General features: G+C 42.2%; 3 protein-coding genes across 11 annotated transcripts in view; all 3 read right to left on the bottom strand.

Annotated features, from left to right (window-relative positions):
* The window catches only part of PHACTR4 (phosphatase and actin regulator 4), an 81,446-nt gene extending 20,074 nt beyond the window's left edge, over positions 1-61,372 (bottom strand). The window contains exons 1-6 of one of the 6 annotated variants that reach the window (XM_026676101.2): positions 61,199-61,372; positions 37,392-37,449; positions 12,052-12,228; positions 11,208-11,288; positions 4,622-4,786; positions 2,611-2,970 (exon numbers count right to left, since the gene is read on the bottom strand). In XM_026676101.2, the coding sequence (XP_026531886.2) occupies positions 2,611-2,970; positions 4,622-4,786; positions 11,208-11,288; positions 12,052-12,228; positions 37,392-37,419 (811 nt within the window). In that variant the 5' untranslated portion in view covers positions 37,420-37,449; positions 61,199-61,372. Of the gene's footprint in view, positions 1-2,610; positions 2,971-4,621; positions 4,787-11,207; positions 11,289-12,051; positions 12,229-21,595; positions 22,607-37,391; positions 37,450-61,198 lie in introns of those variants that run through there. The other 5 variants (XM_026676102.2, XM_087970704.1, XM_087970703.1 and 2 more) reach the window with 5 other exon arrangements.
* Positions 61,373-78,228: 16,856 nt separating this feature from the next.
* Positions 78,229-87,503, bottom strand: MED18 (mediator complex subunit 18). Of its 2 annotated transcripts, none has more exons than XM_026676104.2 (3): positions 84,161-84,407; positions 82,773-82,858; positions 78,229-81,463 (listed from the first exon to the last, which is right to left on the bottom strand). In XM_026676104.2, exons 2-3 carry the CDS (start codon positions 82,843-82,845, stop codon positions 80,910-80,912), a joined length of 627 nt encoding a protein of 208 aa, XP_026531889.1. In that variant the 5' UTR covers positions 82,846-82,858; positions 84,161-84,407; the 3' UTR covers positions 78,229-80,909. The 2 variants fall into 2 exon arrangements, with proteins under 2 accessions (XP_026531889.1, XP_087826835.1); XM_087970709.1 differs by lacking the exon at positions 84,161-84,407 and adding an exon at positions 87,413-87,503 and having other exon boundaries at positions 80,166-81,463.
* An 8,932-nt stretch (positions 87,504-96,435) lies between these two features.
* On the bottom strand, positions 96,436-143,976 carry SESN2 (sestrin 2). 3 transcript variants are annotated; one of them, XM_087970699.1, is made up of 10 exons: positions 143,561-143,976; positions 122,103-122,168; positions 116,112-116,309; positions 115,179-115,361; positions 114,163-114,375; positions 112,717-112,867; positions 111,576-111,694; positions 110,881-111,071; positions 106,554-106,698; positions 96,436-101,940 (listed from the first exon to the last, which is right to left on the bottom strand). In XM_087970699.1, exons 1-10 carry the CDS (start codon positions 143,648-143,650, stop codon positions 101,854-101,856), a joined length of 1,443 nt encoding a protein of 480 aa, XP_087826825.1. In that variant the 5' UTR covers positions 143,651-143,976; the 3' UTR covers positions 96,436-101,853. The 3 variants fall into 3 exon arrangements, with proteins under 3 accessions (XP_087826825.1, XP_087826827.1, XP_087826826.1); XM_087970700.1 differs by having other exon boundaries at positions 101,674-101,940; positions 111,576-111,691; XM_087970701.1 differs by lacking the exon at positions 122,103-122,168 and having other exon boundaries at positions 99,878-101,940; positions 143,561-143,806.
* Between the last annotated feature and the right edge of the window lie 203 nt (positions 143,977-144,179).

Here is a 144,179-nt window from a genome sequence, read left to right as displayed (position 1 = left end):
TGCCCAACTCACACAGTGACTCTGATTTGTTAAATAATCCACAGTGTGTCGGACAATAAGTCTGGTTTACAACCCACAATGACTTGGTTTGCAACATGTGCTAAAGCAAAGACAAGCAAGCTGTTTTATGGTTTAAAGATTGTAATCTTAAGACTTCCCTACATAATCTCAGCTGCTTTCTTTTCAATGAGCTTTTTCTTGTTCGTATTTGTGTTGCTCCATCCCATAAGAGATCCAAGGTAGTAAAACTCGGCAAGTTACACAAGCAGGCAAGTTTTTGCTGTCCTTGCCTTATGTGTCAGAAACGAAAGCCCCGTGTGCATCCGGAGCTGAATTGCAACATCGCTCTCCACCCCCAACTTCCAGAATGAATTCTTAGCAGGTGAGCAGGAACAGGTGTAGATTTGCAAGATCGTCTTACATGTCACTCTTCTTTCTCTCCACACCCTCAAACCACAGGTATTGCAAGGCCCTTCCCTAAACTACCTTAGCTACCTGCTGGTTTCACTCTCATCCCCTCCCCAGGGGTCCTGTTTCCAACCAGCCCAGGTGAACAGCGAGCCTACCAAAGACACTCTCCTTGGTGGCTCTAACAATGCTTTTTACACAGCAAGCAACGGAACGAAAGAGAGACTGTCTGCGTAACCAATACTTCCTTGAAATGAACTGCCAGTTCTCCAGGCCTGTTCTTCTGGGCAAGACGTCAACGCAATGAAATTTACCAGCAACCTGATGGTCTGGCTTTATATATATTGAAAATTAACAGAAGAAAATAAACAGACTAGAACTGAACAAATCTGTACTCAGAAACGAGATATATTTTTGCTTGGGTCCCATTTTGACCAAGCTCTTGAAGATGTAGCCTAGAGTTCAACTTCTCTTCCATTCAGATAGGCCAGGCTTGTCTTTAGATGTTTATCTAATTGCCAACTACTGTATTTTTACCATGTTGACTGTTAATACATTTCTCCATCTTACATCTTCATTTCTGGGCCCAGTTTCAAGAAACAACCATCAACGCATTTTACTTCAGAAAAACAGTCATCAACTAAAGGTGAAAATAGGTGGATATCCTGGGAATGGACCTCTGGACAAGCTGGCCTGAGCACTACAAATATATCTTACGCACTCTACCCAAAAGTTAGAGCTTCAGTTGAAAAGCTGCATCGTTGCTTATCTTATTACCTTACTCATTTCTCTCCACAGAACAGACCATATTTTTAATTTTAACTTTTGAAGAGAAGGTTGACATTAGTGGGGGGAAATGTGTGATTTGCACCCTTCATGTCATAGTGACTTTCTTGAGGTGATTTGGCTTTCTCTATTTTTAAACTTGGGAGCAATTTTTAATCTTCTTTTTAAAAAATGATATGATGAATATTTGGGATTTTGGTTTCTTGCTGTAACTCAAGGGTTGTAAAAGAATGAACAGAAATACTGCCACACTTAAAGGACCAAATGGAGAGATGAAGGCAGTCTTTTACAATCTCAGCAACTTTAAGATGTGAGACCTTAATTCCTGAATTCTCCAACCAGCTGACTGAGAATTTCTAGGAGTTGAAGTCCACACATCTTAAAGTTAGACATTGGATTAGACATCATGGACTTAAGGACAAAGAAATATCAAAGCATTTCAACCTTCCAGAACAATCCACAGGAGGCCTCTGAGTGACTGCTTTGGAAAAATGAGGCTTTAATAGCACCATCAAGTGAGAAATAGTTGGCCTCATCAACCTCAAATGGTTACTTCAGAAAGTCTCAACAAACACAGCGGGGATTTAATGCATTACAATTGTTAATTAATAAGGTATGTTAATTTGTTTCAAATGTATAAGCATAATTGGTCAAAGCATAAGCATAAGTGGTCAAAGATCGAAATAAAGTTTTGGTCTGTTTGTCCAAATAATCAACCTATATTCCCCTTCCTTCCCCCTCCACCCACCCACTTCTTTCCCATTTAAATTCTACATCAGTCTAGCCAACTCTCTGCATCTGATAAAAGCCTATACCTCTTATTAAAATTTGTTAAATCAAAAAATCCCTGAGAAGACGCATCTAAGAAAATAGTTGCAATCTATACCTTGGAAGAGACACCTCTACCTGGGCACCAATCAGAGCAAAATACCCCGGGAAATGCTGGCACATTTCTACAAGGAACTTTAAGGATACCTTTCCATTTCTCTAGGTCCATCTGGAATACAATCTATTGTACGATACTAAGATTTTAAACTGATATAAACATCGCAAATGGAAAGTGGATTGGTATTTGTATTCAAACACGGGGTAGCTTTTTCACTGAGCTGGAAGAGAAGGGACAACCTTATGGGCCAACAGCCAAGTTCAAAACAGCATCACTGAAAAAAAAAGGGAACAGCAAAATCAAATGTCAGCAAATCAAGATCTTACTTAGAGCCAGTTTGGTGCGGCAGTTAAGACACCAGGTTAGAAACCAGGCCAGTCCCTTTCTTTCAGCCCCAGGAAGGACACAATGGCAAACCGCTTTGGAAAAACCTTGCCAAGAAAACTGCCAGGGCTTGCTCAACAGAATCGGACACAACTGAACAGAAGGAGGGAGAAAAGGTTACGGAGGGAAAAAAAATAGCCACTTACCTATTAAGGGGTTGCTATTCCTATTAATAGGCTTGGGTGGTGGCACAGGGGGCTGCTTGGTCGGGGTGGCATTGCTAGTACTGGTGGCCGAAGTGTGGCCACTTGTGGGAGCAGGGAGCAGAGTCCGGGGTGCAGGGGTAGGAGCAGTACTCCCTTTTGTTGTGCTGGTGGCGGCTGCAGCTGTGGAATAAGACACAGTCCTTGCACTGCTGTTGCCAAAGCCAAATTCCCTTGTTTGCAGATCACCCGTCTCCTGCGAAGAGGATGACAACGGTCGTTTTGGAGGAAGCAGCGGCTGCTTGGGAGCAAGGCTCACCGGATGGGGCTCTGTTTCTGAATTGGGGTGATTGCTGTAAGGTCCTGTGAAGAAACATTCAAAAAAAGATTAAACCACCCCCCGAGCTGGAAAGAATCGTCCCTTAGTTCACTGAAATATTGTCTGCAAGTAAACTTTTTCTGTTGCATCCATACTCTCTTGATATGATGGCTGTATTAAATATACAAGATGCCAATAAGGAACCACATTCTCTAATTCAGCTCAAAATCTGGTTCTATGTGAGCCATTCCAAATATTCCAGATATGAATCAAGCCAACATTCTTTTCCACGTTACAGCATGGCCTTGGGCCATCCCAAATCAACATACATCCACTGTTTAGATGTAATAGTATTATTTGAGATGATCAGGCTAAACCAGAGGGCTGGATCAAATGGGTCATAACTTTGGAGTCACCACACTCCCACAAGGAACCTAAATACAGTTCCCCATGAAGTTGTTGACTCTTATCTAGGGCCAATTTGCTTTGGCCGTTAGTAGATCACATTCTTGTGTATAGGTAGCATGAAATCACTTGTAGTACTTTTAGCCTCTATCCTGGTTTCTTGCGACTGACAAGTATGTGGAAATAAGCTTAACAGACAGAAGGAAGAGCCACAACCAAGATACAGGGGTATAGGAAGAACAGAGCAGCTGTGGCACAGGGGTTAGAGTGCAGTATTGCAGGCTAATTCTGCCGACTGCCAGCAGTTCGATCCTGATCAGTTCAAGGTTGACTCAGCCTTCCATCCTTCCGAAGTCGGCAAAATAAGGACCCAGACTGTTGGGGGAAATATGCAAGTGCTGTAAACCGCTTAGAGAGGGATGTAAAACACTGTGAAGCGGTATTTAAGTCTACGTGCTGTTGCTATCTCAGAAAAGACCCATCTTAGAACATAAAAGTAAAGGAAGGGAGCTGTGATTTCAGACTTGCAAAATTCTGTTACAGGAACCTTACAATGCAAACCAGGTTTGTACTTAGCTAGACTTCTTCCAAAGACTGACAGTATGCTTGCTGGGAATTGCCATCTTCTACTAGTGCACTAGAAAAGAGAATGGCTGCGTTAAACCATGTCCCTGCCACTGAGAGAGAGAGAGAGAGAGAGAGGAGAGAGGGAAGGGGAACGTGTCTGGAGAGCCTCGGGAATTAAATTTATTTCTACCGTCTAAAAGAAAGTATGAAGGCTTGGGCCATTTCCCAAATACCAAGGCTGGCATTCCCTTACAAAGCGTGGGTGGCAAGAGACATCAAGGTTGGTGAGTGGAGAGATGGAAAGAGATAAAGCGGGTAGGGCCAGGCCTTGCTACGATAAAAAATAGCCACCTACCTATTAAGGGGTTGCTATTCCTATTAATAGGCTTGGGTGGTGGCACAGGGGCCTGCTTGGTCGGGGTGGCATTGCTAGTATTGGTGGCCGAAGCGTGGCCACTTGTGGGAGCAGGGAGCAGAGTCTGGGGGTAGGGGCAGTACCCCCTTTTGTTGTGCTGGTGGCGGCTGCAGCTGTGGAATAAGAGACAGTCCTTGCACTGCTGTTGCCAAAGCGTGTGGGTGGGAATGCCTCAGAGACAAGACCCAAAACTGGTTATATTTACAATTAAGAAGTGATAGATAACAACATTTATATCTGAGACAACTTCCTCTACTCACACTCACTCCCACACACACACACACACAGACGACTTCTTAATTCCTCACCCTGCAGTTTCTTTGGCTCTTCAGGGGGACTGGATTTCTTAAGGCTCAACCTCTTTCCAGTTTCTTCCTCCAAGTGTGTAAGATTGACGATTCCAGAATAGTCAATGGGAATGGTGTGTCCATTTTTCAAAGTAGCATGAATTAGCTTCTCTGGCTCTTCTCCATCTGGAAGGATGGGGGGGGGAGGGGAGAATTAAGCAATCATTTGTCACGGAAAGCATGGGATCTCCCCAATGTGCTCAGGGCATGTAATTTATGAGACAAATCCAGAGGAAGATTAACAGTGAGGAACATTCACTATCAAACTCAACATGATACAGCGTGCCCTGCATATGGGACGGGCAGTCCAGTCCTTCTCGTTTTTCAAGAAATGGTGGGAGACCCTAGTTATTAAGAAGTAGTAGTGAGGTTACACCAAGATCTGTGTGATCACTCAAGTGTGAAATTTCAATGTTATTAAAAGAAAGATGAGTACAGTTTGGGACACCTGCCAAAAAAAACCAAAACCCCACCTGAAGAGAAAATAAGATACTTCTGGTTGACAAAAGGGAGGAAAAGCAAGGGGTCTCTTCTTCCTCATTAAACCCAGGGGCCAAAGATGAAGTCATCCCTCCACTTTTCATGCCTCAGATGATGTGTGTCTGTGTACGTGTGTGTTTGGGAGCATGCTGTTAAATGTGAATGTTTCTATACATCCCTTACAAGCTGCTGAGAAAGAAAAAGAAAGAAAGGAGGGGATACATTCTATTTAGAGGGTGATTCTGGATTTCATAGAAAAACAAAAAGGAAGGAAGGAAGGAAGGAAGGAAGGAAGGAAGGAAGGAAGGAAGGAAGGAAGGAAGGAAGGAAGGGGAAGAAAGGGAGGAAGGACAGAGAAGGAAGGAAGGAAGGAAGGAAGGAAGGAAGGAAGGAAGGAAGGAAGGAAGGAAGGAAGGAAGGAAGGAAGGAAGGAAGGAAGGAAGGAAGGAAGGAAGGAAGGAAGGAAGGAAGGAAGGGAGGAGGGAGGAAGGAAGGAAGAAAGAAAGAAAAGAAAGAAAGAAAGAAAGAAAGAAAGAAAGGAAGGAAGGAAGGGAAGGAAGGAAGGAAGGAAGGAAGGAAGGAAGAAGGAAAGGAAAAGAAAGAAAGAAAGAAAGAAAGAAAGAAAGAAAGAAAGAAAGAAAGAAAGAAAGAAAGAAAGAAAGAAAGAAAGAAAGAAAGAAAGATCATATAGCAGGGATTAAAAATTTTAAAATACTTGCTTTGTTTAGCTAAGCAAGTTCACATACTTGGATGACATGCATAACTTGTGAAGGTCTTATCATTGTTAATACATTATTTTATACTGAAGTGTTTAATGTTTGAAGTAGCCTTTTGCCCTCTGTTTAACTTCTGCTCGTTGTTAAAAGTCAGGAATATAGTAGACAGAGGTGGGGGGGACGGGGGACCCATGCAGCATAAGCTTCAGTTAAAAATAGCAAGAATAGCTCAAAATTGAGAAATATGGGATACGGAGAGCTATGGAGCTTGATTAATCTTATATTGTGTTTGGCCCAGAGCAAAGCCTCCTAACAGTGAAATTTAATGGAATTATGCCCTTATTGTGAAATACTGGTTATCATTCAAATTCAGAGGGTGGGAGGGTTGGAACAAAGGAGATTTTGCTGTGTAATATTGCTGATTACTCCCAATTTAAGAAATATCTATTTCTATAATCTTATTACTGTTTTATGCCTAAACGGAAATTTAGCATGAAATATTCTGCAGGAGTCAGGGGATTCATAAAGCCAGAAAGAGAAATATCCATATTTTGGTGAAATATATGGCTTGTGCCTTCTTAATATCCCATGGGGGATTTGTGATAAAAGGGGCATCTTGCTTTCAGTACATGGAGGGGGAGAGGATTATGAGTTTTTATAAAAAAGGATTACTGCAGAAAGTCAAGTTTCCCCGTGGGTTCTTTGATCCATAAAACACCCAGTGTCAAACAGTTCAGTGAACACAGAACTAGCCTTTCAGATTCTTTCTTTAATGACATTTAATTTGTCATGTGTGGCTTCAATAAATCAACAACATCCTAATGTGATCTTTCGCAGCTAGTGAATTATTAGGCAGTGTTATTAGGCAGTGTTGAGGTTTAGTGACTGTGGTCCACAGGCTACCTTGCATCTGAAGATGCCAACCATAGTTACTGGTGGAAGGCCAGGAAATCGACTGTTTAACAGCTCTGGCCCAGGGGAACAACCTCCGACTTCCTGCTGGCATCCCCATTGACTTTTATTGGGGAAGTTGACAGGGAAATGAAGATCACAAGACCACAGCTGACCACAGCAGGGCAGTGGTGTGGCAGCGCAGCAATGCTGAAACAGCCACAATTTTGCCAAATTTCAAGCCCATAAAAGCAATGGGACTCAGATTAGGATGCATTGTCCAAATTAGTCCACTTCAGATGTGTTGATTCAAAAATTGTTGCCCTATGATATTCCCATTTCTGCAACTGAAGTTTACAGAGCTTTAGTAGTATATAGATGTACTGTTACTTATGCGCACATATTTTTAAATTCTGTAACTTTGTCTCAGGCTGTAATTAAATAGGCTGTCTTTTAGGTTCATGTTATTAATAAGAAACTCCTATCATAATAACATTCAACTTCATGCTGTAACTTGTACCTACAAGTTTATGCTTTCATGTTTTTAATATTTACACATTTATTCATTTGTTTGTTCCTTCCTTTTTTCCAAATGTTACTCTATGCAGTACTCTATTTATACTTGTTCATTTTTTTCTAACAGTGTAACTCTAGTGTGACGTTACACACTGTTTATTCTCCAATGCTGTATATATCATATGTCTGTATCATTTTCACCAGCCCCAACAAAATACAGACATTGTTCTGTTTCTGAATTTCCAGCTTCTGTTTAAGGAGGAAATGAAAGTAGAGGCCGAGTAAATTATCTTGGCACGTATACAGGCAACCACTTCTCATGTGGTCTATATCAGGGGTCTCCAACCTTGGCAACTTTAAGCTGGGAGGACTTCAACTCCCAGAATTCCCCAGCCAAGCAAAGCTCCGGCTTAAAGTTGCCAAGGTTGGAGACCCCCTGGTCTATATGATTCAAGAGCAAAAACTCTCTGATCTGTGTGAACTTCTAAAACTGATGAGAGAGATGAATTGTTTGTGTGTTTTTGTGTTCTTTGCACACCAAAGGGAAGAAAACAGAGAGAGATGGTGGCGGCCAGGAAGGCAGTTTAGAAAAGAAGCTCAAAACAGTCCAAACTGCTTACTCATGTCCAATTGGGAGCTACCCTGCACTCTCCCAAAAAGAGAGAGATGAAATTAAAGAGAGAAGAACAAATGCTTTCGCTCCACTCAGCACAAGGTGCACACCCTTTTCCCGGGATGGTGACTGATACACCACCTCACATGCAGGTTGTGTAGAATTTGCATGAGCTTATAAATGCTGATTCATAGGTGTAGGTTTAGAAATTACTCCAATGTAATTATAAATATAATGCACCTCATTCTCTGAGTGGGGAAAAGTCGACAAATAGCCACCAAATCTGCTCCGCCTGATGTAAAAAGTGTGGCATGGCGTTTGAGGGCTGCTGTTCTTCTTTCTTAGGCTGTGCAGTGGTGCAACTTGAAAAATCCAGGGCTAGCTAAAGGCTATGTGCCGTCCCACAGATGCATGCTGTATCCCAGATGTATAGACAATGCTGGGAGCAAGCCAACAGAAACAGAATGAGTCTTCTTTTCCGATGTATCACACTGAAGGAAGGAAGAAACTTGGGGAGTAAGCCTCTATCGCTACCTCTCCAGATCTCTTGTATCCCGAGTTCATTTACAGCAGGGGTGTCAAACTCAATTTCATTGAAGGCCACATCAGGGTTGTGTTTGATCTCTTGGGGAGGGGAGCAGGGTGTGTGTGGCCAGCTTGATGTCACTTGTGTCGGAGGGGGGCGCCTGTGGGGGCCGAGCACTCTGTCAGCGAAAACAGGCTCCCAAGCTCTGTTTTCAGCTGCGATGGCCTCCTGCAACCCTCTGCCAGAGAAAATGGAGCTCGAGAGGCCGCAGGTCGGTCCTTCACTGTTTCCAGGGTCAGATCTAAGCACCCCACAGGCCAGTCCCAGTCCCAGTCCCCGGGCCTTGAGTTTGACCCCCCCTGATTTACAGTGAGCCTCCGAGTCCTGCTGTCAAGTGGAACACAAATATTTTTAACTTGCAGTAAGTAAGGAATAGGAAGGGAGAGGCATGGATTTCTTGTCCTACTGAGAAAGGAAGGGTATTTCCTCCTCTGCCTTTTCCTGTAGGCAGAGCTGGGTCAGCAATTTCACGGAACATTCTGCAAAACAGTCCCCGCCGCCACCAGATCTATGGTTTAGTATCTATTTAGCGTCTGACTGAATGGGGAAGGGAGAACGACCAACTTGCTCTTTGCAACATTCCTAAGTTTTGAAAAAGGACACCTTTAGCTCAGGAATTCAGTTCATCATCCAGTTGGGGAACAGTCAAGTCTTTTCTGCTGGAGATTCTGTAGGTCAAATCTATCTAATCTCTATGCCTTTAGAACAGTGATCCCCAACCTTTTTTACACCACGGCCCGGTACCGGCATCAGCTGGACACCGCGGCCCGGTGCCGGCATCAGCTGGGTGCCGCCATCTTTTTGATGAAAAGTGCTTCCGGTGACCTCACCGGAAGCACTTTTCATCAAAAGATGGCGTGCTCGCGCTTCGGTGAGCTTTTCCGGGTAGAAATGGCTTTCTACCGGAAAAGCTCACGAGCTGGCGCCGCCATCTTTTGATGAAAAGTGCTTCCGGTGAGCTTTCTACCCGGAAAAGCTCACCGAAGCACTTTTTCATCAAAAAGATGGCGCGCTAACAAGCCAGCGGCCCGGTAGTTGTTCCGCGGACCGGGACCGGTCCGCGGACCGGTGGTTGGGGACCCCTGCTTTAGAACATTCCACCTCAGGTAAAGATACCTTGGGGTAGCAAAGTAGCCCTAGGGAAGTAGAGCTAGAAACTAGAAGCAATTGTCTTGTAATGAGCCAGATTTGCAGTCAACTATGGAGATTCTCAGTCATCCAGGTCATGGTTGTCCCAAACGTGTTTTTTCAAAAGGCAACTTAGACTTGGTTTTTCCTTCTTGGATGAGAAGCCTTCAAGGAAAAAATAAAGTCCAATTGCCTTTTGGAAAACCTGACAGATTTGCAGTCCGTTTTACTCACAATTTTCCATGCCTGTATCCCCCCCAATGTGTTCCCTGTGAAAAACCAACAGACCCACTGACAGGTTCCTTGAATTCCACCAAGCCCACTGCAACCCCTGACTTTGAAAACTTCTTTCACGCTCTTTACGTTTTAAAGAAGTAGTTAATTGCTGAAAAGGAGACCATATTTAATATTTTCTTTATCAATAGAAATGGTTCTTGTATTAAGGGCATTCTTTAAAGAAAGTGTGCCCACCGGGGAGGGGGGAAGAGGAACACCATGGGAATCTAAAGTGTTTGCGGTGATGATCCTCATTTGTTACTTTCCAGAAAATGAGGGGTTTGTGACTGGCGATGCCACAGCAGCTTATGCTTCAAAAGTCTACATTTATGGTCCCCCAAATCTAAATTAGGGTCCCAAATCACTGAGTTTTCCAGTCTTGAAATTATCCAGATATGAGCTCACATCTGCTAAGAATTTTGCTAGTTGGCTGTCAATCATCCAGTCACCCACAATTTTGGATGCAGTCTTGTCCAATCCCATTATCAATTATCAAGAATTGAACCAAAGTCCTTCAGATATAAAAGGTTGTGCTTTTACCCTTGCACTATTTAACGAGCTGTGATGGTGCAGTAGTTAGAATGCAGCACTGCAGATTAACTCTGCCCACAGCCTGGAGTTCGATCCGGGCTGGCTCGAGGTTGGCTCAGCCTTCCATCCTTCCAAGGTCAGTAAAGGGGACCCAGATTGTTGGGGGGGCAATATGCGGACATTTGTAAACCGCTCAGAGAATTCTGTAAAGCAGGGGTCCCCAACCACCGGTCCGTGGACCGGTACCGGTCCGTGGAACAAGTCCTACCGGGCAGCTGGTTTGCTGGCGCCGCCATCTTTTTGATGAAAAAGTGCTTCCGGTGAGGTCACCGGAAGCACTTTTCATCAAAAAATGGCAGCGCCAGCTAATGCCGTACCGGCGCGCCATAAAAAAGGTTGGGGATACCGGGTCGCAGCATAAGAAAGGTTGGGGATCACTGCTGTAAAGCACTATCATGCGGTATATAAGTGCTATTGCTATTCCTTTTCATTGCTACCTTGGAATCCAAATCAGCTTTTCAGTTACTCACTAGTTGACCTTCAGAAACTCATAATCTGACAACCTAAAATGTCTCCTTGGAGAAAAGGAAGGAAATAAATGAAACCGTTCTTTAGCCTGCTCTCCCCGGAACATATAATATCAAAAATATTCAAAGGGCAGACAAGGACAGAGAGTCACATTTAGCAGAAGTGGGGAAGGGATGGGAGGAAACGAGGGGATACCCAGGCATGAAATGCCAAAGATGAGGCTTATTCAGAGCCGGGACTGCAAATGTACAATACACAGAGGAAGACAATGGGTAAGCTCACCCTGTTCAACATCTTCCAACAGAACTCCTCTTTTAATGAGCTCCTCTCTTGGCTTTCGCATTGAAATCTTTCGTTCTAAAACTGACATTAAATTGGAAAGAAAAGAACAGCACTCAGAATAGAGGGCAAAGATGAGGGAGGTGAAAAAAAATCACTTTTAAGATATGATTAAGTGGCTCACTGTGATAGCTTTAAGGACGAGTGTTACGTATACTTTCTTTTTGTAAATATTTCATTTCCCTCCATTCCCTGTTGCAAGAGGAGGATAGCACCTCATAGCTAAATGCATACAATATTTTACCATTGGAAAACAGTCAATGGAACTTTAACTATGCCCTCCTTGTCTGAAATTCTATTTGGCATTTTTCCACGGGCCACTCCAACAAAGCTTAGTTATAGCCACAGTTGGATATCATTATTATTAGGCAATCAAACATTTGAAAACATTTCTGTGGAGGCAGATCTGGAATCTGCTATTTTCAGGTAAAGAATGCAAAGTGCTCTGCCCGATAATTTCTGAACTGGAAGGCCTGAGGAGTCAGGGAACTGTGGCCAAAACAGTCAGGGAGGTAAAATGGCATCAGAACAAACACCCTTTCCAAAACAAGCACTAGGGTCTCCGGAAGTCACGGGAGGTTGTCAATTAAACCTTCCTTTGAATTAAGCCACAAAACATGATTTACAAAATACAGTGGCTAGAGTCTCTCATTACCACTCAAAGCCAAAAAAAAAAAAAAAAACCCCAACCCCAACAAGCCACTTTACCACTTAATAATGCAGTGAGCAAAACCAAATGCACAGGGGCTTAAAGGGAGAAGAGCAGAACTGGAGCCTGGCCGGTCACCTTCTGAGGTCTCCTTGAACTTTCCACTGGTTTTCTTTTTCCGCCACTTCCAAGGCTTAAAGATCTTGCCAAACCCAGCAAACTTGCTCTTTCTCTTGGAAGGAGGGGTGGTGTCGCCAGATTCGAGAACTTCAGCCACCGTCCCGGCATCCTGTGTCGGCTGCTCCCTCTCCTCAGCTGCACACGGAAGAGAAAAGAGGAACGTTCATTATAAGAGGACACTGGCACGATGAGTTCCAGATGAAGGTATCTACAGTGGACCTTGACTTACAACGGTTCATTTAGTGACCATTTGAAGTGACAAAAAGGCGACCATTTTTCATGCTTACAACCCTTGCAGTATCCCCATGGTCACGTGATCAAAATTCAGACACTGTTCCGACCCACGCCCTTTTCCAACAAATCAAGCACAATCCAAAAGGAACAGAAACCTTGTAATGCTTTTACAAAATAATTCGCTGTGAAAAGCACAAGCCTTGCCAAACTGTGCAAGATTTGTCAAAAGATAACAGACAAGAAACAATTTGCAATACAAGAATCTTCAAATACAAACTCAGGATACTGGAATGTCCACGAGGCTGGAGTTTCAAAATGTCTTTGCCTTCTGCAAAGTACGTTCCTTTCACAGCTGGCTTTTATCTTCTTGAAGGAGGGGCCATTACCTTGCAGCCTTACTCCCGAGTTGCCTGTGCTGTTGTAGCTGCTCTTTCCTACACGCACACTTGGCACAGGCTCCTCGGGAACCTCCTCATTGCTGCTGCCAGCCCCCACAATCTCTGAAGAGAGCAGTCCACTCCCTTATGGTCCTGGCCCCTCACCTGAGTCCTGGCTCCCCTCAGCCGTCTGCACCTGGTACCAGCTAACCACAACAGACACTTAGCAACTGACTCATATTTATGACGGTTGCAGCATCCTGAAGTTGTGTGATCCCCTTTTGTGACCTTCTGGCAAGCAAAGTCCATGGGCAAGCCAGATTTATTTAACAACTGTGTGGCTCACTTAACAACTTAACAACAGCACTGAAGCTCCAAGATGGCTTCGGCCAGGCCAGCTTCAGGGTGAGTCACTTAACAACTGTGGCAAGAAAAGTCATAAAATGGGGCAAAACTCACTTAACAACTGTCTTGCTTAGCAACTTTTGGACTCAACTGGGGTCATACATAGTGGACAACCTGTAGCTGGAATATACTGTAACTTTTTAAGGTTTGTTTTTTTAAGCCTTACACAACAGGAAAATACACAGGAAAAAACCTTGGGAAAATAGTTTCTGCACACAACGTTTGGTAGGGTTCAGCAATCCTTTACCGGTACCACCGTAACACAAATACTGTTCATCACACACTGTTATATAGGTTTGCTATAAAATGGGTAGACAGAAAACAAGCTAGAATTATGAGGGGCTGGGTGGCTTTGATTTACTTCCTGTTCTAAACGAGTGGGGAGTGGGAGAAAAAGCATCCCACGCCAAAAGTAACAATCTCAGGAAATCAACACAATAACAGGCTCCCACTCCACCTACTGTTCTGGCATTCCCCAAACATTTTTAAAAACAAAAGACTGCGCAGAAGGAAGAGAAAGGATCTGTGGGAAAATATGCCTGCAGCTTAAGTACGATGCTGTTCTATAAAGCAAAGCGATGTCAGATATGGAAAATCCATTTTGGTTTTACCCTTTTGAGACATTTTATGCACTTGGAGTTTTCCCTGTAAAATATTAGTCAACCAACATGATTTAAAAGAAGCTCCATTAGCCAAAAGAAAGCCTTTTCATAGTCGTTGATAAATATTCTGCCTCTGAGTTACTTTTAATTCATACTTCTTTTTTTTGTTTGTCATTTCCATAAACTTACATTTTATTTGGTGGGGGGGAACGGGACATCAGCAGGAATATTTTATTTTAAAAATCATCAAAATGCCCTATGCCTCAGCTTCCCACTTAGGTTATTGCCTGTCCAATCTTCCAAAAAAGTTTGCTAAAGTTTGACTGTTGCAACTTTCCAACTTTTTAGCCACCTAGTCATATGGCCACATGTACTCAATCTCTGCTCAGAGTTAACCTATGGCATTTTGTAAATGAGCTTACTAAACTTCATATGCCCCAGAATGTGTCTACAATTCCTAGAATTATGTCACGTATTCTACGTGGAAAATATAGAAGTTGCCATTTCTAACATCTAAAAGGGTATCACAATGAAGAAAGCTGGTCAGCATCTTTCTCTTTCTACAAATATGACAACGCAATAAACAGTTTTCTGTAGGAACAAACTGCACACAAAGTCAAAAAAAATTTCAAAAAAAAACATCTAGGAAACAGATGAATCACATCTGATTCGTTGCTACAGAACTCACTTCCAAAACGGCACAATCAATTTTAAATTAAAGAGTAACCAAGAAATTATTCCTTAGATTTCAGGTATTATGCCACTCAGATTCACTATTATATCATTTTATTTACAATAATGTAAAATCAAGCTGCCAGTTCTTTAGCTGATATTGGTCTTCATACGCATTTTCTTCCCAGGAACCTAGGCTGTTGTAATATATTGGTGTAATATATGTACAAAACCAAGAAGTGTAGTGTTTTGTAACTGACAAACAGAAATTTTGTCAATTCATAAATTTTCTATTATTATTATCACTTTTATGCCTCCCAACTCCCAGGGGCCCTGGGTGGTTTACAAACTATTAAAAATGTTTGTAAACAAAAAACAATACAAACCGTATTATTTTAAAGCAGGGCCCCCGGTCGCGGAGCCCACGCTCCCTTCGTGAAAAGGGCGGGGGGGGTTTTTTTTTTTTTTGTAGTATGTGCACTGGTGACCTGCGTTATTGTTTTTTTAAAGGTGGGGTACGGGGCGGGCGTAAAAAAGGTTGGGGTCCGTTTAAAGCATAGATGACAAATACTAATTACTAGTTTCTGTCAGGCGTGAAAGATCAGGACGACACAAGTTCCAATTTAATTGATGTATTAATAATTATGCCCATATACAAGAATCTACTCAACTAACAGCACTATCTTGGTGTGGAATTCAAGAGGAGTTGGAATTAATGTTTGTGGCTACATAGAGACTCTAGGCTGATTTCTCTTTTGACTCCACCCCAGGTTCTCCCGCTCCTTCTCCTAGTTTACATACTGCATGAAGTTAAAAATGAAACAGGTCACTTTAGGAATCACTTTAGGAATTCTGCAACCTGTATACTCTCCAGATTTATGGCCACCCCATTTCTCAGCAATGGCCATACCATGTGCAAATTCCAATAAATTCCAGGGTTAAAATTTGTGGCTTAGCATAAGCGTGAAACCTAAGTTGATTTGAAATTTTCTAACATTTACTTCTAACTTGCCATTCCTTATTACTCTACACCAAGAATGTCCACTTGAATGAAATTATGATGTAAATGTTCTCCTTGCACAGGAGTGCCATTTCAATTTCTTCCGGTATTTACAACATCCTATAGTCAGGCTTCTATTCAAACAAATGTTTTTGTTTTCAGGCATCATTTGTGTGGCACTTCATAATGGTTCATATCATATAACGATACAGTTGAGATCATGTGTGAATGGGAACAAAGTCAATTCAAGATCAATCTGATGAAGAAATAATATATTATTACTCTTGTTCCATGTACTCAGTGTGTAGATCAGGTGTTATCATAATTATTTCAGAGGGAGATTTTAAAGTAACTGCCTTACTCACAAATGGCTCACGCTGTAGGGGGTGGTGTTCCCATGGAACCTTCCAAAAATAAGTCTACTTTTTGGCAAATATGGACATGAGACATTTTTGAATCTCAGCTGTACAAGAACACTTTTAAGACCTGTGTCCTTAAAATAAACAAACTAAAGGGATATAGAATATTTCCAGATGCAACAAACGCTTGGATATAGAATGCCTCCCAATGCAAAACCTAATTACAACCATACTTATGCAGTAAGTAACTATTTAGCACATTAATCACTTAAGGGAAATCTCTGGATGGGATTCACTACTCCATGTTTTGGAGAAGACAAGAAAATCAAGGTGAATATCCCCTCCAAAAGACCAAATTTCTTGTATATGGACACCTCCAGCTCCTTGCCACCTCCTTGGCATCTCTACTTAAATAATTTTATTCTGTTGGTAAAGGGAAGGTGCTTTTCTTGAATTCTTGGTAGAGTGGATTTGACTAAAACTGATTTAAAACACCACTCAAGAAAACTCACTTTAAATCAGGATTTATTTACAAATCAACATTACTGTATAACCAACACTGCATAAAAGGAACAATGTATAGATTATAGTTTCTGAAAACTAAGCAAGTCTGGGTTTGATCAGCAACCAGAGGAAAATCACTGGGAACATTATGTATTTTGATCTCCATGACCTGCTCACAAAGAAGAGTAAGATCTAAAGTTTATGAAATAGACCAAAAGAGATCCCATGATTGGAGAGTATCTCTGAAAAATCATTCTTCATATTTTGCAGAACACAAAAAACAGTATTTTAGGATTTATTTTGCAAACATAGTTCTGGACATCAAAAGCAACATTGCTAAATATTCCAAGTATTTGCAGACTCGCTTCCTCTTTAGTAAAATGCCAAGGGCAGCTCTTAACTCATGTGTTGTATTTTAATAAGAGGTCTAATTTTATTCATTCACTTGGTGAAATGATCATCTCCAAGTTCACAGTTGGAACATTAATGACTTTTGCTGCAGCCCCAAATTATAATATTCATCATTCTTCCTAATGCCATGGAAAAAACAATGAGGTTCTAGAATTCATCCTATTGATTACTGATTGTAAAGGGGAAATTCAGTGAAGACATGCTGGGATACAATCACTCTGAAGCAATGGATGTTGTAGCGCAACCACCTGTAATCAGATCAAATATTCTACAGTAATAACTGTTAAATGCAAAAACCCAATGAAGTATGCTAATCTTAGTCAAATAAAATATATTCACTTTCTTCTTCATAAATATTCTAAGATTGTATTGTGCAAACCATGGATGGATCAACAGGTAATGTGGGTTTATAACTTACATTTTCTAATCATCAAAAGCCTACGTCACAAACATTTTTGTTTCTTGTGGGAAAAGTCTGTAAGGTGTTTTGAAGTCATTGATGAATGTCAATAATGACTTCTGTCTAATCAAATAAGTCTAGTATTTCTCAACCTTGGGAACATTAAGAGGGGTGGACTTCAACTCCCAGAATTCTGGGAGTTGAAGTCCACCCCTCTTTAAAATTCCCATGGTTGAAAAACACTGAAATAAGTCAATTTTCCTATCACGGCACGTTCTGTCAATTTCTCTAACCATTGCTCCATAGTGGATAATGCCCAATCTTCCCATTATTGAGCATAGAGTAATCTCATCACAGTAATCACAGACTGAAATAATCTTCCTAACTGTTCACCCATCAATGTCTATGGAGATTCTCAGTCATCCAGATCATGATTGTCCCAAAGGTGTCAGAAAATCCAGTTGCCTCTTGAAAAAGCACCTTTATTCACCCATCAGTCTTAAAAAGAAAACCTCTGGCTTTAACACAGACAGTAGATCCTATCGTTCTTTACACATATTTAACATTTTGGGGTAATGCATTAGTTGCCTTGTCTATTTCTTCAACTGTTAACTATCATCTTAATTTGAGTTAGCAGTTTCCCCTAACAACAAAGCCAGAAAGCAGTTGAGTGCCATAAATACCAGCAAATTAAAGCTTTTTTTTAAATAAATCCCCCTTTGCTAGCAGAAATGCATATATACCTGTGCCAATGTCTTGCATTCACCAGGTGCTTAATAACTCAATAAATTTGATGGCATTATGTTAGTGTATCCTGCATTGCACCAAGCACCATGTGACAAGCAGAAGAGGAAGGTGGTTGATGTCACAATGCCAAGAACAACCCATGATGACTCTGATGTAGCACAGTGATCCAACAGATCCTGGAACAATACGAAGGGGCTTCTTCCTAGTATTTCAACCATCGCATTAATACAATAGTACTCACCCCAGGCTAGCAGCAAACTCTCTGGAGGTAAACAATGTCACCATTGAAATTATTTAACAAAACCACTGAAAATCACAAGGCCGTGAAGTGCTCTCTCTGTACATCTTTGCTAATAGATTTATATAGATTGGTACAAACGTTGGAGCTCATGTGTTTCTTCAAATATTGCTATATATATATATATTTAAATTAGAAAAAAAGAATAAAAGCTAGTTACTTCCGGCTAGGTAGAGGATCCCAGGCTGCCCGGCTTTTCATGCTATTGTAGCAGCAACCCAGCAGAAAGTAGACCAAGTGTCTATTTTTGTTCTTTCATTAAGGAAGGCCGCACGGGCTTTATCTCTCTTCTCAAGCTGGCATATTTTCTGATTAAAAACAACGGGTTATTCCTCTTTCGCAAATTTAAGCTCCGCATCACAAAACAGCTGCTTCATTTGGGCACAAATCGTATTTTTGAACATAATGCATCCGCTATGCAAACACTTTCACTGTCCAGGAACCACTGAGAAAAATAGTGGAAACCTGGCAGAAGTTGTAATTGGGGACGGCTAACTCTCGCTTTCAGCCCATGGCTTGGATAGTTCCCTAAGTTGCCTGAATGAACGTCAAGTGAACACAAAGGGAACAGCGGGGTGGAGGGAGTGTCCAAAAATACACATCATAGCATCACTGTGGAAAACCCTGTGACTTGTGTACTTGCATCCGGTATGAAGCACAAAATAATGAGGTTTGCATCACGAAGTCACACAGCATATTTGGTCATTTTTTGCATCATAACCAGAGCTAATAGCGCTAGGGGTGAAAAAAGAGCCAGAATTACAGCCCATTTAGCTTAAACACTGTAATGCTGCAGATGTTTTTTTTAAAAAAAACCAACAGGCTCTGCTCTACTTCAGCAGGAACAAGAGTATATTGGTAGTGGCAGCAAATTCTTGGAGGAAATAAAAGGAACTGATCCTCCCCATAACACCCTTTGAACGGTGTGGGAGTAGGAATGGATTTCCAGAGGAAAAAATGCAGACTACAGGAACCAGGAGCATTACTCAGATGATCCTGAGGACACAGATAAACCTCCAAGTGCTTCAAAGACCCACTAATAGGATGCAAATTTCCAGCTGTCTGCAAGGAGTACAAATCCTTCCATTCCCCACCATCCAATCAGAGCTGAAGAAGCTTCTTGGATGAGAAGCAAAACGTCTTCAAAAAGAAAAAGAAGAAAGTCCAGTTGCCTCCTGAAGAAAGCACATTTGGGACAATTATGACCTGGATAACTGAGAATCTCTACAGATTTTCCATCCACACAACCAGGGACCCACAGGTTGCATATCCACAGCTGTCTGTTACCCTGTGTAATGTATTATATGATATTCACATTTGATGTAATCACTTACATGGCACAGTATATCACTGGGAACCCACACACGGACAAGCTGGATAAAGCCTTTATCTGGGAAAGATTTATTTTTTAAAAGTTTGAACTGAATTCCAGATTTCCCCACACCTTCCCAAGAACACCACTGTCTTGCAATATGTTTACTGAAATCAAAACTATGTGCACTCAGGGCTTAAGTATGGGGAAGGTCACCCCACCTCTCTTCCTGAAAAGAAAAACAACCTGCTAAAGAAAAATAATGGCTATTTCCAATATTGTAGCCTGTGTCACCACATTAACAAATGCCACTATTTGCAATAAGGGCAAATATATGTTCTGTCTCTGGTGAATGCCTACGACCTATAAGAAAGTAAGCTGAAAAACAGGTGTGTTGATTTGATTCGGTAACACCAGGTGAGTAAAAGAGAACGGGCAATACGAACGTGTTCAAGTTATGTTGCACCCTAAATACGGTACTAACCATTTCACAGGGCACATTGAAGGTTTCGGTACAGTGAAGGTTTATCTATTGCTAAAGAATTGTGTTTTTATTTCAACTATCAGTGCTTTGCTTTAAGTCCTCTAAACATTGGGAACCCAAGATAATAGAAACAAGGATCTGTCTGCTATTATCTAATCTGCTCCTCTGCAAATAAGGAAATTGCTAAATACATTTAGCAATTTAAATTAGCAGGGAGTGCACAGACACACAAAATTAGAAATCACCTCTTAAAAATGGGAAGGCACAGTGGAGATTTAAAATGCAACTAACTTATAATAGAGGCCACAAGACAAGCTGCCAATATATTTAACCCTTAAAGCTCATTATTTCCCAAATCAAAGACTGTCTCTACTAAAGACACACCCTATTTATGCAATATATATCCTGCACAGAGTCAGGCTAAGAAACATTTCTTAACTCAAGTTTGGAGTACTGTGAAAAAAAATGTATTAATGGCAGGTACATTAAAAAACCTCAACTGTCAGCATCTTTACTCAGCTCCTGGTTTGACTACCAGGCAACACCACGTCAATCTTGGTAGCCTTATAGAGATATTTTCTGGATGGCTCCCTAGATGATTCAATTGGGTCCAGGAGAGGAAGAGGAGGAGGAGGAGGAGGAGGAGGAGGAGGAGGAGGAGGAGGAGGAGGAGGAGGAGGAGGAAGAGGAAGAAGAGGAAGAGGAAGAGGAAGAAGAAGAAGAAGAAGAAGAAGAAGAAGAAGAAGAAGAAGAAGAAGAAGAAGAAGAAGAAGAAGAAGAAGAAGAAGATGATCCCTTGTACAATTCTGATGCTAACTTTTAAAATGCAAAACCTACCCAGTCTTGAACATTTCCTCCACTGTCACCAAGGCTGCCCTGAATTGAGGCGCCACAAGACGTCCCCCCTGCATCTGCCCCAATTCTTTGACTCTCTGCTTTGCCAAAAAATTCATCAGAACCCGAGAGATGTACAGTTATGGTATTTTGTAGGGACTCCAATTGTGGCATTAATAATGCCTAAAACCTATGGGATGGGACTAGAAGGGCACTGTCTGGAATCCTCAACCTGAAACTTGTCTTTCTTCCTTCCTTCTTTCTTTCATAATAAATCCATTTTAATTCTAAAGTGTAAGATCATGGAGGGAACGGCTATTTTTTTTAAATGGAAGCAAGTGCATATGAATCAGTGTTTGTTTTTTTTAATATCCTGCTAAAGAATGACTGAGTAAAGGATAGTAGGTGATTAAAAGAAGTGTCTTTTAATAATTAAGTATTATTCATACAGGGGAGAAATAGCAAATCAGCACATCATCTCCGTCTGAAGCATTTCACTCCAAGCCAAAGGCATGATACGTATTTTCTGCTGACCAAATTTACTTCTAATTTTTTTACCACTCTGGCAGCAACAAGCAAAAGATCACAAAGACTAGCTCCTAAAGTACACCAGGTACAAGTTACAGAGCAATAGGTGTTCCAAAGGAGAGATTCTCTCTCTCTCTCTCTCTCTCTCTCTCTCTTCTCTCTTTTCCTTTTAAAGCAAGGATTACGAAAACAATCCTCTCCTCGGTACTTCTGAGAATCCCAAAGCCCTTCCAGCTTACACAATCCTAGCCATCTCTTTTTAAACTCTGCTTTTTGACTTTGCCTGCGATTCTTAGCTGTGCTTTCAGCTGCAACTAGACCCTCCATTAACTCACCCAAGGGAGCTGGATATACCGGTCTTGAATAGCGCGTCTGTCCCATTCTTCTATTCTTCAAGGAAGGCTCAGAGAGAGAAGGAGCAAGGCAAGCCGATTCGAGAGGCAGGCATCAGCCCCTGAAAGTTGACAAGACTCCGCAGGGTGGAGAAACTTCACCGCTTGCAAACCCCACCACCACCACTCGCTTCTGAGACACCCCCAAGTCGAATGGCCCCAAGTCAGAAAAAGTTCAGGATTGTGGGTCCGAGCCCTGCCACGGTATGTCCTGTACCCCTGGTTCAGGGGCACGGTGTAATTCTCATAAATACGCTTCCATGCCAGCTCTCTCCAGAGAGGAACGAATGAATGCCTGTCATTCCAGAGTACGTATTCTGCTTAGGGGTGGCTCTCATGGAGGAGGAGGAGGAGGAGGAGGAGGAGACTACAGGAGCCAAATAATCAACATCCCCTGGGCTCTTTAAAGGCAGGAGTTAAAAGGCTGGAAGGAGGAAGAACAAGCAGAAGGGTTTAGAAGACTTCAGTCGGCCGAACAGCTTATCAACGAGCCACTACTAATTGTCATTCTTCTGCTTTGAAGGGAGGAATCTGAGCACCCTGGTTTTGGGGGGCGGGGGGGGGGACGAAGGGGGAGAGATGGAGACCATCTGAAACGGATTAGCTACCCCTGAGATTCCAACTTCTTCCATATCACGAAAGGAAAAGGAGTGATTAAAAAGGAGAGGAAGGGAAGAGGGGACACAGAGAAAGGATTCTCATCCTCTGGTACCAACTGGAAGGAAAGAACCGAAAATTAGGCGGCTGCTTTGGATCGGTCAACACAGAGTCCAAAGGGATATTGGTGGATGCAACAATGCAGTTCTTCACATCCTTATTTTGTTTTTCAATCCAGAAAGGGGGAATCCAAGAGGTGATGTATTCTGCATGTTCAAGCAGCAAATTCATTGAAATTTCTTTATCTTCTGTCCATGGAGATTCTCAGTCATCCAGGTCATGGCTGTCCCAAAGGAGCTTTTTTTTTAAAAAACAAAAACTGAATTTTCCTTGAAGACATTTTGCTTCTCATCCAAGAAGCTTCTTCAGTTCTGAAAACTGAGGATGCTTCTTGGATAAGAAGCGAAACATCTTCAGGGAGAAAGAAAGCCCAGTTGCCTTTTGAAAAAGTACCTTTGGGACTTATTTATCTTCTATTTCTAAATCAACTTTCTTATTGTTGCACTATTCCCATCATGGCCAGCTAACACAACCATGCTAAGAATTAGAGTCAGAGTTTCAAATTCTATCTTTTTTTTTTTTTTTTGTAAACTATGTATTAAATTTTTCCTTATTAGTATTGCTGCATGTAGGAAAAAGCTAAATTTACTAACCCTATAAACACAAGTAGGGAAGAGATTCAAACTAAACCTATCTGTATCTTCAGAACTCTCCTTATCACCAGATTAAAATTTCTCGTCAGTAATGCATACAATTGTGAAACAGTCCTGTTCCAGAACAAACCATTAATAGTTTCTGTTTCCAGAAAGTTTTAGAGCCCCATAAATATACATTATGGTTTTATATAGAGTTTAATTTTAGAAAAAGAGTACAATTTCTATATTAACAGAAATGGAAAAACACTATGCTTAAAAGGAAAACTAAATTTGGGTAAATGTAAGTATTTGGCTATTGGGAAGAACTGCCTGGATCACCGTAATTCTGCAATCAACCAGTGTCATCAAATATGTAATTTGCTTTTTAACTCCCCGTGTGTTAAGATTACTTCAAAATAGCGTATCAATAAAAGTGTGTAAGTTAAGAAGAGATGTTATGCTTAACGCATTTCTAGATCTGTTATTTTGTCCATGAGCTGGACCAATAATTTATTTCCTGCTATTTTGAAGCACTGTTGGAAACCATGAAATGTCACTGAGGTATTTTTTATTAAAGTGATCTTTATGATCTACCCAGATTCCCTTGAACAAAGGAAGGAATTCATGAACTTCAAAACTCGTCTAAATGACAAGTTTTCAAATCTTATCTAAGAAGAAATACAAAGTCATACATTGTCAGACCCGAAAGATTAGGTCCACACGTGATGGTCCAGTTAAACTGATTTATTGGTACTCATTCCCATGTACAGGAATATTCTCAACTAATGCACAGGGATTCTAGACTGATCCTTCTCTTCACTCTACCCTACGTTCTGCCACTCCTCTTACATATGTTTGGTTATATTATACTTCCATAAAACTTGTAAATTTGCAACAGACATATGACATGTGAGCACCGATGCCTAGTTTCGTAAGGAAACATCTGCAGGAAAACAACCAAGCTCAGAGAGCACCAAAGACCCCACACGTGTGACTTACTCATTTTATTCAAAAAGTTCCCCTTAAAAGCCAAATTGTTTGTTCTGACCCACAGATAAATCCTTTTAATACAATCATTCAAAAAGACGCAAAGTCCAGGACTGGCAAAACTGCAGGATCTCAGTCAGAAGATAAGAGAATTCCCTGGCTTGAGGAAGTGTCGAGGCAAGGCATCTCCCCAGCCAAACCCAAGGCAGATGAGAGAGATTAGCAAGCAGCATGATCTAGCTGCCTATGCAATTCTAAGAGTTGGCGTTCAACGGACTCTGATGGCACCAAGATCAAAAATACCGAATATATGCTATATAATGCACTCTACTTGTTTGCTACCATCCAGAAGATTCCTCAGTGCAGGGTTTATACCACATTCTGTTTCCTAATAAAAAGCACTTTTAAGTAGAAAGCATTACTGGAATCCAAAGGCTGCACATAACAACATTGTGTGGCACTGAGGTTGTCTACTTCTCCAATTAAAGCAGGGGTGCCTCCCCTGAATGCAACAAATGCAGTATACCCCAAAATCACACATCTGACTTCTCTGGATATTCCTAATGGAAGGGGATAGGACTCTGATTATTATTTATGTGCACGTTATCTACAACTTCTGAAAGCCTTGTTGTTCACACCTGATCAGCAAAAGTCCATTAAAAGTTACCAGAGATAACAACTTATCTATTTTAACTTTGATCAAATAGGCCAACTTTATATTCCTTCCTTTTAGTTGAATAATCTTGGTCTTTAATCCCTTCAAATAATGTCTTAGGATTTGGTTTCTTTTCTTTCTTTTTTTCTTTGCCTCTTTGCACAAAATTCTGTTCTCAAAATTCTCCAGAGCTTTAACAGGTCTCTTTTATAAATCCAACACAGTAAAGTTATCCAGGTTGCTTTTATGCTTTGTTATTTGTATATTTTGTTTACTTATTAAGCCATCAGCTGGTTTTGTTTGTATATCCAGTGTAACATCTTTTTCCATATCATCCTTGTAGCTTGTCATTTTTAAATCCACTTTGAAATCAGCCTCAGTTTTATGTGGTAAAACTTGTTCCACTTTCATAACATCTTTTAAACACTTTATCTATAATGGCAGACACTCTTAAAATTAACTTCTAGGTCCTTCGTTGACAAATATTATTTAATACAATGATGATTTATTTTGTTCCATTCTGTATTAGTAAGTCAAATTTAAGTGCTTAAGTCTTTAATTGTAATATTTAGTTCCTTCTAGTGTCCAACCTTCAAATTCCCATCCTATTGGTATCACTTTTTGTATTCAAAAGAATAGTATTATCCTACTTTTTTAAGGATAGAGATTTCTAGAGAGGCTTTGTGATTTTCTACATTCCATTCTAATATGTGAAGAAGCAACAATGGTTTCCTTAAAATGACAAATGAGATTTTAAAAAAACATTGTTACTTGCCCTTGGGGAAAGGATGAGTGGCACCTTAAAAAAATCAGTTCCATATAAGCGAAACTTTCTTTAGGCATAATGGAGCTAAAAAGTGAGAATGTTGTTACTGAATTCCATATAAGCTGTCCCTGAACATGTCACAGGAATTTAAGGAAACGCTTTATACAAAATCGGTCTGATAGTTACATTGATGGGCAGCAGAATGATGAACAATGGAGGCATCGCCAGTCCTATTTAAATGTTTTGAAAATTGAATCTTGAGTTTTCTGCCTGTAAACCATTTAGAATCTGAATCTGGTTTAGCTACTTGCTGTCCTTCTCCCTTTGGTGAAAAAAAAATCCTCTATTAAAAACTTCTTACCAAAACTGCATTTTCTAAGCATCTCACTGCATTTAGAAACTTTCACATTGCAAAAAACTCAAGGAGCATTTCCCCCACCCCACTTTGGAGTCTGAAACAAGGAGCAGCACCAAAATTTTGAATTTAGAGAATTACGGTAGAAAACTATTTTCTCATTAAATTTGACATAAGGTAACATTTGTCAATAAATTGGATGAAAATGGCATTTAAAAAATCCTAACAAGGTCAAGATCCATCAGCCCCCTGAAAGTTCCAGGTCCAGAAATCTAGTTTCAATAGCAACATAAGCCTTGCTTTAAAAACCATTCATGCCAAGCCAATGAATTTAAATGCAAATATTCAAATGTGTGTAACACTCAGCTTCCTTAGCCCAATAAATACATTTTAAAATCCATTCTGCACTGAGGTGAACCGGATTCATTTCCGGTTCACTCAAACACATTTTTTCTTCCCTTCAAATCCCAACCTACTTCACCTACTTTAACACACGGCAATACTTCTCAACCTGATAAAGATAAATATTTATACTTTGGAGACAAAGGAGGGCCGGTCTGCATGCCGTCTTACATCCACTTTCTTTAATTCATCCCAGGCAAATTATAAATACTTTGATTGCACTTGTGAGCCTCAAAATGTCAAGGAGGCCAATATGAAATACTCCAAGAACCCTGTTGCTGGTTGCCAACCAAATATCTTGAATTACACCTGCATGACAGAAAATGCAAACAAATCCAACCTTGAAAAAAAGCCCAAATACCAGAAGGGTTTTGAAATAACATAAGATCAAAACACAGAAAATGTCATTTGGGCACCAACATTCAGTCCCCAGGAAGAGCCGAGATGTTCACTTTGACCAATTTTAAAAGACATAAGTCCGTCATAGAGATGCAACTAATAAAAGGTACAGATTCATATTATTTTACAAGGTGAGTTAAAACCAGAACTGGCTTTCTGCAAGGCATCTAGACCTCCAATTCTTTAAAATCAATTAAGTGTCAGTTACCAGGAATGGGCAATCAAATAAAGCAATTTTAAAAAATGATTGTACCCATGTTAGGCTGAAAGTAGGAAAAGTGTCTAGAGAACTGCTTTCTATAGGTCTCCCATTTTTTAAATCATCAAATATTGAAGTTAGAACTTCAATAGTTTCGTAACAGGAAGGAAGGACCAATCTTGTTATGCACTGAATTAATATGTGATAGCATGGTTAATATGAAATAATGGTTATTAGATGGAAAAAGAAAGCATTTCTGTAAAGAAGAGAAAAAGAGAAGTATTACAAAGTCATATTTTTTTAAAAAAGCATTGTTCACTGTAATCCATCCATCAATGCATCTGTACTAGTACAGATTGCTTCAGGTACTAAAATATGGCAACCCTATTCCAATAATATTCATTAGTTCTTGTAACCAGGAAGATTCACATCCTAAGAATCCTACAAGGTATGTTTGCTCTTTTACTCTGTTTTAAATGTAAATCTTTAAGTCTTTTTTCATGTTTAAATGAATTGGGTCTAATTTTACTTTGGAATTGGAAGAGAAATGACTTGTTAAACCACAAAGCAAACTTTGCATGTATACGGTCAATAGCTGATTTCTTGAGAAGATCTTGGCCACCACCAATCACGAATTTACAAAGCATTTTCAAAGAACAACTGATTACATTTTTTTTCACACAAAAGGGGAAAATGAAGGGATTGAAAGGTTTTGCAGATTTCATTATGGATTTTAAAGGTATATACTTCACACTAGTTCACTTTTGGTGTTTTTCCAAGGGTTCTCACCGAGCGTGAATCTAAACATAATTACAGGCTTGTCCTCATTGTGTATTGCATCAATATACCTTCTGAAACAATTTATGAATAAATATTTGCCCAAAGACAGGAGCACTCAGAAGAAATCCTTCCAGTTTAACAACCTCTCCATTCAGGTTACTACAAGTCCCCAGTATATCTGCCAAAAAAAATTATGAAGGTTATTAGATTTTGCCAACTCAAGCCTGATCTTGCAATCTTATTTACGTTGTGAATCATCCCCCCCAACTCCTCTCCAACTTCCACTCCTGACAAATCTAGTGCTATAGACCGATCCCAGCACAGCTTTCTCTTTAATGATAGGCCCTTGTCACACCTGTGACAAGATGGGCTTCAATCCATCTTTTAGATCAGGGGTCCCCAAACTTGGCAACTTTAAGACTTGGCTGGAGAATTCTGGGAATTGAAGTCCACAAGTCTTAAAGTAGCCAAGTTTAGAGACCTCTGTTTTAGATCGAAAAACCAGCAGGGCTGTGAGGTTGATCATAAGTAGCAACCCCCAAACACTTCCCCCATTATGCCTGTGAACAAAAAAATACTGTAAGCTGCAGATAAAACATGGAGCTGTTCTCTTCCTGTCTCTCAATGCCTACTGCTGCCAACTGATCCAGACAAAATAATTGCAAAAGATGATTATGGAATGCCTGCCAAAATAATTATTGAGATCTAGTCATCTTAATCTGCCCATGCTCACGGGCACTAATATAGATTGTACTTCCTATGCAGTGATAGAATTTCCAAAGGTGTTTTGCTGAGTGTTTGAGATGTACACAGGTATTCTTACCTTTCTCATTATAAAGCCCTTCAGATAACTACAGAAAAGTGTATACATAATTTGATTAAAACTAGGGGTAGCAGTGGCACTTAGGGCTTGGAGTTATAGATATCCTTCCTCAATTCAGGTATTGATTAAAACAGACAGACATTCTGGGGCAAAGATTACGTTCACATGGGAAGGGCACAATCCGAGATATAGCACATATGTTGTCCATGAAAGGTACTGCGTTCAAACCTTCCCATTTCCACTTGAAGAATCAGATGGCAAGTGATGAGGAAGTCCTTCTGCAGGAAAGCAGACAGGGACCAGCAATTTTACCTATTAGTAATGGAAAACAGGTGTGAAGGTCCGGTTGCCTTGAAGATTGTTAAGGTCTTGGAATTTAAGAGCCAACCAGCAATGAGGCTAATGCAATGAAGATGAATCACCATTAGTACTGTCTCTGTCAGACTGAGGGTGGGTTCTACCCCTTTAAGAGAAGTTTATATAAGGCAGCCATTAGAAGGTACGTCCTCTCTCCTTGTGTCCGGTATTCATTGCAGAGTTCTCCGTGTAGAGTTAAGAAGAAAAATTGCTTGTAAGGTATTTTGCCTACCACGTATATTTCTGTATATAACTGTTGTATATACATATATATAAACCACTGTTAAATGTTTAAGTCTCTGTGTGCTGTATTTTGCTCCTGGGTTGTTTCATAATAATAGTCACGCTGCAAACGCTCTGACAAAGATGTTGAACTGCATACATCTTCCAAAACTTCAGCCAGTAGGACCAGTGCTGGAGTTGTGACTCAGTACAGGTAGTCCTCACTTAACGACTGGTCGCTTAACAACTGCTCTAAGTTCTGATGGTCCCTGCAAGAGGTACTTAGGAGATGACTTTGAAGTTCTGATGGCTACATAGAACTCCCTGACATTAATGTGATTGCATTTGGAGCATTTTGCAATTAGCTCACCTTTACAGTTGGTGGTCAAACGATTGTGATTTTCAATGTTTTTTTGTCAGGTTCTGGAATTTACCTTACCAGTTTCCAATAAAGTGGATTTGCTTAAAGACCAGCACGTTTGCTTACCGGCCACAAAAAAGGTCTTTCAATCAGATGTGGTTATGTAGGGACCCGCTTAATGACTGCAATGACTTACGACCGTTAATTCCAATCTCAACTATGATTGTGATTAATTGTAACGTCTGAATGGCAACACAGAACGGTGACAGTGTGTAGAATATAAAATCTTAGAAAATCAAACAGGTTTAAAATAATCCTCCCCGCCCCACAGAGAGTTTTGAAAAAGAATCTTTGAGAAATACCAGTTAACACAGAGGTCTCCAAACTTGGCAACTGTAAGACTTGTGGACTTCAACTCCCAGAATTCTCCAGCCAGCTATGCTGGCTGGAGAATTCTGAGAGTTGAAGTCCACAAGTCTTAAAGTTGCCAAGTTTGGGGACCCCTGTTTAACGCATGCCTAGACAATAATTTGTTTTTGTTTTCCATCCAGCAGCCTTCAAGCAGGTCCCATGAAAAAAAAAGAAGAAAAGGCTATTATAAAGCAGTTCAATAGCATGGAAGTAACCACTGTGGGAAAACCACCCAATTGGGCATAGGAAAAAGAAATAGCAGAGTACTGAGATATAGAAGCTCCTTGATCAAAATTTTTCCTGGATTGTGGGATCCTTTGTGCTCTCTGAGCTTGGATGTTTTCTTGCAGACATTTTGCTACCCATCCAGACAACATCTTTAGTGTTCCTTTATATTTTTTAAAAATGTTGATATTACTCAATTGCTGTACTTTGCAGAACAAAGAAAGCATCCCATATTTTCTGAGCAGGTAAGGTCTTGAGAGCTATAGTGGCTCTTCTCACCCAGCATCCTCCCAAATGCTCCTCCATTCCTTCCACTGTGGTCAAATGGGGCTATAACATAATTAGCTCTATACCCGTGCTTTGCTACGAAACTATGTGATTGGGCTTAGTTTTTGGGGAGGAAAATAAGTGGGGGGGGGAGGGAATTCTGCCTCTGCCTACCAGCATCCATCGGTATTCATCTGGCTAGCGTCCTGCCAGTGTGTGAGAGAGTTGAGGGCTGTTTGGAAACTGAAAGAACATTTGCTGTGTGAGCAAGGAGACAGCAAGGAGCCTGGGCGTGGCTTAGCTCAACTGTTAAAGCTGGTTGCTGCTGTGAAAGTAAAACAGAAACCGAAACTCCTCTCCTCTCCTTGTGTTTTGCATTTGGAACAGATTTATTTTCAGGTGGGGAGGGGGAGTAGAACTCCTTAGCATCAGAGCGTGTTAATAATAATAATGATATAAGAAATACTAATGCTCTGATGGTCATTTCAAAAAATCCTTTCTTAGTAAGCACATAGAAGCCAAGAGGAACATACCTGCCAAATTTCAAGTTTGTAGGCTTTACGGTTCTGGAGATTTTGTGATGATGCGTGAGGGGTATTTCGCTTTTATATATATAGATTGACGTGCTCTAAAACTCTCCTGGCGTACAGGGAATTTTGCGATCTCCGCAGCATCCCCAAAAGTGGGGCCTGTGGAAGATTTTCCTCTAGACTTCTGAAAGCACTACTCTCAGTTCAGAACAGAACAAGAGTACTCTTTGGAACAGAACAGAACAGAATTAACAGTACTGTTTAGAACAGAATATAGAATAGAATATAGAATGGGATAGGTATGAGTAGAATAGAGTAGGAGTAGGAGTAGAGAGTGGAGTGGAGTGGAGTGGAGTGGAGTGGCGTGGCATGGCATGGCATGGCATGGCATGGCATGGCATGGCATGGCATAGCATAGCATAGCATAGAATAGAATAGAATAGAATAGAATAGAATAGAATAGAATAGAATAGAACAGAATAGAATAGAATAGAACAGAACAGGACTAGACCTTGGAGGTCTTCTAGTCCAACCCTCTACTCAAGCAGGAGACCCTGCACCATTTCAGTCTCTTCTTAAAAGCCTCCAGTGTTGAAGTACCCACAAATTGTAGGCGCGAGAAGCAAAGCAGCTTAATAAGCCATCCCTATAAAACGAGAGTGTGTGTATGTGTGTGTGTGTGTGTGTGTGTGTGTATACTAAGGCTGGAACCACCTAAAGAAATCTGATGCCTCACCCAAATTAATGAGGCTCTGCATCTCTCAAACATGATGGAAATGTTGAGCTGAAGACCCAGCCCTTCCGACAATAAAACAACAGCTGCTCACCACGTGAAGACCATTCTGCAGAACAAAAGGAAAACTGGCCCCGAACGATAACAGTGAAACAGGTAAACACGGCACAGCTGGACTTGCATTTTTATGAAAGGAGCAGCTACTTAAGAGGTTATCCTCCACCAGATGCGAGTTTCCATCCTTCCTGGCTTCTTTTGTTTTTCCTCTAAATACCACGCCTTCCGTTTTGCTTTTTTTTTTTTTTAAGAGCGGCATTAACACGCCTGGGTTTCAAAGTTCGTGGGAGTCTCTCTTTTGGCTGTTTAGATTTTGTGCGAAGCAATCAACTTGTGACTGAAGTAGAGAAGCAATTAATGCCGGAGCACTTAAGGTGGGTCTATTTTTTTTTAATTAAAACACAAGCTGAGTGCAAGGGAATGGAATTAAGAGCCAGAGACTAATTTTCATTGTAATGTTACGTCCGCAAATTATCTTACCATCTATTATGCTTAAGACACAGACAAACAGAAGAAAAGTATGAAAAGCCACCCGTCAACCCTTATGAAACCAGTGAAGGTTCATCTGTTGCAAAAGGATCTATGTGGAACATAGTTGAATTAAGAACTGAACATGAACCATCTGATTTCACCTCCGTTATGATTTCGTTAGCTTCATAAGGATCAGCAACCCTCTTGCTCAATACTTTCCCTCCCGATACAGAGACAAGAACACCAGGTGTTGCCACACCATTTTAGGCAGTCGTCCATATTGTCTAAGTTGACTACGCTCCAAATCCTCAGGCAAATATTTTTTCCCACGCCTACCACCTTATCAGAGAAGATGCCTGTGGCTGAATCTAGTTGAGTGTTTTTAATCACTGTTTCTACAACATTTGGATAATAAATGGGAAAAGCTTTAGGTTCTCTGAAGCGGCTAAACACTATCACAGACATCCATTCTGATTTGTAATCCTGCCATTTTTCAAGCCGATAACAATAATTTCATCAGTTTTACAGGTCCCAGAAGAAGGAACCCAGAAGAAAAGTCTTCCTGGTGTGATAATTTAACCCCAAATGGTTGCTTTTCCCATAAGGCATAGAGACACTGCCATCACTAGAGGTGTTCAACCATTTGTCTTCAATCGAATAAGGATTCCTTCCCTGGGCTATAAGATTTCTGAAGTCTCTTCCAGTTCTATGATTCTATGATAGTAGGAATATACCTCTGGCATTACACAGTACCTGTGAACAATACTGGCTCTGCAACTTCACTCAGAATTTCCCTTCTTAGCTGGGTTCCTTACCATATTTCTCAAATCATGACTCCTAAGGAAGTGCTTTCCTTTGAAACTTCTCAGCTGAAAGTTTTAGAATGAGCAATCTCTAAAATGAGATACAAGGAATTTTGTCATAGTACTCTATTGCATGAGGATTGAAGAAGGAAGGAAGGAAGATGGGAGGTTAATGAATGCGTCCAAAAGAAGCCACTATGTTTTGGATTATGCCATTATCTTCAATGGCCAAGTAAGAAGGCAACAAAATACACAATATGGTTTAATTTGTGGATTTAATATGCTGCAGTTGTGCTAACATTGGTAAAGTAGCCGTAGTGATAGTTATATTGTACGACGTATACATCCTTCCACCGGATTTTTCGTAGATGATGGATGGAATTTCCCATACTTAATGACCAACTTGATGTCTCTTTTGGAGCATTTTTCTCACTAATCTTCTGGATTGGCTAATGCAAAATCTAACTTGGGTAACTTCATTGGAATAGTGACTCAGCAATCATGTTTCCAAGTGCTCATTCTTTGCATACCAGGAGGCTGTTCCTGACTACTTAATTAGGGAAAAGGTTAGCATTTGTATATGACAACCCTCCAGTCCTGACAGGTTCTAAATGCTTGTTCAGCAAGACTTCCAAGAGGAACATGGAGACTCTACAGAAGATTTATTCAACTCTCTGGATGTACCAGTACCTGCAATTTTTAGAATTCCCATTTAGGTAATGGAAAGCAGCACACTGGTTCTTACTTTGCATTGATTGGTGTGACTCCTAGAGGAAGCTAAATAGCAATGAGCCATTAGTAACTCAAGTGGCAAACATACATAGTACTTCTTCCTCCTACTAGTTTCCCCAGAACAATCTGTGAGCTGAGAGAGTGACTGGCCTAAAGTCTGGGCTTTCTTGCCTAAGGCAGGACTAGAACTCACAGTCTCCTGGTGATTGGCCCAGGGTCACCCAGCTGACATTCAGAACTAGAACTCAATCTCCTGGTTTCTAGCCCAGCACCTTAAGCACTACACCAAGCTGGCTCATTGAACTAGCCACGCATTTACGTTTTTAAAAACTCATCGAGTCTCATCGAGAATAAGGGATCTATTTGCAACTGTGAATCCTGAGCACTTAATAAAAACACACAAGCACCTTTTTGTTTTGTCCTGTAACAACAATTCTTGGAGCACATCTGAATGAGAGAGCTGACAGGAAGCCCCCTTGTGAATTAGTTTTTATGTGGGAATCTAATTTACCCCATAATGTGTTTTTTTTAAAAACCATGAAATGCCCTGGTACAACAACCGGAGTAGCAAATCAGCCAAAAATAGTTTGGGATTTAATGGAAATAGCTCCCCACGCAACACTATTTGAAGCTGCTGAAATGAATTGTTCATTCCCATTTGTCCTAAATCTTCTGGCTATTCCCTGCAGAATTCTATCTATTTATTCAAATCAGCATCTACATCCATCAATCCAATTAAGATTCTCTGCCTTTCAAAAGAATAAAGATTTATCACACACGCCCCTTTACAACTGATTAAAATTAACCAAGGAAGGAAGATTGCCCAGAAAAATTGTCATTCAAATTTACTAATGTTTTTAGTAAGAATACATTTACTTGCAACCATAGGTTTTAACAAAATCCATTTAAAAAATTGCAACAATCTCACCAGAAGTATATCCTAAATTCTCATTTGTTAGTTTCCTGTGGCTTTTTATGCCCTCCTAATTCAGAATTGTTATACCATATGTCACTGACTTATCTGAAAGTTTAAAAAAAAGGATGTTAAAAGTACAATAAATTACCAGATAAGAACATCTCTAAAATAACACTAAAAGCATGGAGATTGAAAACATGAATTCAAATAACAGAATTAAAAATCCTGTACAAATGAATATATTTTAACCACACAAACCTAAATTAAGGAGAAGACTTGCTTCAATCCCCCAAATAGCTTGTATTTTAGCAACAAGAAGACACGTACAGGTTTTCTATCAAGATTTTAACTGACTCTAGTACTGAAACAAAATATTAAGTCTCTATGGAGATTCTCAATCATACAGGTCATGTTTGTTCCCAAAGTGCTTTTTCAAAAAGCAACTGGACTTTCTTGAAAACATTTCGCTTCTCACCCAAGAAGCTTCTTCAGTCCATTCAATCAGAATTGCAGAAGCTATTTGAAGGAGAAGCCAAACGTTTTCAAGGAAAAAAAACCCCAGAAAGTGGAGTTGTCTTTTGGAAAAGCACCTTTGGGATAAAATATTAAGTCATGGATGCCCTCTAGTGCTTTGAGAATATAACAGCACAACGGCACAATGCAATAGCACAGTAACACCGGATAAACCAGCCATGCATAACAGGACGAACTTGAAACACTAATGTGAAAGCCAACTTGTGGCTTGTCAAACTGGCAAGTGCATGAAATTATTTAGTATGAAATGTAGCAGCTGATGGCATATCTCGAGGGACAGCACCTACCATCAGCACAATACCACCTGATGCCTTCAAATTAAATTAAAAAGAAAACACACTTTCTTTCCAAACAAAAAATCTTGCAAAAATCACTGAATCTTGAAAATGAGCTACAATCTCTATCCTGTGTTGGGACTATTTGAGCGGCCCTTTTCAAAAACTTCCGATTCCAAAGCTGCACAGATTTGAGCATTAATTGTATATCTTCAAGACAGGATACATTTTGTGTTATTTCACTGCTGCGCTTTAGAGAAGAGTTTAAACATAACCAATGATGATAGGCCTACTGCCATTGTTGCTTAGCGCATACAGAGCTCACGGCCACAGAAGGGCTTGCTGAAAAGCTCCAGAGGAAAGAGAGCGTTCAATTAAAAGAACAATCACAGACCATAATAGCAGCTCTGTTGTATCAACTGAAGTCATTTCAGTCTGCAGGCTCTAGAGTAGGCAAGAAGCCACAGGAGGCACCAACCAGTTCATTAGAGCTTTGGAGACCAACTGCTGTGGTGTCCCAAGGTGGCCTTTGCCATTATGGTGATTTGGATCGTGCCCCACAGAGCAACGCCTCCCGATTCCCAACCCACTAGATGGCAATCTCAGTGGGGACAGCAAAACACCCACGTTGTGCATTTGTGATAGCAACATCTAGCTAAACAGGCCAGTCACAACACAACCTTGCTTAGCAATTACCCTGTTTAGTGAATGTTCAAATTTAAGACAGCACTTAAAGAGCAACTATGACCAGTCCTAGCACTTACACTTGTCATAGTAACATGTAGTCATGCGATCAACAGATGGGACTTGTTATCTAGGATTGGTAAAGGTTTTTGAAATTGTATATGTCAATTATTATTGTACCCTATGACTATTATTAAGTGTTGTGCCTGATGATTCTTGACTCTTGACGAATGTCTCTTTTCTTTTATGTACACTGAGATCATTTGCACCAAGACAAATTCCTTGTGTGTCCAACCACACTTGGCCAATAAAGAATTCAATTCAATTCAATTCAATTCAATTCTACTCTACTCTACTCTACTCTACTCTACTCTACTCTACTCTACTCTACTCTACTCTACTCTATTCTATTCTATTCTATTCTATTCTACTCTACTCTACTCTACTCTACTCTACTCTATTCTATTCTATATTTTTCAAACCAAAGGAGAAAAGTTATTCCAGACTTTTCAAAGTCAAAATCTGAAAGCTCTAAAATAGGGGTGTCATACTCAAGGCCACAGGCCAGATCCAGCCCACGGGGTGCTTAAATGTGGCCTGCAGGGACGGCCTGGAAATAGCAAAGGACCGGCACGCGGTGTCCCTGCTAGCGAAAATGGGGCGTAGGGAGAATGTCCCGTTTTTGGCTTGGACAGCCCTCTGCAGCACCCTGCCGGCCAAAACGGGGCACGAAGGGCCACATGTGGCCCTCCCATGCCCCATTTTGGCCAGCAGGGTGCTGCAGAAGGCATCTGTTCTGTCTCGCCCCCCTTCCCCCTCCCCTTAGCCAGCCCACGGAGTAGAACTACAACGCTGATCCGGCCTTCGAAGAAATCCAGTTTGACACCCCTGCTCTAAAGCAATATATAGTATCTAATTTTCTCTTGACAACCATTGCCATTTGTGCATAGGATCGGGCATTTGATTCATAGCATTTGATCAAACTTACCAAATGATCAGATATATCTAAAACTTAAGCTTTCTTGGCACAAATAAATTTAACGATCAGCTTCCTTTCTTCTGCCAGTTAGGAAAAAAGTTAACTATTTTTGTGTAATAATCCCTGGTTAATTTATAATTGCAATATGCTAAAAGCTAAGGTTTGTACACAGACCTTTGTGTCTGTACATAAAACACTGGGCATTTGTTTTTCCGGATCAGTTATAAAGTATAAAAAGCAAAAGTAAAAAAGCAGTAATAAAATTAAGGCAACAGCAACTTTCTTGCAAATAATTCATGTTTCAAAGCTACATGGGCAACAATCCAGTTTTTCAGTCACCAACAACAACACACCTGGATGAAGTATCAAATTGTAATAAAAATGGCTAGCCTATTCAAAATATAACAACGCTGTTTGCACAGTACAACAAAGATTCTCAAAACTCGGCAGCAAAGCCCCTGCTTCAAAGATTAGGTAATCAATGATCAGAAACAATGAATCTGAATTCCCCAAAGAGCACCTACCAACGGTATCTTCCACTTCCTGTGACATCTTGAGTTCTGTGGAGGAGCCGAGCCAGTCCTACAAAAGAAAAAAAAAAGCAATTAGAAAAATAAATGTCCAATTACAGTATGTTGAACATGAAATTGGGGAACTTCCAAAACTGATCACTTTGCAAAGAGACAAAGTAAAAAAAAAACAAAAAAAAAACTCTAGTCATACATCATAAAGTTGCCAAGGTTGACAAACCCCTGGTCTAGATGATTCTTGCGGTCCCTTCCAACTCCCCCATCCCGTGAGCTGTGAGAAACGGACATATCCTGGGTCACACTCCAAACCAGAAATACAAACCCGTGAAACAGAAAAATTAAGGCACATTAATAAACACGCACTTGCTGTGGTTTCATTATGACCCACATTCCAGTTCTGTTTCTACGCTTCCAAAGTAGCTCCATTTCACTTCCTTTTTAAGGATGTTTTTACCCAGCTCTAGCGCCGCGTGACGGAGTGAGCTCCCGTTACTTGTCCCAGCTTCTGCCAACCTAGCAGTTCGAAAGCACGTTAAAAAAAATGCAAGTAGAAAAATAGGGACCCCTTTGGTGGGAAGGTAACAGCGTTCCGTGCGCCTTCGGTGTTTAGTCATGCCGGCCACATGACCACGGAGACGTCTTCGGACAGCGCTGGCTCTTCAGCTTTGAAACAGAGATGAGCAGCGCCCCCTAGAGCCGGAAATGACTAGCACGTATGTGCGAGGGGAACCTTTACCTTTACCTTACCCAGCTCTGCTTCTACCCTACCTAGAGGATTTTCTATACTTGGAAAATGAATCCCTTCAGGGACTCTTCCTACCCAGAAGAAAGCAGAGAGAAAGGAGTGCATTTGGGAGGCTACCAAGAAGGAAACAATTCCTCTCCAGAAATCGTATCGCAGGTAGCCCTCGACTTACAACAGTTCCTTTAGTGACCATTCAAAGTTACAACGGTACTGCACACAGGGATCTATGACCGTTTTTGCACATTTACGACGGTTGAAGCATCCCCAGGGTCACATGATCAAAATTTAGACACTTGGCAACTGACTCATATTTATGATGGTTGCGGCGTGCTGGAGTCGTGTTGATTCAACTTTTGCAACTTTCTGACAAGCAAAGTTGGTGGGGAAGCCAGATTCACTTAACAACCAGGTTACTAACTGAACAGCTGCAGTGATTCATTTAACAATTGGTGGCAAGAAAAGTTGTAAAATGGGGCGAAACTCACTTAACAAACATCTCACTTAGCAACATAAATTTTGGGCCCACTTGTGGTCGTAAGTTGAGGATTACCTGTATACTCTCTACCTCAAGTTTGCCCAAGACCACCCGGGATGATCCAGCTGCCTTAATGGACTAATGTTCCAGGGACAAATGAAATGAAAAATGGAACTTTAAGGCAGGGGTGTCCAACCTTGGCAACTTTAACAAATCTGTGGACTTCAACTCCCAGAACTGCCATCAGCCACTCCCCATGTTGGCAAGGGATTACTACAGAATAAAAGGGTTGGAAGGGAACTTGGAGATCTTCTAGTCCAACCCCTTGCTCAGGCAGGAAACCATATACCATTTCAGACAAATGGTTATCCCAACATCTTTTTAAAAATGTCCATATTGGAGCATTCACAACTTCTGGAGGCAAGTTGTTCCACTGGTTAATTGTTATGTCAGGAAATTTCTCCTTAGTTTTAAGTTGCTTCTCTCCTTGATTAGTTTCCATCCATTGCTTCTTGTCCTGCCTTCCGGTGCTTTGGAGAATAGCTTGACTCCCTCTTCTTTCTGGCAGCCCCTGAGATATTGCAACACTGCTATCATGTCACCCCTAGTCCTTCTTATTATTTTGCTTTGCAGTGACTTTTCTTTTTGGTTTCAGTTGAGTAGGGTCACTATAGTTTCAGGGTTAGAATGGAAAATTAAGGCTGGGTTCCCAGGATGAACCAAAGAAATGCAGTTTCTCAGTTTCGTTCGATGTGTATAGACAGAATTATTATTTTGTCCTTGTTTTCATGGCATTTAACTGGATTCCATGACCGCAGTAAATGTGCTACATGAACCTCCAAATCACGGGTGGGATTCCAATTTTTTTACTACCGGTTTTGTGGACGTGGCTTGGTGGGCGTGGCAAGGGAAGGATACTGTAAAATCTCCAGAGGCTGTATTTGCCAGTTCTCCGAACTACTCAAAATTTCCGCTACCGGTTCTCCAGAACTGGTCAGAACCTGCTGGATACCACCTCTGCTCCAAATCTAGCTTATTAGCAACAGCAATAACAATGGCTGTAGGGAATTCTGGGAGTTGAAGTCTACACATCTTAAAATGGCTATGAGTTGGAAAACACTGGCCTACAGTAAAGCCATGCCCAAACCACTGCAGGTTACCACTTGTTCAGAACTAATGTGTCCTGAATTGGCCACATTCTTTTCAGCTTACGCTTCAGAAAGCTGACAGAATTGATTTGGATGTTATGCTGAATTTTAGCTTCCTGCATCATAATCTCCACTAGAAAGTTTGACATACTTGCAAGAAAGGCCAATTACCAATTTTCCTACATAACCGCAAAATTGGTACTTTGCTCGCTACGCACAATTGCCTAAGGAAGAACAGCAATAGGAGCAAGAAAACAGAACAGCTTCCCACAAGGGAGCTGGCCTTAAAGTGCAGAAAATAGGAAATGTTTCAGATGCTACTAATAAGGAAGCTCAGAGAAGTAGCCATAATAATTTCTCGCATATAAATAAAATCTTCTGCCGTATTCAAGATGAAAGTTTTGATATTCTAATGCATATTTTAATGAGTATTCCTTTCTGGGGCAATGGAAAGTTACCATATCCACTGTTCTAAGCAGGTCAGCAGTTGGGTTATCCAGAAAACTCTAAAAGACAATCTAAAACAGGGATCACCAACCTTTTGGACCTCAGGGACCACCAAACTCATAATTTTAAATCCCGCGGAACAGAGACCCTGGGAAAATCCCAAAAAAAGTCTGCAGGAAAATTCCCCACCCCGTTTTCCTACCGATTGAACATTCTTTATTTGGGATCGCAGGATACCGTCTCCAGCTCCATTCTCCGGGGGGGGGGGGAGAGAGACTTTTGGCTTCATGCAAGGAAAGCAGCGGAAGTAGCAGAAGTATTTCTTTCTCTGCCCCAAACTCCGCCAGAAATGAGTTTTTGTGAGACTTGTTGCACCGGTGCAGCCTCTTGGAGCAGGATGCTTTGCAGGGTCCTAAAGACTCACTTCTGGAGGAGTTTGGGGGAGAGAAAGAAAGACTTTTGCTGCCTTCCTTGCATGCAGCCAAAAGCAGAAGAAAAAAGAAGCGGAAAGAAGCAGCCCGGTGGCCAGGCCAGACACGTGGAGTAAGTGGGGCAAGTTCCCCCTCTCCGCCCTTTCCCCCTCCCCTCACTACCTCGTGTTGTTCGCAATGCAAGCCATGCAAGCCTTATGTTCCCGCGGGCCATGTGGGCGGTGCATCCTTGTGTTCCCACGCAGCCTGGATTAATTGCTTTGGGGGGGGGTGACCTTTCTCTGCGGACCACCAAAATTTTCTCCTGGACCACCAGTGGTCCCCGGCCCACTGGTTGGCAACCAATGATCTAAAACATTGTTTTTCAACTTTATAATCAGACCAATATATGGTTTCGATAAAGGAGAATATTTACAGCTCAGGGCTGACAAGAAGGATCCTTGCTTGGTGTTCTCTGAGCTCGGTTAGTTTCTTGCAGACATTTTACTACCCAAACTAGGTAACATCATCAGTGCTGGTAGGAAATGGCAAACATCCCAACCAAAGAAGCTCCAAGATCACCCCCATCAACTCCGACAGGGCAAGCCACGAGACTATAAATTGAAAGCTAACCCCATTCCTTATTAGCACTGATGATGTTACCTAATTTGGGTAATGAAACTTCTGCAAGAAAACCACCAAGTTCAGGGAGCATCAGGACCCAGCATATGGTTTGTTCAATGAATCACAAGTGGCTGGATTCACCCATAACACTAAAGACATGTGCCGTGGTTTACACACCACAACAGTTGAGTTCACAGGAAATGCTCAGCTAAAATTAAATACTATAAACCCGACAACGCTGTGCTATATTATGTAAATCTAGCCATTCACAGGAAATCTGATTAAAATCTGAGGGTCTTCATTCATCACTTGGGAGGGGGTTCAAGATGTTGTGATACCTATGATACTTGAACTCTGCAGTGTCTACTGCTGACCCCTAATTGGGAAGATTTCAACCATCACCTGCAATCAATAATACACCTTTCAATCTTAAGAACAAGGGTTCCTAAGGTTGTCTATGAAGATTCTCAGGTCATCCAGGTCATGGTTGTCCCAAAGAGGCTTTTTCCAAAAAAAAAAAAAAGCAGCTGGAGTTTCTTGGGTTTTTTTTTTCTTTGAAAATGTTTTACTTCTCATCCAAGAAGCTTCTTCAGAAGTGAGTCACCATTCAGTCAGAACTGAAGAGGCTTCTTGGATAAGAAGCGAAATGTTTGCAAAAAAAAAATTAAGAAACACTAATTGATTTTTGGAAATCTTTGGGTTTCTCAAGGTTCTGGAAACTGATTTGATTTGATTTTTTTTATAGTGTGGGCCAACCTAACAGCCTCCAAGTATATCATGGTGGTACTTGAGTGGGGATGACTGGAAAACTATAGCAATAAACTACAGGTAGTTCTTGACTTACGACCATTCATTTAACAACTGGAATTACTACAGCACTGAAAAAGTGACTTATGATCAGTCCTCACTTTTACAACTGCTGCGACATCCCCATAGCTACGCGATCAAAATCCAGGAGCTGGGCAACTGGCATATATTTACAAGAGTTTCAGCATCCTGGCATCTTGTGGCTGCCATTTCTGACCTTCCCAGTCTGCTTCTGACAAGCCAAGTCAATGAAGGAAGCCGGATTCGCTTAAGAACTGCCTGGTTTTCTTAAGGACTGCAGTGTTTCACTTAACCACCATATTAAAAAAAAGGTCATAAAATCAGACACGACGAAACTCACTTAACAACTGCCTTGCTTAGCAATGGAAATTTTGATCCCAATTGTGGCCATAAGTTGAGGACTAACAGTAACCTAAGCAGGTGTTTCTCAACCTTGGAAACTTTAGGATGTATGTGTTGTGGCCTGTTGGCCATCAGCCCCTTCAGCAGCCGAATCAAATGAATCAAATGAGGAGGAGGCATGGCAGTCAGGGTCAACATCAAGAGCTCCGAGGTGGAAGAGGGAATGGAGCTCGGAGAGAGAGAGAAAGAGAAAGAGAGAGAGGGAGGGAGGAAGGGAGAGAAGGAGGGAGAGAAGGAGGGAGGGAGAGAGAGAGAGGTGAAGCCTGGGTCGTCCGTCAGCCCTCAGATGGAGAGTCAACAGCCCCCAGGTCTGGAGGTGGCTGAGGAGGAAGAGGAGGAACAGCTGGGTCCAGTGCCTGACGTGCGGATGTACAGCATCCTCATGGTTACCTTTGGATGCTTGACAAATGGTTCATATTTATGATGGTTGCAGTGGCCCGGGGTCACGTAATCACCTTTTATGATCTTCTGACAAGCAAAGCCAATGGGAGAGCCAGATTCACTTAACCACCATTTAAAAACGGCAGTGATTCCCTTAACAAATGTGGCAAGAGAAGTTGTAAAATGGGGCAAAGCTCACTTAACAAATTTCCCACTCAGCAGCATAAATCCTGGGCTCAGTTGTGATTGTAAGTCGAGGACTACCTGTCCTTAATTTGACACCCAGCAACGGCTTTGCATTCAGATCTCACGAGTTTGCAATGTACAAAGTATAATTTATGACTAGGCTCCCTTGTTTAAAAAACAATCAGCATAGCTGTATCTTTTGCTGTGCCTTTTTCTACTCAGTAGAGTTTCTAGAGAGGTCCTGGTGCTATTTGTGGTCCTACACAGTTTTTAGAAGATGGCAGATTAGTGGACAAGAAGAAACTTTGTGTTGTGGCCTGTCGGCCGCCGGCCCCTCCAGCAGCTGAATCAGAGGAGGAGGTGTGGGAGTCAGGGTCAGCATCAGGGCAACCTGGGACCTCGGAGGTGGAAGAGGGAATGAAGCTGGCAAAGAGAGAGAGAGACAGAGAGAGAGAGAGAGACAGAGACAGACAGAGACAGACAGACAGACAGAGACAGACAGACAGACAGAGGTGGAGCCTGGGCCATCTGTGACTCCTCAGATGGAGAGTCAACAGCCTCCAGGTCTGGAGGTGGCTGATGAGGAAGAGAAGGAACAGCTGGGTCCAGTGCCTGACGTGTGGATGTGCAGAAGGCAGAGGAGAGGAGAGCAGTGGAAATCTATGGGCCAGTCCTTGGGATGGAAGAGCCACCACTGCTAGCAAAGCCCCACCCTAGCTCTGGGAATAAAAGGCAGGGGGAGGAGATGAATAGATGCGGCAGACAACTATTCATCTCCCTGCTGGACAGACTTGTTAGCCTGCGGTGAAAGAGAAACTTTTTGCTGGGGCTCCTAATAAAGGAATCATTGCTTCAACTACGGAGGGTTTGTCCTGTTTGGAAAGCTGAGTCAGAACATTATGGACATCAACCCCCAGAATCTCCCAGTCAGCATGCTGGCTAGAGAATTCTGGGACTTGAAGTCCACACATCATAAAGTTGCCAAAATTGGGACACACTGACCTAAGCATTCACAGCTGCAATTCAAGGGACAATTCATGGACTCATTGTAAGTTCCCTGCACCGCTTCTCACAATTCAGTCATTCAGAAGGTATTAACCCTAAAGGAAGAAATTATGTACAATGCCCCAAGAAAGAGAAACAGAGACTTTGGAATAAGTTGTGAAATAATATTAATCCAAATAAGTAATTCTCTTCCCGGCAAAAATCGAGACTATCAATGTTTATAAAAAAAATATTAGGAAATCCAAGAATGATACAAATCATGTTCAACAAGTTATACATCACTGTTGATATCTGGGATATTTGATCCAAAGAGATACCTGATGGGATTTATTCTCCCTTCTCTTTTATGGGAATGTCTTTCACATGAATTTCACATGAAATTATAACTGGCCTTCTGCTAATGAGTCACATACAGAAATGAAACTGCTAAAAAAAAGGTCCAGATTTGGAACAGCATGTCAGAATAGTATAAATGTTAGTGTGACGCCTTTGACATACAAATAGCTCTCACATAAAGAAAGTGTTTAAATTCTAGACACTGCTACTATTCAAAACTCCACCACCAAATATGCCCTTGGTGCTGTTCCACAGAGCTGTGTTTATTCACAGTATCTGGCACAAATTTTTTGCCAGGTACTGCTTGTGTATGCTTAAAATGATTAGGGTGTACAAAGGACAGTTAATTCTCCCAGTTGAGCATATGGCAAAACAATTGCAGCTGGCTGTGCCCACACCAAACTGCAACCTATTCTCCTGGCAAAAGTGGATTGATTTGTAAATCTTAGTGTGATTTTAAAAAATACCCAAGTCCTCTCAACCTGCCAGTCAAAAAACCAGATTCTGCATTCTAACGAGCTGAAGTTTTATTCGAATTCTAGGGAATGAAATGTTTACATTTTTTAAAATGCATATTGTGCTTTCCAAAACTCGTTCTTCCCAAGCATTGGGGGAGGGGGAGGAAGCAGGGAAATGGGCACTTCGACAATCATAGTTTATTAAAGCTGAAAGCATGTGTTCCCAGTAGAAAGCACGCCGTTTCTGCCCTTGTGTGTGCTGGGAGACAAGCCAAGGCTTCAGTAACTTGCATTGCCCAATTCATTCAAACTTGAGAATAGTTTCTGGCTTTTGAACAATTGTAGCTACAAAACTGGATTTAAACCCTGAAATTGTTACCCATGACTCCCTGACTTGAATTAAAATGGAAAAATATCCTTGTTTATTGGAATATGGGGAAGGGAGGGGGAGGGAAGGGGAATTCTGGATTCAATTATAGCCATAAGGACTATCTGTATATCACTCTCTCTCTCTCTCTCTCACACACACACACACACACACAGCAATCCATACACATCATTGCTGGGCCCAATTCAAAATGCCAGTCCTGATTTTTAAAACTTGAAAATGGTTGGCACAGTTCAGGAATCACTTTTGTTTTACCCTAACAGTAGACTAACATCAAAAACAAACTTACATGGCAGTCTTGAAGATTCCCTCAAAACTCTCTGAGCTTGCTTGTTTTCTTACAGACGTTTCATTACCCTAACTGAGTAACATCATCAGTGCTAGTAAGGAGTGGGGTTTGCTGTCACTTTATATTCTAGTCTAGTGGCTTGCCAGTCAGTGTTTGTTGAGGTGGTTTTAAAGATTCTTGGGTTGGTCTGTTTGCTGTTGGCTTCTTTGGCAGATTCTTGATTGGGGTATTGTTTACACAGTTGTTGGTCTGAAGTTAACCTTGGAGTTAATCTATGTTGATCCCAGCACTGACTGCTGATGGAGAAGTGCCGGAATCTTTTCATTCTCTTTTGGGCTGGTTGATTGTCTCGTTTACATAACCTAGAGGTGTTGTTAATGTCTACGTGTCTATGGATTTTGTGGTTCGCTGGCAGATGGTGCAGACGGCAGAGGTATCGGACAGTGAGGAAGAAAGGGGACCAGTCAGGGAGTCTGGAGAGGGCTTGGACGAGGGTCCTGCGTTCGATGCAGGGATGGGGCCAGGACCATCTGAGAGTGGGGCGCTGCCTTCTGAGCCTTTGGAGTCTGGCAGCAGCAAAGCAGAGGACCCAGGGGAGCCTGTTCCCAGTGCGCACGTGCACAGAGCAGCTGAAGCAGAAGGGGCGACTCAGGAGTAAGCCTGGGAGGTGATTGCCCCCCCCCCCCCATGAGGGATAAAAGTCAGACCTCAATGACGAACTCTTTGCAGGAAGCAAGGTAGTTCAATAGATTCCGAGTCCTCCTTGAAGCTCTGTGAACTCTGGTTGGTTTTTTCTGGTACTTCAGTTGTTTTCTGTTACAATTAATTGGCCTTCTGTTTTTTGGCAGCATTCCACAGCACTGAAAGGTGTAAGCTCATCTTGAGGAATTGTTTAAGATTAGTTCTGGCTGGGAATGAAAGTTAATTCCCAGCATTGCAATAAAGTAGGCTATGCTTTTAAAACAAGTTTGTGTTTAATTATGTTCGATGAAGCCTGGATCAGAACAATGGATGGCTGATTTGTCAGAGTGCCAGGCTTCTAGAAATCCCCTGGCGTTTTGGATTTGGTCACCTTTTTCCAATCGAAACTATGGTTAAATCTGTCTGTATGTTGTGAAATTAAACAATTTTCATCATGTCTTCTGACTGCTAGTTGGTGATGGTGGATGCTTTCTGCCAGTCTTCTTCTGCCTCTTTGTCCTACACAGTGGTTGTTGCCATCCTCACATTGTATGTTGTAGAATGACTCTTGTTTTTTTCTTCTGGGGTTGTTAGAGCTTTTGGTCTGCTTAGGATGTTTTGAAGGGCTTTAGTTGGCTTGTGTGCTATGCTGAACACTCAAGGTTTTTTTTTGTTTGCTCTGTTGCCAACGTAACACAACTACTTCTGTTGGAAATTTACACTATAAAGCAGAACTCGCTTAGCTAAAAAAAAAGTATATATATATCAACACTTTCAGAGGAAAACCAGTTAGAGCAGGGGGGAAAAATACTAGCTGTCTACACCAGCTGCCTACTTAGAAAGTCCTTATCATAATTAGATATAAAACACACGTTTCAAACCAGGTTTCAGTGAGCTATGAACCTCACCCTTTTAGTAAAGTTTCTGCAATTAGTTTATGATATTCTATGAATGATTCAGCAGCCGTGAACAAGTGGTTTCTGAATAGCCAGCCGCTACGAAGAAGCCATTGCTAAAAACAGTATTTCAGTCTCTCTCAAATTAATACCAATGCTATGCCTGACTGAACATGCAAGTCATGGGAGATCAAACATAAAACACCACTGAATGTCAATCGTAACTGTGAAGGTGAAACACTGCCTTTATGTCATATGAGGGATTTCCTAGAACGAGGGTTAAGGTTTTATTGTGTGTGTTTTTTTCACCACATTAGTCCTGCCTTAGACATGAAAGTCAGCTGGGCGAGTCCCTCTCTCACAGCTCAATGCACCTCACAGGGTTGTTGTTGTTGATGGGAAAATAGAAAAAGGAAGGGATATTAGGTTTGTTTGCAGCCTTGAGTTATTCAAAAAAGCAATAAAGGTAGGACAAAAATAAACACATGAATAATAAATAAACTGCAATCTTTGACAATAGTTGGCTTCTTTTTGCTTTGTGCTGTTTTGTGGTGTGTATGTTTTTCAACTACAGCATTAAAATGCAGCGGTAAGAGGGGTGAGATGTCAAATGTTGGTTCGTCTCAGAGGAAAGGAGAATGCTGAATTACAGAAGGCAAGCTGTAGGCTAGTACCCTGTTTCTCCAACAATACAGCCTCCCCTAATAGGAAGTCCCAGCATGTTTTATAGGCATGAAATGAAATTAAGCCCCTCCCCCCCCAAATTAAGGCCTATATTAAAACATGTGAAATGGGGGGGAATGGTGGGGGGGCTTGCCATTAGGAAGTACTTTTGTTGCACACCTGGATATGGTGCTGCCTGCGTTGACCCCGATACGAAGTGCCCCACCAATGCCGAGGTCAACATCCAAGCCGTCGCTGCCCGCCTGCCCGAAGATGCAAGGGGGGGAATTAAGTCACCCCTGAAAAGACAGGCTAGCCATTTTTTCGGGGCTCAAAAAAAAATAAGACCCGGCCTTATTATATGAGAAACACGGTAGTTCTCAACCTTTTCTTCACCATGGACCCCCTTTAAGTATCTTTTGTTGCCCCAAGACTTAATTCAAGATTTAAATCATAACATTTATTCAAGAATTTACAGGGCCCCTATGAATTGTAGCCCCCCAAGAATTTGTGCACCACAGGCTGAGAACCACTGTTGCAGACTATAAATTTAATAACAGCACGAGAGCCCATTTAATAATGAGGTGAACGGGGCAGAGGTCCCTTTTAATTCAAGATAAAATATTCATTTTATCAGCGTTCATTTTTATGTCACTGTACAGTAGTTCTAAATAGCTCCGAACGAAAAAATGCATCAGATTTTCAGAGTTGGTGATGACCATATTCCTCCGAGGTAATGCATTTTGTGCTTGCAGGAGTTTGTTGGTTTGTATCACTTAATTTACAGGTAGTCCTTGACCTACAACAGTTCATTTAGTGACCATTCGAAGTTACAACGGCACTGAACAAAAGTGACCAATGACTGTTTTGCACAGTTTGAAGCGTCCGTATGATCATGGGATCAAAATTCAGACACTTTGGTTGGCAATTGGTTCATATTTATGATGGCTGCTGTGTCCCAGGGACATGTGATCACGTTTGACCACCTTCTGACAAAGCAAAGTCAATGAGGAAGCCAGATTCACTTAAGTAACAGGTTACTAACCGCAGTGATTCACTTAACAATTGTGGCAAGAAAGGTCATAAAATGGGGCAAAACTCACTTAACAAATATCTCACTTAACAACAGAAATTTGGGGCTCAATTGTGGTTGTAAGTTGAGAACTGTCTGTACTAGAAATACATTTTGCATATAAAGTGCAACAAACCAGCAAGTGTTATCGGTAGCTGCACAATGTCATTATCTAACTCATGATTGGGAAATTCAAATGGAAACAACCTAGTGCATTGGGATGCTGTCTATCTATCTCCAAGCTGTCAGCAATGATTTAGTGTATCTTTCAAAGGCTTTAGGAAGGCAATATGATGTTTGGAACTAGGTAGTTTCTATATGTAAAACCTCTACTTCAAAGAGCATATTGACATCATGGGCAAAACTTAACAACAGAGAAGCTGTGTTTTCTTTTTTATTTCTCTTCCTAATTTCTCTTCCTTGAATGTTATTCCTGTCATGCTTTCAATGCCCCCTCTGCATTTTAAAGGCTAGAAATGTAATTTCTGGTGTTTGTTTGTTTTTTTCAAAGAGCTCTTAGATTTAGTGGCTATTCTCCAAAGGTATCTTGGCCGTTTGTTCAAGTAATTTGCTACATTAAACAAAATGTCTGCAAGCTAGAGAGAAAGAAGACAAACATTTGTTCAGTTTCCCATAGCCTTGTCCATCTGAGCAATTAGGATAAGCCACTTCAATGACTTCTTACAACACATTAAATCCTAAAGCCACGTTAGCAAAACACAATTGTAATGGTTAATAAAGAAAAAATAGGCTATGCTCCAAAAAAACTAAAGCACATTGTAACTGAACAAAGGTTGGGTTCCTACATCGCAATAAGTCACAAACTGCACGGGCTTAGTTTAGCCTAGTGGCTGGTACACTGTGCAAACCCAGACTTTAATATTCAAGTGTTTAACTACCTTCATCACAAATAACACACTATGTGGCCTGCTTCCAAGTCAGAGAGATGGAGGAGACCTGATCCCTGCTTTGCAGCCTGGCACATCAATGTTAACGAAGCCAACATTCAAAATGATTATTTCACAGCCATTTTAATGCTGTCGAAACAAAACAAATCCTTTAAAAAGAGGCAGATGTGCAAAGGTTTCAGCTTTTTAATCTGCCATTCACGTTACTAAATGAGGCTTCTCCGATACGCACATATGATCTGTTAGGGATCCTGGCTTCAAACAAACTCTCAGAACATATCCATTTCTTTCAAACCCAGAATACATATAAATTTGAGAAAAAAAATAAATATCAAAATAGCACGTTTCAAGATTCTTCTCAATGGCCGTTAGGAATAATTTTGCCTGAAACAAATCTTAAGTTTTGATCCAATCTTAGCCCAAACGCTCAGAACTTCTGAAATGACCATTGTGAGGTCAAAACATGCCCCTTCCTTTCAAGTACAGGTAGCCCTCAATTTGCAAAGACATTTGAGCCCATATTCCTGTCACTAAGCAAGACAGTTGTGAATTTTGAACAGAAACATCAAATGAGTTTTACCGCATTTTATGACCCTTCTTGTTACAGTCGTTAAGTGAATCACTGCAGTTGTTAAGTTAGTAACACAGTTGTTTAATGAATCTGGGTTTCCTCATTGTGTTTGCTTGTCAGAAGCTCACAAAAAGTGATCACATGACCTTGGGATACTGCAACCGTCATAAATATGAGTCAGTTGCTAAGCATCTGAACTTTGATCACATGACCATGGGGATGCTGCAATGGTCATGGGTAGTGGTGGGATTAAAAAAAAATTACTATCAGTTCTGTGGGCGTGGCTTGGTGGGCGTGGAAGGGGAAGGATACTGCAAAATCCCCATTCCCACCCTACCCCCACTAACCTGCTTTCCAGCCCCATTCTCCTGTGCAAGGCAACAAAAGAAGACCCAGCCAATCAGCTGAGACTCAGGAGGCGGAGAAGAGATGGTGGCGGGGCCAGTCAGAGGCGGTATTTGCCGGTTCTCCGAACTACTCAGAATGTCTGCTACCGGTTCTCCAGAACTGGCCAGATCCTGCTAAATACCACCTGTGGTCATAAGTCACATTTTACAGTGCCATTATAACTTCAAACAGTCACTAAATGAACTGTTGTAAGTCAAGGACTGCCTATATAAGTAACCAATGACATTTAGCTACTATTGGAGGGGTGTCAAACACAAGGCTTGCGTGCCGGATATGGCCCGCGATGTGGTCGGATCCAGCCTGCGGGGCCATCCTGAAAAATGTGAGGGGCCGGCCCACATCTACCCAGTGCGAAGAGGAAACATGCCAGCAGTTTGGGGAGTGGCCACGCCCACCCATCTGGCCATGCCCAGTGAGTGGCATCAATCTGACCACACCCATCCTGTTGGCCACACCCACCTGGTCAGCAACGCCCGCCCACCGCCCACCCCGAAGTCAGCCATAGCCCTCAATGAAATTGAGTTTGACACCTCTGCACTATTGGATCTGGTGCTAAAAGCACACCCACATTGAGAGGAGGGGAAGTAATGCCATATGTGGCAGGCTGTTATCAGGGAGGTGATGTCACGACACCCATAACAATCCTCAGTTTGTACCAGACATCTAAACATTTCTCCCTTATACACTTTTGACAAGATGAGCCTCATACAAAATTAATCAACTCCCTAAAGACATAAGAATCTGGACCCATCCATAAAGACAACAGAGGTTAACCAATGATGAAATGGCCTGTCTTCTGTCATTCTTCCAGTTCAAAATATTATACAGTATATTAATGGTATTTAACTTCATTTTATGATTGCCTTAAAATAAAATTGCTACCATGAGCCAACTTGGAAGGACTCCTTGTTCAAAATCGGAGTGGCAATAAATAAACTAGGTAAATCAATGTTCCCAAACTCATAGGTTTCCAAGACATTTAATCCCGGATGAGCACAATGTCCTGGTCTATGTTGGCAAAACAGGAAAAAAATGGGAAATATTCACTTCTCCCATTCGTGCCTGCTGAGTTTCTCAGTAAGGCAATAATAACTTCAGCCCAAAGAAAAGAGACATTTCTATTTTATTTACCAAGCTTTCATAGACATGTTAAAACAGGTTCTCTGTCTAACTCATTAAAAAAAAACACAAAGTTATTTCCTTTTAAAGGTTAACTGAAATATTTAAAGAAAACAACAACACAGGGTATCAAACTAGACCAAGTGTCTTCCAACTTGGCAAGTTTAAGACTTGTGGACTTCAATTCCCAGAATTCCTGAACTAACATGACAGGAGGAGGAATTCTGGGAGTTGAAGTCCATAAGTCTTAAAGCTGTCAAGTTTGAAGACCCCTGAACTAGACCATGAAAGATATGCCTTAGCACTAGTCTTTTGTAATTATTTCCAACCAGAAATAATAATGCAAATAGATAGCGAGAATGGCTCCCTAACAATGGCGCTCAGGCTGAGAATATAATTTTCTCCCATTTGATTAATTTTTATCCCAAGCTCCTCCAATCTACAGCCAAGCTCCAATTGTATGACATGTTACAATTAAGGCTAAAAATGAACACAGGTATTTCAAGTTTGCAATTTTGCACTAGCCCAGGGGGTGTCAAACTCAAGGTCCGGGCACTGGATCTGGCCAGTGGGGTGCTTAGATCTGGCCCACGGGGCCACCCTGGAAACAGCAAAGGACCAGCCCACGGTGCTTCTGCTGGCAAAAACAACCCTCCCGAACTCTGTTTTCGGCAGCCATGGCCTCCTGCAACCCTCTGCCAGTAAAAACGGAGCTCGGGAGTCCGTTTTCGTTGGCAGAAGCACCACGGGCCACCACAGGCACCCCCAACACGAGTGACGTCAAGCTGGCCATGGCCACCCTAGCCATGCCCACGCCCACCCCAGTCCCCCAAGGTCAAACACAACCCTGATGCAGCCCTCAATTAAATCAAGTTTGACAACCCTGCACTAGCCACATCCAATTTCAGCAGCAAATAAGGATCACAGCATAGGCTTAACCAAAAAGATAAGAGAGGGGATCAGAAGAATAACAGTTTTTTTCTATCTTCAGAATTATCATTATCACCTTTTGCTGGGTTTATACAGCAACCTTAACCTATTCAGTTAACATTGTCATTTGGGCAACATGCTAAGTGCACTTAATTTTTTGTGTGTGGATCCACCATTTGACTGGGATATGATTCAATGTTTTATGTGGATCCAGAAAATGGGTAAAGTTTTCTGAGCTTAAAAGCTAAGAAGGATTAGGTTTGATTAATACTTTGGATTGTTTAAAAAAAATCCCTGAAGAAGAAAAATGTCAAATCACTTTTTAAGTTTTGCCATATAAACTGAAACTACAGGAAGTGCCCATGAAACCACCAACCTTGATCCAAAGGAGATTTTATGTAAAGATTAACAATGAATATAAGCTACGCTGTGAAGTCAGACATAATATCCCAGAAGCAGGAAGGAATAACAAGCTACTTTCATACAACTGCCAAGAAAACTAGGTGGACACGCCCATGAAGCCATCAGGAGTTGGGCTTCAGCCAAAAGAGTCTTGACTGGACTACAGTTTTAGCTAAAGGTGTTGTAAAGCCAGTCCATGTTTGGATAGGAGCAGGGATGGCTGATTCACTGAATTCTTTCCATGACTTACTACAATTTTTCTTACCCTCAAACTGCTGGCCACTTGGGAGGGTACCATGCCCAGCACAGCCAGCAAGGCAAATAAATCGGCAACCGGACGAGGCAGTAGCACAATTTATTAGCACAAAGGTTCGTAATTTGATTTGCTCTTGTCTGCACCAATTCCCTATTCTATATTTTATTTACGAAGTGTATTGCAGTGCCACTTGGATCTCAGGTGACAGTGTGTCTCTCTGTGCATGAGGGTTTTTTACCAACATTGGCAAACCAGTCAAGATGTTAAGATTTCTTTCATAGCTAGTTTCCATTGTTTGACCATCCTGCCTTGCCTTCTCTTGAGAACTTGATCACACCTCAGTTTTAATTATGCAACTGCAAATTCTATTTTGTAATCTGCATACCACTGACACGACGATAAAAGGACTACAGCATTTGCAAAAGTGCACAAGAAAAGTCAGGCAACACCATCATACCCACTGAAGTGCATGAATAAACCAATGAAGGTCCATAGAGGCCACTGGCTTTAGCAAGGTCTGTAACTGTATAGCCCAAACTATCAACAACGCGACTGCCTCAAAAAGTCCTTTTTAAAACACTTTTAATGGCAGGATTGCAATTAGCCTTAAACAGCTTGAGGCCATTTTCCCACAAGCTCCATTACAAAATTACATCAGGGGAATTGTGGGAAATTAGTATGATCATTCCAATCTTTCCTACTCAAGGCAGTGAGTGAACGTTATCCAGATGTAAGTTGGCAATAAACAGACCTATTATAAATAAACCTGTTCGTTTACTTGCTTGCATTTTTATAACTGGAGCTAAGTGGTGTATGCAATATATTGCTTCCTCTTAGTTTTCCAACAGAGCCAGTTCGGTATAGTAGTTAAGGCACCAGGCTAAAAAATGGAAGACTGCAAGCTCTAATAATGCTATTTGTCTCTTAGCGCTAGGAAAAAGGCAATGGCAAAACCAAAAATCTTGCCAAGAAAATTGCAGGGATTTGCCCAGTTATTGGAAGGCACAACATAAAAAGCCTTGTGAGATAGGGTGACCAGAGAGAGCAGAAGAGAGATCCAAAGTTACCCAGTGAGTTTCTATGGTTAAGCATAAGCTAGAATATGGATCTGCTTGCTCCTAGTCCAATGCCTTAACCAATTTTAACCAAAACTATACTGAGTCTCTTTCCTTTTCATCATCAATCCTTAAAGAAGAATGAAGACAGATCAGGGAAGAACTGAACTCAGAAAGGAAGCCTTTAGGAAGGAATTTCAGGGAGGAGTCAAATGGTGCCAGATATGCTCATATATATGTACTTCAAAATAGCACTTTATATTTAAATTCATTCCTGATTTCTCTTATTTATATTTGCACTTCTACGCTGACATCACAAGAAGAGCTGCATTTTATAGTCTAATTCCTACACTTCCTTTCCAGCACCCAGTTCTGCATAGCCCCAACAACATCTTAAACACACATGAAAACTGCACAATTCACAATACTTACGCGTTTGGTCTCACTGTGTATTATATCCCTGCATAATGGATCGACCAGTGCTTCGCTTTTATGCATCATTACATTATAATAACATTATTTTGCCTAATAAAACCTAAGCACACCAAGCCAGGAGGCATATCTTAGCAGAGGGTCATACCCTGTGCATCAGTAATGGAATATTTATACACTAACCAAAGCCCCTCCATTTTTGTGACTGTTGAATTCCCTCCAAAGCCACCAAAATCCATGGTAAAAATGGCAGCACAATATTTTGGCTTTTTGGGAGAGAGGTCAAGGCAAGGAGACCCAGGTTCAATTTCACCCTTAGCTACAGAAACTCTCTAACTCAGTGGTCCCCAACCTTTTTTATGCCGTGGCCCGGTACCGGCATCAGCTGGGCGCCCCATCTTGTTATGCAGCCTGGTACCGGCATCAGCTGGAGCGGGGAAATGGCTTTCTACCGGAAAGCCATCTTGCCATTTTTTGATGAAAAAGTGCTTCCGGTGAGCTTTCTACCCAGAAAAGCTCACTGGAAGCACTTTTTCATCAAAACAAGATGGCGGCGCCCAGCAAACTATGAACATAAACAGCCACCCAGAGCCACTGAGAGTCGTTGGGCGACCATATACATTTCAATCAATCAATCAATCAATATGAACAATGCATTTCTGATACAGTCATTCTTAAGAATCTTTTAGGAAACAGGTGACAAGAACTCGCTGGCTTAGATTCTAGGGGGGGAAATCTCTTATATTTAACAATATTTGTTTTTAATGCTGGCCAGGTTCACTATCTTACCCAATTTAAGCAGAAAATTCTTAAAGTGAATATAAAGAAAAAACCAGAGTCTTTCCTTTTCAGTTTAATGGATAAAGAACTTGAAATTTTTTTGGAACATTGAGTGTGTGTGGGGGGGGGTATGTGTGTGTTGACAGCAGCAAAAATATTTTATGAACAAACAATGGAAGGATACTTTGATTCCCACAATGGATGAATGGCTGCAAAAGTTGATGGAGTTGTTAGCAAAGATGGCTACACTGACTGCTTTGATTAAAAGAAAAGAATACAGTTAAATTGGTTGGAAATCGGTTTTGGACTTTGTGATTGAAGTGGAAAAAAACTAAACTTTGATTTTGGGTTTAGCTGATTAGACAGGTTTGTTGTTATAGAAATGGCTAGTGTATATTATCACATAAAAATAAAAAGTTGAGGTTTTATGTTACTACCTTATTCTATTCCATCACTTGGAAGTCAATGCTTTTCTTTTTCCCTTTCATCCTATATTTTTCTCTCTTCCCCTTTTCCTCCCTTATTTTTCTGATATCTTCATTTTTATTTTTATTTCTGCATTTTATATTTTGATAATGAAATGTTTGAAAACCAATCTAAGCAAGAGAAGGCAACCAAACTTTCCAGAGATTTAAATTTTCAGCTCCCATCCATCCTAGCCAATAGGACATGGAGTTGTATGATCCAAAATATCTGGAAAGTACCAAGGACCTAGCCATAAATTAGCATAAACAACCATGGAGACTCATTCATTGAGCCACATTTTTTTAAAAAAAATTCCTAGCTTTGCTATCTATGTGAACACAGCTTATCCCTGATTTAAGGCATTTCACAAATTCTGGTACACAATCTGGCTGACATCACTAGAAAATGAGAGGGGTAGAGAGAGGGAGAGAGAGATTTGTTTTCATCCACAGCTCACACCAGCTAGCTAGACCAACAGTCCTTAGTAAACAGAGACATCAATTCAAGGATCATTGTGTCAATAAAGTTTTACCAGGGTCACAGGGCCAAGCTTTAGTTAGACCTCCCAACTACACTGAAGTCAACATAAAATTCATACCTGCAGAAAACCTAAACCAAAATAGGCAACTTTTGGGGACCAGAGATGAATTTGGAATTTTCAAAGTGTGCAATGGATGCATTCACAAAATTGTTGTTACAGCTATCCATTTCCTTTCATCTTACTGCAACCCCTTATTCGTGCCATAAAACCCAACTTAACATACAAACATCATATTACTTAGGGAGGCCTCTTGTCATAAATGACATGGGGTCTTTCAGCAGCTTTTCAAAATACAGCAACAGGTTTTGGGGAAGTGAAATATTTCTTTTTCTGGATGACCATTTGTTCTGTAGGTGCATAGGGTGATTTCCAACACTGGGCAAACGCTAATCTGGCTGCAGTTAGGATATGAATTGTTAATATGTGATTGTGCAGAAATGGATAAATTAACTATAGCACTTAAAAACAAAGAGTCTTCAACATTTTACGATAATTGGAACTCTTGGTATAATTGGTTAGTCCAGAGATAAACTGCTTAATGGACAATGGGTAATTTAAGCATAGATATCGATAAGATGTGTGTATTCAAATTAAGGTAGGAGAATTGGATCTTGCAGACTGTCAAAAAGGATATTGTCTGTTTTTAAACGCATCTTTTTTTTCTTTTTTTCTCTTTCTCTTCCTTTGTTTCTTTCTTTCTTTTACATCTCTTCTTCTCTTTTCTTTCCAGTTTGTAAGACCGAGTGTTCTTTTTTTGTTTTTTTCCCTTTTGTGTATGTAATGTCGATATGTTTTTAATTGTAAATTTAATAAAATTTATTTATAAAAAAAAGAAATATTTCTTTTTCTGCTTAAGTCCGCTGCTTAAAGCATTTGTGACATCATTACCAACTAGCCCCAAACAACAGTACTAAGCAGCCACCCTTATCAGAAGGAACTCTCTAATCAGTGACTATGACTAATGGCTAAAAATAAACATTAGAAAAGCAAGTTCTTCACACTATGTGGCTGCTACAATCCCAGAATATATTTATTCCCCCACTTTTTTTTCTTTTTTCTTTGCATCAGAAAGGGGAATTGGTCTTACAGACTGTTATCACATTCAACACAGATCTGCAGCTATCAGGGGTCACAATTTGTCTAAGTCAAGTGCCACCAATTTCAATTGGAGAGTTATACCTATGCTCTCTTTCACACTAAAATCAACAGGATGTTACAAGAGTTAATAGTTACCATTCTGTATATACTTATCTAAGGTAAATATTATTCAAGTGCGTATATATTTTCAATACACTTATGCAACTTTCAGTATTTTTAATGTTAACTTTTACAACAATAAATTATATTTTTTTCTAATTTGGGGGTGGGGTCTATATATCCCACAGATTTGCTTACTAAGCATTCATTATGTGCTGCAGATCTAAAAGAAAATCCTTCCTCTTACAAATACAAACTTTATGTCTATGTACATTGAACTGCATTGCATTGCCAAATTTCTAATATTCAAACTTGTTCTTGTCTGGCTTTTACATCAATTTCACTTATTTATTTCTCATTTATTTAACAACAGTTCACCGTTACAGATATCTATTGAAACTTTCATGTAACCTATCTTTCTTTCCTGCGCATTAAAAAAAGAATTAGCATAAGTTTATGCCACAATATGTTAATTAGCTTTGGTTATGCCACAGACTTTGCTTAGCTATCCCACTAGAACTTCACTTAAATAACTTATCATAGTTCAAATGAATACAAAGACCAGAACCTAACAAGAGCTATGTATGACAAACATACAATTCTGTTTACCTCAATAAATACCCTTTGCTTTTATCAATTAAAGTACAGATTTTCCCCCCTTCCATTCAATCATTTCTGATTCTCAGAGACTGGACAAGTCCCTAGTTTTTTTGGCAAGGCTTTTCAAAAGGGGTTTGCCAATGCCTCCTTTGTAGCACTGAGAGAAAGTGGCTGGCCTAAGATCACCCAACTGGCTTTATGCCTTAGGCAGGACTAGAACCCACAGTCTCCTGGTTTCAAGACTGATGCCTTAACCATACCACCAAACTGGCTTTCCATAGATTTGAATTTATCTATTATTTATCTAGCTTAAATGGAAAATCTGAGTAATCAAAAGCTACTAATCTGAACCTATGAAAAGATATAATCACAACACACAGTCCTGCTAGATTCCCTGTGACAATCCACATTTCTTCTCTACTATTCCTCTATTGTCTATCTTTCTTAGTTTAGTTTACTTTGTCATTGCACCTCGTACAATGAAATTAAATACCATCTTCAGTGTACATTATGATTATGAAAATAAACACAAACACACATCCTTCACATTTTATACATTGAATTGAAAATCCCTGATACTACATTAATATTGCACTATTCAGTAGAATTCAATGGTGTTACTGCCCTGGGATAGAAGCTGTTTTTCAGCCTCTTATACAACTTATAACGAATTTTCCAAAATAGGCAACCTTAAAAAAACTCAGTATCTTATCAATATGGGAGGATTACAGCTACAATTTAAGATACACAGAGGACACCAAGTTAGAGAAATCTATCTAATCTACAGAAAGCTACACTTACTCCTACCTAATCACCGTAATTATTTTCATTCTTGATTTTCAGCACACAGGCAACAGTAGGTGTCATTCATTTGACCAAGTTAACATTAGCATGTTCTTAATTTTTTTCAAAACCCACTACTGTACTTCTTTTTCCACAAAATGATCAAGGTTAAAACAATGATTAGCTCACCTCTGGGTCTCCCCTCCCATATTTTGGCAAGGTATGGAAATCACTGAAGGATTGGGGATGGGGAAGATTTAATGGCAGACTATCCTGAAATGAAGTTTTCATCCATCCCAACAGTTCAGGCATTTCCCCCTGCAGCACAAGGAGACAGGAACCACAAGGGAGTCTAATCCTGTGCTGCGGTGAACCGCAATCCTTGTATTCACCACCTTAGCTATTCACAAGGGAAGAAAAATGAGCAGGAATATAGCAATAAAGGTAAGAGGGAAAGTGGGAGGACCTAATAATAGTAAAGGTATGGGTTCAAAGGTTGTAATGACAAACCTTACAAGAATTTTAAAAAGTAATAACAGATGCCCCTAGAAATTCCACTTTAAAGCATCCTAAGGGATCAATTTTTAGAAATGTAGAATTTTTGTCTAGTTTAATACATAATAGATCACTTAGTACAGTAGTTTTCAATGACATAGCACACAGGCATGCCATGGGCTTATTTCCAGCATGCCCCAAAAATTTTATCTTAGACTATTCCTTTCAATAACTTTTTAACATACAGTATTATCAGTATATTCAATACAGTGCAGATATTTGAAAACCAATGTGTAACTTCCCTTCAAGCCATGTCTTACACAATTTAAAAATACCTTTATAGTAATAATTTCCTGGTGTGGCACCCAACAACTGCTATATTCAATGTTGTGCTCCTTACACAAAAAGGTGGTTGACTCAGAAGGGAAAAAGAGAAACTTAATCTTTAGATATACATGCCTAGAAGGCATGAGCAAGACAATACAGAGATGGCTGGATTAGGCCATCAGCCTTTGAAGTGTAACATTTTGGTTCCTCCTGGCAGTCCAGATGTGGTGGGGACCAGTAGGTATGTTAACATGCACTCTTGAGAAAGGAGTGTGCAAATAGCATGTGGACTCTGGGACTCCCATGCCACTGGTGGCATAACCCTCCCCTATCTATGCAGATCCCTCTTTGCAAACCATTCAAAGGGGTGACCATCACTCCATCTTGTGGCAGTGAATCCCAAAGAACAACTGTGAGGTCAAAGGAGAAATCGCCTCCAGCGGTCTCTCCCCCCCCCCTCCCCCATTATACAGATACCACTTGTCCCCACGCCTTGAACTACATTTCCCACACTCCACTTTCTGGATGCCTTGGACTACATTACCCTCCTTCCCAATACATATACATCCTGCACACACACACACACACACACACACACACACACCACTTTCTGGGTGCTTTGCGCTACAATTCACACACACACCCATACACATACCACTTTCTGGATCAGTTGGACTACATTTCCCACATGGACTACAAAACCCACACAAACATACACACACAGAGACACCCCGCGCTTTCTCGATGCCTCGCACTACAGAGCCCATCAGGCACACAGCCAAGAACCGGCGCCCTTCAACAACTGCTGATAAAAGTCCCAGGGGACCAAAGTGGGGGATGAGATAGACAGAAGGTGGAAAAACTTCCAAAAGAATGGAATGAGGAAGGGGCGATCGGAGGAATTCAAGGAAGGCTGGAGAACTGGCAGAAAGAAGGCAGCCGGAGGAGGAGGAGGAGGGGGCCGCTGAAAGGGAAGCCAGGGCAGGGGGGACCCTCGCCCGGTTCAAGATGGGCTGAAGTGGAGGGGGCGCCGCAAGACCCCTCCCCTCTTGGGAGGGGCGAGTTTGGAGTCGGTCCGGACCGAACTTGTTCACGCACCTGAGAAGGCGGAGAGCAGCCGGCTCACCTGGGCTACTCCCGGCGGACGGACGGCTCGGCCTCGCCTCCTGCCGTCTGCGGAGCCTCCCGAGACCGCCGCTGCCGCGCGCACTCCCTCGGAGGCTCAAGGTCCTCGCCGCCGGAAGCCCCGGCTCCAGCGAGAGAGCGAGAGAGGAGCGAGGGGGGAGAGAAAGAGAACGAGGAGGCCGGCCGGCGCACGGCATGGCGGGACTTGTAGTCCGGCGGGAAGGGGCTGGGGAGGCCACGCCCTTACCCGGGGGCGCAGGCAGGTGAGGTCCGGCGAGGTGAAGCGGCTTGTGGCAGAAAGGCGCGTGGCTGGCTTGGCTGCGGATTAAAAACGCCTTTTTCTTTTAGCTGTATTTATTTCCTCAGCAGAACCGAGGAGGGGTGGGGGCGATGGGGGCGGGAAACAATGAAACGGCCACAGACACACACAAAAAGGACAAATAAAGCCATGCAATCCTAGGCACCCGCGGGTGCAGGCAGGTATGGCGAATGAATCAAGCAATACGGGCTGTTTGTACAAAGAGGACCCGGTCATCTCACACTGAGGCACTGAAGCGCAACATGTGGTTTTGTGGGACTATAATTTAGTATGATGACCGTATTATTATTTTCCTGAGGAAAGTTGTCGCCGAGATAAAAGGTATCGCTGTCCTCTTAGCAAAGCGGCCGCTTGATTCTTGGCTGTTTGCTGCTGAGAAGGACAGAGAACGTGTCTGTGGAGAGCCTCAATAATTCAGGTCATGGTTGTCCCAAAGGTGCTTTTTTTCCCCCCTTCAAGAGACAACTGTACTTTCTTTGTTTTTCCTTGAAGACGTTTCCGTTTCTCATCCAAGAAGTTCTGAACTGAAGAAGCTTTTTCGATTGGAAGTGAAACGTCTTCAAGGAAAAACAAAGTCCAGTTGCCTCTTGAAGAAGAAGAAAAAAGCATTTTTGGAAGGAGGACGTGGTTCCTGCCCCTCCCACTAAGACACTTAATATTTTTATTGCTACTGTACTGTTACTTAAGTCAGGATAGTTATTATCTCCTTCCTCAGAGGAGTTGCACTTTGATACCTATAATCCTCAATTGCTGAATAAAGTGAATGGACAAGCCTGCAAAGGTTTATTTCTCAGTCCGTGTGGGTGGGTGGTAACACACTCACACCAATGCATTGCACTTCAACAACAACTGATAGTGAAGGACTAGATGACTTCTGAGATCCCTTCCAACTCTGCCATTCGATGATTGGTAAGGGTCTGCTGCTTGAGCAGGGAGTTGGACTAGATGACCTCCAAGGTCCCTTCTAACTTTGTCATTCTATGATTTCTGTAAGGTTCAATCTCTTCTTAAAACCACAAGTCTTTTCCAGTTCTAAACAGCTTGGGGGATTAATTAGTGCAGTGGTTGTAAAAGGAAAAAAACCATGTAGGAAATATTACTTTAATCTACTGCACTCTGAGTGAAGACATTTTTACTGAGTTATACAGTACAGAGCAAAGACTTCAACCAGCAAGTCAATTTTTTCTCCGTTTTGTTTTATATTCCCTCCTGGGTGGATTTTGGCTATTAGGCTATTAAAATGCCATACTTCATAGAGAGATTGAGGAATAAGTGCGCTATTAGTTACAATTGTAGATATATTTGCCCAGGAGATCATTGTAGAACAGAAAGGGGAATGGAGAAAACATATGTGCTATTTAGCTTAGGGCTTTTAAATTATTTATAATAATATAAGAAAAAGAAAGATTGGGTGCAACAAACCATAGACAAACACACACATTCATACGGAGACACAAATAGAGAATAATAAAAAAGAAATATATTGCATCTTATACTTTGGTATAAGATATTAAAGTAAAGCAATCTGTTTTTAAACAAGTTAAATCTTGACCATCCAGAATCTTATGAAACAATCCTTCCATTTATGTGAATAAAGAGCCAGTTCAAAGGCTGAGAATAAATACATATTTTCAATCCAGGATATGAAATAGGAAATAGCAGATTTTTAACAAAGCAATTCCACTTAGCCACATTCTACCCTTGAAAAATCCAAGTGTTCCATTTTCTCCAGATTTTTGGTATATAATTCAACCTCTTAATATTTTAAACTGTGTTTCTCTTCCCCAAATCCTTTCAGCAATAACATGAATATTAAACCAAAATGGAATAACCATAGAACAAGCCCAAATCATATGTGTCAAAGTCTCTGCAAATATTATTTATTTATATATCAAACTTCTCAGCTGCCTGTCTTCATCATAATTATCTTTACAACACAGAGGTTCACACACAATTCTTCCTAAACATGCACTGTAGTTGAAATACACTTCAAAGGATTCTTTTGAATAATTCATCTCAGCTCAAGATCACAAGAAACATATTAATATTCTTTGATCCACAAGATCATTGAGTTTGTAACTCAGGCTGCAGCCTTCAATTATATGCCAGAACTGTCTAAGAACTAGCTGTAATTAACACAGCTTTCACCCACATAGTCAAAAGAATTATACCTTTATTAAAGGCAGTTGGAATTTACTTTCAGGTAAGCATGTACATACACAAGTTTTCCTCAAATTAATGCTGTTCAGATGTTAGGACTTAAGTAATATATTCCCAGCATATCTAGCTCACTGAAATGTGAGATAAGCAGCTTTTGGTCCCTCACCAATATGAAACCATTCCTTCAATTTAGAAACCTCAATCACACATTGTTGTCCTAAACCATAGATTATCATCCTGCTGGTGATCGTGTTGTGGAAGCCAGATCCCAGAGTTTGTCCAATGTATTGCAGCTTAAATTCCTAGACCAACAGTGTTTTGACAAAGGGTATGAATCCTTAGGTTGTTATTGAAGGTCTTTCTGTTCACTGCACAGTGGGGCTGCACAATTCTCTTATGAAAGATTGTGTTAAGATAAAATAGAGGAATACATACCAGGAAGCAGTAAGGTTGGAGCCAACAGTACTCTTTCATTCACTGGCTAATACTTTCATCTCTTCCCTTTCACCATCAATTCAGTTTCTTCTACTTTTCCAGGCTTGCAGGCTGTTTGGGAAAAGTGAGAAGGATTTTACCTCTGGTCTGAACTCAGGAGAATCTACGGGGTGCATTCAAAAAAGTTAAGATTGCACTCACAAGATTGTGACCAAAGCTCTGTCTGGTTTTTATGTGTGCATTTGGGGAGGGGGGAGGTATGTTCTTGACTTTTTTGAACACATCCTGTGAACACTGTCTGAATTAACTACTTATAGAGCAGAGGTGGTATTCAGCTGGTTCTGACCAGTTCTGGAGAACTGGTAGTGGAAATGTTGAGTAGTTCGGAGAACCGGCAAAATACCACCTCTGACTGGCCCTGTTCCCATCTATTCTCTGCCTCCCGAGTCCCAGCTTTTCAGCTGGGTCTTCTTTGGTTGCCCTGCACAGGAGAACAGAGCTGGAAAGCAGGATAGTGGGGTGGGGAGGGAATGGGGATTTTGCAGTATCCTTCCCCTGCCACGCCCACCAAGCCAAGCCACACCCATGAAGCCACATCCACAGAACCGGTAGTAAAAATTTTGAATCCTACCACTGCTCCAAAGTAATTTGGAAATCAGATAGAAAGCTGCTTATGGATCATAAGTTTCCCGCCCCACACACACACACAGCTTTACAGGTACAATCACAATTGGGAATGGAAAATTTGTTAAGCAGTGTGTATGGTCATGAAGTGAGGCATCACATAACCACACCCAATATTGCCACTTTTTTTTTTTTTTGCCAGAATAATTAAGCAAGACCATAACTCGCGACCTCCTGCTGGTTTCCCCATTGACTTTGTATTATCAAAAGTCAACTGGGAAGCTTGCAAAATAGCTCTGGGATGCTGAAACCATGATAAATACCTGCTGATTGCCAAGCACCCAAATCACAATCAGGAAACTACAAGGACACTGCAATGGTCATACATGCGAGGACTAGTCATAAGTCACTTTTTTTCAGTGCTGTAATTTTGAATGGTCGCTAAACAAAATGGGCATACATTGAAAAATGCCTATTATTATTTCATGTTAGTATTACGGCAATATTAATACCCAAATTTGAATTTTGGATTATGGATTTGTCCTACGTTTTCCATTTTGCCCCCAAACAGAGGCTAAACTGTTTCACAGGCTATTGGATCCCATGTATTTCTAGAAATAATTCAAAGGAATAAACAAAGTCAAAAAAAGAAAATCCTGGCACAGAAGTTTCCTTTTCTATCTCCGGGGATGAAAATCTTGGCTCACTTGATGCCTGTCCTGACACACATTAAACCGCCTTTATTTATTTTTTTACTGGCCTCGGAACAAACAAAAATAAATGCTGGGAACAGAGAAAATTCAGGACCTTTCACTGCAGGACAAAGTAAATAAGTAACCTGCTGCTCTTAGCAAAATCCATTTGACTTTGTCCCCGCGGAAGAGAATGCTGTTGTGCAGCAACAGACAACTGACAAAAGCAGCAAGATGACTTTGGCAAGCCGTGCCTGGGGGGTGGGGAGGGAAATAACAGCCCCCAATGAAAAACAAAGAAACGCACGCAATGGGTATTGCTCTCTCTGCAATCCCCTGTTTTCAGCAGAGAATGAAATTACGTTGAGAAAGAGTTTAGAAACTTTTTTTGAAAAGGGTTTCCCCCTCTTTGTGACAAAAAGAGCATCTGTTGGGGGAGTGAAGGGTCAAAAATATCAAGATGGAAGTTGTGATCACGCAATACAGGGAGTCCTCAACTTACAACCTCAGCTGAGCCCAAAATTTCTGTTGCTAAGCGAGACATTTGTCAGATGGGAGTTTTGCCCCATTTTACGATCTCTCTTGCCACGTTGGTTAAGGGAGTCACTGCGGTCGTTAAGTTAGTACCATGGTTGTTAAGTGAATCTGGCTTCCCCGTTGACTTCGCTTGTCAGAAGATCGCAAAAGGGGATCACATGACCCCCTGGGACACTGCGACCATCATAAATTGCCAAGCGTCTGAATTTTGATCATGTGACCGTGAGGATGTCACAATGGTCGTAAGTGTGGAAAACGGTCCTAAATCACTTTTTTTCAAAGCCATTGTGACTTAGAGCGGTCACTAAACAAACTGTTGCAAGTCGAGGACTACCTGTAGAGACATTAGCCCTTTTATGTGTCGTGTATGATGGGAACCATCATCATAGGTGACCCGGCAGTGGGATCCTACCTGTTCCACTACCGGTTTAGTGATCGTGCATGTGTACACGCACACCTAACACATGCGCACAGCTTTCCCCACACCAGCTGAGGCCAGGGGCAGGTGGGAGGGCCTAATCTGCACTTTTCTCTTCTTTCTCCATGCTTTTTTTTCCTCCTCTCAGCTGATCGTGGGAAGCTTACTTTACGACCGGTTCGGCTGAATCGGTCCAAATTGGTAGCATACCACCACTAAGGTGACCCCTGTCTTCCATCTTTGATTGGAAGCTTGTTTGAAAGATGGGTAGCTCTATAAATATTTTAAATAAATAAATGAAAATGTCCGCAGAGACTCCAGTCATGAAGTTGTGGCTACCATCTTGATGTTTTTGATCCCACTCTCCCTCACGTCAATGGTGAAAACCAAGTGTTCAAGTCAGGGCCATCTTAACAGCATTATGGGCCCCGGGCAAAGCAGTGTCCTGGGGCCCCTACGACAACAACTCACAGGAATAAAAATGTAAACGGTCGATAAAATTAAACATGCATTTATTTCATTGGCACTTCCAACAAATAAATATGTAATAAATATGTTGCTGTATTTATATGTTACAAGGTGCATTGAACAGTCAACGTACACAGATTAGTATGGGGCCCCTATACTCGTGGAGCCCACGGACAAGGGCCCATCAGGCCCCTGTGTTAAGACAGCCCCAGTTCAAGTGTTCAAACCAAGTGTTTCAGCCAGGATATGTTTCAAAGACACACCCTCTATTTTTTTCCCTACTCTCACTGCCATTTTTCTTTTTCCTCCATTAACAGCTCACATTTCACGCCTGCGCGACACACAGGCGAAACAGTCTCCATGAGTTTTTCCAGAATCACACCTCCAATATATCGTCTTTTCCTCTGAGACATTTTATATTTTGGCAAACTTCGGAGCTGCATTAACCCGATGGCTCTACACGTGGATGTTGTGCCATTGCAAAGAATGGATTTCCTATCAGTGCATCACCACGACCTTGCTCTTTAAACTGGATTTCATTGGAGGGAGGTTGCTCTAGAAATCCTTTTCAAGGTGAAAAAGAATTCTGGTGAAATTGTCAAAGAGGAAATTTGCTTTTACACATATTTAGCAAGAAGGGGTGTGGAAAGCCATATTTGTGCTTCCAAGCTCTCTCTGATGAACTGAAGCCTCGCTAGTTTCGCATTTTTGTGCATATGATACAATAATCTTGCCACAGTACTGTAATCATATATTGAAATAATCTTCCATGATTTTTTCTGTTTATCCATCAATCCTAGAAGGAAAAATTCTGGCATCAATTTGATATTAATCTTTAAAATCCTAGTATCAAAGTATGTATTAGAATCTATTGTGTTTTTAGGGGGGGGTTATATTTCCCCAGCATAATAAAATGTTCCTTCATGTTGTTCATATTCCCTTAGCTTTGCTTGTTTTTGTTAAATCCTAAGGGAAGATTTCAGGCAAAAACTCCCTTATGGAATTTTTTTCAGACTGGCAGATACAGATAATGGAAAGTAATCCCATCAGGAACAGGACCATACTATCTTCTGACAATAAAAGTAGCCATCAAACCTTCTCAAGGACTTGAGAAGATACAAAACTGGAAGTCTCTTTTGCAGAGAGAAAAAAAAAGATATGAGAAATGTCTTAAGGCAGATTTTTGCACTAGTTTCAGTCCTAACTGAATCTAATAGTCCTCGATCAATAAACCAGGAATTATAAGCAACAGTAGCTGAATACCCATAGTCGAATGATGACTTAATTATTATAGAATATTTCAGTACATTGAAGAATGGCGTAAGCGGTGAGAACCTGAAAAACAGAAAAATTGCAGGGTTGGGAAGGGAATGAAGGACAGGAAGGAGGAGTTCCCCTGCTCTGGACTTTATAACTTCAGATAAAATTCAATCAGTTCTGGTTACAATTGTACAATTCCCCAAAACAGCAGTTTGGCAATATTTCCTGGAAACAGGTGTTCTATTCAACACCAGTTGCAATCTCTTAGTCCATCCATAACACTAAATTACATTGCAATTTGCTTGCCTTTGGCTAACTGCAATGTGTAGGTTCCTCCTTTTAAAAATTGTTTCTGTTCAAAATGGCACCCGGTGGGAATCAAATATGAGTAGCTATGACAGGAAGTCCTCAAGTTACGACCACAACTGAGCCCAGAATTTATGATGCTAAGTGAGAAATTTGTTGAGTTTTGCCCAGTGGTGGGATTCAAAAATTGTTTTACTATCAATTCTGTGGCTTGGTGGGCGTGGCTTGGTGGGTGTGACAGGGAAAGGATACTGTAAAATCTCCATTCCTTCCCCACCCCACTAACCTGCTTTCCAGCTCCGTTCTCCTGTGCAGAGCAACAAAAAAAGACCCAGCCAATCAGCTGGGATTCAATGGGAGGCGGAGAATAGATGGGGGCGGGGCTAGTCAGAGGTGGTCTTTGCCGGTTCTCCGAACAACTCAAAATTTGCGCTCCTGATTCTCCAGAACTGGTCAGAACCTGCTGAATACCACCTCTGGTTTTGCCCCATTTTACGACCTTTCCTGCCAAATTTTGTTAAGTGAATCGTTGCAGTGATTAAATTAGTAACACAGTTGTTAAATGCATTTGGCTTCCCCATTGACTTGGCTAGGTCACAAAAGGGAATCGCACGACACAAGGACACTGCAACTGTCATAAATATGCACCAGTTGTCAAGCAGCTGAATGTAAATCACATGACCAACGATCATACATGTGAAAAATGGTCATAAGTCACTTTTTTCAGTGCCTGAACTGTTGTCAGTTGGGGACTATCTGTAATTGAAAGAGGGTGGAAGAGAGATTTTCATTTCAGAAGATTTGGGCTCTCTTTGTGAGGGATTCTAATGTCTGTTCCATCAGGATGCTCACCTTTCTTTCTTGTCATTGGATGTTGTTTTATTCCTTTGGTTTTTAATTTGTAATGCCACCAAGAGCCAGAGAGAGAAATAGAATAGAATAGAATAGAATAGAATAGAATAGGAATTAGAATAGAATAGAATAGAATAGAATAGAATAGGAATAGGAATAGGAATAGGAATAGGAATAGAATAGAATAGAATAGAATAGAATAGAATAGAATAGAATAGAATAGGAATAGAATAGAATAGAATAGAATAGAATAGAATAGAATAGAATAGAATAGAATAGAATAGAATAGGAATAGGAATAGGAATAGGAATAGGAATAGGAATAGGAATAGGAATAGGAATAGAATAGTTAAATTGTAAAAGCAACAACCAAGGTACCCTGGAATTTAAACTTACAAAAAATAACATTGCTCACAAAGAAGAGTCGGAAGCAGCGAAGGAAAGTGAAAAGGAAAGGTTTGGCTTTTTTTCTTCTTCTCTCTCCTTCCCTATACTGACAACTAAGAGTTAAATAAGAAATCGGAAAAATCCGCTTTGACATCAATAGGCAATTAAGCTGAAAATAAAACAAAATGCCAAAGGGATAATAAGGATTTCTGGACATTAAAAACTTTCTTTTTCATAAGCAGGAAGTGAGAAAAAAAGAATAAGGGCAGGATCTGGAAGAGGGAGGAGACTGCCTGGAATTAAAAAGAATTTAAAGTAAAACTTCAACAAGACTTCTAAAAGATACATTTTAACTGAAACTTTGCAACCAAATAGTAACTCCAGGAAGAGAAAGTGAAAAAAAAAGAGCAAAAAAGAAACAGCTTGCGTGTATTTGGATTATTTGGTGATCTTTGGATTTTTGGTTATTATATTTGAATGACTAAAATCAATCGGGTGGTTGTTTAAAAATTTATACAATGGCACCACTTCTGGATGAATTGAAAATGGAGCTTAAAAAGTACAAAGAAGATGCACAAGAAGGGAAGGGTTCTTTTGGCTTTGTTTTTCAATTCTTAGAAATGGAGATTTGGAACTAAGAAACAACAAGAAAAGCCTGCAAAACAAGAAGACTGGGACAAAGAAGGAGCCATCTTTAATGAACAAGTAATTCTATGTGGGGAAGAAAAAGGAAAGGGGGGAAAGAGAATGGAGAATTTAAGACTTAAAAAAACAACCAAAGAAAAGAAAACTAATTCAAAAAATAATTATAATACTGGAAAGCAACAGAAAAGGGGAATACAGAAGAGAGAAATAGAGGTAGAGAGACAAGGGGGTAAAAAGGGGAGAGAGAAGAGAGGGAAGAAGGAAAGGAAAAGAAGTTACAAAGGACCGGTGCAAGATATAGAGAAATAGGACCTATTTAGAGATAATGGGTGAAAATCTAACTGAAAAAGGAATTCTGTAAAGGTACATAAGATTGTATTGTTATATTAGTAATAGAAATAACTTTAGAAAATTGGAAATAACATATGATTAAAATGAGGGATAAAATAGTGTAATTTAGTGAAATGTTTGTGAATAAAATAAGTGAAATAAAATAAATGACAAAATTGAATTAGGAAGGAATGGGAACATTTTAATTAGTTAATGTTTTATAAAATATAAGTGAAAAGTGGGGGGGAATTAACTATGGAAAGCTTATAATTGTTCCCATAGAAGTATGATATTTAATTGAAAAGTAATGTTAAAGATGTTAAGACTTTAATGAATATTAATATTAATGATAGAATTGAATTGGAATGGAATGTTGTTTTAATTATATACATTTATATTTTTTTTCTTTTTTTAAGAATACAGTGTGTATTTTAAGAATGCACCAAGCAGAATCCAAATGGAAGTTATGTATTATATTGAATGTTTCAACTTTAGGGAAAAGATATAAAGGCGTCATACTCCAATCAGTAACTACAGGAGAAATTTTGTTTAATGAGAAAAGATTATAGATAATTGAAACAGGACAGACCCAAAAATAAATACAATGATTTGAATTGAGATGAGATAATTAAAATAAAATTGAGAAAATTAAAAGAGGGGAGAAGCTATGCAGAAAATGTAAAATAGTAATAAGATATGGAATAGAATATAAAAATGAATGAATTTGTGTCTGTACGAAGAAATGTAACCCGGGATTATACTTGCTTTCAAAAAGATGTTTTATTTGTATTTTTTTCTCTTTGTGCAAACTCAAATAAAATTTCCAAAAAAAAAAAAAAAAAGACTTGTGGACTTCAACTCCCAGAATCTCTCCTCCAGTCATGTTAGCTCAGGAATTCTGGGAGTTGAAGTCCACAAGTCTTAAACTTGCCAAGTTTGAAGACCCCTGCAATAGCTGATGTCGTAGCATACTGTATCAACCTTCTCTCTTTCAGCCTGCCTTAGCTTTCAACATGCGCAGTTAGCTGCAGGATCATGGAGAAATAAACATCATTGGAGATTTCAGAGTAATAGTAATAGCAGTTAGACTTATATACCACTTCACAGTGCTTTACAGCCCTCTCTAAGCAGTTTACACAGTCAGCCTATTTCCCCCAACAATTTGGATCCTCATTTTACTGACCTGGGAAGGATGGAACGGAAGGATGAGCCAACCTTAAGCCGGTCAGAATCAAACTCCTGGAGTGAGCAGTGAGTTAGCCCTGCAGTACTCCATTCTAACCACTGCGCCACAGGGCTCATTTAAATGAACATGTCCTTGATTATGATATTCATAATTAGCACCTTGTCCATCTAAGAAATGCTGTAACGAGTACCACAAACATCCAGAAGGTGGCGGTCTTGAACTAAGAAATCCTAATATGTCCCCATGTCATAGAATCAAAATGTAAAAAGTATACAGTAATTTTAATTCAGGGCTAATTTAAGATACTAATAGATTCCTCTGTTTTCAGACAATTGGGAATGTGTTGTTTGGCCCCACTGCTAAAGAAACAGCACCCTACGGATAGTCCTCAACTTACGTTCATTTAATGACTGTTCGAACTTACAACAGCACTGAAAAAAGGGGCTTATGACCATTTTTCACACTTACCACCATTGCAGCATCCCCATGGTCAGATGATCAGAATTCAAACGCTTGGCAACTGACTCATATTTATGATGGTTGCAGTGTCCCGGGGTCATGAGATCCCCTTTTGCGACCTTCTGACAAGCAAAGTCAATGAGGAAGCCAGCTTCACTTAACAACCTATGTTGCTAATATAATAACTGCAGAGATTTACTGTCATGCCCCTGTTGGAGTCTGACTCTGAGGGAGAGGAGAAATAGCTGACAGGGAGTGGAAGTGTGGCTCCGGAGGTTGTGGAGGAAACTGGGGAAGGGCACAGGCTGGCTGGGCAGTCAGAGGAAGACCCAGGCCCATCCCCTCTCCATCCTAGGCCACACAGGGAGGAAAGGATAAGGGAGAAACATGAATGGCGTGGTCTATGGGGGAGGAAAGGGCCTTGATCCCTTTCATGGGCTGCAGCTGTGAGAACTGGTTAAGGACGGACTGCGCATGGGCCAGTGCTGGAAACAAAGCGTGAAAATATTTCTAGTCTGTCCGTTCTTATCTGAGTTTGGTGTCCTTCCCAGTGTGTGTGGATGTCTTCAAGCCGTTATCCTGCCTTGTGTCCCTAATTGCTTCAGTGTGGTTTGTGTTGTTTTTACTATTTATAATTTATATATATTTTGAGTTTGAATGGAAGTTCTTCCTTTTTGCAACTGTTTGTGGGGGAGTTTTTTGTCTCCAGTCAATGATAATTGGAGTTTTAAAGGCAAGTTGAAGGAATTAAAGAGACTTCACCTGTTTTTGTGACTGTGTTGCTTTTGTATCCCACCCTGGGTCATCACATTTACTTAGCAAGTATGGCAAGGAAGATCGTAAAACGGGGCAAAACTTATTTAACAAATGTCCCACTTAGCAGCAGAAATGTTGGGCTCAATTGTGGTCGTAAGTCAAGGACGACCTGCAGTTGCCTTCCACCATTCAGTCTTCATGCAGACAACACAAACAGGGAAGGAAGACCTATGTCCTCTCACAGACATTGCCCAGTTCAGTTTCCAACAATCGTCACCTTTGGCCAGGTTGACAGAAGCTGCTGGGATCAACATCCGGAAGCTCGCAGACTTTGCATGCTTGCAGAATGACAGGAAAATGTCCTCTTTTGAACTCTTCACTACCTTCCATGGCTTTTTAATTCTTTCACAGGAGGCTTATCTTGGCAAGTTGTGGCATCTGGCTGAACCTCTATGGCCTCAGAAGCTAAGACCCATCAAGTCTGGTTAATATTCAGAGACAACCTGGGAATATTCTAAAGCATAAATCATGATTTATAAATTATAGCAGCTGAGTTCATACTATACATGAAGCCAAATCAAAATATGAATAATAAATATAATGTATGAACTTGATAAATTTTTGTTACAGGAATTCACACATCACAGTCGGTCAAATATCAAAATAGAGGTTCATTAAAATTCCTATTGGGTCCTTGCTACTGTTTTTTCTAATTATAACTGCTTTATAAACCACATAAAATCTCATTGGACTTTAGTTTCACATCACAGATTTATGAAATCTTCCTGGATGGTGAGGTCTCAGCTATCACTGTTTTATATGCTCCTGCATCAACATATCCTGGATTGACTTATGATGACTGCTACTTGTTTGTGGCAAAAAGGCAGGCAAAACATGCAAGTGTTGTGTAATTTACCTGTGAGTAGAATTCAGAAACAATGACACATTCAGTATTGGCACTTGCCGTTCTTGTGCATTTGTTTCCTTTGTACTGTAAGGTTGACATTTGTTTGTTTTTACACATGGGGGACAACTGGCTCAGGTAAGTCAGATTAGCTCACCTGCTGCTGTACCTGTATCCAGGGGTGCGGTAGCACATTCTTCAAAATGTCTTTGGGTTCTCCTGCCATTTGGAATCCCAGGACTGTAGCTGGATTGGGAAGTCCAAAAGGACTCCAGAAGGAAATGACAAAGCATTTCCTTGTTTTTGCTAAGAAGAGTGCTGACACCAGGGGTGGGATTCAAATTTTTTAACAACCGGTTCTGTGGGTGTGGCTTAGTTGGTGGGTGTGGTTTGGTGGTCATGTGACTGGCTGGGTGTGGCCAACTCAATATCACTCACATCGAGGCACGCATCTCTTCGCCTGGCCTCTCGTGACTGTGGGGATGCAGCAACAGTTGTAAGTGTGAAAAATAGTCATAAGTCACTTTTTTCAGTGCCATTGTAACTTTGAATGGTCACTCCACACAAGCAAAGTACCAGCAAAGGAAGGGAAAAAAACTCCAGAGAAGTTCCTGAGACAGGAAGTCTAGTCTTGCCAAGAATGTAATAAGGGTTAACGGAGAGGCAGTTTCTGTAAGCAACACCAGAATGTTTCCTTCCTGCCTTCCTTACAGGATTAGGCCAGTAATTTCTTCTAACAACCAGTTCTCCGAACTGCTTAGAATGTTAACAACCGGTTCTAGCGAATAGGTGCGAACTGGTAGAATTCTCCCACCCCCCCGGCTGACACCCCTGACATCACGAAGAATCTGACTTGACTCACAGTAGACTTATCTTGTAGATTGTGAAGTTCAAAAACTTCCCAGAAAGATAGTGGCAAACCACTTCCCTATTAGTGGCAAGTAAATGTAAGAGTGTCTATAGAGTCATCAGAAATTAGTATTACTGCTTTGTTATGTTTCCTTCTTAGAATAGAGTCGAGTCGAGTAGGGTAGGGTAGGGTAGGATAGGATAGAATAGGATAGGATAGAATAGAATAGAATAGAATAAGGTTGGAAGGGACCTTGGAGGTCTTCTAGTCTAACCCCTTGCTTAGGCAGGAAACCCTACACCACTTCAGACAAATGGTTATCCAATATTTCTTTAAAACTTCCAGTGTTGGAGCATTTACAACTTCTTCTTCTTTAATTGTTCTCTCAGTCAGGAAATTTCTCCTTAATTCTAAGTTGCTTCTCTCCTTGTTTAGTTTCCACCCATTGCTTCTTGTCCTGCCCTCGGATGCTTTGGAGAATAGCTTGACTCCCTCTTCTTTGTGGCAGCCCCTGAGATATTGGAATACTGCTACCATGTCACCCCTAATCATGATAGCAGTGTTCCAATATCTCAGGATTCAGTAGAAACTATTTGGATCCTTTAATTGAAGAATAGTACAAAAATTTGATGACGAGAGCCAGTTTGGTCTAGCACAGAGTTCTCCAAACTTTTACATTTCAACTCCCAGAATTGGCTGGCTGAGGAATTCTGGGAATTGAAATCTACAAGTCTTAAAGTTGCCAAGTTTGGAGACCCCTGGTTTAGTGGTTAAGGTACCAGGCTAGAAAGCAGGAGACCCTGAGTTCAGGTCCTACCTTAGCCATGAAAACCAGCTGGGTGACCTTGGGCCAGTCATTCTCTTTCAGCCCAACGCACCTCACAGGGTCGTTGCTGTGGGGAAAAGGGGAGGAAGCTGTGTTGGATATGTTCACCATTTTGAGTTCTGTAAAAAATAATAATAAAGGCAGGATACAAATAAATACAGAAAAATATGTGCTGATATTTTTTAACCTTGGCAACTTTAAGATGGGTCACAGGTCAACCTCTACGACATGCTATCATATCTAGGTTGCCCTGAAGATTTTTGAAATCAAATGCAACTTTATCAGTCTTCTACACTTTGGTACATTTTCTTTGCAGTGCAGAGTCCTGCAATATATTTACTAGCTCTATACCCGTGCTTCGCTACAAAACTATGTGCTCAGTTTTTGGGGAGGAAAATAAGGGGTGGGGGAAATTCTGCCTCTGCCTACCAGCATCCATTGGTATTCATGTGGCTAGCATCCTGTCAGTGTGTGAGAGTATTGAGGGCTGTTTGGAAACTGAAATAGTATTTGCTGTGTGAGCAAGGAGACAGCAAGGAACCCGGGTGTGGCTTAGTTCAACTGTCCTGTACTAAAGCTGCTTAGTACTATGAAACTAAAACTGAAACTCCTCTCCTCTGCTTGTGTTTTGCATTTGGAAGAAATTTCTTTTCAGGTGGGGAGGGGGAGTAGAACTCCTTAGCATCAGAGCCTGTTAATAATAATAATATCAGAAATACTAATGCTCTGATGGCCATTTCAAAAAATCCTTTCTTAGTGAGCACCTAGAAGCCAAGAGGAACACACGTGTCAAATTTCAAGTTTGTAGGCTTTATGGTTCTGGAGATTTTGTGATGATGTGTGAGTGGTATTTTGCTTTTATATAGAGAGATTTATTTGGATGGCCATCTATCTCAACAAATGATCCTGGGCAGTCCAAGCACATAACCAAGTCTTCACAGCCTTACAAAAAGCTATCACTCTAATCTCTGAAGGGAGAATACTCTGGAGGGCAGAGGAGGCCCAGCTCCTGGTCTTCACCCCTTGACAATTTCCCAAGAGACAAGACACAATACGTTGTTTTGTTTTGTTTTGTTTTTAAAGAGTCTTGAAAAACATTATGGTAATACTGGATCACGGTTAGAAAAAAAACATGGGTGTGATTAAATGCACGCAACCCACTACATTAAGTTATTATTAGACACGTCTTTATGATTTGCATCTATACCATGGAAGTTATTTAGTGGAACAATTATATCCGCAGCTCAGAAGGGTGAGTGTTGTGCCAATTACATAACAAAAGAAGAGCTGCATTCTCCAAAGAGGAACACAGAATGCTGTAGGCTATGTTACATTCTGTTCCTGTTTGCGCTACCGTGCTGCAGAGCAGGCTGACACCTCGAATAAAACAGGGCTGGGGTGATGTATCGTTCAAACATGTCTACGCAACTGCTTGAGCTCCATCAACACCACTTTATGTTCTACGCATCCCACAACAATGTGCAGGTCAATAAAAAGGATTGGAACTGTCAGTGGCTCTCCATGCGTGATTGGCATGAGTCACGTGCTGAGAAGACGACGCTTTTCCTGGCGCAACGTTCATCCCACCCCACTTGTCTCAGGACCGTATAGACCAGGTGGCTTGGTATTATATTGCAGCAATCGGGGGGGGGGGGGGGGAGGGCAAGTTAATTATTGCTGACATATGAGAGGATTAATTCAAATCTGAAAAGGTTACAGATTCGCCGGGACTGAAGTGGCAGCTAAATTTTCACCAGCACTTCAATCTGTACTTATTGAGGCTAGGAAAACCACCGTGAAAATCTCTTTTCGGAAAGCTTTTTCCAATGAAGCTAGCCCCTGTTGGTTGAGCAAATTCTTTTATTTATTTTGACATTTATTTGCCGCCCATCTTGTATCCAACAATTCTGAGCAGCTTTTCTGAACCAGTTCCCAAACTGAGGTGAAGACCGGGCAGATAGATTTCCACTGGGAAATCCTATATATATCCTATATAGGCAAGAATTCAGAGAAACCTATTTCAGGGACCCATGCTGGATGGATTTTAATCTGAGTCAATAAGTTAATTAATTACAGGTAGTCCTTCGACTTGCAAGTTCATTTAGCGACTGTTCATTTAGCGACTGTTCAAAGTTATAACGTAACTGAAAAGTCACTTAGGACCATTTCTCACACTTACGACCGTTGCAGCATCCCCATCGTCATGTGATCAAAATTCAGGCACTGGTCAACGGACTCATAATTTATTATCGTTGCAGAGTCCTGGGGTCACATGATCCCCTTTTGCGACCTTCTGACTAGCAAAGTCAATGGGAAAACCTTATTCACTTAACAACCGTGTTGCTAATTTAACAACCGTAGCAATTCCCTTAACAACTGTGGCAACAAAGTTTGTAAAACGGGACAAAACTCCCTTCACATATGTCTCGCTCAGCAACAGAAATGTTGGGCTCAAATGTTGGTCATAAGTTGAGGACTACCGTTAATTATTTCATTGTTGAAGCCAGGATCACTTCACTCTGTGTAATGATGCTTTTAATATAGAAGTATCTGTGATGACCCTTTGTGGCACAAAGGCAACACAGTCAGATAATCATTAGGAGTCCTTTTATTAGCTCCAACTTTGCCCCCAATGTCCTGGTTATCTTCTGGGCTGGAGAAAAACTCTTCCATGAACAGCCTTTGGCTATAGAAAATCAAGTCCAAAATGTGGTCAACAAAAACTGTAACTATAAGTCCAATCAAGGCAAGATGAGGTAATTAGTCCGGCAGGGCAAAAGAAGGAATTCCTGATGTGAAGGAATGGCAGTAATTCAACACAGTTGGGAAGACACCAGGAACACAGATAACTAAAGTCAACACAAGATAAACACGTTTGCTCCCAGCAGCTGCCACACTCAGCTTGCATCTCTTTTAAACTCTCTTCCCAGCTGTGGCTAATGAAGGGAATCGGAGCCCTTTCCTCCCCTGTAAGCCATGCAACCCACATTGCTCTCTTCTCTGTTCCTCCCTGCGAGCTCTAAGATGAAGATGAGGTGGGCCTGGTTCTTGCTCTGAACTCCCTCTCCCTTGTTCTACCTCTCCCCTGCTCTGCCCAGGAGGACTTTGCCCTTTCCCAGGTTCTTCCACAGCCAATGGAGCCACACTCCCACTCTGTCAGCTGTTTGTCTTCCTCCTCAGATTCAGACTCCAACAGCGGCATGACAGCATGTTATTTGGGTAGTCCTTGACCACAAGTGGGACCTGACAATCCGACCTGATGTAATGTGGTTAAGTGACACCCCCCCCCGCCTGATTTACCTTTCTTGCCTCAATTGTTAAATGAGACATCAGGTATCTCACTTAATTTGCGACTTCCTTGCCAGCTTCCCCATTAATTTTGTGTCAGGGTAATGCTGGCTACCTGTCACAGTTCCGGAGCCTAGCCAGTAAGAAACGAGGCCACACCATTGGTACAGCAATTCCCCTTTGCTGGTCTCTTGACTCGGCACGCAATAAAATGGGACTCTAGCCAGCATTACTGGCTTCTGCCTGCCATGAGGGTTTGGCAAGCCCCATGGTTCGCTCTAGGCCTGTTCCAGCAAAGACTTGCCTGCCGCTACTGCTTCATTCTTCCGAGGCCCCTCCAAGTCTGTTGCGCCCACCCCACTCCGTGCACCTGTCACAACACCCAGCACCCTAAATGCAGTAGTGCACCCCATGCGACACCCTTCCACTTCCTCACTGTGGCAACTCCAAAATGGCACACGGGGGCATAACCACCATGTGGCTGTCTTGGATGTTGACACTTTGCTTGTCAGAAGATGGCTGGGAAGGCTGGAAAACGTGATCAGGTGACCTTGGGATGTTGCCACCTTTTTAAATGCGAGCTGATGATCACGTGACTAAGAGGATGCTGCAATGGTTGCATGATGACTGGTTGCACATTTCTTTTTTCAGTGCTATAGTAACTTTGAATGGTCATTAAATGAATGGTCATAAGTCAAGGGCCACCACTCTATCCATTGCTATTTTATACATGTCTGTTAAACTACAGAACTACAATTCCTCTTAGATGATGGAAAATATTCTGCAGAGGATCATCGAAGTCAATCTATTATTGAAATAGTTAATACTTTCTACCTGTGCCTATTAGAAGAGCCGTGGTGGCGCAGTGGTTAGAGTGCAGTACTGCAGGCTACTTCTGCTGACTGCCATCTGCCTGCAATTTGGCAGTTCGAATCTCACCAGTTAGAAGGCAGTATTGCAGGCTAATTCTGCCCACTGCCAGCAGTTCGATCCTGATTGGCTCAAGGCTGACTCAGCTTTCCATCCTTCTGAGGTCGGTAAAATGAGGACCTAGATTGTTGGGGGCAATAGGCTGACTCTGTAACTGCTTAGAGTGGGCTGTAAAGCACTGTGAAGTGGTATATAAGTCTAAGTGCTGTTGCTATTGCTATTCCCTGTGGATGAAAGATCAATAGGAATCAATCTAAACTCAAACAAGTCTCCCTAACTTGAATACACATTAGCAAATTCTTCAAAAAGAATGAATATGTATTATTTTAGGTCACACAAAAATTGCCGTGGACCTAAAAACAAACAAATACAACCAATTTTAAATTCAAAACCATTTCAGATTAATCTGGCTCAAAGAAGATTTGACTACTATTGCCCAAAGAGGAAGCCAACAGCAAAATGATCTTTTTTATTGTTAAATCGTTTGAAAATAACCTACAGTCAGATTAGGGTAAGGCAACTGGATCTCTTAATGTATTTTTCTTTAGAAGAACATGAGGCATATACGTATTTCTGAAAACCTTCCACCTTTATAAGAGGAATGATCCCGCTGCGGTTGCAATCCATCTCACACAGGGGTGGGATTCAAAAATCCCAGCAACCGGTTCGCTACCCAGTTGCTAGGTGGGCGTGGCCATGGTGGGCGTGGCCTACCAGAACTTCCGGGAGGGTCATTTTCACCTTTCCAAGGGTCCAGAGGCTTCTACCGGGCCTCTGGGAGGCTAAAAATGGCCTCCCCGGGCTCTGGAGGCCTTCCGGAAGCCGGAAACAGGCCCGTTTCCGGACTTCCAGGCCTGTTTTTCCCTCCTCCCAGAGCCTCCACACGGACCCTGCACTTACCTGCATTGAAAATGGGCCATGTGGAGACTCCTGGGAGGGGCGGGTGAGCGTGGCCAGACGGTCATTTCAAATACCGGTTCGGCGAACCAGATGCAAATTTAAGATCCGGTTTGCCTTGGACCGGTCCAAACCGGTAGAATCCCACCCCTGATCTCACATCAATCTTTTAGGATCTATTTTCTCCAAATGGACAAGGGGCTTTAGCTGCTCAGCAAAACTCCTCATGTCGTCAGAAACCATGTCTTGCCCCGCCGGTGCCACAATGCTGAGCTCCACAAGGTAGGAGAGAGACAGAGGCTCAATGTTATCGGTGTTTCCTGGGAGGAGGATGCGGAAGATCTTGTACACCACAATCTTCATAATGCCTTTGCGGAACACATGCCCCTTGGCTACAAACTCATGGTCCATGCGGAAGCCCATTTCGACCAGGAAGTCTGTCAGGTTGTCCGAGGTGGCAATGTCCACACAATTCCGCACCAAGGCATGGCGGTTTTTGTCTCCCATTTCCGGCTGTCCAAGATACCGCAAGTGCCAAGGAGCACCAGGTTTGTCCATGGAGCGTCGCGTGCGAAGGACAAACGGGCTGGCCTGCTGGCCTTTGAGAAGGAAGACCATCTCGTGATCGACAAAAGTCTCGGGCTCCATGTTGTCACAAAGGCCACGGAGTCGGTGAAGAAGACTCTCCAAGCTTTGATCCAAAACGCTACCTGGAGAAAAGGCAACACGGAATTGCTCATTTGTCTTTACTGACACGGGGGCAAAGTGTTCTGACCCAGCTCCCCAGACACGACAAACCCTATGACTTCAACTCAAAATATTCCTTTATTAGGCATGTCGGCAGCCCCCAGCAAACAGTTTCTCTCGCAGGCGAACAAGTCCGGCTGGCTGGAAGAGGAATAGTTGTCTGCCACATCTATTCATCTCTGCCCCCTGCCTTTTATCTCCAGAACTAGGATGGGGCCTCACTAGCAGCAGTGGCTTTTCCTTCCCAAGGATCAGCCCACGGATTTCCACTGCTCTCCTCTCCTCTGCCTTCTGCGCATCCACACGTCAGGCACTGGACCCAGCTGTTCCTTCTCTTCCTCATCAGCCACCTCCAGACCTGGGGGCTGTTGACTCTCCAATTGAGGGCTGACGGACAGCCCAGACTCCGCCTCTCTCTCTCTCTCTCTCTCCCAGTTCCATTCCCTCTTCCACCTTGGGGCTCCCAGTTTGCCCTGATACTGACACTGACTCCCACACCATCTCCTCTGATTCGGCTGCTGGAGGGGCCAGCAGCCGACAGGCCACAACACAAAGTTTCTTCTTGTTCACTAATCTGCCATTTTCTAAAAACTGTGTAGGACCACAAATAGCACCAGGATCTCTCTAGAAACTGTACTGAGTAGAAAAAGGCACAACCCTCCACAAAAGATGATGGTTCTTTTTTTAAACAAGGGAGCCTAGTCATAAATTATACTTTGTACATTGCAAACTCATGAGATCTGAATGCAAAGCTGTTGTTGGGTGTCAAATTAAGTACAGGTAGTCCTCGACTTACAATCACAACTGAGCCCAGGATTTATGTTGCTAAGTGAGAAATTTGTTAAGTGAGTTTTGCCCCATTTTACAACTTCTCTTGCCACATTTGTTAAGGGAATCAGTGCCTTAACACACATGATCACAAGTGTGAAAAGCCGTCATAAGTCACTTTTTTCAGTGCTGTTGTAACTTTGAATGTTCACTAATCAAGCTGTTGTAATTCGAGGACTATTTATATTCAGACAGTCAAGGATAGTTCACAATTGAGTATATACTGTAGAGTAACCTGTATTTTTAAATGTGTAATGTGTCCAGCAGCCCTATGGGTTGCCAGCTCAAAACCTAGGTAATATTTCTTTCTATATATTTTAGTAGTGCAGTTATAAAAGGAGGGTACTTGAATGATTAAACAACTTTATATTCTTTTAAGGGACTGACATATACTTTAAAATTAATCAGATATAAGAGTCAAGCAAATCGTTGCCTATAACTCACCTTGAAGCAGGTGTTCCATCATGTTTATGGTACCGCCAGTGACTGGCATCATACTAACAGGTGGGGCCTCCATTCTATGAAGTTCCCTACAATAGCAAAGAACACAAAATATTTAAAAATCTAGTCCTGGTTCTCCTATGTGATACCTTTCTGTCCTGTTACAATTTTAGCTCCCAAAATTTCCAAGCAGTATGGGATCTATAGTTCCAATACAGAGAAAGCTAACTTAATAAAATACAAAGCTGCAATATTGCCTTTGCAAACAAAAAGGATTTACCCAAAGGAAACATAGATGATATGTCTTTCTCCTTTTATTATTTTTGCGCCTACATCTCCTATTGTCTAATAGTCAATCAGGAATCCAACATCAATTAGAAGTTGAATGAACATTTGGTTGTGGTGGTTTTTTTTTTTAATGGGGTGTAGAACCACAGATTTAATAACATTGCTGTGGTGAAATACAATCCGAAAGCAAATAGTGACACTCAGATCACTTTTTTATAAAGAAAAGAGGCAACCATGGAAAATGACTAGCTTAGCCTTCAGATGAGAAACAGCAGCTTGTTGGAGACTAAAAGGTGATTCATAAGTGTGGCTAGGTTAAAATGCCATGCATGCTGAGCCAAAATATGTTGGCTTTTTTGTGGTGTGAAGCCAGACAGCATTATTATTAAATTAATTTTAATCACACAACACACAACATATATAAGAAAAAAACACAAATAGGCAAACGTGCCTATTTTCCCCATTATTCTGTGAAGTGGGTTGGGCATGCTTTACAAACTCTAGTTTACAGCCTTAGACCCTTGTTTGAATCCTGACAATAGAATGTACTGTGGCTCCTTCCTGATACCGTTTTAAATCCCACCTCTCTGAGACTCAACCCACCACGAAGTAAAACTCCACTAGGCCCTTGCTCGACAACCCACCACTTCACCAAAACTCGTATCTTGGTTCAAATTCCTCCTGCATTTGCTGTAGCGCCCGGTTTCCCTGGAGGAGGAGGAGGAGGAGGTGGAGAATAAGCACGATTTGGAGCAACGTCTGAACCAGGGCAGCTGTTTCCCCCCATGAACTGTTGCTTGTTTATTTTTATTTATTTATTTTTTTCATTCTTTCCACTTTCGTGACTCCGGAGGGCTCATAAATCAAAAGAGCAAAAAACAATAACATTAAAACAAGGAAGCAAGGAACATTTAATTGCCTTGATCATTCTTGGCGTCGTTATCCTGCGACACGTATCCTGGGGCAGATGCACACGTTTTGCCTTTTTAACCTCCTTTGGGGAAAGTTGCATGTAGCTGCAACTGGATCCCAGACCCCCGGCCCCCCACAAGACCCCAAGTCTCTTCTTAAAGAATAAAGCTCCCGGGTCAGCCAGCACGCACCTGTCCGCCCGGTGGAGCAACCCTCTCTCGACGCACGTGTGAATCCCACAGTCAAAGATTCTTCTATAAAGCGGGAGTCTTTCCTCCTGGACCCCGGGCAAAGCACCGCGCGCCCACGCATGCGTGTTCCTCTCTGCCTGTCCTGGGCGGCGCCATCTTCCTATTACGTCATTGTACGGAAAGCTGCCGCCTTGGGTGAAAGGGAGAAAAGAAAATGGTGCTTTGCAGGAACCGAGCTCCACTGGGGAAACCTGGCTTGGTTCCGCGTGACGTTTAATTTTTGCGCCTCTCTGAGGGCATGGGTGTACAAAAGAGGCTGGATTCTACACTTTCGTTGATGTGCTTTAGTTCAGATCAAGGCATGAGGCCATTTCGAATAATAAAGTTAGAATAAACTTTACTGTTACTTTGAATATACACTAAATCGGCATACATTAAAATGAAATTTCGCTGCATACAGTTCTCAAAGGGTCACCACCTCCAATACACACTACATAAACATGACAAGATATATAAGTATGCATATACCCACATATATGACACAGAGAAACAACATAGTCTAGTTCGGCTGTATACATGTACATGGCAAGAAAAATGAATCTTGCGAGTTTATCAGACAAAAGCTGTTACAGAATCTGGTAGCCCTAAAGTACTTGGAAACCTCTCAGAGAAACACTGTAAGATATGCTTAGGAGGAAGATTACTGAAAGTAACTTTATTGGTCAAAATAAAAAATGTGGGTTTTCTCTTGCTTTTAAAATACTTTGTTCATGAAACAAGTGAGATATTCAGGGATTTGGCATACAGTTGGGCTCCTTACTCTTCAATATTTTTATTAATGACTTGGATGAAGGTATAGAGGAAATTAGATAATGTGCAATTGCATGGCGCTAATACATTAAAAGACAAGTATACTTCAAACTAAATTTGATATGTTAGGGCAGTGTTTCCCAACATCATCAACTTTAAGAGATATGGACTTCAATTCCCAGAAATCCCTGGTGAACTTCTGGGAGTTGAAGTCCAAGAGTCTTAAAGTTTCCAAAGTTAAAATACAAAACAAAACAGGTTTAACATGATATTTAAGAGACAAATGCAAAGTTTTTCATTTTGAAAACAAATCAAACAAATCAAATCCCAAATACAGGGTGTGGAGTATCTGACTTGCCGATAGCACTTGAGAAAATAAAAATACTGGAACCTGTCTTTTAACTTTTCAGCTGCACCTCACAACAGGCACCCACAACCAAAACAAGGACAGTTTTGTTGAAACTTCCATCAAGTGCAACTTCAGAAACTTTATGTGTGCACACATGCACGCGCGCGCACACACACACACAGGTGGAGGGAGGGGAGTGCTCTCCAAGGTAACTTTTACTGCACAGTCTGCAATATTTATGGACCTTTTCCAGACTATTCAGAAATTTCGTTGTATGTATGCTGTGTATTTGCCAAATTCTCTCCCCCTCCCTGATGCTCTCATTAGGAGAGGAAGAAAATAATAGCTTTATATCATGTCTTAATGTAGAACCACTTTGGTGGTGAAACCAGGAGACTGTGAATTCTAGTTTCACCTTAGGCATGAAAGCTGGCTGGGTGAATGGGCCAGTCCCTCTCTCTCTCAGCACAACCACCTCAAGTGTTGTTACGGGGAAAATATCTGTTGCATTGTATAATATCACTTCTCTGTTTTCATGCAGTCCCTGGTCTCATATGATTTCAGGTTGTCCTCATTTACTGACTGCCTCATTTAGTGACCATTTGAAGTTACAATAGTGTAAAAAAAAAACAGCTTTGTGTCCAATCCTTGATTTTACAACTGTCACCGCATCCCATGGTCTCATGATTACTATTCACGTGCTTCCCAATCAGCACCTGGCCAATGTAGTTAATGTAGAACATGGAAATAAAATTGCAAGTCGCAGTCACATGATGTTTCACTTAATGACTGAATAGGACATAATATAAGTCATCTGGTTTTCCATTAGCAACTATAGTGTTTAATAAGGGAGTTATTGGTTGAAATTGTGGTTGCTAAGTCAGGTCTACCTGTATTAGTGTTATTGGTAGTCTTCAAATATATGTACTAAAGTCTTGAGACACTACTGTATTCACGCACTCTTTTAATATTTGCACAATAGCCTTTAACCTGCTTTCTGATTAATTAATTTCTGTCCTGACAAAATACTCTGGATTATAAACTAAGCCAATAACCCGGATTCACACAGTCTACTTATCTGAAAAAGAATGAACTGAGATAACAGCTAAGCAAGTTTATCTCTAGATAAACATGCTGCTGCTAAATCTTTCCTTAACTATAAATCCAGATCTTCAGTATCGGCAGCACTGGGGAAAACCCAAATTCTACAGAAGTCCAAAAATATCTTTGGGAGGGGAAAAACCCAACCCTCCTCCTTCTGAGTCAGGAATTCCTCACATTGTCAAAACCCTGGTGGGCACCGGATGCTGACCAAGCATTAGAGGAGAGAAAACAAGAAAATAATATACAGTCTTAAAAACGGATCCAGGGGTGGGCTGCTGGGCGTTCACAGGGGTTCAGGAGAGCCCCTAGCTAAGATTCTGTGCAGTTCGGAGAAGCCCCAAATCCCACTCCTGGCTGGCCCCACTCACCCCTCCTCTCCCCGGAGTCTCCACGTGGCCCCTTTTGGGTGCAGGTAAGTGCAGATTGTGCATGGAGGCTCAGGGAGGGCAAAAAATGGGCCTCCCAGAAGTTTGGGAAAGCCGGAAAGGGTCTCTTTTCCAGCTTCCAGAGAGCCTCCAGAGCCTGAGGAGGCTGTTTTCGTCCTCCCGGAGGCTTGAGGAAAGCCTCCAGAGCCCGGGGCAGGGAGGCCAAAAACAGCCCCCTCCGTGACATGATGTAGGAAGCCGACTAGGCCATGCCAACCATGGCCACGCCCACCCAGCAACCAGGCAGAGGACCCTTTGCTAGAATTTTTGAAGCCCACCCCTGAAAGGATCCAACCTAGAACTAAGGATAAATCTCCTGACAGCAAGAACAATTGATTAGCGGAACTGCTTGCCTCCAGAAATTGTGGGTGCTCCAACACTGGAGGCTTTCGAGAAGAAATTGGACATCCATTTGTCTGGAATGGTATAGGATAGCACTAGCAATAACACTTGGACTTATATACCACTTCACAGTGCTTTACAGCCCTCTTTAAACGATTTACAGAGTCAGTATACCGCCCCCAGCATTTTACCGACTTCAGAAGGATGGAAGGCTGAGTCAACCTTGAGTCGGTCAGGATTGAATTCCTGACAGTGAGCAGAGTCAACCTGCAATACTGCATTCTAACCACTGTACCACAAGGCTCGGGATCTCCTGCAATGAGCAGAAAGTTGGATTAGATCAGGGGGGGGGGGGGGGCGGGTTTGGGGGGGGGGGGGGGGGTGTTTTTTTTTTTTTTTGGGGGGTTTTTTTTTGTTGTGTTTTGTTCTGGCAATTTTTTTTTTTTTGTGGGGGGGGGGGGTGCACCACGCGGGGGGGGGGGGGGTTTTTTCCGGGGGGGGGGGTTGGGGACCCCTGGATTAGAAGACCCTAAGGTCTCTTCCAGCCCTATTATTCTATATTCCAGGATTCAGGAAAATGACACTGGCACCAGAATAAAATTTTCTGAGTGGGGAACTGGCTGATGAGATTGCTAAATTAAGAGTCTTTTGTGCTACAGTTCTCTCTTTGTTATTCTAACAGGCTATCAGATACACTGATTTATATATTCCTATTTTCAATTTTTAAAGTGACTCTTTGCCTTTGCCCCAGTAAACTACCTCTAGGTTTTGTTCATAGTCCATCTGTCTCAGACATCACTTAACATGGATGGCAAGATAAAAAAGTTGTTATATTCCTTTACAGCTAGCAATCTCTGACCATCTCAAAAACAATTACTCACTTTAACATTTACAATCAATGCATGGCTGGACTTGGGAGAGATTGCTCATATGATAATATGACTCTAATGTTTTCACGATTAGAATGATTTTATGATAGAAATGGCTTGTATTATATTATTTTTGTAATTTACTGCACCAAAGGAAGTTGGAAGTCATTATTTCTTTCTTCTGTCTTTGCCCTTTTCTCTTTCCTTTTTCTTTCCTTTTCTGACTTTTGTTTCTTGTATATTTTTATTTTATAATGAAACTTAATTTAAAAAATTCTAAAAAAGAAAAATATGAACCTGGAAAGTTTTGTTTAATAGATGTGTTAGTTCAAACTCCGTTCCCAATGATAAAACATATCTATCTAATAGCTAAAGAGTGCAAAAGAATATTTTCTATTAGTGCAAATTCTGTCTATAAAGAAATAGACAAATTTTTGAGTCACACACAATTCTTTAACTGATAGAGATAAAAACTTACATACCCAGTGTTGTGTCATCTTCCTTTTAGCTCAGCTTTACTAACCCAAAGCCATGGGAAGCTTATAGCTGGCAATTAAGCAAGTAGTTGATTCTTTTCCCTGTAAAGATACTGTATTTTCAAGAAGATTTGCCATCAGAGCCATCTTCCTAGACCAGGGAGATAAGTTGTATCTTTTTGTTTCAGATTCCATGTGAGTTTTAATAAGGAGAACATATTTTTTAAATAAAACACCTTTGGTTTTATTAACTGTTGTCATTAACACAGAGATTCATGTACCTGAGAGTTATTAGGTTAGAATGCAGGTATAAACTGGCACAGCCAACCTCTAAACGTCAGACTTGCAGACGGGGAAATGAAAGCAATCCAGCTGAATTTCAACGTGTTTTTCAACCTTGGCAAATCTGCTGGTTGGGGAATTCTGGGAGTTGAAATCCACGCATCTCAAAGTTGCCAAGAATGAGAAACACTGAACTAAGTGCAACAGGTTCAGGCAGGAGTGTAAGACAGTTCCTTTGACAGGGCTGCTGGAGTGCCAGTTGGATGTCGTGGTTAAGGTACTGCTGGCCCAGAAACCAAGAGACTGTGAGTTCTAGTCCCCTTAAGCACAAAAGCCATCTCAATAACCCTGGGCCAGTCACTCTCTCTCAACCCAAGCCATCTCACAAGGTAGTTGTTGTGGATAAAATAGGAGGAGGAATGAGTATTAGATATATCTGCTGCCTTGAGTAATAAAGTAAAGTAATAAAATAATAAAGGTGCAATAAAAATTAATAAATAAATATAATGTAGGTGAGGAGACAGGTCAGCTGGCTAAGGCAGTATTTCTCAGCCTCAACAATTTTAAGTTGTATGGACTTCGACTCCCAGAATTCCCTAGCCAATACTGGGCTAAAGTACAACAATCACCACTGTATTTCAGGGTAGCACAGTACTTATGCTGTAATGCAATTGCATGTATGACAAATACAGAGGACAGTGCTCCATATGCTTTTCTTATGGCATATTCACCAATGGCAAACAATCGCTCGAAAGAAGGCTTGATTTTATTCCTCCATTGAATGTGCTCTTTCAAACCCAACCAAACCAGGTTCTGCCTTAGATGTGTTATAAATACTCGTTACTATTTTGCAGCCTCACCTACCAGCATGTGTTATTTTAGTCCATGCTCTGCAGCAGGGTGTGATCCAAATTTAACATGAGCAACAAAATGAAAAGAGCAAAAAGTACATTAGGGTGTTTATCTGACATGTCAAGCTGCTATCCTTGCATAGTCTCTCCCCTTCTGTTTTGGAAAGTTAGTGTCCAAATTCACTTTCGTTATGCATGATTTCAGATCTTCCAAAATTAGAAAGCACAAACAGCCGTTTCGCAGCCATTATATTCTTTTGGCTTCCAACAGCACTTTGCAAACAGGCCTTGGAGGTGGGGAGAATGGGTGATTAACCTATTGATTCAGAAGAGCACACGTCCATGGGAGAGCTACATGCTGATCAGAGTGATCATGTGGTCAGTGGGATCAGATCTGAGACTTCCATCACGTACTGGCTCGGTCAACAACTCGCCTTTCTAATATGTGTAAACAGTAGTTGTCAACAGGAGACAAGAGCTGCTCTGATTGAAGTAATCCTTGAAGAAGGGGAGGTTTGAGACTCTTATCTCTTGTATTTGCAACACAAGAGAAGCAATGATTTGCCAAGGGCCATCCAAATATCAAATTGCTCCAGGTTTCTGACCCATTATCAAATGCAACCTAATATAGCCATAATAGAATTAGAATGTCCAATGATTAAATTTTAGCTGCTAGAGTCTATTTTGATGGAGGTGTAGAGGTGGGGATGATGATCAACTATTACTTGCTTGCCTGTTAAATGCAGTAGGAACAAGGACAAGTTAACACCCCTTGTGTGCTTAATATAGTGAATACAGATTGCTCCAGGACTGAATCTCAGGCTATATCCTTGGATAAATACAACTTAAATCTCAGACACATTTCATCTCCTTGCTTCTTTTTTAAATCTCCAGATATTTAGTTAACTTGTCCCATGAGTTCTTGAAAACTCAGATGTGTAACCTTAAATGTATGCCACGCTGTAAATATATTGTATTTAGATTTTTTTAATGATGGCCAATGTAAGGTCATTTGATTTATTGTGAATCAATCAAATCATAACTAGCCCCAAAAGTTGGCAAGGACAAGCAAGTGCAATATTGCAGTCATAAAGAGGCCTACACCGGGTGGGACCCAGAAGAAGGGTCTTCTCCGTGGTGGCTCCCTCTCTCTGGAACATCATTCCCCCAGAGATTAGAATGTCCCCCACGCTAATACTCTTCCAGAAGGCGCTGAAGACCTGGTTCTGCCAGAGGGCCTGGGGAACCCAGAGAGGGATGGAGTCCATTAAATGGCTCGGGGGAGGTGCTATCTCCAGGGCTGGGATTGGGGGTGATTTTATTATATTAATTTATTATATGGCTCTTCTTTTATTGTTTTTATATGAGGTTTTATATTCTATGAACCGCCTTGAGTTGCCATGTGGCAATATAAATTCCCTAAATAAATAAATACTGCCAAAAAGCAGTTCTGTATATTTAATTTTGCCTGGCTATAACTCCCAAGTGGATAAAAGCAGGGATGAAATCTACCCTTGATCTTAATAAAATAAGAGTGCTAGTTTCAGAGGTTGACAAGGCAGGACATGTACCATGACTTCAAGATTAGCAGAAGGCCTCAAGATGATGAAACAAGTTTAGTACACTATTTATACTTTCCATATAACATCCTAGATGTTCGGCCACAGGGCCAGAGAATTTTCAGTCTGCATATCCACTTGTTTTAGGGGAGAAAAATTTCCAAATCCTGGTGCCAGCACTGGATGTTCTTATGAAGGAACATCAAGCCTATCTTTATTTATATACCCCAAAGACGTTCTTCTGTTCTTCTGTTTCCCAGCCTGAAGTAGTTCTGAGAAAAGTCCCAATGCTTCCTTGACCAAGGCTGCTGAAGCCTTAAGAACCGGCCTTACACTGACCTCCGTATCTGTGTCACCAAGACCTGATGTGAGATCATCCATGACCTGCAGCAGAAAACTTCAACTGGAACATAAATGACTGAATCTCAAGGATTATTCCTGATTTATGCAAGGGGTTCTTTGCTAGGCAGTGACATTCCTCAAAATCACAATGGAATCCATTCTTGGACATTATGAAAATACCTCTTGCCTTCTTTTTCTAGGCTGTTCTAACCTTTTTCCATGGTTGACTCCATACATGAATCTCTTGGTCATATCCATTAAGTGTGGGATTCAAAATTTTTTACTACCGGTTCTGTGAGCATGGTGTGGCATGGCTTAGTGGGCATGGCAGAGGAAGGATACTGTAAAATCCCCATTCACACCCCTGGGAGAAGGTTACTGCAAAATCCCATTCCCTCCTCACCCCACTAACCTGCTTTCAAGCTCCATTCTCCTGTGCAGGGCAACCAAAGAAGACCCAGCCAATCAGCTGGGACGCGGGAGGCAGAGCATAGATGGGGGCGAGACCAGTCAGAGGCGGTATTTGCCGGTTCTCCGAACTACCCAAAATTTCCGCTACCGGTTCTCTATTTGCCCAGAATATCATTGGGCTCCAGCTACCAGCCCTGGACAACATCTTTGCATTTCGCTGTTTGAGGAAGTCACACAACATTCTCAGAGACTCTTCCCATCCTGCTTACAATCTTTGTGAACCGTTACCTTCTGGCAGAAGAAAGAGAACAATTAAAACTCATTTTCTGAATAGTTTTTATCCCAGAGCTATAATTGCACTTAACAATGAACTTAAGGACCACTATCAGTGAGCTGTTGGACAGTATTACTTGGTCTGTTGTGTGGATGCTTGTGTGTGTTTAGGAGGCAGAGAATTTTGGTGGGTGGGGAGGTGTTTGGGGATTGTCATGTGTGTGTGCATGTTGAGTCTGGTCTCTGGGTGTTATGTGAATTTCGTTGTATGTATACAATGACAATAAAGAATTCAATTCTCCAGAACTGGTCAGAACCTGCTGAATACCACCTCTGGAGTGACTGGCCCAGAGCCATCCATTTGACTTTAATGCCTACAGTGAGGCTAGAACTCACAGTCTCCTGGTTTCTAGACCACTGCCTTAAGCACTGGCCTACAGCAGGGATTTAGGTTTTTTTTTTTTTTTTTTGGGGGGGGGGGGGGGGGGGGGGGGGGGGGGGGGGGGGGGGTGGTGTTGGGGGGGGGGGGGGGGGGGGGGTTTTTGGGGGTGTGGGGGGGGGGGGGGGGGGGGGGGGGGGGGGGGGGGGGGGGGGGGGGGGGGGGGGGGGGGGGGTGGGTGTGGTGTGGGTGGGGGGGGGTGGGGGGGGGGGGGGGGGGGGGGGGGGGGGGGGGTGGGGGGGGGGGGGGGGGGGGGGGGGGGGGGGGGGGGGGGGGGGGTGGGGGGTGTTGTGTTTTGTTTTTGTTTTTTTTTTTTTTTTTTTTATTTTGTTGGTGGGTTTTTTTTTTTTTTTTTTTTTGGTGTTTTGGGGTCTTTTAAAGGAACTTTTATTGGGGGTTTATTTTTGTTAGGGGGAGGGGTTTTAGGTGATATTAAGACCAATTGGCAGTCTCTTTTGGCCCAGACTAAGCAGCTCAATGCCATAAACAACCGTTTCTGAGAAACATTCACATGTGAACCCATAGCTATCTAGGCCACTCCTTTTAGCTCTTTATCTTCTCAAAAGTTTGCTTTTGAGTGCTGGTGGATTTTAACTAAAAGAGCTGAAATGTTTGTTCAGGGAATATCAGAAGGTTAAGAGATAAGCTTGGCAAAGATTTTGTTTTCAAGGGCCTTTGCAAGACTTCAACTCCTGCAGCAATAGTTTGTGGAGATAAATTATCCAGTCAGTTACAAGATATGCTGATTGGCAAACATAAGAAGCTGCTTTTGGCAAAGTATCGCTGCAGCTAGCTGTGTATTATCAACAGCAGAGTTTCTCCACCATAGCCCTTTCAGTGTGGACTCCAACTCCCAGCCCAGAAGAAGTCGGGGAATGAATCTTGAGCTTCTCCACGTGCATTTTGTTCAAGTTATACCAGTTTCTCAAATGCAGCCAGGAATGTGTTGAAATTATATTCATGTTGTCTTAGCAAAATGAGTCACCAATCTGACATGGGAGATTTACATTACCAAATGTATATAGGAATGCAACCTGCTTCATGGATCCCAAAGACTGATGGAGATCTTCTACTCTTCCGCACATAACTGATAAGATCCCTCTTGCTGATCTGAAAAACCTCTATTTTTCACCAACTCCAGACAAAGCACATTACTAAAAATTTCAATTACAACCACCTTTTCTGCACTAGTTGCAATCCATTACTATATAAAAAAGAATAAATTGTATGCTCTGTCTGAGAATACTTTATATGGAACATAGAATCATAGGGTTGGAGGAGGTGCATTATACCAGGGGTCTTCAAACTTGGCCACTTTAAGATATGTGGACTTCAACTCCCAGAATTCCCCAGCCAGCATGGGCTGGGGAATTCTGGGAGTTGAAGTCCACAAATCTTAAAGTGGCTAAGTTTGGAGACCCTTGCCTTATACCATCCTGGTGAAATGGTTGTCCACTCTATTTTTTGTCCAGTGATGGAACAGCCACAGCTTTTGGCAACAGAGCATTCCCAGAAAGAGGTGTAGATTGAGAACGGCACAGCCCCAAACTGGAGGGGCCAGGAAGGGAAGAGGTTCAAGAGTAGCCACACCCTAGAATCCCTCAGGATATATTTAGTAAGTTAGAATATTGCAGCTTCAGTTTGGCAAGATAGCAATAGCAATCTGGGTCCTCATTTTACCGACCTCGGAAGGATGGAAGGCTGAGTCAACCTTGAGCTGGTGAGACTTGAACTGTCGAACTGCAGACAGCTGACAGGCAAGAGAAGTAGCCTGCAGTACTGCATTCTAACCACTGCGCCACAACGGCTCAAGATTCTGTCCGTTAGATGCAAACAAATAAAGGATTGAACTCAACTGGATTTTGCTGTGTTATCTTTGGGCTTCGGCCTGTTATTGGACAGTTATTTTCAGGACCACCTGTTTCCCATTTGTTCTGCTCATCTCACCAGATCCAACAGAGCTGGCATTTTCTGGATCTCTTCCATCAGGCAGTGCCATTTGAGAAGACCAAGGAAGCATGCCTTTTCTGTCACGGTGCCTGCCCCGTGGAACAGCATGTCCCCCAAAGGAAGATCTGGAGGGTACATTGGGCTGAAGTGTTGATGTTGGGCATTGTAATATATTGATTGATGTCCTTGTTTGTCAAAGTATTTGCTTCTGATTTGGTTTGGGTTTTTTTATGATAGTTTAAAAAAATATTTTGAAGCTACTGGGACATTATAACCATCATAAATACATGCCAGTTGTCAAATGTCCACATTTTGATCATGTCACCATGGGAATGCTGCAATAGTTATTAAGTGTAAAAAATAATCAGAAGTCCCTTTTTCAGTGCTGTTGTAACTTTGAATGTCATTAAATGTATCGTTGTAACTCAAGGACTACCTGTAGTTTATTGAACACTAGGCAGGGTTCACATAATATATTAAGACGTAAACTGTGGTTTGGAAACCAGAATTTGGAACCAGGTTCCAACATCTGAATAGAAAAACCCAAGTTTCATTTGTGGAGACACGGTAAGGCTCTTAAATTAATACATCCAAATAAAATATGAGTTGGAGGAGACCTTGGATTTCAGACAAATGGCTGTCTAATTTCTTCTTAAAAACCTCCAGTGATAGAGCACCCACAACTTGTTTTGATCCAAACCCTTTTCCAATAAGACAAACAATAACCAAAGGGAACAGAAACCTTTTAATGAGTCTTTACGAATCCCCAGTTAAAAGGCTGCTACAAACTAATTAACATTGATAAGCACAAACCTTGCCAAAACTGTACGAGACTGCCAAGAATCACAGATAAGAAATATTTTACATCACAAGAGTCTTCAAATACCAAATTAAGATACTGTAATGTCCACGAGGCTGTTTCAAAACGTCTTTGCTTCCTGCAAAGAACATTTGCTTCACAGCAGCCTTTTATCTTCTTGAAGGAGGGGCCATTACCTTGCATTACTCCCAAGTCGCCCATGCTGTTGCAGCTGCTCTTTCCTGCAAGCAATCCTGCGTGCACACGCACTTGGCACAGGCTCCTCGGGAACCTCATCACTGCTGCCAGCCCCCACAATCTCTGAAGGTAGCAGTCCACTCCCTAATGGTCCTGGCCCCTCATCTGAGTCCTCGCTCTCCTGAGCCGCACCTGTTGCCAGCTAACCACAACACAACTTCTGGTGGCAACCTATTCCACTGATTAATTCATTAGATTAGTTCATATCACTAGGGTAAGGCAAGAAGCATGGCTGATGACCCACACAGAATGCCAAACGTCTTGCTGAAATTAATGAAAAAAAATATATGGACAGGCTGACTTTAGAGTTAAGGGATACAGAGGAATCCGTGTATTATTCAGTCTGGGACACCTGGTATATATGGTTTGACAATAGAAAGAAAAGTAATACTGTAAATAATTAAAGAATATGAAGCTATATGTACTGAATGTAGAATTAATAGAAAATGTAGTGTGTAACAAGTGATATAGATAAGTAAGGAATAGGAAATCAACAGGAAAATTAAAATGTAATAATCGTAACGCAATAGAAAATTAAGTAGAGGAATATGGTTAAGAAATGTTAATGATGTCTTCAATGTTGTTGCAATTGTTTTGTTTTCTATGTTTTTTAAATTGTTGGAAAAACTGAATAAAGTTTATATAAAAGAAAAAAGGGGTGGGGGGGATTCTTAGGTTCTAAACCCCAACTTTTCTCAATGAAGCCGACACTGTCAAGAATGTCATTCAAAACAGCTTTCTAGTAAACAAAAAGGCAACTTTATTTTTTCCAAAAAACAAACACTTTGAATTAAGAGTCACAGCGCCGATACAGAAAATACATTAAAGAACAAAACAAAAACAACATAACTTAATGCAGAGCAAAAGATTGAATTCAGGAGATTCGGGGGCTGCCAGGTCTGTAGACTGCTGGAGGATAACTAGGAGAGGAGGAGGTCATCTTCTGGAAGGAAGCCTGGAGGAAAAGAGGCTACCAGATGGTGAAGTGTCCGTCAGAGAAAAGTGGCACCAACGTGAAATGTAGCAGCACACTCTGGTGAGAGCTCCAGACATTACGTTCTCACTGCCTCACACACACAGAATTGTACCATTTTAAGGCAAGTGGGCCAAACTTCCCTCAGGAAAGAGGCAAAAGGAAGATATCAGTTGGATGCTCAGGGTGACAGACTTTTCATTAAGTCTGAAGTGACAAAGTAAAAGAGGACAGCTCAGCCTTAAGGACCTGCAGAAATTGTGTTTTTTCACAGACTGCAAGATATTTTTAGAGTTTTGCTCTGCAGCTCAAGACAGGTAACAACCATTCAATGTGAAGGCATCCAAATAAAACTGAAGTAGAATCAACCAAACATTATAATAACCCCTCCCCTCCCAAGCACTTGTATCTCAGTCTAAGAAGATTCAACTAGTTGGAAATACTCTGACCATCCTCTCAAGTCAGAGACTTTGCAAATTGTAGACCATGGTTCTTGTGAGTTTTCAAGAAAATATATTAAGTCGGGGCTTGGCAAGACTTGCAGTTCAACTCCCAGAAGTTCCCAGCCAGCCATACTGGTTGAGGAATTCTGGGAATTAAGATCTACAAATCTTAAAGCTGCCAAGTTTGGACATCCCTGAACTAAGTAAATCCATTATTGACCCTATGCCAAACAGGAATTCCTGAAAGGAAACCTGAAATAGGTACCCCAAATTTTTTTATTTACTTATTTGCATTTATTATTATTTTTACAAATAACTCCAGGCGGCGAACATATCCAACACTTCTTCCTCCTCCTTTCCTGCTCCCCACAACATCAATCCTGTGTGGTGAGTTGCACCAAGTGAGGACTGGCCCCAAAGTCATCCAGCTGGCTTTCATGGCTAAGGTGGGACCAGAACTCACAGTCTTTCTAGCTTTCTAGCCTGGTGCTTTAACCACTAGACCAAATTGGCTCTCAAAATGTCTCTAAAATCTTGTTGGGTGGCATCTGATTTTGTTGGGTGGCATCCTGTTTTATAAGCTGGGTTCCACAAATGAATCTAGGATTTCTTTTCTTTGGCTTAAAACAAAACAAAATGCCTGAAAACATGTTCTGAATTCCCTTCAGGGATAACCGTTCCTGGCACTGAGAGTAACAACAAATACACCATCACATTTTGGATTTCTCTCATGGACTTTTAAGACATATGTCTAGGGTAGGAATCTGGCCAATGGACCAAGTAATGCAGTTTGTGTCTCTAAGCCAGACAAATTCTGCATCAAGGAGGTACCGCACAAAGTTGTGTTGGCCGCTATGCTCACCTCTCTCTCCAACTGTACACTATAGGTGGGGGAACCTTTGGCCAGGCCTGCAATAGTTAAATTTAGCTCTTGTAACCCGAGTTGTTTGCTCCAAACTGAATCTTATGTAAATTTCAGAAATGCCTGGAAAGGTTCACATTTTCCTGGGAATCCAACTTCATCACAGTTACTATTTGAAGCTGGTGATTGCTGAGCCGTAAGTTACCAAGGGGGAAAGGAGGGGGCAGATTGTTGCTTGTTTTGCATTGTACAACTTTAGGGCTTAGTTCTAGTCTAAAACTCAGATTTTAATCCCAAGATTTCAAAAAGAAAGGAATTGGGAACAAGGGATGAGGAACTTGTGGTTCTCTAGATGTTGACTTATGGTTTCTATAATCTCCAACTTTTAGGCCACAAGGGCTAAAGTGGGTAGGTTTTAGCAACCCATAATGCCTAAATAAGTTTCGATCTCCTATAATAAACATGCAGAGAGAGCAAAAGCCCAGAGCTGAAATTTAGCTGGATTTAGAAGACTCACATGGGACCAAACTGAAATGTAATACTGAGGGGGGGAAATGAAAAAGGAGCCAAGGGCCAGAATCTAACCGCCATGTAGTTTTCTAGCTGCTGGACTCCAACTCCTACAAGTTCCTGACCTCATGCCCACTGGGTCCATGGGAGTTGGGATAAAAATATTTTAAACCCTCCCATTCCAAGATACTAACATTTGAAATGATGGACATTTAATTCTTTCTCAGAGTAGGAAGAGTGAGTTAATAACAGGAAGGAGAAATTGCTTGATAGAAGCAACAAGCTCAATCATCTTTTCTTTTGGCTTAATGAGCAACTTTCTTTTTTAGGGGGATTGCTAGTTTGGACAGCAAAATGAGTTCAATAAAATATGAACCTTCTGTAATACTGCTTGAAGCAACAGTAGAGAGGGAACAGGAGGGAATAAAAAGACCCATAGTTCAAATCCTGCCCATCCTACTCTCTGGTTCCCAATAACCTGATGATAATTAAAGCATGAAGTTTAGAAGATCCATTTGACCGTAACAGAAACCCTGTATCACCAATACCAGCCATGATCTGCTGTACTACAGTTCAGGGATCATAATTTTGCAACTGAGCATTCCAACAAAGGTCTTGTTACACACACACACACACACACACACACACACACACACACACACACGGTGAGTGCTTCAAGAAGCAGTAGAATCCAATCAATCAGATGTAGGGAACTGGCAGTTCAGCGGAGACTTCACATGATCAGGTTAACCAGCACAAAGCTATGTTCTGTGAACCCCAAGAGAGTTGAAGCAAGATAAACCTCCCATTTGGGCAAAGGTTAGGGCACTGTTTCTCAACCTTAGCAAATGTTTAAGATGCATGAACTTCAATTCCCAGAATTCCACAGTCAGCACCTTAAAAGTCGCCAAGGTTGAGAAACAACAGTCTAGTGCAGGGGTCTCCAACTTTGGCCACTTTGGACTTCAACTCCCAGAATTCCTCAGCCAGCTTTGCTTTGCTGGCTGAGGAATTCTGGGAGTTGAAGTCCACAAGTCTTAAACTGGCCAAGATTGGAGACCCCTGCACTAGTGGTTCATTATTTTCCCCGCTCTTCCAAACAGGGCAGGGTAAGGGAGAAAGGGATGAGGATAAACAAAGCTCACTCTCTTTGGATTGGGGCAATATTGAACTCTTAGGGAGGACACTGCCAGCCAATATCAGTGGTAGTCAGGGGAAAAACAAGTTTGGCCACTCTCCATCTGGCCATGTCCTCAGTCATCACATACTGCTAGCTCAAGGGGGATGAGTCAATGGCTCAAGGCAGTGGTAGCTTGGGCTGGCTTATAGGAACAAGGTCTAAAATTATCTGCAAATAAGACTCTAGCACAAGGGAGAAGCCAAGCCAAGCTTCTTTCATGCTAAATTATTTTATTAGAGAGGGTAGGGTTTTAATAAAAAAAAAAACACGATAAGAAAGAAGCTTAAACTGCAGTTCTGGAACCTATAGTGTGAAATGATACAGGCCACTTCTTAAATCTAGGGTATCTTTTCATTGCATGAATAGATAGGTGAAGATCCCAAAGGTGCTTTTCAAACGGCAACTGGACTTTTGTTTTTTTCCTTGAATTTGAATTTCAAGGGGAAAGCAACAAAAACAAAGTCCAGTTTCCTCTTGAAAAGCACCTTTGGGACAACCATGAGCTGGAGGATTGAGAATCTCCACAGACATTCAATAATCTCTCTTCCATCCCCCAGATTTCTAAGTCATCTGGACTATGTTATGGCTATCTCACTAAAAAGAAGATGGCCTTGATGGATGGAGAGAGACATCCCCAGTTTCTACAGCCATCAATACAAACTTTCCGAATAGCAGGGAGCAGACTGTAAAGAAGATAACAGAGTTTCACAACGTCCAAAGCTCAAACCCTTGAGCAAGAGGAGATAATGGGATCTAATGGCCAAACAACACAGTGTTACATCAGGAAAAAAAAATCTTCTTAGAAAAGGACAAGGAAAAAAAAGAGGATAGAAGCAAATGTCCTGGGGGATTGGGAAGAGAGATTTGTGTACTTAAAGCTAGCTTTTTGATCTGAGAAATCAATCTCACGTTAAGATGGTCTTCTATCTTGTTTTGGAGTGGGAACAACAGGAGGAGAAAATATTCCAGCCAACTAATAACAAACTCACATTCTTTTTCTAGTCTGACCTCATCTGCGAGCCACCACCCACTCTGCGGCCGAGAGATTTCCACATTCGCACGGAGAACCTCTAAAACACAATGATCTTGGGATCTGAAGCTTAGAAGAAAGAAGTGCAGTGTGTAATCACCCAGTTACGCTAGCGGCCAGCTTGTTATAAATTCAGCACATACATTATCATCATTGCATACACACCCAGGGCATATCTCCACTCCCTACTCTTAAAGAGAGCTCCAGGGGTTACCCCAGGGGTGGGTTTCTACTGGTTCTGTCCATCTCTGTAGAACCGGTAGCTCCGAAGAGCAGCAGATATAGAACCAGTTCTATGTCTGCTGATGTTTTTGCCCACCCGCCCACCCGGGCTCATACCTGATCTTTTATTTCCTGATTTTTCAACTTCAGCTGCCAAACGAGGCACAGCTGCAGTTAAAAAAGCAGGAAAAGAGGGCTGTTTCAAAGGCTGCTTCTCTGCACGCAGCGTGCTGATGACGATTTGCAGATGCACATAAATCACCGACCCTCGTAAATCCCGAACCGGTAGTTAATCCTGTCGTATCCCACCCCTGGGTTACCCGCTTGAAATGTTCAAAGTTCTACATTCAAAGTTCTGTAGCAAGTTGAGACCAAAGAGAAAGAGCAAAGCCGTATCCGTGGCAGAGAGATCTCTTTGGCGATCTTTGCCTCAGCTGGTTCAGGACCATCTTCATTGCAAAAAGAAGAAGAAGATGATGTAGACAGGGTATTCATTGCACAATTCATTAAAATGCTGCCATCTCCAACTTTGGTGCATACCAAGCTAGTCATTGAGGGACATCAGCACGGGATGCAAGACCTTCTCAAATTTTTGAAGAAGAGCTGGCCAGATCAGCATCAAACTCCGAAACCTTGGGCCACCATTGGCAAAACCATGAAACCACAGAGATCTTCCCAGGTCATGATGATGAAACAGTGGTCGGCTTCCTTCACACATCAAGGGAACAGTTAACGTTGAGGCCACCTTTGCCTCACAGTGTCACTTTTTGACCTTAAAAAAAAAAATCCATCCCCGTACAAAACGCTTCCAAAAAAAGCCACAGGTAGAAGGTGAGGTAACTCGATTTTTTTTTTCACCAGACATTCCAGAAACAGGTCTTTGGAAGAAAGCTCCCTGGTCCAGGAGCAAGGCTGCCTCGCCCATGAAGTCCAATCAGGTCATGTAGCGGGTGATGGCGCGCAGAGCATACAATAGAGCTGCCTGCATGCGGGCCTCCAAAAGCAGCAGATTGACGTGCACCTAAAAGACAGGAAGAGGCATGATAGAAAGCGATGCGAGACTTGCAACAAGCAGCAGAGAGGCCTGGCACCAAAACCTGGCATCCCGGCAAAGTGCTTTGATCTCAAAATATCAGGCACAAGCAACCAGAACCACTCCCATGAACAGGCCCAAAGAGATACTTCATTGTTGATCACCTATGTTACAGGGAACTTGCCAGACTGCCTGGGAAATGGCAGATATAGAGTTTTAAGGGTTTGACCTCCAATGTTTCCTCCCCTGAACCGACCCCAAACTGGAATGTCTCTTGAATGTCTCTTTAGTCCCCCTAGATTAGGGGTGTCAAACTCAAGGCCCGCAGGCCAGATCTGGCCTACAGGGTGCTTAAATCTGGACCACGGGGTTAGGGTTAGGCCTGGAAATATCAAAGGTTTGGCCCACAATGCCTCTGCCAGCCAAAAATGGCCGCAAGAGGGTCTCATGGGGCCTGTTTTGGGCTGGCAGAGTACCACAGGAGGCCAAAAATGAGATGGGGGGGGGGGCTTTCAGGGCCTCTGTGCACCCCATTTTTGGCCGGCAGAGTGCCGCAGAAGGCCATGGAGGAGGCCAAAAACAAGACATGGGGCACCACGTGTACCCCCACGCCCCGTTTTGGCCGGCAGGGTGTTGCAGAAGGCATCTATCCTGTCTCTCCCCCTGCTGCCCCTTGGAAGAGAACTGCAATGCTGATCCAGCCCTCAAAGAAATCCAGTTTGACACCCCTGCCCTAGAGGGACCCCCTCTCCTTCAGCCGGTGAATCCACCCACACAAAGGGATCCACTACTAATACTTAGATGTCAAAAGGATCCACTACCACCTCTGTACTTAGTGTGTCCCTTGTTTGGTTCTTGTTTCCCTTCCTTTTTCAAGATTACAGCTGAGTATTGTGCAGCTCCATTTCTAACTCGCAAATGTCCCTAAGGCACAGGTAAGCAAAATTTTGGCAGTTGAGAATTTGCACCCTTAACACCTGGGAGGAACTCAAAGCTCACCCTGGGCCAGGTTGATGACGCAACTTAATGGGTGGGGTGCAGGTGTTTATTTTCCAGGGTTTGCAGGTGAAGTTTAAAGCCACTTTTTTTCGGGGGGTTGCTGCTTTGTGTATGTGAGGCTTATACTTCAGTTGTTATCTGCTTCCTGTCCCAACAGAGCCAAAAATCGTGGAAGCAGAAAATCATGCCCTTCTGAGAAATTGGGATCTTTTGCTCACAGCCCAGTAGAAATCCAGAATATTGTTGTGGTTAATTAGGAAGAAGGTAATCTATATATATAAAAGTGAAATACCACTCATGCATCATACACAAAATCTCCAGAACCGTAAAGCCTACAAACTTGAAATTTGGCACATATGTTCCTCTTGGCTTCTAGGTACTCACTAAGAAAGGATTTTTCTAAATGACCAACACACCATCAGTATTTCGTATATTATTATTAACATGCTCTGATGCTAAGGAGTTCTACTCCCCCTCCCCACCTGAAAAGAAATCTGTTCCAAATGCAAAACACAAGCAGAGGAGAGGAGTTTCCGTTTTACTTTCACAGCAGCAACCAGCTTTAGTACAGAACAGTTGAGCTAAGCCATGCCCAGGCTCCTTGCTGTCTCCTTGCTCACACAGCAAATACTGTTTCAGTTTCCAAACAGCCCTCAACTCTCTCACACACTGACAGGACACTAGCTAGATGCATACTGATGGATGCTGGCAGGCAAAGGCAGAATTTCCCCCCCTTATTTTCCTCCCCCAAAACTAAGCCCGATCACATAGTTTCGTAGTGAAGTACGGGTATAGAGCTAGTTAATTAATATAAATACCACCCTCCTGATCCAATAGTCCTTCCTTTCTTCCTTTCTTTCTCCAAAACAAGGCCTGTTCTGTGCCTCCTTTGCGATCCATAAATCAAAACTCTTGGCAAGAGTCAATATGATATCATTAATGTAGGAATGTCCTTAATATAGCTATAAAGAAACGGTGCAATGCTAACACAACAAACAGAAGCCAAAGGGAACAAAGTCCCCATATCTTAGCCATGAAGCTCACTAGGTGAAAATTGGCCAGTTCCTATTTCTTAGTGAATGGTGTCCTACATTGGTTAAACCACAGTTTGCTTGTTGAATTCACCGTGGATGGGAGTCATAGAACATACTAGACCAATGTTTTTCAAACTTGGCAACTTTAAGGTGTGTAGACTCAACTCCTAGAATTCCCCAGCCAGCCATTAAATCCACACATCTTTTTTTTTGAAAGTTTTATTTGGGTTTTCACAAAAAGAACATAATACAAATAAAACATCTTTTTTTGAAAATAGCTTGGTCCTGGGTTACACTTCTTCATACAGACCCAAACTCAATTTCATGCTCATTTTTGTGTTCTATTCCATATCTTATTACTGTTTTACATTTTCCCCCTCTTTTAATTTTCTCAGCTTTATTTTAATTATCTCATCTCAATTCAAATCATTATATTTATACTTTTGTCTGTCCTGTTTCAATTTCATATTATCTTTTCTCATTAAACAAATTTTCTCTCCTGTAGTTACTAATTGGAGTATGACACTTTTATATCTTTTAATTTTATCCATTCAACTCTTATTTAAGCTTCAATGTATACCTTTAAGATTATAACATTCAATATAATACATAACTTCCAATCGAATTCTGCTTGGTACATTCTTAAAATACACACTATATTCTTAAAAAAAGATTATATATATATGTAAATAAAACACCCATTCCATTCCAATTCAATTCTATCATTAATATTCATTAAAATCTTAACATCTTTAACCTTTCTTTTCAATTAAATATCATACTTCCTTGGGAACACTTATAAACTTTCCATAATTATTTTTTTCCATATTTCTCTTCACTTATATTTTATAAATCATTAATAATAATTAAAATGTTCCCATCCTTTCCTAATTTAATTCTCTCATTCACTTTATTTCATTTATTTATTAACAAACATTCCACTAGATTACGATAAATATTTTATCCATCATTTTAAGCATATTTTCAAAAATTATTTCTATTTGTAATATAACAATACTATCTTATGTACCTTTGCAGAATCCCTTTTACAATTAAGTTTTCACCCATTATCTCTAAACAGGCTTATAACTTTCAATTCTTATACCTTTGCCCTGTTTCTCTATATCTTGTTTCTGTCCTTTATAACTTCTTTTCCTTTCCTTCTTCCCTCTCTTCTTCTCCCTCCCCTTTTTACCCCCTTGTCTCTCTACTTCTAATTCTCTCTTCTGTAATCCCCTCTTCTGTTGCTTTCTTATATTATACTTATTTTTCAAACTATTCTTCTTCTTTTTTTTCAAATCTTAAACTTTTCATTCTCTTTCCCCCTTTCCTTCCCCCCCCCACATAAAGTTACTTGATGGCTTCTTCTTTGTCTCAATCTTCTTGTTCTGCAAGTGTTTCTTGTTGTTTGTCATAGTTCCAGATCTCCATACAATACAAAGCCAAAAGAACCTCTTCCTTCTTGTGCATCTTCTTTGTACTTTTTAAGTTCCACTTTCAGTTCTTCTAAAAGTGGTGCCATTTTAAACACTTTTAAACAACCACCCGATTGATTTTAGTCATTTAAATGCAATAACCAAAAATCCAGAGATCACCAAGTAATCCAAATAATCCCAAACTGTTTCTTCTTACTTCTTTTTTCCACTTTCTCTTCCTGGGGTTCTACTATTTTGTTACCAAGTTTCAGTTAAAATGTATCTTTTAGAAATCTTGTTGAGGTTTTAGTTCCAGGCAGTCTCCTCCATTTTTCCAGATCCTGCCCTTTTATTCTTTTTCTCTCCTTTCCTGCTTTTAAAAGCTTTTAAGTATCCAGAAATCTTTATTATCCCTTTGACATTTTATTTTCAGCATAAAATGCCTGTTGATGTCAAAGTGGATTTTTTTCAAGTTCTTGCTTAAGTCTCTTAGCTGTCAGTACATGGAAGGGAAGAGAAAAAAAAACCAACTAAATTCTTTTCCTTCCCTCTCTCCTTCGCTGCTTCAAAATCTTCTTTGGGAACAATGTTATTTTTTTTTTTATAGTTTAAATTCCAGGGTACCTTGCGTTGTTGCTTTTGCTGTTTAACCTGGTCAACCAAGACTTTCTCTTCTTATCTTCCTCCTGCACATTCTTTGCCGGTCGAGTTCTTCTTTGAGGTAGCCATTTCTGACCACCACTGCAACCGCCTTCGGGAAAGGGAGTAATGGCCAGCTGAGGAGAGATGCGGCTCTCCTCAACCCTGCTGGCAGTCTCCCCCCTCTTCACCACCTCTACGGGGTGGCTTAGCCCTGATACCAGCCGGCCTTCCGGCTTCATTTCCTTCGCTGACAGACCGAAACAGTTTCGATCCGTGCTCGCTGCTGGAGCACCCCGAAATCCACACATCTTAAAGTTGTCAAGTTCGAGACACATCGTGCTAAACCATAAATTGGGATCTACATTCTGCAGTGGCTGAGTTCATTGACAGGCTAAGCCAAAACCAAAGGAAACATATTCTCACTAAATGTGACATGCAACCCTAACGTTGGTCAATCAGTGATTAAGGTATGGAAGCCAAACAACCCATAACCCAGTAGAACTTGCTTTACCTTTTCCGAATGTTTGAAGTGTCTCCAGAAATGAGTGTACATTCTTTTAGTGGTTTTTTCCGGGTAGCAGGCCACAGTTTTGATGTAGATTTTCAAGCTACGTTCCAAAAGCTGGTTCACTTCCCTGTAATCATAGTCATCATACCTACAAGAAACCACATATGGGCGTTATAATATATTGGCCAATCCAGATGATCAACTTTCCGCACCCCAAATACTTTTTAGATATGATGGGCTATAATGGCAAAACAATTATATCGTGGGAGATGCAGCTTGTTGCCTTCATGTTAGGGAAGGCTGAGTGGGCATCAGAATCCTAAATCAGCAATCAGGGATCATTTAATGTTGAGTACAGGTAGTCCTTGACTTATAACTATTTCAAGAGCCATGGTGGTGCAGTGGTCAGAATGCAATATTGCAGGCTAACTCTGCCCATTGCCAGAAGTTCGATCCTGACCAGGTTGACTCAGCTTTCCATCCTTCTGAGGTCAGTAAAATGAGGACCCAGATTGTTGGGGGCCATAGGCTGACTCTGCAAACCATCTGCAGAGGGCTGTAAAGCACTGTGAAGCTGTATATAAGTGTTAAATGCTATTTAGCGACCATTTAAAATTATAATGGCATTGAAAAAAGAGACTTATCCAATCAAGATATGGACAAGATATGAAAGAATGGGGGATTAGTAGACAGCCTACGATATTGGATTAAATATTACTTGGATCAGAGGATAAACTGATAAGAAAAATCTATAGATGCTTACTGGGTTATAAGCTGGAGGAAGAACAGGTAAAAGAAACGATGTTGGCATGGGCAAAAAAAATTGGCATGGTATCAATTTGGACAATTGGAAAACTTTATGGGAGAGAAACAAAAAAATAACATTGGCCATATCATATAAGGAAAACCTGTATAAAATGTTTTATAGGTGGCATCTTCCTTCAGCAAAATTGTCCAAAATGTACCAAAATATATCACCCAACTGCTGGAAATGCACCAAAGAATATGGATCATATTACCACGTATGGTGGAAATGTAGAAAAACTTGGGAGTTTTGGCAGAGAATCCAGAGGTGGCTTGAGGAGATGCTAAGGCATAGAGCGGAATATAAACCAGAATTTTTCCTACTTCGAATTATAACAGAAAAATACAAGAAAGAGGAGATCTATTTAATAATAGATGTGATTACGGCAGCAAGGTTAATCTTTGCTCAAAAGTAGAGAGATAAAAATATTCCCGATGAAAATGATGTAATAAAAAAGATATGGACATGTGCTGAGATGGACAAACTAACCTTGGAAATGGAAGATAAAGACGAGATGGAATACTATAAAGTATGGGATAAATTCTATCAATGATGGGAAAAAAGGAAGGATCTAGAATCAAAAGAGAATAGGGTTGGCAGAACGGATGATTAGACTTGGAAAATATTGTATAAATGTATAGATGTATAAATGTATATAAAATATGTACTCTATGCCATAGTATGTATGACAAACAGAATTGCCGGGATGATTACACCACGTCCAACGTTTTTAATAATTTACTTAATAAAACTTTGGGGTGGGGCGGGAAAAAGAGACTTATGGCCAGTTGTTGCGTTTTATGAATATAGCAGCATCCTCACTGTCACATGATCAAAATTTGGACATGTCTTCATGATGGTTGCAATATGTGAGACCACCATCTGTGATCTTCCCAGCCAGTTTCTGACAAGCAAAGACAATGAAGGAAGATGGAGTTGCTTAATGACTGAATTATTCACTTAACAAATGCAGGGATTCATTTAACAATCACAGCAAAAAAAAAATGGTTGTAACTTTGAACAGTCACTAAATGAACCGAGGAGTACCTGTACTGCCTTCCTTGGAAATGGTCAACTGAGAGCAACACAAAGTCAAATCTAAACCAGTAATAATACCACTCTTTTTTTTTTTTTTAACTATATTTACACCTCCATTTTTCTCTCTCCATTTTCTGAATCATTTTTCTTATTTATCTCCTCACGCAGGAAGCATGGAAAAAAATGGCTGGCAGAGGATTTCTGAAAGTAATCCAGGGATCTAGTTCAAGAGCCCTAGAGCTGCAAGTTGCCTCGGCCAGTTCTATTTTAAAGATAAAGTAGCTCTTGCCAAGATTTTTTTTCTTTGAATTTTTTTTTTTACAGTGCCAGAGCTTGAACTGGGAGCTTTTCCATGCAAAGCGGGTGGTCAGGAGAATTTGCATGGCGAAATTGTCTCCGATTGAATCTCAGCAAGCCAACATTTGCATCGTCCCTCTTCCTTTCTTTAAGGCCAGGGAAATGGGCTTGTGGAGGGGAGGAAGGGTTTGTTTTTTGTTTGGTATTATTGGGGGAGGGTTTGGTAGCTAATAGTGGCGTGTGTGTGTGTGTGTGTGTGTGTGTGTGTGTGTGTTTTAAAATTGAAAAAGAAAAATTAAGATAATCTAAGGAACTATATAACCTTAGGGCAAAGATATCAATGGGATGGGTGAGGTTGAATTTTTACTTCCTTAGAGAAACAGACTCATTAAAACTAGCAAAGGTTTGAATTCAGAAGAAAATAACGACCCCCAAATCAGGGTTTTGTCATTGCATTTTTGGCTGGCTGATCTTGAAAGCCTTCTGAAGCAATTAAAAAAAAAATGGAAGAGACTGTGTGAAATCCGGTCCTTGCTGTAAAGGGTTTCCTCAGTTTACACACAGTCAAGAACAACAAGTTTACCCTCATGCTTTGAGCATGCGTTATTTCCTATCTCTTGTAAATTAGATGATTCATGTCCTTTAGTCACCCCAATGGTTGCTGTCCCTGCATAGCCAGCCATCCTCCAGTCACCTGGCCAAACCGCACACAACTTGTTTTACCTCAGGCCATTCGTTGGACAGGACAAGGATGCTCAGTCGCTCGTTCACCTGCAGTGCCAGGTCATGGCTTTGAATTATACACTGAACTTTGGACTCACAGCCTCCATCTCTCTCTCTCTGGCGCCCTCGGCTTGTTCGGTTACTCCCCGCTTAGAAGCAAACCTTCTCCTGCTTTGTATGTGCTGGCAAACAATAGCTCAGCTAGGATGGCTGAACCAGCATGATTTAAATCAGGGGTCTCCAACCTTGGCAACTTTAAGACTTGTGGACTTCAGCTCCTGGCTGAGGAATTCTGGGAGTTGAAGTCCACAAGTCTTAAAGTTGCCAAGGTTGGAGACCCCTGATATAAAACCAGAAAGTAGCTAGCTGTGCAGATCAGAGGAGAAGAGAAGGGAAACTATAAAGTAGGCCCAAACCAGAGGTGGTATTCAGCAGGTTCTGACCAGTTCTGGAGAACCAGGAGCGGGCATTTTGAGTAGTTTGGAGAACCAGCAAATCCCGCCTCTGACTGGCCCTGCCCCCACCTATTCTCCGCCTCCAGAGTCCCAGCTGATTGGCTGGGTCTTCTTTGGTTGTCCTGCACAGGAGAACAGAGCTGGAAAGCAGGTTAGTGGGGTGGGGAGGGAATGGGGATTTTACAGTGTCCTTCCCCTGCCACACCCACCAAGTCACGGCCACAGAACCTGTAGTAAAAGAAAATGAATTCCACCACTGGCCCAAACTCCTATGGCTGGTCATCATGGCTTGCCACTGTAGACAAAGCACCTTCACTACAGATAGTTCTTGACATGCAGGAGTTTGTTTAGTGACCATTCGCAGTTACAACAGCCCTGAAAGAAGTGATTTATGACCATCTTCCACACTTAATAACGGTTGCAGCCCCTCCCCTCCTTCATGTGATCAAAATTCAGACACTTGGCCCGGACTCGTATTTATGATGGTTGCAGTGTCCTGGATCCCTTCTGACAAAACAAAGTCAACGGGGAAGCCAGATTCACTTAACAACCTAACTTAACAAGTGCAGCGATTTGCTTAACGATTGTGGCAAGATAGGTTGTAAAGCAAGGGTGCTCAAACTTGGCAAGTTTAAGACTTGTGGACTTCAACTCCCAGAATTCCTGAGCTAACATAACTGGAGGAGGAATTCTGGGAGTTGAAGTTCATAAGTCTTAAAGCTGTCAAGTTTGAAGACCCCTGGTGTAAAAGGAGGCAAAACTCGCTTAACAAACGTCTCGCTTAGGAACAGAAATTTTGGGCTTCCGTTGTGGTTGTAAGTCAAGAACCACCTGTAACTGGGAGTTTTTTCCCCCTTTTTTCCAATGATTAATCAGCCAGTTAGAAAAAAGGATGCACATTGGTAATTTGGTTCATGCCAAAAGCAAGGCAGAAGGAAAAATCTGGGCACCGTTTACTCAAATCTGGCAGATGTGAAGAAAAAGAATTGCAGGAGGGATGGAAGCAACCTACCTAATGCCAAAGACACAGTGGACGTAATTCCAGATAGCCCTCCGAAGCATGGATGTGTCCACCCCACTGTGCATAGCTATGGTGTTGTAGGTCAGATTGTACACCACTTGGAATTTCTCATCCAAGAGTTGTCCCACATCAGGATACAACCGGTTGATAAGCGAGTAACCATGATCTTCCCACGTATAGTCCTGTGGAAGGTAAAATACAGGTTGGATCTACAATCTGCACCAAACCAGGGTTAGTTTTACAATAAAGGTGACGTCACCTTCAAGCCAGTGCCATCCTGGAAGTCACTACAGCTGGGTTCATATTGAAAGCTAAACCATAATGCAAGGGTCTTCAAACTTGGCAAGTTTTAAGACTTGTGGACTTCAACTCCCAGAATTCCTGAGCTAACATGATTGGAGGAGGAATGCTGGGAGTTGAAGTCAACAAGACTTAAAGCTGTCAAGTTTGAAGACCCCTGCCATAAATCAATGCACAAACGATCGTCCTGGGCCATTTATAACCTGGATTGCATCCAGTATTAAATTATGAACTGTAGTTCATACAGCCAAAGGGTGGATTTACAGAACACCTTCATTAAGCCATGCCCCGAATGATTCGCCTTTTGATTAGCATGTGCCGTGGGATTTTTGACATTCTGTTGATGGGGATAAGCATGCATCCAAAGCATGACTGACTCATGGTACCTGGGCTCGGAAAGTGGGAGGTGTCTGCTCTCCTCTCCTGGTAAAATCCTTGTAGCCAAACTCTGGATCCTCCACAAAGCAGAGGACTTTGGGCGGCAGGGAGTGTTCAGCAATGTCTGCTGGAGATAGGAACCAAAACAAACACACGTAAACCATGATGTGATGCGATCAAAAGCACTTAGCATTAGCAATAGCCCTTTAAGACTTATATACCATGGGCGAATAGGCGGCAATAAAAATTAAATAAATAAATAAAATAAATACTGCTTCATAGTACTTTACAGCCCTCTCTAAGTGGTTTACAGCAAGGGTCTCTAACCCCCCCCCCCAGGCCATGAAACCGGGCCACACAAACAAGGAAAGCCCTACCCATGGGATGCAGGCAGCACAAAAGACTATGCCCCCACGGAAAAACCCCTCTCCATGGAAGCAATCCCTGGTTGGGGGATGCTAGTTTACAGAGTCAGCATAGGTAAAGGTAAAGGTTCCCCTCGCACATAAGTGCTAGTTGTTTCCATCTCTAGGGGGTGCTGCTTATCTCCGTTACAAAGCCGAAGAGCCAGCGCTGTCCAAAGACGTCTCCGTGGTCAAGTGGCCGGCATGACTAAACGCCGAAGGCGCACGGAACGCTGTTCCCTTCCCACCAAAGGGGTCCCTATTTTTCTATTTACAGTTTTTACGTGCTTTCGAACTGCTAGGTTGGCAGAAGCTAGGACAAATAACGGGAGCTCACTCCGTTACGCAGCGCTAGGGATTCGAACCGCCGAACTGCCAACCTTTCTGATCGACAAGCTCAGCGTCTTAGCCACTGAGCCACTGCGTCCCTGACAGAGTCAGCCTATTGCCCCCAACAACCTGGGTCCTCATTTTACCGACCTCGGAAAGATGGAAGGCAGAGTCAACCTTGAGCCGATCAGGATTGAACTGCTGGCAGTGGGCAGAATTAGCCTGCAATACTGCACTCTACCAGCTGCGCCACCACGGTTCATACATCAAAAGGTCTGGTTGGATTTTTGATGGGTTGGATGAAGCTTGCAGACTGAAAGATTCCAAATCTCCAAGCCCTTCTCCACCAGGTTGTTTGACTCAACGTCTGAATGGGTGGAAGTCTCACTTCCCTTCAGATGTGGCCCTGCCTCACCTGAGGGAGTCACAAGTAGGCTCTCTCTCTTTTCCATCTCAAAATGAGTCGCCATCTCTTCCTGGGTGACACCTTCCTCCTCCAGCTGGCACTCCTGCAGCAGTTTCATCCTCTCCATCAGCATCTCCACATCCTCCATGGCATCATTGCTCTGAGAAAAAGTGAGACGAGGGAGGATCATTTCAGGCAGGAATCCACCAGCCTTACTTCACAATTCTGCAGCGCTGCATTGCGTTACTGTGCTCTACCTTTGCTATCTGGTGAACTCTTCTAACCACTGCTGAAACCCTGGTGGGGATGAGTAGCTGGGAACCAAGCCAACCCTACTAAGACCACACCTGGAATACCGCAACTGATTTTGAATCGCCATACTACAAAAAAAAAAATGTTGGGACTTTGGAAAAAGTTCAGAGAAGAGCAACTAAGATGATCAAAGGCCTGTAGACTAGAACATAGGAAGAACGGCTGCAGGGTTTGGGTCTGGCTAGTCTAAAGAAAAGGAGAATTAGGGGTGACATGATAGCAGTATTCCAGGATTTGAGGGGCTGACACAAAGAAGAGGGGGTCAAATTAGTCTCCAAAGCACCAGAGGGAAAGACAAGAAACAATGGATGGAGACTAATCAGAGAGAAGTAACCTGAAATTAAGGAGAAACTTCCTAACAGTGAAGACAATTAGCCAGTGGAACTGCTTGACACCAGAAGTTGTGGGTGCTCCATCACTGGATGTTTTTAAAAAGACTCTAGACAGTCACTGCAGTTGTTAAGTGAACCATGTGATCATTAAATTGTCTTTGCTTGCCAGAAGCATGTTGTGAAGATTACAAACAATAATCGTAAGGTCCACCTAAACGACCCTGGTATGCTTGCAACTATCAAAAAATACATGCCAGTTACCAAGCCCTCGAAGTGTGATCACATGACCGTGGGAGATGCTGCAATGGGTTGTAAGTCTGAGGACAGGTCTTAAGTCACTGTTTTCCAGTGCTGTTGTAACTTAGAACGGTTGCTAAATGAATGGATGTAAGTCAAGGATTATCTGTGTTGTCTAACTTCCCAGGCAAAAAGTCCAGAGATTCTCAGTCATCCAGATCGTGGTTGTCCCAAAGGTAATTTTTTCAGGAGGCGACTGGACTTTCTGGTTTTTCTTTGAAGACGTTTCACTTCCCATCCAAGAAGCTTCTTCAATTCTACTGAAGAGAGCTGAAGAAGCTTCTTGGATGAGAAGCAAAACTTCTTCAAAGAAAAACCAGAAAGTCCAGTCGCTTCGTTGGGATTCTCAGGCAAAGGTATTGCAACTGCCTACCTCGCAAGTTGTTGTGGCTGGCCCCTGTGCCTACCGGAGCCCACCCACTTTGGGGCCAGTTTTTTTCCAACTTTAAGAGCTCCCAAAATGCTTTAAAAATAATAATAATAACAAGGATCCACCTCCCCATAATGGGCTTACACTGGAACTGTTTGTCCCATCTTCCGAGCTAGGGCTGCTGTCGCAGCTGCGTGGCGAAGGTGGTCGGAAGACATGCCCAGTTTCCTGGTCAAGCTCTGGGTTGATGCCGCAGCCGAACACGAAGGAGGCGAGCGAGTGGTAGTGTGTCAGCAGGACCAAGGCCTGGATGAGTTCGGCTAGAGACCAGCTGTTTTCCCCAGTTTTTAGCAGGGCCTGGAAGAAACAATACAAAAATCTCTCGGCTCTCTGCCTCAAGTTGATATATTCTCCAAAGCACCTGAAGGCAGGACAAGAAGCAATGAGTGGAAATTAATCAAGGAAAGAAGCAACTTAGAACTAAGGAGAAATTTCCTGATAGTTAGAATAATAAATCAGTGGAACGACTTGCCTCCAGAAGTTGAGGGTGCTCCAACATTGGAGGTTTTCAAGAAGAGATTGGACAGCCATTTGTCTGAAATGGTTTCCTGCCTGAGCAGGGGGGGTTGGACTACAACATCTCCATGGTCCCTTTTAACTCAGTTATTCTGTATTTAAGGAGAAGACGATAGCTTTCCTCTAAAGGAGGAGTGTCCAACCGTGGCAACTTTAAGGCTTGTGGACTTCAACTCTCAGAATTCCCCAGACAACATAGTACCCCAAAATCATTATTTATCTCATTAGGGAAGATACAAAGCCATCTACAAAAGTAAAATGGACCAAGGAAATTCCCCCAAAGGGTTTGATTCAACCAGAATCGAAGGCACACCAAGTATTGAGATGTCTCTTTCCTTGTGCAATGCTATAATTTAGTTTAGTTGGTTTTGTCTTAGTAGGTCACATGAACCCAGGCATTATGGACTGTAAATCATAGTTTATGGCTTTGTGTGGAAAGAACCAAGCCGCTGTGCGTGCCGGACAAACTGGTTTTACAAAAGGCGAGAGGAAAATGAAATGTTTGCCTTCTTTCAACTGAAGGAAACAAAAATAGTTCCAAGATGGTTTGATCCAACTCACTTTCCACCAAGTTCGGCACTCACCTCAATGTGCTCCTTGGTGATCAACCAAGGCCGGTGAGCCAGGATCTTGTTGATTTCATTCAGGTTCCTGAGTTTCTGCGGGGCATACTGCAAACCTCGCAGCCAGGCTGGGTCCCCTCCTACCTGGAGAAACTCCCCCATGTGGAAGCCAACCAGGTAGGAACAGTGATGCCTGGCAGCTGCCTGAAATAAAAGGAAAATCTTGTAAAGGAACTCTCAAGGGCAAACTGCAAGGATCTAATGCAGAGGTACAAGGTATGCCCAAGTCCAGGACCAGCACAGTATCAGAGGCTGATAAAGGCCTGTTACTTTTCACATTCCCATGTGGGCAAGATGTAATTTCCAGAAGGAGAGAGAGATGTCTAGGAATCCACTTTATATCAAGACTGACTTTGATCCATCCAGGGGGCTGCTACCTACAGCAACAGCAGGGAATCAAAATGATGGTCTATTTTTTAAGTTCTAATTCTAATTTTAGTCCTAGCAATGTTTCTCCACCTTGGCAACTTGGATGGGTGGACTTCAGTTCCGAGAATTCTCCATCCAGCATGGCACTTATTGTAGCAAAAGAGCAGACAGAGCTAGGTCGGCTGAGTTAAGCGAGTCATCAGTCTAGAATCATTACGTTGCCACAAATGATGTAAGTCCAAGCCCTCCTGAATTCCACTGACCCTTATCTGGTGCCAATGTAGCACTGAACCTTACTTGACTAGATCTATAGCATTGAGCAATAACTGCAATTTAAAAGTATGGTCCTGATTCTTCACACCTGATATTCATGGAGGTGAAACAAGGACAGCAGTTCTATTCACAATAACCACCCAGTAAAGGAGAGTTGGGCTGAGACTATCATTTGCCCAGTTTCCCATGGAGCTGCATGTCTCTGCCTGCTGGGGCTTTGAATCATGGTCCCTGCGGTGCTCGCCCACTCACCATGATAGCGATGTAGTGGCGCTTGTGATACGGCAGTGGCCCATCCATCCTCAACAAGAGGTACTGAGTCTTCCAGAAGCTCGTCAGGTATTCTGGATGTAGTCCCATCACCATGGTAATGTTATCCACTTTGCCCGTTGAAACAAAGGCTTCTATGAAGAGCCGTCGCTGGGCGCTTTCCACTCCTTCTTGTAGGATCTACAATAAGGAGAAAGCAAGTTTGTAAAAAAAAAAAAAAAGGAGGGGGGGCTGCAAGGTAGAACATCATCATAATCTCTACTACTGGAGGAGGATGAGAGGAAAATAGTTGGCTTGCCCAAAAATCCCTTGGGATGAATTTTGCTAGCTCAAATGGGGGAAAGGCAGAAAACAATGAGGGACAGTTTGGTGTAGTGATTAAGGCACTAGATGTACAATCCGGGAGATTATGAGTTCTAGTCCTGCCTTAGGCACAAAACTAGCTGGGCAACAAATCTCACACACTCGTCCCTCCTGAAATCTTGTCAAGAAAACTTGTCCAATGTAGGGACTTGCCCGTTATTATAAACCACCTTTCAAAGACTAGGTACAACAGAGATTTGCCCGATCGGTTAATATATAATATTGATTACTATTAATCTTCTCATCACTCCTTATCACCCATCCCCTCCCACTTGTGACTGTATGACTGTAACTTTGTTGCTTGCATCCTTACGATTTATACTGACTGTTTCCTAGTATGATTTGATTGCTATGACTATTATTAAGTGTTGCACCTAATGATTCTTGACTTGACAAATGTTTTTATGTATGCTGAGAGCATTTGCACCAAGACAAATTCCTTGTGTGTCCAATCACACTTGGCCAATAAAGAATTCTATTTCTAATTCTAATATATTTAATAAAGTAAATCAATTCACCATAAATATATTCAATTTAGGCTGAATGCAAGGCAAAGCAGGCTGCAGGAATTTCTCTCGGATCATTAGCCATTTTCCTTATTCCTAATTATCTAACAATAGCAATCAAACTGAAGTTGAAGAAATAAAACATTAGCGGAGAAGGGTGGGGTGGGGAGAAAAAACAGGAGAAGAAGGTTTTTATTTGGAAAGATCTGCAAACTGAATTTGATCTATCTGCAGCCCTAGCTTTCCATAGCCTCTCAGCTATTTACAAAAAAAAACACAAAAAAACGGGATGCCAGTCAACAGTTCCAAGATTAGCCTGACTCTGAAATTGTTCTTCCTTCTTCCTGCTTTGAAAAACAAGCTCTCTATCCAGTCCTTTTCACGCATGAATGGCCAGTCAAGAGCTGCCCAGAGCCCCTTTGAAGTCATGACTAAAAAGCTGTCGTTGTTTATTGTAAAAGAAAAAAAAAAAAGAAAAAGTTATTAAATATCCTGGGAGTAATCGCATGAAATGATTGGAACGTGGGTGTAATTAATTTAAAATTAAATCCACCTTGTTTGGAGCACTCTCCACAGGGCATGTTTTGCCACTGCTGTTTCTATCTAAAGGCAGGGGTGTCCAACCTTGGCAACTTTAAGACTTGTGGACTTCAACTCCCAGAATTCCTCAGCCAGCTTTGGGACAACCACGATCTGGATGACTGAGAATCTCTAGAGCAGGGGTGTCCAACCTTGGCAACTTTAAGACTTGTGGACTTCAACTCCCAGAATTCCTCAGCCAGCGAAGCTGGCTGAGGAATTCTGGGAGTTGAAGTCCACAAGTCTTAAAGTTGCCAAGGTTGGACACCCCTGATCTAAAGGCAGGGATGGGCAGAGTTCAAGATTATCTTCCTTGATTACTTTCCAAAACACCAATATCCAGCCGCTGAAGCCCTGTGCAAAGGATCACACCAGTGGTGGGATTGAATTTTTTTTACTACCAGTTCTTTAGGCGTGGCTTGGTGAGCGTGGTTGGGCGTGGCCATGTGACTGGGGGGCGTGGCTTTTTTTCAGTTACCCCCTGCCCATTTTTGGGACCTTCCTGACCTCAGAGAGCCTTTGGGGGGGCGTTTTTGCTCCCAGAAGGCTCCTCTGAGGCTCAGGAAGGCAAAAAATGGAGGGGGAAGGCTGAGCCCCTCCCTCCATTTTTTGCCTTCCTAGGCCTCAGCAAGGTGAATCCCGGCACAGCTGATCATATAAACAGCTGATTGTGGGGAGGGGAAAAGAGAAAGAAATGCCTTAAGGGGCCAGCGTCAGGTGGGCGGGGTGAGTGAGCATCAGCTGGGTGGGGCAAGCGAACCGGCGGTGACCGGGCGACCGGGTTGGGAGCGTGGCCAGCCAAAACTTACGACTGGTTCGGTGACCCACGCCAAATCCTTGCTACCAGTTGACCCAATCCGGTGCAAACCGGCTGAATACCACCACTGGACCACACACTCAACATGCGGAACCTAGGAATGTCCGTTTAGGTGTCAAGGTTGATTGGTGCAGAAAGATGATGTTTCAAAGGCTAATTCTGGCCACGTGGCCCCCTTCTGAGCTTGCTTAATTTCAAGACAAGTTACTTCGTTCCTGCCATGAAAAATCATATGGATGTCAGAAATGCTTGCTGATCTTATGCCAGTTGCCTAGAAATCAGGCGGGAGATCAGCTGTTGGCCCACTCCCTTTGGGCGAACATCGTTTAAAAAAACTTATAAGAACAGGGAGAGAACCAAAAAGAGACCTCCAGTTTGGTCTAGTGGTAAAGGCTGGAAACGAGGAGACTGTGAGTTCTAGTCCCGCCTTAGGCATGACGTCAGCTAGGGGGACTTTGGGCCAATCACCAGGAGACTGTGAGTTTTAGTCCCGCCTTAGGCATGACGTCATCTAGGGTGATTTTGGGCCAATCACCAGGAGACTGTGAGTTCTAGTCCCGCCTTAGGCATTACATCATCTAGGGTGATTTTGGGCCAACCACCAGCAAACCGCGAGTTCTAGTCTTGCCTTAGGCATGACACCAGCTAGGGTGATTTTGGGCCAATCACCAGGAGACTGTGAGTTCTAGTCCCGCCTTAGGCATGACGTCATCTAGGGTGATTTTGGGCCAACCACCAGCAGACTATGAGTTCTAGTCTTGCCTTAGGCCTGATGCCAGCTAGGGTGATTTTGGGCCAATCACCAGGAGACTGTGAGTTTGAAGTTTTCAAGAAAAGACTGGACTACCATCTGCCAAAAATGGTGCAGAGTCTGCTTGGGCGGGGGGTTAGACTATATGACCTACAAGGTCCCTTCCAACTCTGTTAATCTGTAAACTCTAATCCCGCTTTGGGCTGGGTGATTTTGGGGCAATCTCTCTCTCCGGGTTGTTATGGTGAGAAAAATAGGAGGCAGAAGGAGTATTTAGCCATGGTCACTAATTTGAGTTATTTATCAAAAATTATAATAATAATAATAATAAAGGACGGATTGAAAAAAAAACACCAATTAAAAGAAGTTAACCATTCCCTTTTTACAACACAAATGCTTAGCCCTCTGCTGTATGCTCAGTCCCAGTCTGCAAAATAAAACTATGGGAAGGGGCAGGGGTGTCCCAAACTCCGGCTAGTTACAGCAAATCTCTCCCACCCCGCCCAAAAAAAGCCCGAATTCTCTGCAACTAGCATTGCAAGAAGCTGTCCAGGAACACACACTCTCCAGCCGAGAGCCATGAATTCAGCAGGAAAGGAGTCAGAGGCGCTGGCCATGCACCAGCCGGGTGGGAGGGAGGGAGAGGGCCAGCTGCAGGCAGAGGGGAAAACCCACGGAGCCATTCCACTGGAGGAGAAAGTCCTCTGAGTTGGGAAGGGAAGGAGCCCTGGCATCCAGCAACCGGGGAGAGGAGGCAGGATAGCTAGCCAGCCAGCTAGCCAGCCAGCCAGCCAGGAGGAAAAGCAGTCATGGCTGGCTTTCTGATAAGTTGTTTGTGCACACAGGGAGGGAAGGTCATTTTGATAAATACGGAGATGACGACACCCCCGGGGCAATGCTATCACCTCTCTCTCTCATCAGGCAAGCCAAAAAAATAATGAGGAAGCCAAGGTCGTAGCTGCTGCAATAAGTAAACACCACATGTATCCTATGTTGCGAGATGCCTGGCTTACTGGCGAATTAACACTTCCCAACGGTGCCCAGCCTGCAGCTTTCTTGCAACATTGGCACGGGTTCACAGAAGGGAGGGAGGGAAGCAAAGCAAACCCCACTGCCTTGGCCATTCACCCTTCCTTTTAAAAGGGAGTTTCTGTTTGCTGGCCTGGACTCAAGGACTTCGGAAGAGGGGCACTCCCCAAAGCACTTCGGTGATGGAGAGCAAACAGATTTGCAGGGAACTGGACAGAACAGCTAATTCTAAATGCCCAACACCCTAGTTGAGTTTACCCAGCCCTTGGTTAACCAACACTCCCTCAGGAGAAACACGGAATCCGGTCCTCACCTGTCTCCCCTCCTTCCCAGCACTTTCCAATTTAAAGCCTACATTGATTCAACCATTATCTGCTTTTGATCAAACGAGTGGCAGTTAGTTCAAGAACGCCGATGCCTTTGAATAAATCTGTTGGTCAGAAAACATGCCACCAAACTCCTCCTGAGGTTGGCTAACCTAGTCTAAGACAGATCTCCTCCTTCACTGTCAATAACCCACGACTAAGCACATCATGACTTAGGGTAGTGTGTGAATCTAGATGCTCTCTTTGTATCGCGCCGTAAACTGGAGTTTATTCTGCAAACTACAGCTATACAAGTTGTGCTTTAGTGTGATGCACGAGTGAGACCGCAGAACAACCAAAAGGGATGCTTTTTTCCCCCGAGTGGTTTGTAGTCTCCAAGAGAAGGACATGGCTGGACTTTGAACAGCAGGAAAGAACCTGCAACATTTTGTTGCAGCTCTTATTGAATGCAAAGCCCACACCTTCCAAGCAAGGGAGAATCCACCTTTTCCTCCAATTGCACCCCCCCCACACACACACACATCCAACCTCTGCTTGGTCAAGCAAAGTAACACGGCATAGGTGTGCCTTAGAAGAGATTAATCTGGCATCCAGGCTGAGGAGCGGGAGAAGAGGGTGAAGGGGAGAAAGGAAGGGAGGGACAAGAGAGAGAGGGAGAGAGAGCGGGAGAGAGCAGGAGGAAGGAGAGAGGAAGAGGGAAAGAGAAGAAGTGGGAGAGGAGAGGAGAGAGGAGAGGAGGAGAAGGCAAGAGAGAAGAAACAGAGGGAGAGAGAAGGAGAGAGGAGAGACGGAGAGGGAAAAGAAGAGAGGGAGGGGAGAGGGAGAGAGAGGAGAAGGCAGGAGAGAGGAAAGAAGGAACAGGAAGAGGAGAGGAGAGGGAGGAGGAGGAATCGGAGAGGAGAAGAGAGGGGGGGGAGGAGAGGAGGAGAAGGCAGGAAGAGGGGAACAGGAAGAGGAGAGAGAGGGGGGAGAGAGAGAGAGAGAAGAGAGGAGAGGGGAGAAGGCAGGAGAAGGAGAGAGGAAGAGGGAAGAGAGAGAGAGAGGGAGAGGGGAAGAGGGAGGAGAAAGGGAGAGGGAAGAGAGAGAGAGAGAGGAGAAGGCAGGAGAGAGGAAAGAAGGAACAGGGAGAGGGAGAGGAGAGGGCAGGAGAGGAGAGGAAGAGGGAAAGAAGAGAGAGAGGGGAGAGGAGAGGAGGGAGGGAGGAGAAGGCAGGAGAGAGGAGAGAAGGAACAGGGAAGAGGAGAGAGAGGGCAGAAGGCAGGAGAAGAGAGGAGAGAAGGAACAGGGAAGAGAGAGAGAGGAATAGGGAAGAGGAGGAGGAGAGGGCAGAGAGAGGAGACGGAAGAGGGAAAGAGAGGGGAGAGGGGAGGAGAGGGGAGAGGGAGGAGAGGAGGAGAGAGAGAAGGAACAGAGAGGGAGAGGAAGGGCAGGAGGGAGAGGGAAGAGAGGGAGAGGAGAGAGGGAGAGGGCAGGAGAGAGAGAGGAGGGGAGGAGAGGGAGGAGGGAAGAGGAGGGGGAGAAGAGAGGAAAGAAGGGACAGGGAAGAGGAGGAGGAGAGGGAGAGAGACGGAGAGGAGAGGAAAACCGTGCTTTATCCCTTACCTCTTCCACTGGGATGAAAGAACTGGGGCCTCTTCCCAGCTGCTGGGGGATTTTTATCCCTCTATCCTGGGAATAAAAGAAAGGATGTTACAAGACACTCCCATCCTGAACACACCCCTGTTGTCCTCAAGGCTTCAAAGGGGAAGCTCCCCACCCTGCACTCTCGACACAGGATCAAACAGCGGGATCCGATGGGAGGAGGAAGACCAAGCCACAAGGCCAAAGGGCGGGGGTGGGGGGAGCAGAGAGGCGCACACCGAACCTTGTACCCATTTTCTCAGGGAAAAAAACAACAAACCACCACTAATAAATTGTTCCCTGCCCTCCTCCCCTGATGGGACCGCTTCAGGAATTGTATCAGAGGCACCTGCCCAAACTCGTTAGCCCAGCAGGAAGACCCACTGAAGATGCAGCCAGGTGCGCGGCAGGGCGGGCAGTGAGGCCGAGGACCAAGGCCCCAAATCACAAGCTCCAACACGACCTCTGCTGCCTTAATCTCCACCGCCACCACCAAGGACCAGAGTTCCTCGCTTCTGGGTGAGACTTCCTTGCTATGCAATGGAGTTCAGGCTTACATCAGCCGGAGATGCTGATCATTGCACTTCTCCCCTCCCCAGCCCTCTTCTGCAGAAGCTGGAGGTTTTTAACCCAGTTTCCCTTTCTTATTTCACAGAGCTGACAGTGCCAAAAGAAAAGGAAAGGGGAAAATAAAATAAAAAAAAACACACCCTCCAGGCTATTAGACCAGGGGTGTCCAACCTTGGCAACTTTAAGACTTGTGGACTTCAACTCCCAGAATTCCTCAGCCAGCTTTGAAGTCCACAAGTCTTAAAGTTGCCAAGGTTGGACACCCCTGTATTAGACTATCAAGACAGCTGATCCTACCCATTGCTGGGTGAATTCCATGACTAAGTAAACAGAAAGCAGATGTTTCTTTCGTTGAAAAGCCTCCCTCCCTGCTCGCCAACTCAAGGTGGCACCAATTCTGCCTTAGGCTATACAGGCCAGCAGCTCCAGGATATTGCACCCACAATGTTTATATATATTTGTATCCCATCAGGATTATTTTTTACAAAAAAGGCAGCAAGTATATCCAACACACCTTCCCCCTCCCATTTTCCCCACCACAACAGCCCTGTGAGGTAGATCGGGCGGAGAGAGAAGGACTGGCCCAGCTGGCTTTCATGGCTAAGGTAGGATTTGAACTCACGGTCTCCCGCTTTCTAGGCTGGATGCCTTAACCACGAGAGACCCGTGTTGGCGAATCTATGGCACGCATGCATGCCGGAAGTGGCATGCAGAGCCATCTCTCCGGGCATGCCAGCCGTTGCCCGTTGCTCTTCTGGATTTAGGCGCATGCATGTGCACCAGCCAGCTGGTCTTCGTGTACACGGGAGCACCGGAAACTGGAAGAGCAATTCCCCGGCGTGCATGCATGCTCCAGCCAGCTGGTGTCCATACATGCCAGAAACTGGAAGATCAGGTGACTGGCGCGCATGCGCATGCCGGAAACCGGAAGCTCAGCATGCGCGCTGGGGAGCTGTTTTTCCGGTTTCTGGTGCTCCCCCGCATGCGCGTGCGTGCTCCCATTTTGGCACTCGATGCCGAAAAGGTTCACCAACACTGCACTAGACTAAACTGGCTCTTCTGTGCCAAAATTCTTCTCTGCATAAGTGGGTTTATATGGTACCCCGAAACGGAAGGTGGGAGCTACTTAAAACTGAAGGCCTGGTTTTGCCAGTAGGCCTGGGGAACCCAGAGCAGGATGGAGCCCATTAAATGGCTCGTGTGACCTGCTGTCAGCAGGGGGTGATTTTGTTATATTGTACTATATTAATTCATTTTTGTTAGTTTTTATTGTTTAAATGTGGTTTTATATTCTGTAAGCTGCCTTGAGTTGCCATGGCAAATAGGCAGCAATGCAATTCAATAAACAAACAAACAAATGAATAATAAAACCAGAGTTCCCCCGTAGGTATGGTTCACCACAGTGTGTAACAGAGAGCTCTGACGGTGTAAGCTGCTTCTCTGGAATTTTTTTTTGTCCTATGGAAAAATACAGAGGGAAACACTTCTGTGCCAATGTAGAATGCTTTCTATTTGTCGGTGAAAATTTACACAAGAACAACCACCTGTCTGGATTAGGAGTGACTAATTTCTCTGTGTCAGACGTTCTTTAAAAAGGAAATCTTCATTAAGATTTCATAGCAATCAAATGTGATAGTTTGTTAAGCAATTGCCATGATAGAGTCACCCAAAAGTCCCAAAGGCACTTCTTCCAGAAGTCAACTTGGGTTTTTTTCTTTGAAAACGTTTCACTACTCATCCAAAAAGTTTCTCTAGTTCACTTCTTGGACGAGAAGTGAAATGTTTTCAAAGGGAAAAAACTCAAGAAAGTCCAGTTGCCTTTTGGAAAATGCACCCTTGGGACAACTATGACCTGGATAATTGAGAATATCTATAGAGATAGAGTCAGCTGAAGGTTTAATTGATGCAGCTCAATTGCTAATGGGATGAATAGTTAGGCTATACCAGAGAAATAAAACTGAGATATGATTTAAAAAAAAAAACATCCATCTGATTGTGCAAGTGTTAATTTTGCTTTGTGCCAGAAATGCCATGCAAATGGAGGACTTCCGGTTTGAGCTTCTTCGGCGACAGACCGAAACCGCGACTCTGCGCAGTTTCGATCCGTGCTCGCTGCTGGAGCGCCCCGAGCCGGCTGGTTTCGGGGCTAAGCCACCCCGTAGAGGTGATGAAGAAGGGGGAGACTGCCTGCAGGGTTGAGGTGAGCCGCATCTCTCCTCCTCAGCTGGCCATTACTCCCTTTCCCGAAGGCAGTTGCAGCAGTGGTCAGAAATGGTCACCTCAAAGAAGAACTCGACCGGAAAAGAATGTGCAGGAGGAAGATAAGAAGAGAAAGTCTTGGTTGACCGGGTCAAACAGCGAAAGCAACAAATAAGGTACCCTGGAATTTAAACTATAAAAAAATAATACTGTTCCCAAAGAAGATCTTTAAGCAGCGAAGGAGAGAGAAAAGGGAAAGGATTTGTTTTTATTTTTTCCTTTTCCTATACTGACAGCTAAGAGACTTAAGAAATTGGAAAAAAAATCCACTTTGATATTAATAGGCATTTAATGCTGAAAATAAAAAGTCAAAGGGATAATAAAGATTTCTGGATACTTAAAAGCTTCTGAAAACAGGAAAGGAGAGAAAAAGAATAAAAGGGCAGGATCTGGAAGGGAGGAGACTGCCTGGAATTAAAAAGAACTCACAGTAAAAGCTCAACAAGACTTCTAAAAGATACATTTTAACTGAAACATGGCAACAAAATAGTAAAACCCCAGGAAATAGCTCAGGAGTATTTGGATTACTTGGTGATCTCTGGATTCTTGGTTACTGCATTTGAATGACTAAAATCAATTGGGTGGTTGTTTAAAAGTGTTTAAAATGGCTCCACTCTTAGAAGAACTGAAAATGGAACTTAAAAAGTAGAAAGAAGATGCACAAGAAGGGAGAGGTTCTTTTGGCTTCGTATTTCAGTTCTTAGAAATGGAGATTTTGAACTATGAGAAACAATAAGAAATGCCTGCAGAACAAGAAGATTGGGACAAAAAAGAAGCCATCTTTAATGAACAAGTAATCTTAGGTGGGGGAAAAAAAGGAAAGGGGGGAAAGAGAATGGAAAGTTTAAGACTGGGAAAAACAACCCCAAAAAAGAATAGATTGAAAAATAAGTATAAAATCAGAAAGCAACAGAAGAGGGAAATGCAGAAGAGAGAATTAGAAGTAGAGAGTCAAGGGGGTAAAAAGGGGAGGAAGAAGATGAGAGGGAAGAAAGAAAGGAAAAGAAGTTATAAAGGACAGAAACAAGATATAGAGAAACAGGGCCTATTTAGAGATAATGGGTGAAAATATAATTGAAAAAGGGATTCTGCAAAGGTACATAAGATAGTATTGTTATATTAGAAATAGAAATAATTTCAGAAAAATGAAACAATGTATTATTAAAATGTTTGATAAAATAGTTATCATAATTTAGTGGAATGTTTGTCAATAAATAAATGTAATAAAATGAATATTTAATGATTTATAAAACATATGTGAAGAGAAATAAGGGAAAAATTAATTATGGAGATAATATGTGTCTTCAAGGAAGTATGATATTTAATTGAAAAGAAATGTTAAAGATGTTAAGACTTTAATGAATGTTAATGATAGAAATGAATTGGAATGGAATGAGGGTTTTAATTACATATATTTATATAGTGTGTATTATAAGAATGTACCAAGCAGAATTTGATTGGAAGTTATATATTATGTATTATATTGAATGTTACAACCTTAAGGTATATATTGAAGTTTAATAAGAGTTGAATGGATAAAATTAAAAGATATAAAGGTGTCATACTCCAATTAGTAACTACAGGAGAAAATTTGTTTAATGAGAAAAGATAATATGAAATTGAAACAGGACAGACGAAAGTATAAATATAATGATTTGAGTTGAGATGAGATAATCAAAATAAAATTGAGAAAATTAAAAGAGGGGAAAAACTATATAGAAAATGTAAAATAGTAATAAGATATGGAATAGAACACAAAAATGAGCATGAAACTGAGTTTGTGTCTGTATAAAGAAGTGTAACCTGGGACCATGCTATTTTTAAAAAAGATGTTTTACTTGTATTATGTTTTTTGTGTGTGTGAAAACCCAAATAAAACTTTAATTAAAAAAAAGAAATGCCATGCAAACCAAATTGTTTCAAACCATCATAGGTTGAACAAGCTATAATGCCTTTGTACATATTAAAACAGGGTTAGGCAAACTCTTGGTCTCCCAATATGCAGGACTACCGCAGCGTTTTAAGTTTGTTTATGTTGGTTGCCTGGTTTTTCACACTAAAATCAAAACAAAACAATTGTTGTGATTAGCCGGTAACAGGTGTGGACAGCTGAGGACAGCGAGGACTCTGATGAGGGGCCAGGACCATTAGGGAGAGGGCTGCTGCCTTCAGAGATTATGGGGGCTGGCAACAGCGATGAGGAGGTTCCCAAGGAGCCTGTGCCAAGTGCGCGTGCGCACAGGATTGCTCGCAGGAAAGAGCAGCTGCAACAGCATAGGCGATTTGGGAGTAAGGCTGCAAGGTAATGGCCCCTCCTTCAAGAAGATAAAAGCCAGCTGTGAAATGAACGTTCTTTGCAGAAGGCAAAGATGTTTTGAAACTCCAGCCTCGTGGACATTCCAGTATCCTGAATTTGTATTTGAAGATTCTTGTCTTGCAAATTATTTCTTGTCTGTTATCTTTTGGCAAGTCTCGCACAGTTTGGCAAGGTTTGTGCTTTTCACAGCTAATTATTTTGCAAAAGCATTACAAGGTTTCTGTTCCTTTTGGATTGTGTTTGATTTGTTGGAAAAGGGCGTGGGTCGAACAACAATTAAACTGTAGCTGAGCATTAGAGGTAATCCTTTGTTTTACAACCATTCATTTAGTGATTGTCCGAAGTTACAATAGCACTGAAAGAAGTGGCTTAAAACTGTTCCTCGCACTTACAACCATTGCAGCATCTTCATGCGATCAAAATTTGGTTGCTTGGCAACCAGCATGTATTTATGATAGTTACAGCATCCTTGGGCGCAAGGGACTGCCATTGGTGACCTTCTCAGATGGTTCCAACAAGCAAAGTCAATGGGGAAAGCCAGATTCTCTTAACGACTGTTGTAAAATTGGCCACAGCTCACTTAATAACCATCTTGTTTAGCAATGGAAATTTTGTCCCCATTGTGGCTGTAAAGGGAGGACTACTGTATGTTCAAAGCAGATAAGAGAAAATGTAACGGATAAAAGATAAAAATGTAAGTGACCATCCCTCGCCTTCCTTTATCCTCTGCAGGGAAGCCCATTCTTCTTCAGGGGTCTTCAAACTTGAGAGCTTTAAGACTTGTGGACTTCAACTCCCAGAATTCCTCCTCCAGTCATGTTAGCTCAGGAATTCTGGGAGTTGAAGTCCATGAGTCTTAAACTTGCCAAGTTTGAAGACCCTTGTTCTAGACTGATGACTCGCTTAACTCAGCCCACCCAGCTCAGTTTGCTCTTTTGCTACAATAAGTGCCATGCTGGATGGGGAATTCTGGGAACGGAAGTCTACCCATTCAAGTTGCCAAGGTTGAGAAACACTGCTAGGACTAAAATTACAAACAGAACTAAAAATAAATAGACTCACATTTCGATTCCCTGCTGTAGATAGCACTATACTGGATGGATCAAAGCCAGTCTCGATATAAAGTTGATTCCTAGACATCTCTCCCTTCTTCTGGAAATTACGGCTTGCCCACATCGGAATGTGAAAAGTAACAGGCCTCTACCAGGCTCTGATTCTGTGCTTGTCCTGGGATTTGGGCATATTTTGCACCTCTGCATTAGATCCTCACAGATTGTCCTTGGGAGTTCCTTTATAAAGATTTTCCTTCTATTTCAGGCAGCTGCCAGGCACCACTGTTCCTGCCTGGTTGGCTTCCACATGGGGGAATTTCTCCAGGTAGGAGGGGCAGAGGGTTGTAGGAGGCCGTTGCAGAAGAAAACGGAGCTCGGGAGCCCATTTTCGCCGGCAGGAGCACTATGGGCCGGTCCTTCACTGTTTCCAGACTGGCCCCATAGGCCAGATCTAAGCACTCCATGAGACACATCCAGGACAGAGGCCTTTGAGTTGGACACCCCTGTTCTAAGTGAACTTGAGGCAGAAAGAACATTTGAACTGGCTCACATCTTCCTCGTCAACACACTAGAACTGCTTTGCCTTACAGAGCTGCTTCCCTTAAGCGTGTCTCTTCAAGAATGAGGGTTTTTAGGCGCTCAGTAACCGCAGCTTCCAATCTCTTACCACAGAGAAACTTTCACAAAGAAAATTATCCTCAGCCACATTACGTAAAGCCGATCAGCTCGAAGGCTTGTTAAGGCTCTTTTGATGTGGCTCCGTAGCAAACGTGCTCCTTGCCACAAAATCAAGGGATATAGTCAACCTTGTGATTTCTTAGGCAAACTTCATCCTTTGTTTGTTTTTCTCCTTTAATAGTTGTTTTTTTTTTAAAAAAAAAAAAACCTTACAGCACTATAAAGAGGTGAACAGTCCCAGCAGTTTTTACAGCATGTGAGATACAGGCTTAAAGCATCGTGTACAACGAGGCAACCTCATTTGTAAATTTATAGTGTTATCACTTAGTATATAGACTGTTTCTTCATGTGTGGTCCTAGGAGCCCTGCGAGTCCCTTAAAACCCTCTCAGGGATCCTTGAATTCAAAATTATTTTCCAGCCCTTGTTGGAAAATAATATAATATTAAAAATTTCAGTATTTGAGGGGCTGCCACGAAGAAGAGGGGGTCAAATTATTCTCCAAAGCATCAGAGAAGGCAAGGCAAGAAACAATGGATGGAGACTAATCAAGGAGAGAAGCAACGCGGGAATTAAGGAGAAACTTCCTAAGAGAGAGCACAATTAAACAGTGGAACAGCTTGCCTTCAGAAATCGTAGGCACTCCATCACTGGAGGTTTTGAAGAAGAGATTGGACTGGACAGTCACTTGTCTGAGATTGTATAGGTTCCCCTGCTTGAGCAGGGGGCTGGACTAGAAGACCTCCAAGGTCCCTTCCAGCTCTATTTTATTCTATGCTATGCTATTCTATGCTATTCTAAAATACCATCTTATAATTGTGAGAAGAGGTAACAGCAGTGAATGCATCCATTTCAATGTTTAATATAGTAAATATCGAATAAATATAACACCCACTGTACAAACAAAAGATTTTTGGAGTCCTCCATAATTTTTAGAAGTGGGAAAGGGTTCTGAGGGGGAAAAAACCCACTGACTTAGACTAATGTGCAGATCCCTGCTCTTGATTTAGTACAGGGGTGTCCAACCTTGGCAACTTTAAGACTTGTGGACTTCAACTCCCAGAATTCCTCAGCCAGCTTTGCTGGCTGAGGAATTCTGGGAGTTAAAGTCCACAAGTCTTAAAGTTGCCAAGGTTGGACACCCCTGATTTAGTAGATTAGAATCATGAACAAATAGTATCATGATTATTATACTTTGCATAAATCCAGCCTGCAAGATGTTTTAAAATAGTTACACATTTGGAAACTGGCACTCCAAGGGACTCAAGTCTACTTGCAAAGTAAAATCCCATAAAGAGACACCTGTTTGGGCACAATCCGTGTCAGATACGTAATGCGTGAAACCGTTTTACTCTTAAAGAGAGGTTATAACATAACCTAAGTAACGCTGAAAGTGTAAGAAAAGCTGTCTCGGATACTGAAGGATTAGAACGGGGCTCATTTTTCCCCCTCCCCTTCTCATGAAGCAAAGATCTCCACACCGAAGCAAAGATCTCCACTCATGGTTCACTAGGAAGATAAAAGCAACCTGAGTCAACAGTTCATAGAAATGCTGACTCCTGGAACTGAAAAAATTAAATAAATGGAAAGGAGCCAGCAACTCGCAGCTGGAAGCCCAAGCAAGATTTTCTGGAAGACCAGCTTTCACCACTCTTCCCACCCACCCACCCCGCAGCCCTCCCTACCCCAGGCCCCATTCTACCCCTCTGCAACACACATATCTGAAGTGAGCAAGGGCGACTCCGATGGAAAATAAAGCCTGCAGAACTGCTGACTCGGCAGGCGTCTTTTCCAGCCAGCAACCAGCCAGCCAGCCAGCCAGCGAGAGCAAGCGCACACGTGATCCATCAAAGGAAAAACAGCGGGGCAGCAGCCAAGCAGCTGGCACAGGTTGCCAAATTGCTAGTTCAGGAGTATTCCTCTGTCCCCAGGTGCTTCGGCAAAGGGTAACTGTATTTAAAAACAAGCACAAGGTAGTCCTCGACTTGCATCAGTTCATTTCGTGACCATTGCTGAGAAAAAGTGACCTAGGACCATTTTTTTTCACACTTACGCAGGTTGCATTTTTCGCCCTTAGGGCCGTTGCAGGATCCCCATCATGGTCACGTGATTTGCATTCGGATGCTCGGCCACGGGTTCCTATTTATGACAGTTGCAGGGTCCCATGATCACGCGATCCCCTTTTGGAGACCTACTGACAAGCAAAGTCCATGGGGGAAGCCACATTCACTTTACAACCGGTTTACTGACTTCACAACTGCAGGGACTCCCTGGACAACTGTGGCAAGAGAGGTCATAAAACGGGACAAAACTCACTTAGCAAAGGTCTCGCTTATGCAGTAGAAATTTTGGGCTCAATTGTGGTAGAAGGTCGAGGACTACTTGTATTAAGATGGGGAGAAGTTGTTTCAAAAGATAAATCATATGTCACATTACAGAATGACAGTGTTGGAAGGGACCTGGGAGGTCTTCTAGTCCAACCCCCTGCTCAAGCAGAAGACCATATATATCAGTGGTTGCCAACCGGTGGTCCATGGCCCACTGGTGATCCGCGAGAAAATTTTGAAAATTTTGGTGGAGCACCCACCAAAGCAATTAATCCAGGCTGCGCAGGAACACAAGGCTGCGCCACCCACATGGCCCTCCCTGCCCACTCACTCCTTACCCGGCAAACTTGCCTGCTAAATTGCTATTTTTTCTTTTTCCGACCATCAGCTGTTCTGCTATGCCAGGAGATTTAGATTAGCTAGGAAGCAGAAAATCGTTGGATTTCTTGCTTTCTAGCTAATCTTTAGATCTTCAGCTCTGCTTTTCAGCAGAGCCGAACCTCCCTTAGGACTGAAGGTTCTCTTATTCAGTGCTGGTAGCCGATGGCAGAAAGATGCATCTCTGAATGAATCTGTGATTCTGTGAGCAACTGCCTGCTTTGCCTGATTTTGGGTAAAAGTTGCTCTTTTTTCCTAAAAAATTCAAAATTGACATAAATATTTATAATATTTACATATAAGCCATGCCCAGCCAGTCACATGACCAAGCCACACCCACAAATTAAGCCACGCTCACAGAACCGGTTGTTAAGAAATTTGAATTCCACCCCTGCCTCTGTGTGTGTGTGTGTGTGTGTGTGTGTGTGTGTGTGTGTGAGAGAGAGGGAGAAAGAGAGAGGTTAGATCAGATCTCTCTCTCTCTCTCCCACCAATGTCAGCAAGCCACCGTCAGTCAAAATTTATATTAGTGGTCCTCGGCATTTAAAATTATGAGTTTGGTGGTCCCTGAGGTCCAAAAAGTTGGTGACCCCTGCTATATACCATTTCAGACAAATGGCTGTCCAATTTCCTCCAGTGATGGAGCATCCACAGTATTGCATTGTGATTGCATATTATTATATTAGTCCTTGACTTACAACCATTAAAACAGCACTTTAGAAGGTGACTTACTTACTTATGACTGTCACAGCCTCTCTCCACGGTCATGTGATCAAACGTCCCACACATGGCAAAAGTTATATATTTATGACAGTTAAAATGTGCAATCCCCCTTTGCAACCTCCCAGCTGGCTTCTTACAAGCAAAGTCAATGGGGGAAGCCAGATTTGCTTAACGACCACATGATGCAATGCAATGGTTCACTTAACAACCACACCAAAAAAGAGGTTGTCAAATTGGGTGTGCAAACTGTCTTGCTTAGCAACATAACTTCTAATCCCAAGTGTGGGACTTACAGTTGTGTAAGTCAAGGAAATACCTGTAGAACATTAAGAATATACTGTATTTTAGCCAAGAGCAGCAAATATTCAAATCCTGAATCCACATTATTTTAGTATGTGGCAAGCTTCTTCCCCTTTCTCCAGATAGGTACCACACCTTAATTTCAATTTGGCAGCAGACTGCCTCCCCCACTTCTTTATGTTTGATTAATTCACACCACAATGGTGTTGTTTTATGCTTGAATTAAATTTTAAATTTTTCTCTTTAATTACTACAGGCTAGTACTACCATGAACTACAGATGCTCAGGGACAGCAGGGGTGATATCCAAGTTGTTCCTCTGGAATTCTCCAGTTGTTATCTTAGTGTTGGAGGGCAGTTATAAATGCTACACAGCCTGCCCTGGATGGCCTCTATCAGAGAAATATTCCGCCATTATGGTTGGAATAAGATTCTACCCTCAGCCCAGGTGGAACGTGTTCGTTGAACAGGGAAGAGATATCTTTCTGTTCTTCAGCGTACAACACAAAAGATCTTAAGAGTTCTCTTCTGTTCTTTGTCCCCTGCTGAAGATGAGTGCAAACTTTTATACAAGTAGACCTTGCAAACTTGTATACAAGTAGACCCATCATTTAGTGGCTGTTTGAAGTTATGATGGATCTCCCCGGAGGCACTTATGACTTGGTTCCATATTTCCAGTATGCTGCCCACCCCATGACCATATTTTGGGCACTTGGCAACTGGCCCACATTTATGATGTTTTACGATGTTTTTACCCAAAAGTCACATTTCTTTCTTGTTTTCACCAAAACTGGCCCCTAGCGGACAGTTGTTCCACTTAACAATCATGCTGGCCACTTAATGACCACCGCAAAACAGGTCATACAATCAGGTTGGTCAGTTGGGTAACCTACTGTATGATATCATGACTTACGACTGTAAAGGGTAGGTTCTATTATGGTCGTAAGTCAAAGACTACCTACTATTCATCAGAGTTGATCATCATTCAGTTTGCTCTGAACTCTTAATGAGTTCAGCACCCTTGATAACAGAGTTCAAAGTCTTCCTAAGTCTTAGTACTATCATTTTTAGCAGTTTGTTGGTAACACTAAATGCTAAAACTTCAACATTATCAGGCCAGGTTAAAAGAGCTGGCAAATCAGCTATTGCTTATTCCATTCCTCCCCCCTTTAAGAATCAAAGAAGTTGATCTAGACACTTTTGGCAGGAGAAAAATAATATAAACTCCTAAATTTTAATTTTAATTTCTGGTTTACCCTCTGGAAGTTGTGGATGTTCCATCACTGGAGACTGCACTGCTATTTGTCCAGAATTATATAGAGCAGAGGTTTCCAAATTTGGCAACTTTAAGACTTGTGGACTTCAACTCCCAGAATTCTCTAGCCAGCCAGAGAATTCTGGGAGTTGAAGTCCACAAGTCTTAAAGTTGCCAAGTTTGGGGACCCCTGATATAGAGTCTCCTGCTCGAGCAGGGGCTGGACTAGAAGACCTCCAAGGTCCCTTCCAACTGTATTATTTTATGTTTTAAATATCATCTCTACCTTAATTTATACAAAGGCTGGATTCACAGGTTATGTTATATTATCAGTAAACTACCCCACTGAGATTGACACCAAAGTTTATGGCTTAGCAACGGAAGTTTAATCAGCAAACCATAGTGAAACAAATCACGATTTACTGCAATGAATGCATTGAGGCCCACATACTGCTTGCAAGTAGCACAGCCTAATTAAACTAATCTCCTTCAATGTAGAAATTGTCTGGCAAGGGGCCCAGGTTTATGAAAATATACCTACAGAATAATTGGGGCTTAATAAAACTAATCTCTTCCTCCAGCAGTAAATAAAACCTCTTCCTCCAGCAGTAACATCTATCCTGTAATAGAGAAGAATTATTTCAGAGAAAGCTAATCTGCCATCAGGCAATCTCCCATCTCAAACTGCAAAATTAATTCTCCCTTCCCAGAGCTGGAACTGGGTACCCAAATGACCAGGCAAGTACCAAAATGCTGACTAAGTGGGGTGACGATGCCACTTGTGCCTAGTCAGAACTTATCACATTCCTGATAAGCAAGTTAGGAAAGGTTAAGCAAATTACAAGCCAGGCTTCAAAACAAGGTTATTATATCGTCATCAACTCTGAAGGCCAAAGTTTGCCCAACCTATTGGAGACGATGCAAGCAAATCAAATAACAATGAATCAGCTGTTTAGATCTATATTTTCATTACTGAAACTTCTGAGAAAGACAGACAGACAGACAGACAGACAGACAGAGACAGACAGACAGAAAGAAAGAAAGAAAGAAAGAAAGAGAGAGAGAAAGAAAAGAAAAGAAAGATCCTAGAAGGTGATTAATGTCTCCCGCTTGGGCGGGGGTTGGACTAGATGACCTACAAGGTCCCTTCCAACTCTGATTATCTGTAATTTGCTAAAGGCAGATATGAAATCTTTCACCATGTAAACATACTGCTCATCAAAATGACAAGACATTAATTCATACAGAGCCATCACATCTGTTTTATTTGTTTCAAAACTAGAGCCATCAATTCTGGACTGTAGCAATCTGGACTGCCATTCGATGTCAATAAAAAGATACAGAAAAAAGGCTACTATCTAATAATTGACTGGATGTTTGCAGTTTAGATTAGAAACCTGTAATCAGGGGCAAAATCAACCTCTTAGCTAGGTTGAACATACTTGAACAGAGCTCTGGTAACTATGTTTATTATTTTAATAAATAATATATTATGCTGTAGCCTGAAAATTTGAAAATCCCTGGTTGAGGAATTCACTGTTGCTATTATTAACAAGTTTACGCAGTGTTTAAAATAAATAAATTGGGGTCAAATATCTCTCTAAACCAGTGCTTCTCAACCTTGACAACTTTAAGAAGTGTTAGCTTTACACTTGGCCAATATGGTGTTCTGTTCTATTCTATTCTATTCTATTCTATTCTATTCTATTCTATTCTATTCTCAGAATTCTGGCTGGGGAAACCTGGAAGTTGAAATCCACACATTCTAAAATTGCCAAGATTGAGAAACACTGGTGCAGAAGAAGATTTATGTTTTGTTTTTATGCTTTATATTTTTCAGTTTCTGGATGCATTTTGAGCTTTCCCTACTTGACTCAAGTCTGATTATTCAACATGCTCATATGACTTCTGGCATTTTAAATGCATTTATTTTGTAAGAGATAACAAGGCATGCTAAAAGTGTCTATGAAACACTGAATCCCTAAGTCTACATTGAAGTTTCCAAGAAATCCAGTTTGTGTTGTTTTGGAAGAACAGATCCAGTTGCATGCAAGCTAACAAAGCCCCTTTATATTATCAACTTGAAGACAAACTATTTTGAGAGCCTTCTTCTTATTTGAGTTGACCTTGCCATCTCCTTGAAACTATCTTCTTTGTTTTGCTGTCATATGACTATATTTTTGTACTAGATATGTTTTATATGGTATTTTTTTCTGTTTAAGCCATCAAGAGTTGTTTTGATTGCAATGGCACAGAAATCTGTTTAATAAATACCTACAGTATTATAGAGCCAGGAGACAGTGAGTTCTAGCCCCACCTTAGGCATGAAGCCAACTGGTTGACCTTGGGCCAGTCACTCTTTCTTAGCCCTAGGAAGGAGGCAATGACAAATGACTTGTGAAATCTTGCAGGAACTTGTCTAGTCAGTTTCCATACTCAAAAGCACCCTCTCCCCCAAAATACATACATAACATTTGTCAATCTGTTTGGAGCTCATAATTGGTAAAGCTCATAATTGGTAAAGGCAACTACAGTAATCTTCTAAGACTTTGCTAAAAACCTCTCCCCACCCACCATCCCACAGCCAAATACTGCCAAAATTGTCTTCTTATTCGATCTTCTGAAACTGCACATCTCTGGGTGTGCAATATATAGTAATCTCATGGACGTTCTTGCTTTTTCTGATTAATTCTGCATTTGCCCTACTTTCCAGGCCAACATCAGGAAGAGATGTCTCGTGGCACCTTTTCAGACTAACAAATTTTATTAAAAGGCATACACTTTTGTGAGCTGCACCTTATATAACTTTTAATAAAATCTGTTAGTCTGAAAAGGTGCTACAGACAGCTTATGATTTTTTAGCTAACATAGTAACTAACATACTCTCCTCCTACAATGTTTCCAGACTAGGCAATCAACTCCACTCCTGATTCAACAATCAGGATTCAAAAGTCACCCGAATGATGCACAAGGGACCACTGCAGGAATGTCCAAGTTGGATATAAATGTTAAAGAAAAGGATCCTCTATCCTTCAATGGTAAGACATCTAAAAAAAAAAACTGGCAAAGCCAGTGCAAACGGAATAATGTATGCATCCTCAGCTAGATGCTGGATTATGATTGTACAATAAATTGCTGGGTTTGTAACACAAGGTAAGCCATAAACCAGAGTGATCAATCTCAAACAACATGGTAGTCCAAACTACAAGCATGCAATTTGTGAAACTAGCTTCTAAGCGACACTCCAACAAATAGCACCAAATTACTTGAAACTGGTGCATCTTCTTCAATGTCACAATGTCAGTCTACTGTATTCCAAACTCTGGCACATTCACATGACAGTGTATCCACCAATTACCCAAAGTATGCATGCAAAGCATCCAGCATCTGCAATAAATTTACAACTGACAATAATCCCTGGCTTTCCAAAAACTATTGATCTCCATCAAAACTATAGCTAGTGAGATTAATGATGAAGGATGTTGGGGGATCCACGAATTGTAGTATTCATTGCAACAGAGATATGGGCCATTCTCAATGTACAACCATCTGTTTACTGACCGAAGTTACAATTACCTTGAAAAAAAGTGACGCATGACCGTTGCAGCATCCCTATAGTCATGTGATCAAAATTCAGGCACTATGCATTTACAATGGTTGCAGCATTCCAGAGTCATTTGCAACCTTCCCAGACAGCTTCTGACAGGTGAAATCAATGGCAGAAGCCAATCATTCTCCCAAGGGACTCTATCCTATCTTCTGAAGATTCTTCCCTTTTCATTCAGAAGACGGGCATTTTGTCATTCTATTTTCTACAAATCCTCTTCAAAAAAACTTGGGTTTGGTTTTTTTTGCAAAGCCTTCATTCGGAATGTCTTACTGTGGCCTGGTGCATGCACAGGCTATTGCAAGTCTTACTCAAACAAACAAGCACAGGCAATGCTTCCCTGTTTACTCTTACCCATACTTCCTTCCCTTTCTTCTGTTATTTCCTTAGGTTGAATTTTACCTCCTCAGGGTGAGCAATCTGTGCCTATGCATGTGTGTGTGTGTGTGCGTGCATGCATGAGCTTTGCATTGCTCCTGCATGCATATATTTGCACAAGCCAAAAAGCACACCTCTCACACACAAAAACCTGCAGATTCAGTGGCTGCCTCTGAATAACACTAAAGTCATGGTTTGGTGGACTCTGTCACAACTGCCTGGACTCTCCTAAAAATTAAGCCCAAAACTATGATTTGCAAATCGTGAATGGTCGGTTCATAGAAGAATCCATATCCAACCCCAAACAATTATCAAGCATTTGGCAGTTGGGTGAATCACAGCTACAAAGTATTTTTTTTTTTCTTTTTTAAACTGTCTCCAAGTGATGCAGGATCATCATTTCTAACTTTCCTGCTCTCGACAAGTGTCTGCTTTGGGGAGTGACTTTACAGCAAGGGTGTCAAACTCAAGGTCTGGGGGCCAGATCCAGCCTACAAGGTACTTAGATCTGGCCTGCAAGGCCACCCTGGAAACAGTGTAGGACCGGCCCGCAGTGCCTCTGCCAGTGAAAAGGGAGCTCGGGAGGACTGCGTGCGGCTCTCCCAAGCTCTGTTTTCACTGGCAGAGGGTTGCAGGAGGCAATCGCAGCCAAAACGGACCTTGGGAGCCCGTTTTTGCTGGCAGAGCACTCAAGTTACCACAGGTGCCCCTGACATGAGTGACGTTGAGCTGGCCACACCCACCCCAGCTCCCTAAGGTCAAACACTACCCTGATGCGGCCCTCAATGAAATCGAGTTTGACACCTCTGCTTTACAGCAGAGGTGGTATTCATCAGGTTCTGACCAGTTCTGGAGAACCAGTAGCGGACATTTCGAGTAGTTCGGAGAACTGGCAAATCCCACCTCTGACTGGCCTCGCCCCCATCTCTTCTCTGCCTCCCATTGAGTCCCAGCTGATTGGCTGGGTCTTCTTTGGTTGCCCTGCACAGGAGAACGGAGCTGAAAAGCAGGTTAGTGGGGTGGGGAGGGAATGGGGATTTTGCAGTATCCTTCCCCTGCCACGCCCACCAAGCCATGCTCATAGAACCGGTAGTAAACAATTTTGAATCCCACCACTGCTTTACAGGCATTGTAATGGGTGGCAAATCTCAAAATCATGACTTTGAGCAGGAAACAATATTCAAAGAAAATATAAAAACGGTTTAAAAAAAAACCCACACTGAGAAAAACAGAAAAACAACACACATAGAAATTAGCAGTTGGAGTAAAACCACCCATCTATCGCAAGTCAACATAACCACACCTCCTGCTCTCCAGGCCTGGTAACACAACTGCTTCTGTCCTGATGCAACTGCTGAACAAAAACAGCATGTGTACTTTGTGATTTTAACCCTTGTACTTGTTGGCTGCGTTCATACAGCACACTTAGCCAGATCATCGATCAGCTCAGCAACCGCATGCACAAATGTAAATCTTCATTAGAGATAAACCTGGTTGATTGTACAACCAAGTGTATGGTACAACACAGGATATCTAGTTGGTTTATGCTGCTATGCCCAGGAAAGCCAGAAAACGGCTTAATAAACCAGGCTAAATATTTTGTGTGAATCAGATAGATAAAGAGAGAAATGAAATTATTCAGCAAGAATGGCCACAATTTCGGGCTTGGAGGAGGCCCAAGAGCATTTAAGGCTATTTTATATCATCTTCTTACCTTGGCATGCAAAGAGAAGCAACAAAAATAACTACCTATTCAGTTCAACCAAGGGGGAGTCAGTTTTGTGGATTTGTTAAAAGTGCTGGACCAAAACTGTAAGTTCCTGGATCTCAGGGAGTAAATCTGGGCTACTCATGTTTTCTTTAAACATAATCTCTCTCCTGACTGCTGCTGGCCAAAAGCACGACACTGTGTTGTCTGAAGCTACCAAGGGAAAAGCAAGCTCTCCATTTAATATACAAATACTGTATAGAGCCATGGGGGAGGGGGGAGATAATAAATTAAGAGCCCCCAGTCTGTGCCTACAGCTGTGCGATGACGGGGAGAGCTTCCCAGAAGCCTCTCCATCCCTTTGGAGCCTGAAAAAGGGGGATGAAGAAGGCCCAGGGCTCCCTCCCTTGAGGCCTAACGGGCAAAGCCACAATCCGGAGGGGTGTGTCTCTTGTTGCACAAGTACCGAAGAAGAGCCAACCACACTTCTCAGCTCTTACATGGGAGGGGAGTGAAGCCAAGCCAAGGGGAGCCCCCTGGCAATTGGTAGGAAAAACACTGAATATTTCCTTCTTTACTATTACTGTTACTATTACTATCAATCTTCTCATCACTCCTTATCATCCATCCCCTCCCACTTGTGACTGTATGACTGTAACTTTGCCGTTTGTATCCTCACGATTTATATGGACTGTTTCCTAGTATGATTTGATTGCTTATTGCAACCTATGACTATCATTAAGTGTTGTAACTTATGATTCTGGACTCTTGACAAATGTCTCTTTTCTTTTATATACACTGAGAGTATTTGTACCAAGACGAATTCCTTTTGTGTCCAATCACACTTGGCCAATAAAGAATTCTATTCTATTCTATTCTATTCTATTCTATTCTATTCTATTCTATTCTATTCTTCTATTCTATTCCATATATTCTATTCTATTCTATTCTATTCTATTCTATTCTATTCTATTCTATTCTATTCTATTCTATTCTATTCTATTCTATTCTATTCTATTCCATTCCATTCCATTCCATTCCACTCTACAGTATGCAGCAGCTGCCAAAAAAAACCACTTTGAACGGTCACTAAATGAACTGCTGTAAGTCGAGGACTACCTGTATTATCCGAGTCGATATAAAGAGACCGTGCCCAGCCTGTGGTTGAAGCTCGCTTTCCTTCTCTCCACCAAGGGCTGCACAAGTTTACCATCACCAAGAGATGATAGATATTTCATTTAACTTCATTAACAGTTCATCCTACTTCTACAGTAAAATATAAAATGTCAGGATAAAAAGGCTTTTTAAAAAAACAACAACAGCAAGATACCAAACATTCTTAAGATGTTGCATATTCCAGCTGCATATGGGCAGGTAGGGCTGGCTTCCTTTAAAAGCACTAATTAAAGAGCCTCAATTAAGTTATCTGTTGCCTCCTTGCTTGAAAGCTTCCCTCTGAAATTTAGCTGACACAGCAGTTTAAATGATACCGTACCAACCTCAGGAGCAATGTTGAAACACCTCCCGGACCTGCTCACTGAATTTTCTCCTTTATTTATTTCATTTATATGCCGCCCTTTCTCACTACTGAAGCAATTCCAGGCAGCTTACAAAATGATATTGGGGGGGATGAAACAAAATCAACAAGGATTAAATAAAATCCATTATCTGGATTTCCACAATCCAATCAAACTGTAAATTCGTTGTACACACATTAAGCCAGAGGTTCCCAAACTTGGCAACTTTAAGACTTGTGGACTTCAACTCCCAGAATTCTCCAGCCAGCATACTGAGAGTTTAGTTTTAGTTTAGTTTATTGTCATTGCACCTCGTACAACAAAATCAAACACCATCTTCAGTGCACATCATGACCATGAAAATAAACACAAACACACATCCTTCACTCTCCACACATTGAATTGAAAACCCGCAACACCACATCAACACTGCACTACACAGTAGAATTCAACAGAGTTACTGCCCTGGGATAGAAGCTGTTTTTCAGCCTATTTGTCCTTGGTTTTAATATTCTGTACCATCTGCCAGATGGTAATCGTTCAAAAAAAGGGTTCCCGGGATGAGATGGATTTTTGAGAATATTTTGAAGTTGAAGTCCACAAGCGATGAACAACTAATCCAAGTGCAAACTAGCCACACTCAAGGTTTAACTATGATTTGCTGATTAAACTTCCGTTACTAAGCCATAAACTTTGGTGTCCATCTCAGCGGGGTTGTTGTTTACTTATTGTATATAACATAACCTGTGAATCCAGCCTTTGTTTAAATGAAGGGAGAAATAACATTTAAAATGTAGAATAATACGGTTGAAAGGGACCTTGGAGGTCATCTAGTCCAGCCCCCCTGCTCGAGCAGGAGACTCTATACCAGAGGTCTCCAAACTTGGCAACTTTAAGACTGGGAGTTGAAGTCCACAAGTCTTAAAGTTGCCAAGTTTGGGGGGGACCCCTGCAACTGCACGAAGAGACAAACAACTAACCCAAGTAAAAAGTAGCTACACTCAAGCGCGGGGGTTTCAAAAGGCGGATTCGTGTGAAAAACAAACCGTTTCAGGGAGCGTGCGCTACACGAGCCAAGCAAATTGGTCGCCCAAGGGCAGAAGCGCAGCGCGTCGGGACCGGTCTTTTCTCGTGTCTATAAACGCGGTATTTCAAGAGAAGCGCACACACGCCCCTCGGTCCGCGCGTGTCGGGCATGCCCGTGCTTGTGAGGGACCAAGCGATCGCCCAACTAAGCCCGGATCTCTCCCAAAGCACAAAGAGGAACGTCGGGCGTCCTCCGGCAACTTCAAACGATTCGCTGCACCGCTCGGTCTCTAGGATCAGCCCCCCCACGACCCAGATCCAGCATCCCGCAGGCACAAGGGCCGACTTTTGATTCGGGATCCGGGGTTGGCGAGGGGAGGGTGGGGGGCGACGGGTTTGTTTTTGTTTTTTCCATCTCATGGGGGAAGACGACCAGGATGGCTGTGAGTTCGAGCCTTAGGTAGAGGCTAAAATATTTGGCATATAGACTCTCCTGCTCGAGCAAGGGGGAGGGGGTTGGACTAGATCAGGGTCTCCAACCTTGGCCACTTTAAGCCTGGAGGACTTCAACTCCCAGAATTCCCCAGCCAGCGGTTGGAGACCCCTGGACTAGATGACCTCCAAGGTCCCTTTCAACGCTGTTATTCTATGGATCAAGCGACGCGGTGTGTGTGTGGGGGGAGGGGGTGTTTTGCGGCGCAGAACTGGATGAAGAAAGATTATATAGTGCCGGAGAAAGTGACGTTTCAAAGAGCCCCGATAGGAGGGAAATAGGAGCGGGGGGGTGGGAATGGAGTCGGGGGGAGGGGAGGTTGGTCCTCATCCCCAGGGAGATCTGGGGGGGGGCTGGCTCTAAACCTTTGCAAGCCAACGGCCCAGGCTTTAATCCTTCGCCCACCCTGAGCAACGGGAAGGAAGATCTCCACTCTCGGGGCTGGGGGGTAATCCTCCACTCCCACCGAGTTGGAGCATTGCAGCGCCCCGCCTGCTTGCATTCCCAGCCTTTCCGCCTCCCCAAGGCCTCCCCCCTTCTCCATCCCCCCCCATACACACACCCCGCTTGTTTTTCCTAACTCCCCATTCTCCCGGCTGATGCAACCCCATTCTGAGACATGTTCTTCCCGAGGACTACCACCAGCCCCTTTTACGCAATTCTGCAGCAGGAGCAACAACTGGAGCGCACGCCCCCCCCCCTCCCCGCCCATTTCCACCCCCCACCCCCGAAAATGGCAAAGAGCGCGGCGGGACACGGACACAGAGAGAGAGAGAGGGAGCCGAGATCGGGGAGACAGCAGCAGCAGCAACAGCAGCGCCTCTTTCTTCTCTCTCTCTCTCGACTTCATTTACCTTCTTGCGCCTCAAAGTTTGGCAGCCTTCGCAGGGCAAATAGCCTTCGACTCCGGCGGGGTCGCAACTCTCCGAGTCGGCGACGATCATGGTTGTCCGTTGAAGCGCGGTGGGAGCAAGGCACGGGGAGAGAAAAGCAGCAGCGGTCGGCCGGCCGGCCGCCTCCCGTCCCGTCCCGTCTCTTCCCACCCACCCACCTCCCCAAAAAATCTGCTCCGGCGTAATTAAGGCAGGTCTCCTCGGAGGAGGAAGGGATGTTCCAGCGGCAGCGGCGGCGGCGGCAGCCCAGGGAAGAACGCCCGAAAGCGGCAGCCTTCCAGAACGTCCAGGGGCATCGGGGGTCTTCCGGAGTCCAAGTCCTCCGCTCCCTGCCGAAAGGCTCCCCGCCGCTCGCTTCTTTCATACTGGGGAGAAGCGGCAGGGAGGCGCTAAGATCACGGCGAGGAAGCCTCGGCATCCCGCCCTCCAGCCAATCGCGTCGGAGCAGGCGGAGTTCTTGCTGTAAGCGAGGCCTCGCCCCCCCCCCCCACCTCCGAGCTTCTGCACCAATGGAAGGGGGTGGGGTGGGAAAGGCAACGCGCTTGGGGGCATGGGAAATGTAGTCCCCCCCCTCCTGATT

The sequence above is a fragment of the Notechis scutatus genome, chromosome 8, assembly GCF_049901735.1.
Source record: "Notechis scutatus isolate UNSWTSFEM ecotype Mainland chromosome 8, rNotScu1.2, whole genome shotgun sequence".
Classification (NCBI taxonomy): Eukaryota; Metazoa; Chordata; class Lepidosauria; order Squamata; family Elapidae; genus Notechis; species Notechis scutatus.
The sequence above is the reverse complement of the archived record's forward strand: the minus strand, read 5'-3'. Positions and strand labels throughout refer to the sequence as shown.

Bases quoted from the DNA above. Each gene is read 5' to 3' on its own strand.
- MED18 (XM_087970709.1), bottom strand. From the start codon at position 87,471: ATGCAGTATTGCAGGTTGACTCTGCTCACTGTCAGGAATTCAATCCTG. The intron at 82,859-87,412 runs GTTGACTCAGCC...TTGCTATTGTAG, and splicing joins TCAATCCTGACCGACTCAAG to GGAACTTCATAGAATGGAGG. The intron at 81,464-82,772 runs GTGAGTTATAGG...CCTTTTCTCCAG, and splicing joins GATGGAACACCTGCTTCAAG to GTAGCGTTTTGGATCAAAGC.
- SESN2 (XM_087970699.1), bottom strand. From the start codon at position 143,650: ATGATCGTCGCCGACTCGGAGAGTTGCGACCCCGCCGGAGTCGAAGGC. The intron at 116,310-122,102 runs GTAAGGGATAAA...TCCTTATTGTAG, and splicing joins CTTTCATCCCAGTGGAAGAG to ATCCTACAAGAAGGAGTGGA. The intron at 106,699-110,880 runs GTAGGTTGCTTC...GGTTTCTTGTAG, and splicing joins CACTGTGTCTTTGGCATTAG to GTATGATGACTATGATTACA.